Below are 121,896 nucleotides of genomic sequence, written 5' to 3' on the forward strand. Positions count from 1 at the left end.
ATGCCTGGAACTGATGTGGTTGGTATTTTCTATTGACGGTTGAATGTTTATCAGTTCCGAACCATTTCCACACAATACAATACAGTTGAAGTCAGAAGTTTACATACACCTTAGCCAAGTACATTTAAACTCAGTTTTTCACAATTCCTGACATTTAATCCTAGTAAAAATTCCCCGTCTTAGGTCAGTTAGGATCACCACTTTATTTTAAGAACGTGAAATATCAGAAAAATAATAGAGAGAATGATTTATGTCAGATTAGATTTATTTCATCACATTCCCAGTGGGTCAGAAGTTTACATACACTCAATTAGTATTTGGTTGCATTTCATTTAAATTGTTTAACTTGGGTAAAAAAAAAAAATGGGTGGCCTTCCACAAGCTTCCCTGCAATAACTTGGGTGAATTTTGGCCCATTCCTCCTGACAGAGCTGGTGTAACTGAGTCAGGTTCTGTAGGCCTCCTTGCTCACACATGCTTTTTCAGTTCTGCCCACACATTTTCTATGGGATTGAGGTCAGGGCTTTGTGATGGCCACTCCAATACCTTGACTTTGTTGTCCTTAAGCCATTTTGCCACAACTTTGGAAGTATTGTCCATTTGGAAGACCCATTTGTGACCAAGCTTAAACTTCCTGACTGATGTCTTGAGATGTGGCTTCAATATATCCACATAATTTTCCTCCTCAAGATGCCATCTATTTTGTGAAGTGCACCAGTCCCTCCTGATGCAAAGCACCCCCACAACACAATGCTGCCACCCCCGTGCTACACGGTTGGGATGGTGTTCTTCTGCTTGCAAACATCCCCCATTTTCCTACAAACATAACAATGGTCATTATGGCCAAACAGTTCTATTTTTGTTTCTTCAGACCAGAGGACATTTCTCCATAAAGTACAATCTTTGTCCCCATGTGTAGTTGCAAACCGTAGTCTGGCTTTTTTATAGCGGTTTTGGAGCATTGGCTTCTTCCTTTCTGAGTTCCTCAGTTATCTTCACAAGGTCCTTTGCTGTTGTTCTGGGATTGATTTGCACTTTTCGCACCAAAGTATGTTCATCTCTAGGAGACAGAACGCATCTCTTTCCTGAGCGGTATGACGGCTGCGTGGTCCCATGGTGTTTATACTTGCGTAATATTGTTTGTACAGATGAACGTGGTACCTTCAGGAATTTGGAAATTGCTCCCAAGGATGCACCAGACTTGTGGAGGTCTACAATTTTTTTTCTGAGGTCTTGGCTGATTTCTTTTGATTTTCCCATGATGTCAAGCAAAGAGGCACTGAGTTTGAAGGTAGGCCTTGAAATACATCCACAGGTACACTTCCAATTGACTCAAATGATGTCAATTAGCCTATCAGAAGCTTCTAAAGCCATGACATCATTTTCTGGAATTTTCCAAGCTGTTTAAAGGCACAGTCAACTTAGTGTTTGTAAACTTTTGTCCCACTGCAATTGCGATACAGTGAATTATAAATTAAATCATCTGTCTGTAAACAATTGTTGAAAAATGACTTGTGTCGTGCACAAAGTAGATATCCTAACCGACTTCCCAAAACTATAGTTTCTTAACAAGAAATTTGTGGAGTGGTTGAAAAACGAGTTTTTATGACTCCAACCTAAGTGTACGTAAACTTCCGACTTCAACTGTAGATTTTATACATGGCTTGGACTGTAATAACATCTCATTTAATGGAATAATTACCAGCTCACTTACATCACATCCCACTGTGCACAGACATCAGTTCAAAGTCCAATTTTGACTAACATTTGGTTGTCAACATACATCAATTCAACTTGATTTGGATTTAGGTAAACAAACATACTCAGTTCCTTTACATTTACATTTTAGTCATTTAGCAGACACTCTTATCCAGAGCGACTTACAGTAGTGAATGCATACATTTCATAAATGTTTTCCCGTACTGGTCCCCCGTGGGAATCAAACCCACAACCCTGGTGTTGCAAACACCATGCTCTACCAACTGAGCCACAAATCCAATCAGTTCCATGTTGATTCAACATCATCACATTTAATTTGTTGGTTGAAATGACGTAGGAACAGTGTTGATTCAACCAGTTTTTGCGCAATGGAATTTCTGCTCATGATACTTTGATCATAAATATGAGTAATCATGAAACACACTTGTTTGAAACATCCCTGGAAGAAATTGTGCTTTCTTGTTACAGTACAGTTGTGAGACAAAGTTCAGATTAGTATCAAAAGTGAGTTGAACACATTCTCCTCCTCATCCCAAAAAAGTCTGTAGAAAAGTATCTGGCTTGGGACTTGTGTGGGGTGAGAGAAGGAACATTTCTCATAGGTGACAAATTCTACTGACAGCCCTCATGTTAGCATATTCTAACTTTACTGAACAGACAAGGAGAGGAGAAAACCCTTGACCTCTGCCCAGAGTCTCAGACAGCATGGCATGATTGGCATCAATAACTATCTGTGAAAGTCAAAACAACGACTGGAATGCAGGTCTCAGTGGAACTGGGGCACCTCCAAGGGCAATGCAAGATAGCCAAGCATTAGCTGGATGTGAATTTCCACAGCGCGGCTCTGACTTGGGTCTGCACACAGTGCCATGGGATCAAACACTATCATAAATCTGTCAGTGCTAGCATCCCTGTTGTGCCATTAAGATAGACGGCCACTGACATCACACCATGTCTCTCTCCTCGCTTATCATAGCGTGATTCATCATACGACCATGAAAAATGTGCCGCAATAACTGTCATGACAAGGGAGCAGTTTGTTTCACAACTATTATGAAGGGATGTTGTTGCAGTGGAGAAAATTGACAACACATCAGGAATGGAGGCTGGTAAGGGGCCAGCCAGCTGACCAAGTCAACAGTCAGACTGATTCTCAGTGTCAACCACACCCTCTTCTTATCAGCTATATGCTACAGACAGTAGCTACTACACTGCTGAGATATACGTGGGGTCAAGAAAGACATAACAATCACATCATTTTGCTAACCGCTGTGATTATACAAAGCTGCTGTACAAATAGTGGAAAGAAGACTCCTTATCACATCCTTAATCAAATAAGATAATGTATCTCTTTTGGTGGCGAGATAATCAAAAAGCAAAGCCATCCAGGATATTTAGTCATCATTCTGTTTTTGCATTAATTAACCTCTCTGGGGTATGTGGGACAACAAAAATCTCATAATTCAAATTCCTCAAACATACAAGTATCATACACCATTTTAAAGCTTAACTTCTTGTTAATCCAGCCACAGTGTCTGATTTCAAAAAGGCTTTACGGCAAAAGCATACCATATGATTATGTTACGTCAGCGCCTAGTCACAAAAAAACATACAGCCATTTTCCAGCCAAAGAGAGGAGTCACAAAAAGCAGAAATAGAGATAAAATTAATCACTAACCTTTGATGATCTTCATCAGACGGCACTCATAGGACTTCATGTTACACAATACATGTATGTTTTGTTCGATAAAGTTCATATTTATATCCAAAAATCTCAGTTTACATTGGCGCGTTATGTTCAGTAATGTTTGCCTCTAAAACATCCAGTGATTTTGCAGGTAGCCACATCAATTTACAGAAATACTCATTATAAACATTGATATAAGATACAAGTGCTTTACATAGAATTAAAGATACACTTCTCCTTAACCTGTCTGGGCTAGGGGGCAGTATTTTCACGGCCGGATGAAAAACGTAACCAGTTTAAACAGGTTACTACTCTGGCCCAGAAACTAGAATATGCATATTATTAGTAGATTTGGATAGAAAACACTCTGAAGTTTCTAAAACTGTTTGAATGGTGTCTGTGAGTATAACAGAACCCATATGGCAGGCAAAAACCTGAGAAAAAATCAACCAGGAAGTGGAGGATCTGAGAATTGTAGTTCTTCTTTCTAGTCCCTTTCGAAACTACATTATCCGTGGGGTTACGTTACACTTCCTAAGGCTTCCATTGGCTGTCTAAAGCCTACAGAAAGTGGTTTGAGCATTCTCCTGTCACTGGGCAGATAATAGGAGCTCCGTTTCTGAGTGGACTGCCTGGCAACAATCGGATTGGATATGCGCGGTCACGCGAGCGCGCTGTTCCTTCTTTTTCTCCTTGAATGAATATGCTATTGTCCGGTTTGAATATTATCGTAATTTTATGTTAAAAATACCATAAAGATTGATTTTAAACAGCGTTTGACATGCTTCTAAGTACGGTAATGGAACATTTTGACTTTTCGTCTCTGGTATCGCACTCGCGCGTTATGCCTTTGGATAGTGCTCTGAACGCACGAACAAAACGAGGTATTTGGACATAAATATGGATTATTTGGAACAAAAACAACATTTCTTGTGGAAGTAGCAGTCCTGGGAGTGCATTCTGACGAAGATCAGCAAAGGTAAGAGAATATTTCTAATACTAATTCTGAGTTTAGGTTGCCCCGAGCTTGGCGGGTGTCTGTATAGCTCGCCGTGATGGCTGAGCTATGTACTCAGAATATAGAAAAATGTGCTTTCTCCGTAAAGCTATTTTAAAATCTGACACAGCGGTTGCATCCAGGAGTAGTCTATCTATAATTCTTTAAATAATTGTTATATATTTTGTCAACGTTTATGATGAGTATTTTTGTAAATTGATGTGCACATTCACCGGACGTTTTGGTGGGAATACATTTTCTGAACATCACGCGCCAATGTAAAATGCTGTTTTTGGATATAAATATGAACTTTATGGAACAAAACATACATGTATTGTGTAACATAATGTCCTAGGAGTGTCATCTGATGAAGATCGTCAAAGGTTAGTGCTTCATTTAGCTGTGTTTTGGGTTTTGTTGACACATGTCCTTGCTTGGAAAATGGCTGTGTGATTATTTTTGTCTATGTACTCTCCTAACATAATCTAATGTTTTGCTTTCGCTGTAAAGCCTTTTTGAAATCGGACAATGTGGTTACATCAAGGAGAAGTGTCTCTTTAAAATGGTGTAAAATAGTTGTATGTTTGAGAAAGTTGAATTATGACATTTTTTTATTTTTTTATTTGCCGCCCTGATATTTCACTGGCTGTGTCCCGCAGGTGGGACGCTAGCGTCCCACGTAGCCCATAGAAGTTAATGCAACCGCTGTGTCAGATTTCAAAAAAGCTTTACGGCAAAAGCACACCATGCGATAATCTGAGTACAGTGTTCAGACACCAAAACAAGCCATACAGATACCCGCCATGTTGTGGAGTCAACAAAAGTCAGAAATAGCATTATAAATATTCACTTTGATGATCTTCATCGGAATGCAATCCCAGGAATCCCAGTTCCACAATAAATGTTTGTTTTGGTTCGATAAAGTCCACACTTATGTACAAATACCTCCTTTTAGTTTGCGGTTTCAGTTCACTACTCCAAATGCAGAAGGCGCATGCACTAAGTCCAGACGAAAAGTCAAAAAAGTTGCATTACAGTTTGTAGAAACATGTCAAACGATGTATAGAATGAATCTTTAGGATGTTTTTATCATAAATCTTCAATAATATTCCAACCGACAATTCCTTAGTCTTCAAAAATGAAAAGGAACTCAGCTCGCTCTCACGGTGGCGCGCATGACTGAGCTCATGCCATTTTTCCAGACACCTGGTTCAAATAGCTCATATTCTCTCCCCATTCACAGTAGAAGCATTCTAAAGACTGTTGACATCTAGTGGAAGCCTTAGGAAGTGCAATATGACCCCACAGACACTGTATATTGGATAGGCAATCACTTGAAAAACTACAATCCTCAGATTTCCCACTTCCTGGTTGGATTTTTCTCAGGTTTTTGCCTGCCATATGAGTTCTGTTATACTCACAGACATCATTCAAACAATTTTAGAAACTTCAGAGTGTTTTCTATCCAAATCCACTAATAATATGCATATCCTAGCTTCTGGGCCTGAGTAACAGGCAGTTTACTCTGGCCACCTTATTCATCCAAGCTACTCAATACTGCCCCCAGATCCCAAAGAAGTTATTAACATGCAATGTTCCCTTGACCAAGGTACTTAACCCCCTAAACTGCTAATTGGGCACTGCACTGTGGATGCCCTCTGCTCCAGGATCCCCAACCTAATGTGTGTTTGTGTGTGTGTGTGTGTGTGTGTGTGTGTGTGTGTGTGTGCGTGCGTGCGTGCGTGCGTGCGTGCGTGCGTGCGTGCGTGCGTGCGTGCGTGCGTGCGTGTGTGTGTGTGTATCGGAGGGGATGGGGGAAAAAGCAGAAGACAAATGTCCATCTCATCTGGACTAATACAGTAAATCGTAAACAGGTGTGACATACAGATAAGCATGTAACAAAATGGAAAATGATAAGTATACAGATAGGTATATATGTCTGTTATAGTTAGTGGAATGTAATTTGCCTTCATATGCCCATAAACAGGCATTCCCCACAGGGAACCGCACAGTGTACACAATGCAACATACTTGTCACAATATAAAAATGTATATTTGTTTGGTTCAACCAAATGTGGTACAAATAATCGTAGGCCTATATAGCTAGTCACCTAACAGTGATGAAGCGACAGTATTGAATAGCACTGCTACAGTAACTGTCAGAAAGGAATGTGAGCTGTGAGGTACATTTTCCAACCAAGTTGGCACTGTAAGTGAAGGTATGATTCAATTTTTCCAAACTTTGAATGCTTTTGTAAAAGTCCAGTGCACTTACCTGACCAGTGGAACTTTGACAAACTAGCTACTTTTCTATAGTGTGCTTTCATTCTGGCATGTTTACAATACCATAAATCACTGGTGTTGGTCTTAGTGACTAACACATTCACTGATTCAGATAACGATTTTAGTGTACCACAGTTATACCACACTGACATCCAGTGTTTGATTCTCGCCATTACAGTGGGTGTGAGACATAGAGAGCGAAAGACAGCACACACTCTATCTTTGTGGAAAGTGCGCCCTCTATCCATCTCTATGCCTCACACCAATCGTATTGAGTTCAAGGTGGTTTACCAAAGTGGATGGTGCCCTCTAGTGGAAGAACACTAGAAGAAAGGCTCTCCTAGTTGAAACGACCAAATGCCAATATGTTTGCACCTCTGTGAAATTCGAACTCCAATCCAGGGATGGAAGGTATCGCTGTACTCCTAATTATCCCACAACAATTTACGGCAAATCCAGAGGCTATAAATACTACTACTTATTTATTAAAACTGCCGTTTTGGTTCTCATGCTTGGTAGCTGATAGATCATTCTTGAATTAGGTTGGCAATTGGGCATGGCATTTTAGGAAAGGTTCCCATTCCACCACGCTGAATTCTCTGAATCTGCAGAGAGAGAAAAAACATACTATAACTCACTATTTCTAAACACAACTTAGCTCAAATATGAATGAATACGATTGTAGACTGAATGAATGACTGAATCATGTAGATTGTGGCAGAAAGTCTGCTGTCTAACTTTACGGCATACTGGGAGGTCCATAGTAAAAGCACTGATGGGAGTCTGACCACTACCAGCAAATAGGGTGTCAAAATGGTGGGAGCTTTCCTTAGCTCAACAGCCTATCAAGCATGTAGAAGAATAGCAAGAACAACTTATAACCAATACTGACCGTCAGATGGAACTTCCATCGGTGCCATCAGAGCATACATGTCTGTAACGAACAGCTGTGGTCCGGGTTTGCCACTCAGGCTGAGGGCCTCAGTTATGTTCCCATCCGGGTTCAACTGGGGGTTAGGGTCACTCCACAGACCTGCTGTAAGTAGGAGGAAAACTTAGACACCAGACATCTACCACTGATTGGCTGAAGCAGTATGAGAAGTTAAGTCTCATGTAGGCACCTGCTGGAATATTTATACCCTTTGGAAGACTGCCAGAGTCCCCCAGATAGCCTGTGTTCCCTATTGGTGGAGTGGGGTGCATCCCAATTGGTGAGGGACGTGGTAGAGGCTTGCTCTGTAAAAAATATATATCAATACAATTGAAAAGCAATTAGTAAAAGCAATTTAATAACACACAGTTCATACAATTGCTTTGCTCTGATTTAAAATGTCAGTTGAAAGTTCATACCTCCTCCTGTGGTACGCTCATATCCACCCACCTGTTGAGCATAGGATCCCAGACAATCTGACAGAGAAAATTATAGGAATGAGAGTCAATCTTTAGCCATCTACCATTCTCTATCTTTAACTATCCCTCAATAAACATTTTTCATCTACAAACTCAGTGTGCAAAATGTACAAAGATTCTGTGTATTAGTCCACTAATGTTTCTGGACAGGATATGAAGAGAAGGTTTCTTACAGATTTTGAGGAATCCTCTGGCAGGAGTGCCCCCTTCTTACGGCAAAAGCCAAGCCAGCCCTCTCCGCTGGTCTTGGCCCTCACAATGAAAGGCTCAGCAGCAGGTCCGCTCTGGACCGCGGGTCGTTGAGCAGGGCAGTTGGGGACCGCAGCACATTTAGTCACGGGGCTGTTCTTCCATTCCTGGCCCAGGACATCCACGTATCTGCTCCGTGGGTCTGTGACAAGTAGGACAAATGGACACAACCTCAGCCCTCTGTAGGCAGTACAGGGCACCTGCATGATTAAAGGCAAGTTGACATTTATTGGGATGATTCATGTACTGAAGGCAGCTTTTCAGGGTGGTCACTAGCTGGCACAACCACAAAGTCATAAAATCATATTAAACATACCCCTAACCTTAACCACAATGCCAACCTTATGCCTAACCCTAACCTTAAATTAAGACCAAAATGCACATTTTGTTTCCATACAATTCTTACGATATAGCCAATTCTGACATTGCGGCTGGCCAATCTAGCAGAAACCACTCAGCGCTGCCTCCAGTACAAGATTCATCCCAATAAACATTGAAGCCTCAGTCTCCATAAATGACACTATTCCTGTTAGTTACTCGCACGCTTACTCAAAGTCATACATGCCAGGCCTCTAGGTTCACTGCTGTTAAAAAATACTATCTTTACTCACCTCTTCCATGTGCGCTGGTTGTTGGAACAGGTTGAGGATCCCCTGGCCATCCGGGCCTCATGGAGAGTGGTGGTGGAGGAGGATAGGTCTGTAATAAACATCAACCAAACAACCAAAATATGACACTGCTTATCAATGATATGACACCTCACTGTTTCAATAGAGTGAGGTGAGTGACTTGAATATACATCTTAAAGTATAAGCTACATACTGCCTGCTTCATGGGAAATAAATATCTGTCATTTTAAGGTGCATTTACCTTTGGGAGCCTCCTCACTGTGTACATTGGCACTGACGGTGCCGCTACTGGAGCCTCCGTAGAGAGCTTGGGTTCTGCCTGGGGCCTCGCTGCTGGGAGGCACACCAAGCCACCGCTCCCCTGATGACTCAGCTGCTCCCTCTGTTTCAGGGAGACCTCTACCTTGGGTGGCTTCCTGCCCAACTCCAGGCCCATCACCTCATTGCATTGAGGGAACTCAGCCACAACTGGGTGGACTACCTGATGCTGATTTCCCCTCAGTAAAGCTTCTTAGCACAGCTGTGTTGGAGGACCAACTGGATCCCCTGGATATCCTGGGCTCATGGTGGGAGGTGGGGGTGGAGGTAGAGGATAGGTCTGTAATAAACATCAACAAAGCATCCAAAATATGACTCTGAGTATCAATAATATGACTCTGTGAATCAATGATATGACACTGTGAATCAATAATATGACTCTGTGAATCAATGATATGACACTGACACGGCCGGGCCCGCTCATTAGGCAGGATTAGTCGGCCGCCTATGGTGGCAAATTGACGAGGGCAGCATTTTCTAAGCTAAACTGACCAAGATAACCTCTAACAACAACACATAGAACATCACATAATTCTGCCCAAAAACAATGACAATTTCTCTCAACCAGTGGCAAATGGGCTTTTTAGGTGAGCGCTGATTCCGCCCTTTGATAAGCAGTGCCCACTTTGTCAAAGACAAGGGCGCAAAATATTTTGCTTGTCCATTCCCAGGGTGCTGTTGGAGAGATGCATCTCTGAAGTGCTCCACCAACGTTTCATCAACAACAACAAAAAAGAGTATGTGGCCTTTTCTGTAGCCTACAGGCTGGAGATAAAATGTATGACAATGTAATGAGACGGACACTTTTTACATTTTCTCAGATTTCTCAGATTAAATAGCCTAACCTAAATGGCACTCATTAACAAACAACATATCCTAGAAATAGGACAGGTCAAAGTAAAATGGACAATATGGAATGGACAATCACAACTGTTGTCCAGGAGTTTCACCACATTGTCATGATCAGTGGTTTCAAGTTTGTATCCTGATCATAGAGAAAAATAAAATACTTCTGCATTTTCCGCATTGTAAACACATTGCAAATAGGCTCACAATAACTCTTGATAAAGTTGGGTAGCAAATATTCAGAGCTTAAATAGACAAACTGATTAGTCACAGGAATCAGGACTATTAAAGCCAATGCAATGGCCTGTTTTTCCAGATGCTGAAATCAGGCAAATTTTTGGTTCTGAATAAAAGTTGAAAAAAAGTCATTTATAGACTTATCAAGGCTGGTCTGGACCGCACCAAATCTGAACCAAACATAGACAGGCATTCATAAAATTCAAATTTTCGGGCAACACTGTAGGCTACACCTCAGTAAATACGGATCGAAGCTGATGCCGGTCCGGACCAAATCTGAACCAATCATAGACGTCTATGTTTGGTTCAGATTTGGTGCGGTCCAGACCAGCCTTGATAAGTCTATAAATGACTTTTTTTCAACTTTTATTCAGAACCAAAAATTTGACTGATTTCAACATCTGGAAAATACATATTTTCAACCTCAGGAAAATAGATATTTTCACCTTTCATTCAGAACCTAAATTGAATTTTAAATACGTATTTTAGATGTCTTTTCAACGTCATTTTGCTTACTGTGACTAATATAGTTTTATGGAGGTCAGCATTTTTTGGTCTCGCTTATGGCGGCAGAACCGCAAGTACCGGCCCTGGACACTGATATTGGGCTTTTGATCATTTTCCATAGTCCATTGGCCCCTAAGACCCTCACAAACTTTTACAGATGCACAATTGAGAGCATCCTGTCGGGCGGTATCACCGCCTGGTACGGCAACTGCACCGCCCACAACTGCAGGGCTCTCCAGAGGGTGGTGCAGTCTGCCCAATGCATAACCGGGGACACATTGCCTGCCCTCCAGGGCACCTACAGAACCCGATGTCACAGGAAGGCCAAAAAGATCATCAAGGACATCAACCACCCAAGCCACGGCCTGTTCACCCAGCTCCCATCCAGAAGGCGAGATCAGTACAGGTGCATCAACGCTGGGACCGAGAGACTAAAAAACAGCTTCTATCTCAAGGCCATCAGACTGTTAAACAGCCATCACTAGAAGGGCAACCACCAGGTTACTCAACCCTGCACCTTAGAGGCTGCTGCCCTATATACATAGACATGGAATCACTGGTCACTTTAATAATGGAACACTAGTCAACCACATTCTGTTGGAGAGATTGGAAACCCAAATTGGTCTACACGGACAAGTTCTGGCTTGGTGTAGATCTTATCTGTCAGAAAGATATCAGTTTGTCTCTGTGGATGGTTTGTCCTCTGACAAATCAACTGTAAATTTCGGTGTTCCTCAAGGTTCCGTTTTAGGACCACTATTGTTTTCACTATATATTTTACCTCTTGGTGATGTCGTTCGGAAACATTATGTTAACTTTCCCTGCTATGCGGATGACACAAAGCTGTACATTTCGATGAAACATGGTGAAGCCTCAAAATTGCCCTCGCTGGAAGCCTGTGTTTTAGACATATGGCTGCAAATGTTCTACTTTTAAACTCGGACAAAACAGAGATGCTTGTTCTAGGTCCCAAGAAACAAAGAGATCTTCTGTTGAATCTGACAATTAATCTTGATGGTTGTACAGTCGTCTCAAATAAAACTGTGAAGGACCTCGGCGTTACTCTGGACCCTGATCTCTCTTTTGACGAACATATCAAGACTGTTTCAAGGACAGCTTTTTTCCATCTACGTAACATTGCAAAAATCTGAATCTTTCTGTCCAAAAATGATGCAGAAAAATTAATCCATGCTTTTGTCACTTCTAGGTTAGACTTCTGCAATTTTCTACTTTCCGGCTACCCGGATAAAGCACTAAATAAACTTCAGTTAGTGCTAAACACGGCTGCTAGAATCTTGACTAGAACCAAAAAATTGGATCATATTACTCCATTGCTAGCCTCTCTACACTGGCTTCCTGTTAAGGCAAGGGCTGATTTCAAGGTTTTACTGCTAACCTACAAAGCATTACATGGGCTTGCTCCTACCTATCTTTCCGATTTGGTCCTGCCGTACATACCTACACATACGCTACAGTCCCAAGACGCAGGCCACCTAACTGTCCCTAGAATTTCTAAGCAACAGCTGGAGGCAATTTTTATGGAATGGTCTGCCTACCCATGTGAGAGACGCAGACTCGGTCTCAACCTTTAAGTCTTTACTGAAGACTTATCTCTTCAGTAGGTCCGATGATTGAGTGTAGTCTGGCCCAGGAGTGTGAAGGTGAACGGAAAGGCACTGGAGCAACGAACCGCCCTTGCTGTCTCTGCCTGGCTTGTTCCCCTCTCTCCACTGGGATTCTCTGCCTCTAACCCTATTACAGGGGCTGAGTTACTGGCTTACTGGTGCTCTTCCATACTGTCCCTAGGAGGGGTGCGTCACTTGAGTGGGTTAAGTCACTGACGTGATCTTCCTGTCTGGGTTGGCGCCCCCCTTGGGTTGTGCCGTGGCGGAGATCTTTGTGGGCTATACTCGGCCTTGTCTCAGGATGGTAAGTTGGTGGTTGAAAATATCCCTCTAGTGGTGTGGGGGATGTGCTTTGGCAAAGTGGGTGGGGTTATATCCTGCCTGTTTGGCCCTGTCCGGGGGTATCGTCGGATGGGGCCACAGTGTCTCCAGACCCCTCCTGTCTCAGCCTCCAGTATTTATATGCTGCAGTAGTTTATGTGTCGGGGAGCGAGGGTCAGTCTGTTATATCTGGAGTATTTCTCCTGTCTTATCCGGTGTCCTGTGTGAATTTATGTATGCTCTCTCTAATTCACTCTCTTTCTTTCTCTCTCTCGGAGGACCTGAGCCCTAGGACCATGCCTCAGGAGGACCTGGCCTGATGACTCCTTTCTGGCCCCAGTCCACCTGGCCATGCTGCTGCTCCAGTTTCAACTGTTCTGCCTGCGACTATGGAACCCTGACCTGTTCAGTGGACGTGCAACCTGTCCCAACCACTATGATTATTATTATTTGACCCTGCTGGTCATCTATGAAAATGTGAACATCGTGGCCATGTTCTGTTGTAATCTCTACCCAGCACAGCCAGAAGAGGATTGGTCACCCCTCATAGCCTGGTTCCTCTCTGGGTTTCTTCCTAGGTTCGTTTTTCCTTGCCACCGTGCTTCTACACCTGCATTGCTTGCTGTTTGCGGTTTTAGGCTGGGTTTCTGTACAGAACTTTGAGATATCAGCTGATGTAAGAAGGGCTTTATAAATACATTTGATTTGATTTAGTCACTTTAATAGTGTTAATGTTTACATACTGCTTTACTCATTTCATATGTTTTCACTGTATTCTATTCTACTCTATTTTAGTCAATGCCACTCCGACATTGCTCGTCCTAATATTTATATATTTCTTAATTCCATTATTTTACTTTTAGATTTGTGTGTATTGTCGTGATTTGTTAGATACTGTTGCAGTGTTGGAGCTAGGAGCACAAGCATTTCGCTACACCCGCAATAACATCTGCTAAATATGTGTGTGACCAATACAATTTGATTTGATGAAACAATATTGTCAACAGTTTGTTAGAGGTTTAGAAAATAATAAATGTTCTGAAAGCCTAGTATCAGGGGTGCCGTATGGGGGGGGGAGTTAGACGACTCTAAGGGCCTGTGACTGACAGGGGCCCTAAAATTTTTTTAAATATTAGGTACATTCTTTTCAATATTAAATTAAATTATTAACCATCATCATTAATATCATATTTTATTTAAAATATACTAATAAAACTAACGGTTTCGTTTTCTTTCCTTGTTTTTGGCAAAAAGTAAAGATCCAAAGAGCCTCTGTATTGCCCAACCACGGCGAGAACGGTACTTGCTAGTAGTGAATTGCGAGTTAGGAGTGTCATTGGAGCATCATGTCTCAGCTTCCTAAAGAAAAATCTGGCTTCCTGTCACAACTGTCATCATGGAGAGAAGAAGACCAAGGTGCAGCGGAGTTAGTGTTCATGATTTAATACAAAAAAGATCACTGGAACACTACAAAACAAGAAAATACTGACAGCTCAACAGTACTGACAGCATAACACACTGAACAGAAACAATTACCCACAACCCCAAAGAAAAACACACACTACTATATAGGACTCCCAATCAAAGGCAACTCAACACACCTGCCTTCAATTGGGAGTCCAATAACCAACTCACACGTAACACAAACCCCTCTGCCACGTCCTGACCAAAACTAATACAATTGCTCCCTCTGCTGGTCAGGACGCGACAGTACCCCCCCTAAAGGTGCAGACCCCAGAATGCACCTTAAAAAAGAAAACACAAAAAATCCCCAACAACCCCCAATACCCCAACAAAACCAACAAACAATACCCCCTAAACGATAAGGGAGGGAAGGGAGGGTGGCTGCCGTCAACGACGGCACTGTGCTACACCCTCCCTCCCCCAACCCACCTATTCTGGAGGTGGCTCAGGTGCGGGACGTGAACCTCGCTCCACCTTCGGCGTCGTCCACTTCGGTGGCACCGATAGCTGCGCCGGGCAGACGGACCGCTCGGGCTGGGCCGGAGGACAAGCGGGCCGCTCGGGCTGGGCCGGAGGACAGGCGGGCCGCTCGGGCTGGGCCGGAGGACAGGCGGGCCGCTCGGGCTGTGCCGGAGGACAGGCGGGCCGCTCGGGCTGGGCCGGAGGACAGTCGGGCCGCTCGGGCTGGTCAGGGCAGTCGGGCCGCTCGGGCGGCTTCGGGCAGTCGGGCCACTCTGGCGGCTCCGGGCAGTCGGGCCGCTCTGGCGGCTCCGGGCAGTCGGGCCGCTCTGGCGACTCCGGGCAGTCGGGCCGCTCTGGCGACTCCGGGCAGTCGGGCCGAGACACGCACCTCCATGCTAGTGCGTATAGCGGGAAACACCGGACCGTAGAGGCGTACTGGCGGTCTTGAGCGCAGGGTTGGCATCACCCCTTCAGGCTCGATGCTTACTTCGCCCTGGCACATGCGGGGCGCTGGTACTGTGCCACCAGCCTGAAAATCCCAGGCCTCACCACAGCCCCAACCCACGGGACCTGTCCAGTCTGTTTCAGCCTAAACAGGGTACGGGGAGCTGGCCTGGGGCTCCCTTCTCGCCCCGCCAAACAGCCCTTGTGCCCCCCCAAAAATGTTTTATTGGGGCTGCCTCTCGGGTTCCCTTAGCTCCCTTAACCTCTATGGGACCGGCGGGACGAATTCGTCCCACCTACGTAACAGCCAGTTGAATCCTGTGGCGCGATTTTCAAAACCTTTGAAATGCTATTACTTCAATTTCTCAAACATATGACTATTTTACAGCTATTTAAAGACCAGACTCTCGTTAATCTAACCACACTGTCCGATTTCAAGAAGGCTTTACAACGAAAGCAAAACATTAGATCATGTCAGCAGAGTACCAAGCCAGAAATAATCAGACACCCATTTTTCAAGCTAGCATATAATGTCACAAAAACCCAGAAGACAGCTAAATGCAGCACTAACCTTTGATGATCTTCATCAGATGACAACCCTAGGACATTATGTTATACAATACATGCATGTTTTGTTCAATCAAGTTCATATTTATATCAAAAACCAGCTTTTTACATTAGCATGTGACGTTCAGAACTAGCAAATTCCCCGCAAACTTCCGGGGAATTCGCTAACAATTTACTAAATTACTCACGATAAACGTTCACAAAAAGCATAACAATTATTTTAAGAATTATAGATACAGAACTCCTCTATGCACTCGATATGTCCGATTTTAAAATAGCTTTTTGGTGAAAGCACATTTTGCAATATTCTAAGTACATAGCCCAGGCATCACGGGCTAGCTATTTAGACACCCGGCAAGTTTAGCACTCACCAATATCAGATTGACTATTATAAAACTTTGATTACCTTTTGTTGTCTTCGTCAGAATGCACTCCCAGGACTGCTACTTCAATAACAAATGTTGGTTTGGTCCAAAATAATCCATCGTTATATCTGAATAGCGGCGTTTTGTTCGTGCGTCCCAGACAGTATCTGAAATGGTAAATCAGGGTCGTGCGCATGGCGCAATTCGTGACAAAAAAAATCTAAATATTCCATTACCGTACTTCGAAGCATGTCAACCGCTGTTTAAAATCCATTTTTATGCCATTTTTCTCGTAAAAAAGCGATAATATTCCGACCGGGAATGTCCATTTAGCTAAACAGAGGAAAGTAAACAAAGCTTTCGGTCGACGCGGGCACGAGCCTGAGTCTCACAGTACTGTAACCAGCCACTACCCAAACGCGCTACTTTTTTTCAGCCAGAGCCTGCAAAGCCACGATTCAGCTTTTTACCGCCTTCTGGGACCCTATGGCAGCCGTAGGAAGTGTCACGGGACAGCTAAGATCCTCACTCTTCAATAAACAGAGACAAGAAGAACGACACCTTGTCAGACAGGCCACTTCCTGCATGAAACCTTCTTAGTTTTTTGCCTGCCAAATGAGTTCTGTTATACTCACAGACACCATTCAAACAGTTTTAGCAACTTTAGGGTGTTTTCTATCCATATGTAATAAGTATATGCATATTCTAGTTACTGGGTAGGAGTGGTAACCAGATTAAATCGGGTACGTTTTTTATCCGGCGGTGTAAATACTGCCCCCTAGCCCTAACAGGTTAACTTGTCCTCCCAGAATCTTCGCTCCTTCTGCCAAGTCCATCCATCTACGCTTTTCTCCTGTGGCTCCCTCCTCCTCCGCTGCTTGGTCCCTTTGTGGTGGGTAATTCTGTCACAACTGTCATCATGGAGAGAAGAAGACCAAGGTGCAGTGGAGTTAGTGTTCATGATTTAATTCAAAAAAGATCACTGGAACACTACAAAACAAGAAAATACCGACAGCTCAACAGTACTGACAGCATAACACACTGAACAGAAACAATTACCCACAACCCCAAAGAAAAACACACACTACTATATAGGACTCCCAATCAAAGGCAACTCAACACACCTGCCTTCAATTGGGAGTCCAATAACCAACTCACACGTAACACAAACCCCTCTGCCACGTCCTGACCAAAACTAATACAATTGCTCCCTCTGCTGGTCAGGACGTGACACTTCCAAAAACAAAAAGAAAGAAAAGAAAGAAAGACAGGAATGAGAAAAGAAAGGGCGACAGTATGTCACCCAATTTTTCACAAATTAAGGTGGGTGTAGTCCGTGAGTGGTGGAAATTAACCTGTTAGCATAGTCTATAGTGAAATAGGCTACTTTTGCTCCCATAACATAAGTTAATATCTTCACAGAAAACTCTGTGTTTACATTTCGCTCCTCTTTTAGCCGACATTTAATACATGCAGGCAACCTTTTAGCAAGCTATTCATACTAAATCAGTTGTCCCAGCCCCTGCCTGGTGCCAGGCCCAACAGATGCAGCTTCAGGCTCAGCAGCCCTGTCTCCCCTTCCCCATACTCCTGAACCAGCCCTGTCTCCCCATCTCCATACTCCTGAACCAGCCCTGTCTCCCCATCCCCATCCCCCTGAACCAGCCCTGTCTCCCCATCCCCATACTCCTGAACCAGCCCTGTCTCCCCATCCCCATACTCCTGAACCAGCCCTACTCCCAACTGAAGAAGGAGGTGAGCAGCATTGTGTTGAATGACATGTCAGTTGGCATAATTGCAGGTACTGCAATGCATTGAGGACAGGAATGTTATTCTCCAGTCAGGAGAAATCTCACTTGACACAGAGGCAGCCAATATCAGAGCCTTAAAGGAAGAGATGCAGGCTCTTAGAGATGGATGGGAGTCTCTCCTGTCTGAGGCAACACTGATTGCTACTCAATTTAGCAAGGAACACAGCCGCCAGAGGAAAAGGAAAAGATTAATGAAGAGACCTCTCAGTAGGAGACTTGGACTTGGACACTAGGTTCCACACCACTACAAAAAGTGTAGAATCATTTTCTGCTGTTCTAAATTCTAAAAGTTGGGCAGATTAGTGAGGATAATGTCCCTTCTGTGTGCCAACCACTGATCATGAAGTATTCCAGAGATCTTACACCTGACTTTCAAAATGAAGTACGACACCCGAACACTGTATGTGCTGCCACTTTCCCCCCTAACTTGTCCCGTCTTGGTCTCCTGAATGCAATCTGTAAGATGCAGCTGCAAAGCATTTTTGGAGAACTGTGCATTGCTCTACGTATATTTTGCACACTGCCTGTGACTGTGGCTGGTGGTGAGAGAGCTTTCAGTAAGCTAAAACTGATTAAAAAAATACTTGAGGTCCACTATGTCCCAGAACATGCTTTGCAGTCTTGCCATGCTGTCCATTGAAAGTCGGTTAGCTAGAAAGCTGGACTTCAAAGACTTGATCAGTGACTTTGCTAGCAAGAAGGCTCAGCGCTGGGCTCTTGGTTAGTAAGGCTGAGCAAGGGCCAGTGATAACTGTTAAATGGATCACTACACACATGATGCCCACTGGCGGAGAACAAGACTGAGAACAAGACTGAGAACAAGATATATCTCAAAGTAATGGCTGGATTGCCGTAGAATTAGTTGTGCACAATCAAGACCCCAAGTGTAAGAACCTATTGATTTGGTAACCACTTGACCTTTCCTCTAGCGACACCACCAGGCCTTTCCATTTCCATTTTGTTTTCCATTTTCCATTTCCACTTTTACAGCTGCTTATTTTCTAGTTGGTATGTATACTTAGTTCAAAAATCTGCTGCTGGTTTTATTATTTTGTTTGTTATATCATTCTATAGATGATACTGTTCATTTCTTTTAATTAAAAAGGTTAATGTATATTTAAGTTACATTTATTTTAAGTTATTCATTAATGTTAAGAGAATTTTCCATTCAAGAATTTTACCATTAAAATTACATTTAGACTGTAAAAGATGGCCTTTAGCACATTTCTTATAGAGGATATCAGTCTTGCATCAAATAGTGAATTCCACTGTATGCAGAATGTTGCATGCATGTCTGCACAGTGTTATATTTTCACAGCTCACAGTCAGTAAATATCGTACTGTAAATATTGGACTACAAGAGAGTTGCAAAGCTTGCAAAGGTAGAGTTATTTAAAGCTTTGAATGGGTCGATTAGGTTCTGGAGGTGTGTGGTTACAGCAATTGAGCAGGGTTGGTGTGGTCTGTGGTGATGGGGCCCAACGTGATATCTTTTCATGAGGCCCAAAATCCCTGGCGGGACACCCCTGCCTAGTATACAATATCTATGCACACCAACGAAACTGATATAAACCATTAAACTTCCACATGAGGTAATGCTTTCATTTTCTATAGTACCCCCTCATGTTCAGGGTGTTAGACAATAGGTATGTATTTTAGTACTCACAAGAGGGGCATCCATGATGGGCAGTGTCCTTTGTAAGGCCTTAATCCCTTAGCATACAATATATTGGTCCACAATAGACATCCAAAGACAGTCCACAATAGATATTCAACTGTCTTTGGTCGTAGGCCTGGATAATGAGACAGTACTGGTTGCTATAGTTCAGGAAGGCCATGTCATTAACATAGTTTATGTCATAGTTCATGTCATAATGATGTATCATCAGGGCCGCCGGAAAACGTGTGGTGAGGCGACATTTGCCACACCACTTTTCAATCAGGTGTGGTGGCACATCACTTTTCATTTAGTTTAATAAAAATATATTGGCGCAAAGCGTTAAAAAGAGGGGAAAAGTGATGTTTTTTTTGGACCGATTTGCCTAATTATTTGTCAAATCGTGCATAATTTCTCTGTCCTTCACATTGGAGTGCTGCTGCAGGCTCTTCGCATGTCATGTGGGACGGGCACAACGTACAAAGCTCAAGGCGCGATCTCTAACTTTCCTCTGCTATTTATTTAGCAAGCTGACAACATATAATTCCCGATAGACACAAGCAAAAACTCTTACATAAATGTAGCAGCCTATACACCTAAACATTAGCGATCTGACATGTTGAATTGCATGGAAACCAGACAATTTTTCAGTCTAATCAACTGTAGGCTATTAGCTATACTACTATGCGCCCTGTCCCTCCAGCCAGGGTAAACGAAGCAGTAACTTTGTGTATTTAGCTTATAGCCCATTTGTTTGTCCGAAAATGTGAATGGGATCAATTAAATTAATCAATAAACACAACAGCTGACATTGACTGTGAGTTAATTTTTTATTAGGCCTACAGTTGCATAGGGCACAACTACACGATGCAAACCTGTCACGCCCTGATCTGATTCACCTGTTCCTGTGATTGTCTCCACCCCCTCCAGGTGTCGCTTATTTTCCCCAGTGTATGTATCCCTGTGTTTACCGTCTCTCTGTGCCAGTTCGTCTTGTACGTTTAGTCAAGTCAACCAGCGTGTTTTTCCTGTACTCCTTTTGCTATTCTCCTTTTTTCTAGTCCTCCCAGTTTTGACCCTTGCATGTTTCTGGACTCTGTACCCGCCTGCCTGACCATTCTGCCTGCCTTGACCACGAGCATGTCTGCCACTCTGTACCTCCTGGACTCTGATCTGGTTTTGACCTTTTTGCCTGTCCACCATCATTCTCTTCCTTTGGATCATTAAACATTGTAAGACTCTAACCTTCTGCCTGCTGTGTCTGCATCTGGGTCTCGCCTTGTGCCTTGATAAAACCTGAATAAAGCAAGCTCAGCTCTGAGTTTTATTGTCCAATTATATTGCTTTCTCTGTGTATATGAAACCTCCGTAGCCCTTCTTTAAAATATAATTAATATGAACAAGTACAAGGTTGCTGCAGTTTGAAAGAGTTTTCATCCTCCCGAAGGCCAGGAGTTTTTCCATTCGTTTATTTTTTTTTTAAACCAAGTGACCTTATAAGAACAACTCTGGTCCCATCATAGCCCATATTAAATATGTTTCCAACCCAAGGCGCAAAATAAATCAGGGAAACGGACCTGGAGGAGCGAAGGGTGCGTGTGGAGCAAGAGGGTAGAATGAGGTCAAACAGGTACTTGGGTCGAGAGTTGTGGATAGCTTGGTAGGTGTGAAGCAGAATATTGTAGTCGATGCGTGAGCATATGGAGAGCCAGTGGTTGAACAGCACTGGAATGATGTGCTCGCAGGGGAAGGTGTGGGTGAGGGCACGTGCAGCACAGTTCTGGACATTTTGTAGCCTGTTCAGGCACTTGGCAGATGCGGCTACAAAAAAGGTGTTACAATAGTCTAGACGGATTAAATAAAGGCGTGGATGAGTTGCTCAGCTGCAGGTTGTGGCAGCATAAGTTGTAACCTGGAAATGTTCCGTAGATGAAAACATTTTACTTTGGTCATACTCTTGATGTGGGCTTCAAACGAGAGCTGACTGTCAAATATCTCACGCAGGTTGCGAACCTCAAAGGAGGGGAGGACCTTGATACCATCAATATTGAGGCTGTAGCTGCTGATGTGGTTTATGATGGTCCGAGTGCCAATCAGGGCGACCTCTGTCTTTTTGCAGTTTACAGTGCATTCTGAAAGTATTTCGACTTTTTAACTTTTTCCACATTTTGTTATGTTACAGCCTTATTCTAAAATGGATGAAAATGTTTTTTTTCCCTCAATCTACACACAATATCCCATAATGACAAAGCAAAAACAGGTTTTTAGACATTTTTGCAAATGTATTAAATATAAAAAACTGAAATATCATATTTACATAAGTATTCAGACCCTTTACATAGTACTTTGTTGAAGCACCTTTGGCAGCGATTACAGCCTCGAGTCTTCTTGGGTATGACGGTACAATCTTGACACACCTGTATTTGGGGAGTTTCTCCCATTCTTCACTGCAGATCCTCTCAAGATCTGTCAGGTTGAATGGGGTGCGTCGCTGCTTAAGAGTTTTCTACAACTTGATTGGAGTCCACCTGTGGTAAATGTAATTGATTGGACATGATTTGGAAAGGCAGGTCCTACAGTTGACGGTGCATGTCAGAGCAAAAACCAAGCCATGGGGTTAAAGAAATTGTCCATAGAGCTCCGAGACAGAGTTGTGTCGAGCCACAGATCTGGGGAAGGGTACCAAAACATTTCTGCAGCATTGAAGGTCCCCAAGAACACAGTGGCCTCTATCATTATTAAATGGAAGAAGTTTGGAACCAACAAGACTCTTCCTAGAGCTGACCGCCCGGCCAAACTGAGCAATCGGGTGAGAAGGGCCTTGGTCAGGGAGGTGACCAAGAACCCGATGGTCACTCTGACAGAGGTCCAGAGTTCTTCTGTGGAGATGGGAGAACCTTCCAGAAGGACAACCATCTCCACACGACTCCACCAATCAGGCCTTTATGGTAGAGTGGCCAGACGAAAGCCACTCCTAAGTAAAAGGCACATGACAGCCCAATTGGAGTTTGCCAAAAGGCACCTAAAGGACTCTCAGACCATGAGAAACAAGATTCTCTGGTCTGATGAAGGCAAGATTGAACTCTTTGGCCTGAATGACAAGCGTCACGTCTGGAGGAAACCAGGCACCGCTCATCACCTGGCCAAAACCATCCCTACAGTGAAGCATGATAGTGACATTATTATGCTGTCGGGATGTTTTTCAGCGGCAGGGACTGGGAGACTAGTCAGGATCGAGTTAAAGATGAATGAAGCAAAGTACAGAGAGATCCTTGATGAAAACATGATCCAGAGCGCTCAGGACCTCAGACTGGGGCGAAGGTTCACCTTCCAACAGGACAATGACCCTAAGCACACAGCCAAGACAACACAGGAGTGGCTTCAGAACAAGTCTCTCAATGCCCTTGAGTGGCCCAGTCAGAACCCAGACTTGAACCAGATCGAACATCTCTGGAGAGACCTGAAAATAACTGTACAGCGACGTTCCCCATTCAACCTGACAGAGCTTGAGAGGATCTGCAGAGAAGAATGGGAGAAACTCCCCAAATACAAAGTACTGCGTAAAGGGTCTGAATACTTATGTAAATGTGATATTGCCATTTATTTTTCTAAAAACATGTTTTTGCTTTGTCATTACGAGGTATTGTGTTTAGATTGATGAGGGAAAAAAATATTTAAACTGTTATAAAATAAGGCTGTAATGTAACAAAATGTGGAAAAAGTGAAATGTCTGAATACTTTACGAATGCACTGTATAGCCTATTAGCTATACAATTGTAATGTTATACCCCTGAAAGGGGGGACATATGAGAAATGATTCATACTGACATGTAGCATCAGCGACAGTTCAATCAGTTGTAATGATGAATTGCATAAAATAATCAACTCTTGGCTCAGTTGGTAGAGCATGGTGTTTGCAACACCAGTGCAATGCCAGGGTTGTGGGTTCGATTCCCATGGGGGGCCAGTACAACAACAACAAAAACATTTAAAAAATGCATGAAATGAAATGAAATGTATGCACTCACTACTGTAAGTTGCTCTGGATAAGAGCGTCTGCTAAATGACGTAAATGTAGATATCTCTTTTTTCAAACTACGTTACGTTCACATTTGTATTCCTAGGCATCACTAATCAAACACTGCACAAACAGACATAAATGGAGCACACATGATTGGATTATCACATTCACATGAATTACTAGAATATTACTTACGATTCTGTATTAATATAATAAACTATAAAGTCCAGTGGGCAATCGAGATATGCTGAACAATCACGATATAAACAAAAACATATGGCGTTTTAGAACTGTATTGTTTGCATTCTGATTGCAATTTAATGGAGGCCGAAAATAAATATACGCCATGTGAAGATGTTCATATTGAAACATATCTTCTTTTATTTAGGTTCCTAACTTGTTTGATAAGATTAGCACAGATTTTCTTGGTGGACCCTGCATGGGGACCAGACCCCAAGTTTGTGAACCACTGTACTAACCTATCTTTGCTTGCTTCCTCTCTCTCTCTGTCTCCTCTGTTTCCTTCTGCATGCATTGCAGCCTGCTTCAGCCTCACCACTGAGCGCCAAATCACTGTCTGTCTCAGTAGCCTACTCTCTGTAAAGCAAAGTTATTATGAGAACTTAGAAGCCTATTTTTGCTCCTGCTAAGGTAGGCTCAGTTTAAATTTAGCTTATTAGTTCATCCTTCTAGCTGGCTAAGTAGTAAGAGCCCTTCAACATTACTGCAATAGATATAAAAATAACAAAAAAATTCAAAGCCATGCCTGTGCACGTGACTTTTCCCATAGTCCATTTAGGATGATTTCTCCTCTTCTCAGCTGTCTATCACAGCCTCCTGGTTTCCACCAATCTGAGCACCCGAATGCACATTTGGACTCTGACCCCTCCCACTCAAGGTCAAAGATACTATCATTGTCTGCAGACAACGATGCAAATTTGGCTGCCGACCAAGTTATCAGTGTGTTTATTTTAGGAAGAAGTGAGTTGTCGGGTGGGTTAACGCTACTTCATGGTGATCGACTGAAAGCAGGGCCTGATTATCTTGTTACATCTGTAGCTGAATAGTACTGCTGCAGATGATGTATACTGAACAAAAAATATATATATTTCTGTCTGTAATAAAGCCCTTTTGTGGGGAAAAAATCATTCTGATTAGCTGGGCCTGGCTCCCCAGTGGGTGGGCCTTGCTCCCAAGTGGGTGGGCCCATTGCTGCGCCCCTGACCAGTGATGTGAAATCCATAAATTAGGGCCTAATGAGTTTGTTTCAATTGACTGATTTCTTTCTTTGAACTGTAACTCAGTAAAATGTTTGAAATTGTTGCATGTTGCATTTATATTTTTGTTCAGTATATATTTCATGTGAATGTTGTTTATAATTACATGTATTGCATTGAATGCATGAGCGTTTTGCAGTATATTGTTATTGTTTAGAGATGGTTAATTCCCATGTAGCCTGTAGTAGACTGTCCTTGTGCTCCTGCATGGACAGAAAGATTTATGACTCTGTGGAACTAGACACAGATCAGATAAGATCTCCACCAGTCCTGAGAGAGAGGGCCATAAATCTCACCTGTCTAAGTAATTAGTTCTCTCTTTCTCTCCAGCAAGATGTTTATACATATACATGTTTATACATATATTCATACAGCTGTTAATGTGTATGCTGTTATGTGAATATCCCTGCGTAGATGCTATGCCATTATTTCCTGTGTAGATACTCCTTTTGCATAGCTTACAACATTGTATATTTAAGTAATAAGGCATGAGGGGTGTGGTATATGGCCAATATACCACCGCTAAGGGCTGATCTTAAGCAAGACGCATCGCGGAGTGCCTGGATACAGCCCTTAGCGGTTGTATATTGGCCATATACCACAAACCCCCGAGGTGTCTTATTGCTATTATAAACTAGTTACCAACGTAATTAGAGCAGCAAAAATAAATGTTTTGTCATACCCGTGGTATACGTCAGCCAATCAGCATTCAGGGCTCAAACCACCCAGTTTATAATTGTTCTTACCTATCAGAACATCAAGTCCATCCTATGTAAACTGATGATTTATGTCTGTGAGTGTGAATACTATAGGGTGTGGTGGTGATGAAGATAATAAAAGTCCTGGTCTAAGAAGCATCCGTACTGTTCTTGCCGGACAGTCTGTAGCGAGTCAGAACCAATTATATCAGCTTTAAGTACTAGCGGGAGAGGGGATTCACAGCCAACTGCTCAGACGAGCTCCAGCTAGTCGTTTTTACAATAGCAGTCTCCTAACTCACTGACATAAAATTTCTACAAGCGACTATTTACCAGTTGTGTACTCATTCTCCGAGAGTCTTTCTTTTTTTTTATTAGAGCTCAGTCAGATCATGAATAGCTTATAATTTTTCTGAGCTTTGATCAATGTTGGGAGCAATATTTAGATTTTGACCCATCATTTATTTTCTTTATTGTGTACAAAATATACAGTACCAGTCAAAAGTTTGGACACACCTACTCATTGCAGGGTTTTTCTTTATTTTTACTATTTTCTACATTGTAGAATAAAAGTGAAGACATCATGTAGTAACCCAAAAAGTGTTAAACAAATGAAAACAGATTTCAGATGAGAGATTCTTCAAAGTAGCCACCCTTTGCCTTGATGCCAGCTTTGCACACTTTTGGCATTGTCTCAACCAGCTTCATGAGGTAGTCACCTGGAATGCATTTCAATTAACAGGTGTGCCTATTTAAAAGTTAATTTGTGGAATTTATTTCCGTCTTAATGCGTTTGAGGCAATCAGTTGTGTTGTGACAAGGTAGGGGGGTATACAGAAGATAGCCCTATTTGGTAAAAGACCAAGTCCATATTATGTCAAGAACAACTCAAATAAGCAAAGAGAAATGAGAGTCCATGATTACTTTAAGAAATGAAGGTCAGTCAATACGGAGAATGTCAGGAACTTTGAAAGTTCTTCAAGTGCAGTCACAAAAAACATCAAGCACTATGATGAAACTGGCTCTCATGAGAACCGCCACAGGAATGGAAGACCCAGAGTTACCTCTGCTGAAGAGGATAAATAAGTTCATTACAGTTACCAGCCTCAGAAATTGCAGCCCAAATAAATGCTTCACAGAGTTCAAGTAACAGACACATCCCAACATCAACTGTTCAGAGGGGACTGTGTGAATCAGGCCTTCATGGTCGAATTTCTGCAGAGAAACCACTACTAAAGGACACCAATAACAAGAAGAGACTTGCTTGGGCCAAGAAACACAAGCAATGGACATTAGACCGGTGGAAATGTTTGCTTTGATCTGATGAGTCAAAATGTGAGATTTTTGTTTCCAACTGCCGTGTCTTTTTGAGACGCACAGTACGATGATCTCCGCATGTGTGGTTCCCACCATGAAGTATGGAGGAGGTGTGATGGTTTGTGAGTATTTTGCTGGTGACACTGTCTGTGATTTATTTAGAATTCAAGGCACACTTAACCAGCATGGCTACCACAGCATTCTGCAGCGACTATCATGTTGTCACGACTTCCACCGAAGGTGGCTCCTCTACCTGTTCGGGCGGTGCTCGGCGGTCGTCGTCGCCGGCCTACTAGCTGCCACCGATCCCATTTTCCTTTTCGTTTGTGTCTGTCTGTTTTTTCACACCTGTGTTCAGTTAGTTGATTTCGGAGGTTTTTATCTACACCCCGCTGAATGCTAGGCTTTGTGCGGGATTATTTGTGTGTATTGCATGTTAGGGTTGTGCGTGCCTGCACCACGGGGTTTCGATTTATTTTCTTTAAATGTTACCGTGTGTTTTCGAGACTTTGTTTTTGGAGTCGAGGTTTCCCCTCCGTGTGTGCGGTTAGTTTCCCTGTGGGTGGCGACTATGTTTGTGCGTGTTTTTCCCACTTGTTTCTATTGTGAGTTCTGGACCGCCTTATTAAATGTTTTGTGCCACTGGAACTTCTTTGCTCCCCCCCCCCCACTAGGAGGCATTGTTACACATGTGGGAGTATCACTTGTTTTACAACAGGACAATAAACTAAAACACACCTCCAGGCTGTGTAAGGGCTATTTGACCAAGGAGAGTGATGGAGTGCTGCATCAGATGACCTGGCCTCCACAATCACCCGACCTCAACCCAATTGTGATGGTTTGGGATGAGTTGGACCGCAGAGTGAAGGAATAGCAGCCAACAAGTGCTCAGAATATGTGGGAACTCCTTCAAGACTGTTGGAAAAGCATTCCTCATGAAGCTGGTTGAGAGAATGCCAAGAGTGTGCAAAGCTGTCATCAAGGCAAAGGGTGGATAAATCTAAAATCTAAAATATGTTCTGATTTGTTTAACACTTTTTTTGCTTAGTACATTATTCCATGTGTTATTTCATACTTTTGATGTCTTCACTACATTTCTACATTGAACAAAATAGTAAAAAATAAATAACTACCCTTGAACGATTAGGTATGTCCAAACTTTTGACTGGTACTGTATATATTTTATTGTTATTATTTTTTATTTTTAAATTAGAAAAAATGACCAAGGTCCGGACCTCGGTGTCCTCATATGTAGTTACGGCCCTAATGTTTGTCTAAGGTTGGTGAGGTTGTGATTGTGTGAATATCTATGCGGATGTAGATATGAAAACACGTTTTCCCTAAAAAGAAGGACAACCACATTTTGTTAAAAGGAAAACACTTATTTTAGTGCAGGTCCTATAAATATTTGCTGTGATGATGACAGAGTTCTCTAAAGCCCTCTCCGAATGCCACCATTTGATATTGTACTTGGCACCATTGAAAATCAAAACCAAAACCAAGTTTAACTATCATACAGTAGGAAGTGCTTGCTGCCATCTGGTGGAACATAGCTGAATGAGAGGAGAAATTACTTGAGAGATCATGTTCAAAACAAATACACAATTATCAAATAAGGTAGATTCTGTAACACATCTTTTTTTGTGTTATTTGGGATAATTCAACCAAACATTAGACATGATCATTTGATCAACACTGAAATATGGTAAAGCGTGTTTGTTTTGTCAACTTAAATATGGTACATTTATCAATCACTACTTTCACATCTCTATCTCACACTCACTTTGTTTTTTTATCCAATATATATATTTTAGGCATTTAGTAGACTCTCTTATCCAGAGCAACTTACAGGAGCAGTTAGGGTTAAGTGCCTCGCTCAAGGGCACATCGGCATATTTTTCACATAGTTGGCTCAGGGATTCGAAAGACCGACCTTTCAGTTACTGGCCCAACGCTCTTAACCACTCGACTACCTGCCGCCCCATTCTTCACCGTCTCCAATCTCACCCCTAACTCAATAACAGGCCAGCCCAAGCATGACCCTGTACATAGAGTACTGTTTATACTGTAGCTCTGAGTCTTACTTAACTGTCCTCGGTCACACTGTTTATATTGGTCTTGTCCCACCCTGTCCCAATAAGACTTCACCATTACAATGCTTTTATTACGTCAGTTCCTTCCCACCCTCGGGAACAACTTGAAACCGTTCAATTGAGTTATTCACCTCCCTGTTTATTGACTCCAGTATCTTTGTAATCATCTGTAATTAAAGTGATTTGTTTGGGGAATTCAGACTGTGACCTCAAATCATATATTTTATTGGAGATGTCTGACTGCTTCAGTGTCGTCAGCTGAGATCAAACTTTATAGATTATCTCAACTTTATAGATGCAAAAGGTGCTACATGTACAGGGCCTGTGATCCAGACCCATTAGACTAACCCTCTTTTGACAATGTCCCAGGATTATGCTTCTTTAAAGGAATCGCATAAAGAGTTCGCTGCCTATTTATTTGTCCGTGTTGATTTGTTGATGACATCATACTGAATCATACTATCATCTAATGTGCATTTGGTGAAAGAGCATGTTAAATGGTTGGATGAAATTGAATGATATCAAATATATACAACATGGTATGATAAAGATAACATTGTAACACTACAGAATGTGTCAAACTTATTCCATGGAGGGCCGAGTGTCTGCGGGATTTCGCTCCTCCCTTCTACTTGATTGATGAATTAAGGTCACTAATCAGTAAAGAACTCCCTTCACCTGGTTGTCTAGGTCTTAATTGAAAGGAAAAAACAAAAACCCGCAGACACTAGGCCCTCCATGGAATGATTTTGACACCCCTGACCTATAGTATAAAATAAACTGATATAAGATAAAATATCAAGGAAGATTTAAAGAGATTATCATCCCCTTTTGAACAATGTTATTTTCCAGTGATAAGACAGTGGACTGAGAGGAAAAATGATTTGAGAGATCATGCTCAAAACAAATAGACAATGATCAAATACGGTAGATACTGAAACATCTTTAATTATGTATTTTGGGACAATTCAACCAAACATCATACATTATCATTTGATCAACAATGATATTCAAAAGCATGTTTGTTTTGTCAATTTAAATATCAAATATGGTCAATTTATCAAAGATTGCACAGTGCTGTACATTCACCGAGCATACAGGCAACACCTGGTATTCCTTTTAGCTGTAGGCGGAACCAGGCTTTTAATGACAGGTGGGTTTGGGTGGGCAAGGGATCTATTTTTTCGGGACCTCCATCTCCACATCCTCTGTACGGGAGACCACCTTTCCATCGACCATCTCCTCAATCACCGTCCTCACTCTCTTTGTCACCACTGGCTCCGCTACAAAGTAGGGACAAATAACCATTAGTACATTTAGTGTTGGGCATAACTAAAGAGGAGAAGCACAGAGCCATGAGAACACATAGCACCTTAACACATTCAAATCAACCAAGTCATTTGTGTTCTAGAGTGTTTCACAACTACTACCACTGGGTTCAATCAATATGGAATTTGATATGATAGAAAATGGTCTCACTCTACTTACGTTTTTTGACCTCAACAATCTCAACCTTCTTGGTGATGACAGCTCTCCTGGAGGGCAGAAGATAGTTTAAGTGTTAAGTACCTTCCTATTGAACAACTCTACATTGATCTCTCTACTCTGTAACACAGTATCTATTGCCCAGTTCCAAATTGAGCCCTGGCCCCTTCCCCTGTGCACTCTAGTAATATTCACACCATAGTTCTTGCATGTATCCAATCATTTTAGATTCAAAGTGCCTACAGCAGGTGGTGTGTCAAAGGGGTAGGGGAGGGGTTGATTTGTAATTGGGTATGTAAATGCACATTTATAATTTACATTGGGGATGTGAAGCCCATGTAAATCCCATTGGTTATGTAACTTAGGGATCTGCAGCCTTCTCTCCGCTCCTTACCCGACATCCTCTCCGTCCAGCAGCCTCCTGTACTCTGCGATCTCCATCTCCAGCCGGGTCTTGATGTCCAGGAGCATGCGGTATTCGACGGCCTGCCTCTCGATGTCCGTCTTCATGCGACCCAGCTCCTGCTCCAAGCTGTTGACCATGCCCTGGAGCTGGTTCAGCTGCATGCTGTAGCGGGACTCGGTCTCATTCAGCTGGCCCTCCAAGGCTGATTTCTATAGGGAGAGAGGGAGGAAGAGTTAAAGACTTCAGACAATTCAACAAGTGGTGCTGATTTAGGCTATCCACACTGACATCAGTGAATGATTGAGGTGAAGTTCCAGGTGAGCACGTGTTTTTAGAATTCAGTTTTGAGGATCACAGCTGTGGTATAACAAAAACTGTTATCCTCAACTTCACTTCATATATCCATCAATCGAAGAGCTTGTCAAAAATGAAATATATTATTATTATAGTTTGTGATAATTACAAAGCTCTGAGTTGACTGATTGCTTCTCTCTTCTCTCTCTGTAACTAATCCATAATCTTCAGTTTCTAAAAGGTAAACCTGAGGACTCATATGTAACCCGTAGGGTATGAATGTATTTATGATATCTAAATGATAATGGTTTTACTGTGAGGTGTCAGTTGTACTCTACTGTTCAACTGAAATTGGAAGATTGTAAATGTCATGCATTTCTGAATTCAGAGTAATCTTCTACAGTAATTAATTACACCTAGTCTAGCTCTAACTCAAACTCATACGTCTAGCATCAACTAGAAGGCAGAGAGGGGTGTGACGTTAGGGGGGTTGAGGGGGCATTTGTTTCCTCACCAGGCTGAGCTGGGACTGCAGCTCGATCTGCAGGGCCTGAAAGGTCCTCTTGAGCTCGTTGATCTCACTGCGGGACGTCTGGAGGGTCTCTGTGCTGCTGGTCACCACCTTGTTCAGCTCATCAAACTGGGACGGACAGAAGGAACACAGTAAGGGTTGTGTAACTCCACTTGCACTGGTAATAGGCACAAAAGTAATTCTCCACGGTCTGATATCTCTATATTGACATGATCAAACAAGTATAAGATAGCTTCAAGTATGTGATCACAGTAATTGGTCGTTTATAAGCACTTTAAATACTGTTCTCATAGGACATAGTGTTCCTTTTAAGATGTAGTAAACCATTTTCATATGATCTAAAACAGAACAGATGGATCAAGAGGTTCTCCCTAGACAAGGTTGGGCTCTTCTTCTCCTCACCTTGCCCTTGTACCAGGTCTCCATGTCGCGGCGATTCTTCTCGGCGATGCCCTCGTACTGAGTTCGGATCTCCTCCATCATCTTGGCCATGTCCTGCTGGGGTGCTGCATCCACCTCCACGTTCACTGAGCTGACGTTCATGTGGGCGAGCATGGCAGCAATCTCCTATAAGGGGCACAGAGTGATGACAGAGGTCAACTAGGGTCAACACCAGATGAGAGGCCAATGGAGGTTGCCACTGGGTAGGCTGTCACCGGGTAAGATAAGATACAACTTGACTGTCCCAGACAGGGAAATTGTCTAGCACAATTACATAGGGGTGAGGGGTCAAATTGGGTCACAGACAGGTGGTGTCTCAGGTTCAACCACATGAGAAATCAATTAGGTACTTGGGTGTCACAAACTGTCCCCATCTTTCATAACCTAGTTACAGTGTTTATGGTGTATTTCCGTCAGCTTCTCTGACATCCTGTACAACCATCCTAAAGTAAGTATATGATAACTGTGAAAACACTCAAGGTAATCCAACATGAAATAATACTTGTGACCATGTGATCTGAAGTGTGGTTTTAACGTCTATGCCATACTGCTGCAGGGCTTGTGACAAGTTTGCTGACAGCTTTAAAGCTACCCAAACAGAGACAGCGCAGACACTCCAGACAAGGTCTGTTTGATCTGTTGTTTGCATTGTCATTGTCAACACTGCTTGGCATGCGATGAGAATGAATTATGTCTCTGACAACTCCATTCGACTCTCACAACCACATTGTTTTCATCTAGGTAAAATGTATAAGAATTTTGAACTGTGCGGAGGTCTTGCTATTGACAGGGCTGTGCCATGACTCTTGGGGATATGGTCTGATAAAAGAGGGGCTTTGTAGGGGCTTCCAAGGCCTCTACAGTGCCCTGAGGAAAACCCACCTCCTCATGGTTCTTCTTGAGGTAGACCAGCTCCTCCTTCAGCCCCTCTATCTGCATTTCCAGGTCTGACCGGGACATGGTCAAGTCATCCAGAACCTTCCTCAGTCCAGAAATGTCTGCCTCCACTGACTGACGCATAACCATTTCATTCTCAAACCTGTCCAGAGGGAATTGGAGTTAACCAGCATTATTAACAGTTGCCGCCAACAGTAAACATACCAAATGGCACAAAACCAGTCAGACCAGTTTTATGTGCAGTTGACCGCTGATGATGTATCTAAGGTGTACAGTAATGTGACATTTAACATCACGTCATTGACCTTGAGTAATGTTATAGTAGGTGTGGCTTCATACTGTAATAATGCTATAAAAGTTGCATGACTAAAGTTTACATATGACGTATAGTTCCCATTCCAATCCTGACTTAAAGTATTATTCTAAGATGAATTCAACAGTTGTTTGCTGCTTCCATCTTATAGACCCTTTGTACTCACTTGACTTTGAAGTCCTCTGCTGCCAGTTTGGCATTGTCTATCTGCAGGAGGAGACTGGCATTGCTCAAAGTGGCAGCACTGATCTGAGAACAGGACAAAAAACTTGTTGGTACATGGTACATAAAAAAGGAAGGCAATTACACATTGTCAGGCTTATCACAATGATTACATCATTTGCTTGCGTGATAAGGAGAAGCCTATCAGAGCTATAATATTGTGTTTGTAACTTATTGATTAGCCTCCTACCCACGCATATATACTGTAGCCTATCTATGACAAAGGTCACACAGTTATGTATGGGAAAAGAAAATAATAAGCATGACTTGGATCACATCAGATGAAATAATACAAAATGCTATTGAACAGTGGTATGATTCAATTCCCGTCATCATCATGCTCACGGCTCTCCCTTTTGAAAGAAGTAGTGTAGGCGGCATGAGTGTGAATGTAAATGTTGACAGGGAGATAAGTTGAACGGAAGTGAAGGTTTCACATGCCAAGCCCTTTTTTTGGTAATTGCTTTCTTTCAATAGAGACAAACAAACTAAACAACACTCATAAACTGTAAGTCCTATAATCCATCACTACTGTAAACTTGGTATGATTCCTCTATTAAAGTCAAGGGTTTACAAATTCACATCCTGAGGGCACACTTATATTGCAGCCTGACAGCTTCATAGATGCAGTCAGTCAATGAACTTCAGGGTATGACTTGTGTCTTGTAAGCCAGAACTGAATTGTATATGAGAATATATGTTGTTTCCTGCCTGAGTAGAAATGTTTAGACATTTTACTTTTGTAAATTATATATCCTATTTTTATTTTTTTCTCCTCATAGAAATCTTCATCTAAACTCAATAGTAAATAGGAGTGAGGTTGATGAAAGAAAATGTAATAATATCAATCTCGCTCAATATAGCAATCAATATACTGTATTTATGATGCCCCAAAAATACTCACCTTTCTGCGCAGGTCGACAAGAGTAGCTTCGTATTTACTGTAATCTCTAATGACCGGTGTCTTCTTCTCGTACCACTCGCGGATTTGACGCTCGAGCTGAGTATTCGCCGTCTCCAAGGAGCGCACCTTCTCCAGGTAGGTGGCCAAACGGTCGTTGAGGTTCTGCATGGTGGCCTTCTCGTTGACCGACACTGCATTACTACCATAGCTGCCATTGTCACCTCCAAGCGCACTGGACAGATCAAAACCGCTCCTGGTGCCCGAAGCATAAGATACGCGGACACTCTGTCCCCCTGCCCCTCCATAGACGCTTGGTGCCCGTGATGCGATGCGACTCTGGTAACCTCCTCCGAGAGACATGGAGGATGAGCCTCGGCTGCCTCCATAACTGCGAAGTGATAAAGCACTCATGGCGACGTTGTAATGATGGGTATGTAGAGCGGACAAACCCGGAGTGGTACTTCGAAGAGTTGGTGGTGAACCAGTTCAAGCCTGATAGCAGAATATATACCCCCTTGGAGGTGGGAGCGGCTGGATGTCGCCTTGAGATAATTATGTACGTGAATAGATATTCATTAGGCATCCAACAGGTGTGTCCTTAGTCAGCTCATTAAAAAAGGGAACTAAGGTGTGGTGCGCGTGAGAGTTAGCTGGCATTCTGCCTCCATAATTGTTTTCACTTTCCTGTACAGCCTGACAACTGTCACGGCATGATAAACCTCAGATAAGCAAGTTATGAATATGATAAGATAGTATCTTACGTTTTAAGAGATAACAGAAGACTGGAACCCGCAACAGAAAGTCTACTTTTCCCTCTGTAGTCACCGAAAAATGTAGGATACGTAAAATAGGCTCCTCTACCTAAACTTAGTAGAACAGTTGGCTCAGCTCACATGACATGCTCATGTTGGTAGGCTATATTTTGGAGAGATGGAAGCATCATAAATATTTTTTAAATACAAATGATACATTTCATCAATATTATGTTTCTTTTTCAAATGTTATTGGGCAAATAAATTAGGTTCAAGGGTAATGGTAACAGGTATAGAAGTCTCCCAAATGTGAAGGCTAATTCAAATCTGACGTCCTTAGGTCTAATAAAAATAGGTACCGTTATTTCCTCATAGTTAGTGAAAAGATGTACGTTTTCCATTTAGAAAATGTTGTAAATGCATTGATCATCATACCATAAAAGTAGTCGGTGACGTGACATGGGGCGTTGATAAAGAGGAATTTATGAAATGGTTACCCTGATATTTACTTGATGGTTTACTATGTTAAAGATTCAAATATGAAGTTACAAATTGTTATAGAGATGTCACTTGAATCAAGAGGGCATTCAGGACATGAGAAAGAGAGACTTCAGGAATACAATAACAATTACCTTCAAAAGGTTCTCTAAACTTCACATCAAAGTTATAGTTGGTTGCCCATTATTGCACAAATACAGGTATGTGTGGAATGGCCAAAACAATACACAGAAACACATTAATATACACTGAGTATACCAAACATTAGGAACACCTTCCTAATATTGAGTTAATTTAGCACAGGTAGCATGCGGAAAGATTGACATGCCATTTATTAAAAAGATTGATACGCCATTGATATTTACATTTTAGTCATTTAGCAGATGCTCTTATCCAGAGCGACTTACAGTAGTGAATGCATACATTTCATAAAAAAATTTTCATACTGGTCCCCTGTGGGAATTGAACCCACAACCCTGGCGTTGCAAACACCATGCACTACCAACTGAGCCACACGGGACTAGTCTTTGATATGAACTGAATTACACAGAAAACTGGTTTCATGTTTGGCTTCTGCCATAGGCCAGTGTTGGTATACGGGCCACTAGTCTTCTCCCATCAAACTCAAGTCTCCATTATTTTGTCAACAGGTGCAAAGAGTGAATCACGAGCTAGGTATTTCCCAGATGTTGAGTGTAAACTCAACCTTTCCAGCACAGGTGGTGTCTTCGCCGTCTCTCTCTGGAGTTGTTTTCACAGACATGTCCTCTAGTATAAGACATTTGCAATGATATGATTAGCATGTAAAATAGAAAGCAACCACAAACTGGTGTTGTTCTTATTACTGATACTGATGCACTTTTCATCTCTGAATTCAATCTATCAGTCTTTTGGGAAATCAAACTCTATTATATGTTCAATAGCATGTTGTATGATTATATCTGACGGAATGTTGCAAGTCATCCTCAGTTATCATTTTCATTATCCATTACTATATAGCCTTTGCCATACTGTGGTTATGGTATATCTGTGTGGGTAGGCTAATTAATCACTTACTAACACACCTTCATAGTTCTATGTACTGTATGTTCACATTACTGTGCTTTCATAGCTGTTTAAGGAAAATGAAACATTCAAACGCAATACACTCCATCCCTTATCTTTCAATCCCTATTCTGATATTTATTATATCGTCATAACCTCAGAATAACACAATTGTTTATACTTTGAGAAAGTGTTATTGTGTTTGTGACTGCGTGTGACACATAACAATAGTAAAGCCCCCTTTACTGGCTTAAATAGCTGACCAATCAGCCTGTTACCAACCCTTAGTAAACTAATGGAAAAAATTGTGTTTGACCAGATACAATGTTATTTCACAGTAAAGAAATTGACAACAGACTTTCAGCAGTCATATAGGGAAGGACACTCAACAAGCACGGCACTTACACAAATGACTGATGAGTGGCTGAGAGAAATTGATGATGAAATGATTGCAGGGGCTCTCTTGTTAGACTTCAGTGCAGCTTTTGACATTATCGATCATAGTCTGCTGCTCGAAAAACGTATGTTCTATGGCTGTACACCCCCTTCTATAATGTGGATGAAGCTGTTTAGGCCCCTTGCTTTTTTCAATCTTTACTAACGACAGCGACTGAAATGACTGCAACACTTAAAGAGCTGCAGTTAGTTTCTGGAATGGGTAGCAAAGAATAAGTTAGTCCTAAATATTTCAAAACTAAAAGCATTGTATTTGGGACAAAACATTCACTAAACCCTAAACCTCAACTACATCTCATAATGAATAATGTGGAAATTGAGCAAGTTGATGTGACTAAACTGCTTGGAGTAACCCTGGATTGTAAACTGTCACGGTCACAACATATTGATACAACATTAGCTAAGATGGGGAGAAGTCTGTCCATAATAAAGCACTGCTCTGCCTCTCCAATCAGGTCATGGACAAAGTTGTGGAGAAGTACAGATCAGGGATGGGTTATAAATAAATATCCGAACCTTTGAACATCCCACGGAGCACCATTAAATCCATTATAAAAAATGGAAAGAATATGACACAACAACAAACCTGCCAAGAGAGGGCCGCCCACCAAAACTCACAGACCAGGCAAGGAGGGGCATTAATCAGAGAGGCAACAAAGAGACCAAAGATAACCCTGAAGGAGCTGCAAAGTTCCACAGCTGAGATTGGAGTATTTGTCCATAGGACCACTTGAAGCCATACACTCCACAGAGCTGGGCTTTACAGAAGAGTGGCCAGAAAAAAAGCCATTGCTTAAAGAAAAAAATAAACAAACACGTTTGCCAAAAGGCATGTGGGAGACTCCCCAAACATATGGACGAAGGTACTCTGGTATGATGAGACTAAAATTGAGCTTTTTGGCCATCAATGAATATGCTATGTCTGGCGCAAACCAAACACCTCTCATCACCCCGAGAACATCATCCCCCAGTGAAGCATGGTGGTGGCACCAATATCCTGTGGGGATGTTTTTCATTGGCAGGGACTGGGAAACTGGTCAGAATTGAAGGAATGATGGATGGTGCTAAATACAGGGAAATTCTTGAGGGAAACCTGTTTCAGTCTTCCAGAGATTTAAGACTGGGACAGAGGTTCACCTTCCAGCAGGACAATGACCGTAAGCATACCGCTAAAGCAACACTCGAGTGGTTTAAGGGGAAACATTTAAATGTCTTGGAGTGGCCTAGTCAAAGCCCAGACCTCAATCCAATTGAGAATCTGTGGTATGACTTAAAGATTGCTGTACACCAGCAGAACCCATCCAACTTGAAGAAGCTGGAGCAGTTTTGCATTGAAGAATGGGCAAAAATCCCAGTGGCTAGATGTGCCAAGCTTATAGAGATATACCCCATGAGACTTGCAGCTGAAATTGCGGCAAAAGGTGGCTCTACAAAGTATTGACTTTGGGGGGGTGAATAGTTATGCACGCTCAAGTTTTCATTTTTTTTGTCTTATTTCTTGTTTGTCTCACAATAAAAAATATTTTGCATCTTCAAAGTGGTAGGCATGTTGTGTAAATCAAATGATACAAACTCCCCAAAACATCATTTTTAATTCCAGGTTGTAAGGCATCAAAATAGGAAAAATGCCAAGGGGGGTGAATACTTTCGCAAGCCACTGTGTAGGAGGCGCACAGTAGTACATAGAGCCATGACTACATGGAACTCTACTCCACATCAGGTAACTGATGCAACCAGTAGAATCAGATTTAAAAAGCAAGTAAAAATACACCTTATGGAACAGTAGGGACTGTGAAGTAACACAAACATAGGCACAGACACATGCATACACACGATAACGTATGCACTATACACACACGTGCACATGGATTTTGCATTGTAGATATGTGGTAGTGGAGTATGGGCCTGAGGGCACACACTTAGTGTGTTGTGAATTCTGTAATGAATCTATTGTAATGTTTTTTTTTTAAATTTCCGGACCCTAGGAAGAGTAGCTGCTGCCAAGGCAGCATAAGGCACCATAATGAATACAAATACAAATAACCGCTTTCTCTGTAGTAGTTCAATGTTGGCAATCCTCAATGCAGAAATCTTTTACTTAGGAGAATCAAATCGCTAATAGCCTCAAATTAGTACTTGTGGACCTCAATGAGAAATAACAAAAAAACGTAATGAAAGAACTTGAGCTTTTCCAAAGGAGCCACCTGGTCCATTCAGAACAATATGTACTTTCTAATGAACACTGCTGTATGATGTTCCATTCAAAAAGCATGAATAGCTTTTCAGATGTACAAGACTAGAGAGGAGCACATTCCCCATCCCCACCCTCATAATCATAGCTTTGCCCCATTAAAAAAAACTTTTTTATTTTAGACCTGTAATTCCCCCTTTGGTTTTGATGCTTACAGGTTTTGCCGCATTGCTGAAAGTTACCCATGCATAGCTTAGAGCAGGGTAATTCAACTCTTACCCTAGAAGATCTGGAGCCTGCTGGTTTTCTGTTCTACCTGATAATTAATTGCACACAACTGGTGTCCAAGGTCTAAATCAGTCCCTGATTAGAGGGGAACAATGAAAAGATGCAATGGAACTGGCTTTGAAAGCCAGTTGAATTTGAAGGGCTTAGAGTATCTTTACTGTAATTGCTATCCCACCCTCCCTGTCTCTCTCTCTCTATCATGTGATCATTTTTAAGGTCAGAGTGGGTTGATGTTAGCTGTTTGTCAACATGCTTTAATTTAATTTCGGTGGCCTTCACACAGGTGTGATGGAGGTCCCTGTCACGTCCCTACACTTTCCGCCTGTTCATGAGTGACACAGCGTACTGGCAGATGGCTACTGAACTACTACCTAATGGGCACACACTGGTTGAATCAACGTTGTTTCCACGTCATTTCAATTAAATTATGTTGAACCAACGTGGAATATATGTTGAATTGATATCTGTGCCCAGTGGCTAAGTACTTAGCAGTTATTTTCAAACTCACACAGCTGATGGGGAAATGGAATAAGATGTTGTGTCCTCTCGACGAAAACAGTAACAGACAGACAATTCATGCACACCTTGTGGCAGACTGTTTACTCATTGCAACACTCATTACAACACGCATTTAAAGTGTTCCCATGATCTTATGTGATTTCTCAACATACAGTCATTTATCGTTAAGACGGTCTTAATTAAGACTGTCTTAATTAACCATACATGGACCACATGAAATGGAATCTAAAATGATTGACAGATTACTTTTGGCCAATTGGGTTGGAGCAAGAGATCCCTGCTATAGGGTGTCTGCTCACATTAGCTCTGTGAATTGAACTGAACTGAAATGTGGATTTGAGCCCTTGAAAACGCACTAGGCTTCAAAGGATGCAGACAGACAGTATAATTGCTCCATTTTACTCCCTGACCTCCATAAACCACCTTCAAACCTTCAGGGTGTCTTGTCAGATCTAAGCAGACAGCCCCAGGGACAAACAACAGACATTTTAGGCTGTGTTTAGACAGGCAGCCCACTTTTATTTTCTCACTAATTGGTCTGTTGATAAATCAGATCAGCTCTAAAAAAGATCTGATGTGAAAACATCTAATGTGATTGGTCAAAATACCAATTAGTGGAAAAGATATCAGAATTGGGCTGCCTGTCTAAACACAGCCTTAGTCTTCTTTCCCCCTGGCTATCAAGTTGTTCACTTGCTCTGTGTGTGGTATTTCAAATTCAATTACACGCATCTACCCCCATTAATAGGCCTATTGGTCAATTTCTACCATTTCTACCAGTACGTACACTACAGTATCAAGGTTATCAATCAATCAATCAAATGTATTTATAAAGCCCTTTTTACATCAGCCTATGTCACAAAGTGCTGGTTATTGAGGGACCAATCATACAGCTCTAATATAACTGTCTGACACTCCTTGTTGTAGCAAATAAGTTGCTCTCTCCAGTGTTGTGGTTATGCTTGTCTGGTTAAGCCATGCTTGTCTGACCACAATCCTTGTAATGCTTTTGGGCCAGCCTGAAAATATTGTTCTTTTAAGTCCTTAAAGCTAGAATCCATGGTTGAAACAATAACAAAGCCCTCACCCCTCCTCTGTTTTTGTAAAAGATGAGGAATGGGCCTAGACAAATGTATCCACTCTCAAATTCATAGGCAGATCTATGGATGCAACAACTGACCATCCATGATATCAACATTATAGTTTTAACCATGTTTTGAAGCTATACAGTGTTGGTGTACATTTACTTTGTTTACAAACATTGGGGTCAAAAATGCTTCTATTCTGGGTTCTGATGGGGTACAACAGTTGAACTGACTCATGCGGCATTTATAAGTAATATTCTTCAAGAATCAATGGGTACAAAAATTTATTGTTAAGTACAAAAATGAAGGTAGCAACTAAGGATTCTAGCTTTAACCAACTGACCAAGTTCAATTGATCAATTATAACTTAGGAAGGAACGGTTAATCCTAAATCAGCTGTGATGGCCAGAGGGTAGGCTAAACCAGATAATGCCAGTGCACACAGACGCCGCTCCCTACCTCTTGCTCTTCTGGCGACCCCTCCTGCTGTCTATGGATTGCCTTTGCCTTGACTTGTTTGGACATGTGTAAAGTATGTCCCCATCCTTGTTCAACAGAAAGGTGATTTCAGGAAAGTGTGCCACTCCTAGGTGTAATTGTTTTTCAGATCAACAAGGACTCCTAAGCCCGGAGGCGCTTTCACAAAACCATGTCAAAGAAGATTATGATATAGCCTAATCATTTTTTGTTGTTCCTCTCTCCTCAGCTTTAACACTAGAAGTGCACAGAGCGTCATGTGGATGCAAAACTCATTTACATGGCCCCCCCATCCTTGGGTTTTCCTAAATAAGTCTATATAACGCCCCGTCGTTGTTAGAATCTGAATATCACAAACAGAACCGATGTTATGACCAGTTTTAGGAGGATATGTCATTTTTTGCATGGTTTTCCCCCGCTGCCCCTCCTACTCCCGACAGTTGAAGGTGCCCTGCCCAGTTGATAATCACTCCGGAACTGAACCTAAACCATATCAAAACTAATTTCACACATATAACAGAAATAAGGTATGATGGGGGAGAATGGGTGAGTTGATGAGCGAGGGGAAGCGAACGATGCATTATTATGTAATCATCAATTGTAAATGACGAACAGGGCGGGCCATTCTATTGTGGTGGGCAGATGCACTCGGAACACTCCTGTGTCACCTGCAAGCGACATGTTTGTGGGAAGTGTTGCAAGAAAGTGAATGTGACGAAGATTTGTCTCGAACAAGGGATAACAGCTAAATGAGATCCAACTGATGCCATTGCGTGAAGATGCACACTGTACTGTAAGGCAAGCACAAGCGAGGCCATGAATAATGTGTCCAATAACTGACAATAAGGGACTATTTTTGATTGCTGTCATATCAACACTTTGTGCTGGGAAATAAATTCTCTCCTTTTGCATATTTTTGATACTGAATGTTATCAGATCTTCGACCAAAACCTAATATTAGATAAATGGAACCCGAGTGAACAAATAACACAACAATTACATACTTATTTCATTTATTTCATAAACAAAGTTATGCAACACCCAATGCCCCTGTGTGAAAAAGTACTTGCCCACTTACACTCAATAACTGGTTGTGCCACCTTTAGCTGCAATGACTCCAACCAAACGCTTCCTGTAGTTGTTGATCAATCTCTCACGTCACTGTGGAGCATTTTGGCCCACTCTTCCATGCAGAACTGCTTTAACTTAATGACATTGGTGGGATTTCAAGCATGAACTTCTCATTTCAAGTCCTGCCATAACATCTCAACTGGGATTAGGTCTGAACTTTGACTAGACCATCCCAAAACTTCAAATGTATTGCTTTTTAGCGATTTTCATGTAGACTTGATTGTGTGTTTTGGATCATTGTCTTGCTGCATGACTCAGCTGCACTTTAGCTTCCGCTTACTGACGGATGGCCTGACATTCTCCTGTAGAATTATCTGATACAGAGCAGAATTCATGGTTCCTGTAGAATGCAGTGTTTGGTTTTTGCCAGGCATAATGAGACCAATGTCATCCAAAAAGTTATACTTTTGACTCATCTGTCCATATAACATTCTTCCAAGAGTCTTGATGACATCCAGGTGCTTCCAGGTGCTTTTTGGCAAACTTGAGTCAACTTTTTGGATGAGATGGGTCCCATCATGTCTGGCGAAAACCAAACACTATATTCCACAGTAAGAACCTCATACCAACAGTCAAGCATGGTGGTGGTAGTGTGATGGTTTGGGGATGCTTTGCTGCCTCAGGACCTGGCTGGGTTTTCCGTGCATCGGCAAGACAGAACAGCTACCTCCGGTAAGAAGAGAGGTGGTCTGTGTCTGTTTGTCAATAACAGCTGGTGCGCGATCTCTAATATTAAGGAAGTCTCAAGGTTTTGCTCGCCTGAGGTAGAGTACCTCATAATAAGCTGTAGATCACTCTATCTACCTAGAGAGTTTTCATCTATATTTTTTGTAGCTGTCTATTTACCACCACAAACCAACGCTGGCACTAAGACCGCACTCAACGAGCTGTATAAGGCCATAAGCAAACAAGAAAGCAGAAGCGACACTCCTAGTGGCCAGGGACTTTAATGCAGGAAAACTTAAATCCATTTTACCTAATTTCTACCAGCATGTCACATGTGCAACCAGAGGGAAAAAAACTCTAGACCACCTTTACTCCACACACAGAGATGCGTACAAAGCTCTCCCTCGCCCTCCATTTGTGAAATCTGACCATAATTCTATCCTCCTTATTCCTGCTTACTAGCAGAAACTAAAGCAGGATGTACCAGTGACTCGCTCAATACGGAAGTGGTCAGATGACGCAGATGCTAAGCTACAGGACTGTTTTGTTAGCACAGACTGGAATATGTTCCGGGATTCATCCAATGGCATTGAGGAGTATACCACCTCAGTCAACCGCATCATCAATAAGTGCATCAATGACATCATCCCCACAGTGACCATGGGTACATATCCCTAACAGAAGCTATGGATTACAGGCAACATCTGCACCGAGCTAAAGACTAGAGCTGCCGCTTTCAAGGAGTGGGACACTATTCCGGACGCTTATATGAAATCCCGCTATGTCCTCAGACGAACCATCAAAAAGGCAAAGCGTCAATACAGTACTAAGATTGAATCCTACTACACCGGCTCTGACGGTCGTCGGATGTGGCAGGGATTGCAAACTATTACGAACTACAAAGGGAAACCCAGCCGCGAGCTGCCAAGTGACACGACCCTATCAGAAGAGCTAAATGCCTTTTATGCTCACTTCAAGGCAAACAACACTGAAGCATGCATGAGAGCACCAGCTGTTCTGGACAACTGTGTGATCATGTTGTCATGACGTTGGCCTGTGGGTAAGGTTTATGACCCCCCCATAAATACCTTTCTCCCTTCCCCTCTCTCTCTCTGACCCTACTGAAGGACTTTTGAATAGCCTTTGTTAAATATAGAGAATCTGGGAACATCAAACAAGTGGGGGGAAAGGAACAATATTTCGGTAATAGAACCAGTTGGAAATATACCAGGTACTTAATGAGTATGGATGTCAGTTCGGTTGTCATCTGAGACATTATGACTGATGACAGGACGACATAAACTGTACCTGGGAAAGTCTACACATTCTAGTTATCAGATTCACATGGAATTGTTGTGCAATTTAAATGTTTGATATTGAAACTGTTTGTTAGGAGATTCAATTTAATTTTAGCTTCCAAATGAGAGAATTGGGATTTCATAAGGAAAGAGCCCTGACCAGTGGCCCGCCCCTGTGAAGAGACAGGGGTTATAAACGATGAAACACAACCTTCTCCCCTCGCCACTATATAAGCCAGTGACAAAATGTAACCAGCCTGTTCCGGGTATGTGAGGTCTGCAGCCTCTGCGTTAAAAGGACTCACCTGTCAAGTACAGAACTAAGCCAATCTCAGCGTGAGCTTTGGTTGTGAATGGTATGAACTTTGAACTCTTATTCACTACAGAAGTGATACTTCCTAGGCGTTGAGTTAGCAGTGGCCGCTGTAGACGTGGGCTAGGAAAGGACGGACGACGTATCCAGTCTAACACACAACGAAGATACTACAATGTATCCATTTTACCACCAGTGACATTCTTCCGAGGACAACAAGATCTCTGTTGGCCAACACGGCCAGCATCTACGACCAACCTACCGAAGCGCAGCTCAGAGTAAATATTTATTGCATTTTCCTTTTCCAAATGGGCGGTAATTTAGAATGCATACGATACTGTATTTATGATGGCATAGCTGCTTTCTTTGTTACTCAGTCTTCCCGCACTTTCATTCAAGCCCAACCCCCTTTCTTTGTGTAACAAGCCGCCATGCCAGTTTAGCCCACTAGGGCACATTCTTCTATCATTTCCTTGTAACCATATCTGTTTGTTATGCATTTCTGTGAATTATTTAGTTAGTAAATAAATGATTTTAAGACAATTGATGTATGGATGACTCATAGTGAAGACTGTGTTCGTGCAGATAACCAACAATTTACAACGTTTGAAATGAGATTGACGTGAGGTAAACTAATACATCATTAAAGGAGACTAATCGATCAGATATTATAATGTCTGAAAGTTATATTAGGAAAATTATAACTTTGTAATCTGAATATTTTCCTTGGTGCCCCAACCTTCTAGTTAATTACAGTTACACGATTAATCAGTTTAATCGCGTAATAATAATTACAGAGAGTTATTTGATAAACATGTCTTCAGTTTTAATGATGCCAAAGACACGACAATGTTCTCCATAGCCTATGTGAGTAAGTATTCACAAGGCCGTGGGGCCAGATGAATTACCAGGACGTGTACTCAGAGCATGCACGGACCAACTGGCAAGTGTCTTCACTGACATTTTCAACCTCTCCCTGACTGAGTCTGTAATACCTACATGTTTCAAGCAGACCACCATAGTCACTTGTTCCCAAGAACGCCAAGGTAACCTGCCTAAATGACTACCGCCCCGTAGCACTCACGTCTGCAGCCATGAAGTGCTTTGAAAGGTTGTTCATGGCTCACATCAACACCATCATGCCAGAAACCCTAGACCCACTCCAATTCGCATACCGCCCCAACAGATCCACAGATGACGCAATCTCAATTGCACTCCACACTGCCCTTTCCCACCTGGACAAAAGGAACACTTATGTGAGAATGCTATTCATTGACTACAGCTCAGCGTTCCACACCATAGTGCCCACAAAGCTCATCACTAAGCTAAGGACCCTGAGACTAAACACCTCCCTCTGCAACTGGGTCCTGGACTTCCTGACGGGCCTCCCCCAGGAGGTAAGGGTAAGCAACAACACATATGCCACGTTGATCCTCAACACGGGGGCCCCTCAGTGGTGCGTGCTTAGTCCCCTCCTGTACTCCCTGTTCACCCACGACTGTGTGGCCAAGCATGACTCCAACGCAATCATTAAGTTTGCTGACGACACAACGGTGGTAGGCCTGATCACCGACAACGATGAGACAGCCTATAGGGAGGAGGTCAGAGACCTGGCAGTGTGGTGCCAGAATAACAACCTTTCCCTCAACGTGAGCAAGACCATTCTTGAGGATACCCTAGGATAGGGGGCGCCACAGCGCATTTTGAAAAAAAATCGTTCCCATTTTCAACGGCCTACTAATCAAACTCAGAAGCTAGGGCATGCATATACTTATTATATATGGATAGAAAACACCCTAAAGTTTCTAAAACTGTTTGAATGGTGTCTGTGAGTATAACAGAACTCAAATGGCAGTCAAAACCCCGAGACCGATTGAAACAGGAAGTGGAATTCAGAATTGTGGACTCGACTTCTCATCTTTCCCTATAAATCACACCGTTAACCATGGTTCAGTGAGCACTTCCTATTGCTTCCACTAGATGTCGCCAGTCTTTTCACAGTGGTTTGAGCCTTATACAGTCGAAACTCAGTGAATGAGACTCATTGGAAATTGGTCACAGGGGATGGGCCATCACCATTATGACGCCGGCGGCCATGTCTACCCCCACCTTTGGAAACGGTTTTAAAGGCAATGAAATCATCCCCCTCGAATCTTATTGGCTCTCTTGGTGTTACAGGCCCTGAAGATTAATGTTTTACAACGTTTGACATGTTTGAACGAACCTACAGGCGGGAGAATCTCATTTTATCTGGAACTTCAGCCCTGCGCTTGGAGAGAGCCCTAGGACGCGCTACCAACAGCAGGCTAATGGAACGTGAAGTATGGACTTTTTCGACCGAAAATACATCTGTTGTGGACCTGGGATGCTTTCTGATGAAGACAACTAAAGGTAGGCGATTATTGACAATATTATACAAGATGAGATGTGACATGCGATTGTTCCAAGATGGCGCCGAGCTCTGTATATTAGCTCATTTTCTGAGTATCGCATCTCCTTTTATCGCAAAGTGTGATTACCCAGTAAAGTTAATTTAAAATCTGGTATGACAGGTGTTCTCAAGAGATATTCATCTATAAATGTTAGATTGACAATATAAATTTAAAAATCGTTATCGGATAGTAATTTAGGGAATTGTAGCATTGTTTACCGGGACGCATTTGAGGGGAAATTATTTAGTCAACGTCAGACGCCGATGTAAAATGCTGTTTTTATATATAAATATGAGCTTTATTGAACAAAAGAATGCATGCATTGTGTAACATGATGTCTTAGGTGTGTCATCTGATGAAGTTTGTAAAAGGTTAGTGCTGCATTTAGCTGTTTTTTGGTTATATGTGATGCAAGTGGTTGGTCGGAAAATGGCTATGAAGCTGCTTTTTACGATGGACTCATCTAACATAATCTAATGATTTGCTTTTCCTGTAAAACCTTTTTGAAATCGGACGACGTGGGTCGATTCAGGAGAGGTGTATCTATAAAAAAAAAATAATAATAATATATATTTTTTTTTTAAATAATGATTTTTTTTTTATGCTAATTGGCGACATGATTTTTCGCTGGATTTTGATCCCGCTGACGGGATGAGACGCTGGAGAGGAGATGCTGACCAAACCGGACGGGCATCTGCGTCTATGTGCTCATGCACCATCGCGCGCACGTCGATATTCTTCACCCACACCAGAAGATATCAGGACACGCAGGTTGAAATATCAAACAAACTCTGAACCAATTATATTAATTTTGGGACAGGTCAAAAACATTAAACATTTATGGCAATTTAGCTAGCTAACATGCTGTTGCTAGCTAATTTGTCCTGGTATATAAACATTGGCTTGTTATTTTACTTGAAATGCACAAAGACCTCTACTCCAACAATTAATCCACAGATGAAACCAAATTCATTTCTCGCCAACTTTCCTCCTTCGTTCAGTCTTCTTTTTCTTCTTTGGACTTCATGTGGCAGTTGGCAACCAACTTTACAGCATTACTACAACCGACCGGAGTGTGGACCTTAGTTCATTTTTCAATCACCCATGTGGGTATATGCTCCTAAAAACCAATGAGGAGATGGCACGTGGATATATGCTCCTAAAAACAAATGAGATTTTTATTTAAATGTATTTTGCAATGCTCGCACACATGACGCAAGTGGTGTGGTCAGCATGTAAGGTGCTACAGAGGGTACTGTGTACGGCCAAGTAAATCGCTGGGGCCAAGCTTCCTGCCATCCAGGACCTCTATACCAGAGCGCCAAGTCTAGTTTCAAAAGGCTCCTTAAATTATTCGGAAGATAACAGCTCTATAAACATTCTTTTGTGGTGCCCCGACTTTCTAGTTAATTACATTTACCTGATTAGTTTAATCAGGTAATATTAATTATAGAGAAATTATTTTATAGAATAGCATGTCATATCACTTAATCCGGCATAGCCAAAGAAATGACAGGAGCAATCAATTCACCTATGGTGTCCAGGGCACAGCTGGGGGCAGAGGGTGGTCTATAGCAAGCGGCAACAGTAAGAGACTTGTTTCTGGAAAGATGGATTTTTAAAAGTAGAAGTTCGAATTGTTTGGGTACAGACCTGGATAGTAAGACAGAACTCTGCAGGCCATCTCTGCAGTAGATTGCAACACCGCCCCCTTTGGCAGTTCTATCTTGTCGGAAAATGTTATCGTTACTGTATTGGACAGTGCAGTTAGATTAACAATAATTTAAGCTTTCTGCCAATATCAGATGTGTCTATGTCCTGGGAAATGTTATTTTTGCTTACAACCTCATGCGAATTGCATTAGCCTATGTTAGCTCAACCGTCCCGTGGACGGGACACCGATCCCGAAGAAGTTTAAACTCTTAAAGACCTAGTAATCTTTTACATCAGTAGCAGTCAATATTTAATTGTCGCTTTATTCAGTCTCATCTTGGTTATCTTCATGAACCCTGGCTAACAAGTTGAATCAGCAATACAAAATTTGGTTTAATTATTTATTTACTAAATACCTAAATAATCACACAGAATTACATCTACACAGAATGAATCATACATTGATTACAAATTATGTCATAAAGGAAAACATCCCTAGCGGACGGAACAGATATGACAGCTGGTTACACAAAGAAAGGGGGTTGGGTTTTGAATGAAAGAGTGGGAAGACTGAGGAACAAAAAGATTTTGTGTCTGTATCGGGCTGTAGGCAGCTATGCTATCGTAAATACAGTATCTTATACATTCTAAATAACCGCCCATTTGAAAAAGGAAAATGCAATAAATATTTACTCTGAGCTGCGCTTCGGGAGATTGGTCGTAGATAGAAGGCCGGGTGGTCCAGCATGGATCTCTGGTCCTCTGAAGAATGTCTAGTGGTGAACTGGAGCGTGGTAGAATGGATACTCTGTCCGTCCTCTCCTAGCCCACGTCTACAGTTGCTGCGCTAACGCAACGGCTAGGAGGTATCACTTCTTTAGTGAATAAGAGTTCAAAGTTCATACCAAGTTGCCATACTTTAAGCTCATGTTATATTCTGGCTGGTATAGTCGAAATTCATCCTTTCGGCGTGTGGATATTCATCTTCACATTGAAATTCAATGCTAATTTCGTTAGGTTCTTGTCGTTCAACCAGAGCTCACGCTGAGGTTGGCTTAGTTCTGTAGGTGACCTTGTTCTTTTTAACGCGGGTACCACAAGTCCTCACGTCCTTGGAACTGGAAGTTGAATTTTCGTCAACGGGTTTATATAGTGGTGAAAGAAGGGCGTGTTTCATAGTTTACAACCAAAGTCTGTTCACTTGGGCGGGGCCTCTGAGTGAGCAGAGTTTCTCTGTGACAAACCGTTCTCTCATTTAAGAAGCTAAAATTACATTTCATCTTTTCACAAATAGTTTCATATTTAAACATTTAAATTGCACAACAATTCCATGTGAATCTGATAACTAGAATGTGTCGACTTTCCAAGATACAGTTTATGTCATCCTGTCATTAGTAGTAATGTCTCAGACAACAACTGATCTGAGATCATATTCATTAAGTACCAACGCATATTTTCAACTGGTTGGTTTACCGAAATATGGTTCGATGTTACCACACCTTTCGATGTTACCAGAATCTCTATGTTACAAAGGCTTTACAAGAGTCAACTCTATAGAGTAGAGAGAGAGAAAAGGGGAAAGGTATTTATGGGGGTCATAAACTTCCCCCAACAGGCCACTGTCATGACACCCCCATCTATCTTCAGAGCTCGTGCTGCTAGATGACCTACACTGTGACATGCTTAACACCCCAGCCATCCTACAATCTAAGCTTGATGCCCTCAATCTCACAAATTATCAATGAACCCACCTGGTACAACCCCAAATCCGTCAACACGGGCACCTTCAAAGATATCATCCTAACCAACTTGCCCTCCAAATACACCTCTGCTGTTTTCAACCTAGATCTCAGTGATCACTGCCTCATTGCCTGCATCCGTAATGGGTCTGCGGGCAAACGACCACCCCTCATCACTGTCAAACACTCCCTAAAACACTTCAGCGAGCAGGCCTTTCTAATCGACCTGGCCCGGGTAGCCTAGAAGGATATTGACCTCATCCCATCAGTAGATGATGCCTGGTTATTCTTTAAAAGTGCCTTCCTCACCATCTTAAATAAACATGCCCCATTCAAAAAATGTAGAACCAGGAACAGATATAGCCCTTGGTTCTCTCCAGACCTGACTGCCTTTGACCAGCACAAAAACATCCTGTGGCGTTCTGCATTAGCATCGAACAACCCCCATGATATGTAACTTTTCAGGGAAGTTAAGAACAAATATACACAGGCAGTTAGGAAAGCTAAGGCTAGCTTTTTCAAGCAGAAATTTGCATCCTGTTGCACAAACTCAAAAAGGTTCTGGGACACTGAAGTCCATGGAGAATAAGAGCACCTCCACCCAGCTGCCCACTGCACTAAGGCAAGGAAAGACTGTCACCACCGATAAATCCAGTATAACCGAGAATTTCAATAAGCATCTTTTCTATGGCTCTACCTACCAACCGTTTCTAAAGTCTTCGAAAGCCAAGTTAACAAACAGATTACCGCCCATTTCGAATCCCACCGTACCTTCTCCGCTATGCAATCTGGTTTCAGAGCTGGTCATGGGTGCACCTCAGCCACGCTCAAGGTCCTAAACAATATCATAACCGCCATCGATATGAGACATTACTGTGCAGCCATATTCATCGACCTGGCTAAGGCTTTCGACTCTGTCAATCACAACATTCTTATTGGCAGACTCAACAGCCTTGGTTTCTCAAATGATTGCCTCGCCTGGTTCACCAACTAGTTCTCTGATAGAGTTCAGTGTGTCAAATCGGAGGGCCTGTTGTCTGGACCTCTGTCAGTCTCTATGGGGGTGCCACAGGGTTCAATTCTCGGGCCGACTCTCTTCTCTGTAAACAGCCTCTAACTGCTCTTAAATGCAAGTTAAACTAAGTGCATGCTCTTCAACCGATCGCTGCCCGCACCTGCCCGCCCGTCTAGCATCACTACTCTGGACGGTTCTGACTTAGACTACAATACCTAGGTGTCTGGTTAGACTGTAAACTCTCCTTCCAGACTCACATTAAACGTCTCCAATCCAAAATTAAATCTAGAATCGGCTTCCTATTTTGCAACAAAGCATCCTTCGCTCATGCTGCCAAACATACCCTCATAAAACTGACCATCCTACCAACCCTCGACTTCGGCGTTGTCATTTACAAAATAGCCTCCAACACTCTACTCAACAAATTGGATGCAGTCTATCACAGTGCCATCCATTTTGTCACCAAAGCCTCATATACTACCCACCACTGCGACCTGTACGCTCTCGTTGGCTGGCCCTTGCTTCATACTCGTCGCCAAACCCACTGGCTCCAGGTCATCTACAAGTCTCTGCTTGGTAAAGCCCCGCCATATCTCAGCTCACTGGTCACCATAGCAGCACCCACCCGTAGCATGCGCTCCAGCAGGTATATCTCACTGGTCACCCCCAAAGCCAATTCTTCATTTGGCCGCCTCTCCTTCCAGTTCTCTGCTGCCAATGACTGGAACAAACTGAAAAAAATCTCTGAAGCTGGAGACTCTTACCTCCCTCACTAGCTTTAAGCACCTGCTGTCAGAGCAGCTCACAGATCACTGCACCTGTACATAGCTCATCTGTAAATAGCCCATCCAATCTACCTCATCCCCATACTGTATTTATTTATTTTTCTTGCTCCTTTGCACCCCGGTATCTCTACTTGCACATTCATCTTCTGCACATTCTACCATTCCAGTGTTTAATTGCTATATTGTAATTACTTCGCCACCATGGCCTGTTTATTGTCTTAGCTCTCCTATCCTACCTCATTTGCACATGCTGTATATACCTTTTTTCTACTGTATTATTGATTGTATGTTTGTTTATTCCATGTGTAACTCTGTGTTGTTGTATGTGTCGAACTGCTTTGCTTTATCTTGACCAGGTCACAGTTGCAAATGAGAACTTGTTCTCAACTAGCCTACCTGGTTAAATAAAGGTTAATTATATATTTTTATTTATTTTAATCCATCTAAAACTTTGAACATACACTGCTGCCATCTAGTGGCCAAAATCTAAATTGCATCTGGGCTGGAATAATACATTATGGCCTTTCTCTTGCATTTCAAATATGATGGTACAAATAAAATGCAAAAGAATAGTTGTTTTTTTCTTTGTATTATCTTTTATCAGAACGATTGTGTTATATTCTCCTACATTCCTTTCACATTTCCACAAACGTCAAAGTGTTTCCTTTCAAATGGTACCAAGAATATGCACAGCCTTACTTCAGGGCCTGAGCTACAGGCAGTTAGATTTGGGTATGTCATTTTAGGCGAAAATTGAAAAAAAAGGTGCGGATCCTTAAGAGGTTTTAACAGCTTCTACTCCCAAGCCATAAGACTGCTGAACAATTAATCAAATGGCTACCCGGACCATTTGCATTGACCCCTCCCCACCCCTTTTTTTTTTTACCCTGCTGCTACTCGCTGTTCTATTATCTATGCATAGTCACTTTACCCCTTCCGATATGTACATATTACCTGGACTAACCTGTAACCCCCCACATTGACTCGGTACCAGTACCCCCTGTATATAGCCTCGTTATTGTGTTACTTTTTTAAACTTTAATTTGTTTAGTAAATATTTCTTAACTCTTATTTTCTTAAAATTGCATTGTTGGTTAAGGGCTTGTAAGAAAGCATTTCATGGTAAGGTTGTTGTATTTGGCACATGTGGCAATAACATTTAATTTGATTTGATTTGATCCCAATTGAGATGTTGTGGCTGGACGTGAAACGAGCAGTTCATGCTTGAAAACCCACAAATGTCACTGAGTTAAAGTAGTTATGCATGCAAGAGTGGGCCAGAATTACTCCACAGCGATGTGAGAGACTGATCAACAACTACAGGAAGCATTTTGTTGCAGTCACTGCAGATAAAGGAGGCACAACCAATTATTGAGTGTAAGGGACAATTACTTTACAAACAGGGGTATTGGGCTTTTTAATTAAATAAATAAAATAAGTATCAATTTATCTGATATTAGGTTCTGGTTGAAGATCTGATAACATTCAGTATAGAAAATGGGCAAAAATAAAAGGGGCAAATACTTTTTTCACTGCACAGTATGTTCATTATAATGTCATTATTGCATGAAGAAGGCAACTGAAAAAGTTGTTATGATTTAGCATTTTTTTACTGATGTTTTATCACTTATAAATGTATCATATTCTATCTTTAATTCAATAGCGATAGAGTGAGTAAATTCATACATTTTATCAACCTTTATCGGACCACTTATCATTTATCATTTTATTCTTGATATTAAAAGGTATTAGGAAATTTGGAACACTAAGTGAATAACTTTATCATGCCTCAGTTGTGTTATATTATGTATTAAAACCTGTTTGGGACAGGGGGCAGTATTTTCACGTTCGGATGAAAAGCGTGCCCAGAGTAAACCGCCTGCTACTCGGGCCCAGAGTCAAATATTTGCATATTATTAGTAGATTTGGATAGAAAACACTCTGAAGTTTCTAAAACTGTGAGTATAACAGAACTCATATGGCAGGCAAAAACCTGAGAAAAAATCCAACCAGGAAGTGGGAAATCTGAGGTTTGTAGTTTTTCAAGTGATTGCCAATCCAAACTACAGTGTCTGTGGGGTCATGTTGCACTTCCTAAGGCTTCCACTAGATGTCAACAGTCTTTAGAACCTTGTTTCATGCTTCTACTGTGAATGGGGAGAGAATAAGAGCTGACTCAACAAGTGGACTAGGCTGATGCCAATGAGTTGTTTCCTTCTTTTTCCTCTGTAATGAATACACTATTGTCCGGTTTGAATATTATCAAAGATTTATGATAAAAAGACTCTAAGGATTGATTGTAAACATCGTTTGACATGTTTCTACATACGGTAATGGAACTTTTTGACTTTTCGTCTAGGGTTTTTCACTCGCGCATTGTGCCTTTGGAATAGTGATAAATGTATAAATGTATATACGCGAACAAAACAGAGGTAATTGGACATAAATAATGGACTTTATCGAACAAAACGAACATTTCTTGTGGAAGTGGGAGTCCTGGGAGTGCATTCCGACGAAGATCAGGTAAGTGAAGATTTATAATACTATTTCTGAGTTTTGTTGACTCCAGAACTTGGCGGGTAACTGTATAGCTTGCTTTGATGGCTGAGCTCTGTACTCAGAATATTGAACAATGTGCTTTCGCCGTAAAGCTGTTTTGAAATCTGACACAGCGGTTGCATTAAGGAGAAGTGTATCTATAATTCTTTCAATAACTGTTGTAAATTTTATCAACGTTTATGATGAGTATTTTTGTAAATTGATGTGCTCATTCACCGGATGTTTTGGAGGCAAAACATTTTCTGAACATCACTTTTGGATATAAATATGAACTTTATCGAACAAAACATACATGAATTGTGTAACATTGACTCCTGGGAGTGTCATCTGATGAAGATCGTCAAAGGTTAGTGATTCATTTTAGCTGTATTTCTGTTTTTTGTGACGCCTCTCCTTGCTTGGAAAATGTCTGTGTGGTTTTTCTTGTCAAGGTGCTGTCCTAACATAATCTAATGCTATGCATTTCTTTGGGGGGCCGCACAGCCCTCCATGTGCTCGCCAGAGGTAGCCTGACTGCCATTAGGTACCGAGATGAGATCCTCAGACCCCTTGTGAGACCATATGCTGGTGCGGTTGGCCCTGGGTTCCTCCTAATGCAAGACAATGCTAGACCTCATGTGGCTGGAGTGTGTCAGCAGTTCCTGCAAGAGGAAGGCATTGATGCTATGGACTGGCCCGCCCGTTCCCCAGACCTGAATCCAATTGAGCACATCTGGGACATCATGTCTCGCTCCATCCACCAACGCCACATTGTACCACAGACTGTCCAGGAGTTGGCGGATGCTTTAGTCCAGGTCTGGGAGGAGATCCCTCAGTAGACCATCTGCCACCTCATCAGGAGCATGCCCAGGTGTTGTAAGGAGGTCATACAGGCACGTGGAGGCCACACACACTACTGAGCCTCATTTTGACTTGTTTTAAAGACATTACATCAAAGTTGGATCAGCCTGTAGTGTGGTTTTCCACTTTAATTTTGAGTGTGACTCCAAACCCAGACCTCCATGGGTTGATAAATTGGATTCCCATTGATTATTTTTGTGTGATTTTGTTGTCAGCACATTCAACTATGTAAAGATAAAAGTATTTAATAAGATAATTTCATTCATTCAGATCTAGGATGTGATATTTTAGTGTTCCCTTTATTTTTTTGAGCAGTGTATATATATATATATATGTCTAAAACAGCATGTACAGCAGAAGGCACATTTATGCTCTAATGGTTTTCCGTCCTTCAACTAAACAACCTTTTAACACTTTTCCCATGTCAATTCAACATCACCTGTGGCTTTGGGCGTTTCTGTCTGTATAGTGGACTGGAATATGGTCTCTTTCCCTTGCCTTCGTCTCTAATATAAGTCTCTCTCATGCAACAAGAAATACCTCACACACACAACTTAGTTTTTCTGGCTCGGGCTGCAAATGTACGGAATGACTAGTATGTCTGCCACCTACAACCACAGAAATGGTTGGATCTCACCTGTCTGAATACCTGTCGTGGTTATCATTTATGTCTAAGGTGTGGCAGGGAGAGTAGATAAAAGCATGTACTATCTGTGATTCAGTAGAGTCATCTGATGAGTGTGTTCACCTGTAGTAGGATTATAAGGGGTTTAAGGTTAACAGCTGTCACTCTACAGTATATGCAAACAATCTGAGGTTCAGGATAATAATCTGATAAAAGGGCGTTCACACTGAATTAGAATGGGTGTTGGATTTAAGGGGCGTCGCTCCATGCAGGTGGTTTAAAACGCAACACCCCTGCACACTCCCTTAGTGACGGGAGAGATGGACCCAATGCATACAGTAGACCTTACTCTAGACTTTTGAACTCTCTACTGATTTATTGACTAAGTGACTGAAGCTCAACGGTTCATGATGAATTAAGATTGAAGGTTCACGCAAGTTAGTTTGCAAAGGTTTGTGGCCCACCAAGTGAACAAAACAGATGTTTTCTAACCAGGACCCAGTCAGCAGCTGTGAAACACTGCTCCATATGGTTGTCCTGAAAATTCATTACCAGTTCGAAAGACATCCATTTTCACAATGTGGTGTAGCTTAGAGAGTAAGCTATAACAGCAACATATGTTACTGCAGAGACCTGTGGAGCATTGCAGGAGGACATAGATAGGTTTAAAATGAGCCATTTGGAAGCTGGTGATAATTAGGTGGCCATGTTAATATGGTAGGCCAGGTTAAGAATTTGGCCTAGACAGACATTATTACCCCTACTCTTAAAAAAGTGTGTTTATGAAGTATTGTAAATGTATGTACAATGGGGGGAAAAAGTATTTGATCCCCTGCTGATTTTGTACGTTTGCACACTTACAAAGAAATGATCAGTCTATAATTTTAATGGTAGGTTTATTTGAACAGTGAGAGACAGAATAACGACAAAAAAATCCAGAAAGACGCATGTCAAAAATGTTATAAAATTATTTGCATTTTAATGAGGGAAATAAGTATTTGACCCCTCTGCAAAACATGACTTAGTACTTGGTGGCAAAACCCTTGTTGGCAATCACAGAGGTCAGATCTTTCTTGTAGTTGGCCACCAGGTTTGCACACATCTCAGGAGGGATTTTGTCCCACTCCTCTTTGCAGATCTTCTCCAAGTCATTAAGGTTTCGAGGCTGACGTTTGGTAACTCAAACCTTCAGCTCCCTCCACAGATTTTCTATGGGATTAAGGTCTGGAGACTGGCTAGGCCACTCCAGGACCTTAATGTGCTTTTTCTTGAGCCACTCCTTTGTTGCCTTGGCCGTGTGTTTGAGTCATTGTCATGCTGGAATACCCATCCACAACCCATTTTCAATGCCCTGGCTGAGGGAAGGATGTTCTCACCCAAGATTTGACGGTACATGACCCGTCCATCGTGCCTTTGATGCGGTGAAGTTGTCCTGTCCCCTTAGCAGAAAACCACCCCCAAAGCATAATGTTTCCACCTCCATGTTTGACGGTGGAGATGGTGTTCTTGGGGTCATAGGCAGCATTCCTCCTCCTCCAAACACGGCGAGTTGAGTTGATGCCAAAGAGCTCTATTTTGGTCTCATCTGACCACAACACTTTCACCAGTTGTCCTCTGAATCATTCAGATGTTCATTGGCAAATTTCAGACGGGCATGTATATGTATTCTTGAGCAGGGGGACCTTGCGGGTGCTGCAGGATTTCAGTCCTTCACGGCGTAGTGTGTTACCAATTGTTTTCTTGGTGACTATGGTCCCAGCTGCCTTGAGATCATCGACAAGATCTTCCCGTGTAGTTCTGGGCTGATTCCTCACCGTTCTCATGATCATTGCAACCCCACGAGGTGAGATCTTGCATGGAGCCCCAGGCCGAGGGATATTGACAGTTATTTTGTGTTTCTTCCATTTGCGAATAATCGCACCAAATGTTGTCACCTTCTCACCAAGCTGCTTGGCGATGGTCTTGTAGCCCATTCCAGCCTTGTGTAGGTCTACAATCTTGTCCCTGACATCCTTGGAGAGCTCTTTGGTCTTGGCCATGGTGGAGAGTTTGGAATCTGATTGATTGATTGCTTCTGTGGACAGGTGTCTTTTATACAGGTAACAAGCTGAGATTAGGAGCACTCCCTTTAAGAGTGTGCTCCTAATCTCAGCTCGTTACCTGTATAAAAGACACCTGGGAGCCAGAAATCTTTCTGATTGAGAGGGGGTCAAATACTTATTTCCCTCATTAAAATGCAAATCAATTTATAACATTTTTGACATGCGTTTTTCTGGATATTTTTGTTGTTGTTCTGTCTCTCACTGTTCAAATAAACCTACCATTAAAATTATAGACTGATCCTTTCTTTATCAGTGGGCAAACATACAAAATCAGCAGGGGATCAAATACTTTTTTCCCCCACTGTATGTCCCAAACCGTCTTCAAAAGTATAATAATGGTTTACTGGTTTACAATGGCATGTCAGGTATGTGGAAGCCAAAACGTGACAAGTTACTGAGATAATGCTAAAGAGTTTAACTGCAGTTAATCCTTTGAACTGGTTTGGATTAATACCATAATAACCTACAAATCAGGGCTCTAGTCTCAGAGGTTGCATAATGATATCATGCTCAGACAAAACCCTCTTGGTGTTAACACAGTACTGTGTGCTACAGTGTGTTTCAAATGATACCTGCAGGTCTCACTGTTGGTTTAATAAAGCTTAAATGCCTAAAGGAATACGGAAGAAAACATATGTCAGTTGTCAGAATTGCTTGTGCTCTTTTGCTGCAGAAAACATGTAGAGCAATGAATTTACTGTAAGAGGGGCAACGGGTTAAGGAGTAGGAACTAAAGGTCTTCAGTAGCACTGTCACGATCAAGATCAACACTCCATCAGGTTTTTACTTGTTTACTTATCCTTGCTCACTGCCTGCTTGCCTGATCCCCTCAGTTAATTGCGTGCCTGCAAATGTCGTGCGACGACGGCTTGTGGGAGCAACGCAACGCAGTGTCCTGACTGGAACAGGCTAGGCCGCATTCCCCGTGCGCATTCACTCACATTTTGTGATCTGTTGTCCCAGGCACACACAAAGAAGAGCTTGCTGCACTGTATTGTTTTCATCCTGTTAACGACGGCACTATCAATTGCCCTCATCATACACAGCAAACCACCAGGGGGATAGGCTGCGGTCCAGCGCTGCGTGGGCGAGTGTGTGTGATGGTAAGAGCGCTAACAGCCCCGTGTGGCCTCTAACTTCCACCTGCTCTAGTTTTCCCTTTGACATGCTTGTTAGGTCTCACCTGGTTTCACATTTTGGTCTGGTGGATGTGTGGGTGCAACCTTTCTCACCTCTCTCTCGTCCCTGTCCGAATAGACTGTCCTAGGACTCTCTCTACTAGTATGCACTTGTTATGGACCAAAGCCAAAACCACAGCCCTGGCAAGCTCTGGGGGAATCACTTCAATGAGAGAACATTATTTTCGCCCATGAAGTGTTTCCATGGTGATATTGTACTATAGACTCTAGACAGACACAGTGTTTGTAGCAGGTTTAAGTGTGACCTCATATTAATGATCCCTAGATCCGGTCTGTGAATGGTACAATGCAGGCGTGGCTGTTTACACAGAAAGGAAGAGAAATCCTTTATTGATCCAACAAGTAAATCCCAAAGTCATCTGCTGCCTTTATCACATAATGAGGTAGATTGGGAGTGCAAAGGACTGGAAAGGACTTGAAAGTGCCTTCTCTGAGGGAGAGAGAGAGAGAGAGAGACGAATAGAGATGACTATGAGTTGTGTTACCTTAACTCACATTCCAAACACCCTGTCAGAGCGGCTTAAACTGTATGTTTTATTGTGCTTTTTCCGTCAGACGTTCACCGGCTTCTTTAGATGCCGCACCCATACCTTAACTACCTTAAGCATACGTCTTATCTGATTACCTCACCTGACTTAAAGCTTGTATTGTTATGACTTATGTGCTGGTGCCAAAATGTCTAAGATCTTGGTTAGATGAATTGATAATGGAAATAACACCCTCACATTACTTGAGGTAAGTCATAAAAAAAGTCAGTGAAAGACTGAAAGAAAGCTTGATGGTTGCCATGACGAATCAACACACATTTGGTATCTCCGATACAAGTAGAACATCGTTGTCAACTTCAAGAGGATGAAAAAGTTGTGACCTGCGAGAATGTCTGGTAAATGATCTCACTTGCCCCCCCCAGACAGACAAACACACACACACACACACACACACACACACACACACACACACACACACACACACACACACACACACACACACACACACACACACACACACAAAACAGGCCAATGAGAGGGTAGTGGTAGTCAAGGGAGGAATTGAGCAACCCATGTGACACAGCACAAAGTTCAGTGCTTATTACAGGCTGTTGATCTGATGAGTCAGTGGATAGACATTCGTCTCTCGTTATTAATTATTAGTAGATACTAGATATGTTGTTTACACACACACACACACACACACATACGCAAACACACACAAACACAGACATACTCACACAAACAGAGAGTGTTGTCGCAGTGTGTGCCTGAACTTTCCCTCCACACAGGGCTCAGTAATCCTAGATCAGAGAACACAAAGGGCCTCAGAGCGCTGGTGATGTAAGCAACAGTGTGTCCAGCGAGTGAGCGCTTTGCTTTACCCCAGCACTCACCCCTACAGCACTGCTGCAGGCTGTGTTCAGGGCGGAAAGAACAGGGACAGTACCACTGGCCCTGTCATGGCTGACCCCATGACAGCTGGCACATAGTTGGTGCGATAGTGAGACTAGCCCTAACCCTACCATTCCTATCTGATCTGTCACAGACAGGGGACCGTCTCTGACCTGGGACCCAGTGGGAAAGTGAAAGTTGTTGAAGCAGTGGAGAAGAATGTGGTCCAGCTCCGTCTGGGAGAGGAGGATCAGGAGCAGCTCGCTGCAGTGACCAGGGGCTACTGAGACTGGTGCTTATCTTACCGCTGCCAACACACGGTGCTGCCTAACCTAGAGAGATAGGGAGAGAGAGAGAGAGAGAGAGAGGGGGAAAGAGAGAGGGAGAAAGAGAAAGGGACGCCACATTACCTCACAGGTGAGTATTACTGGGTAAATATTTACCCAGTAACCACCTCATGGGTCCGTAATCTCACCAGTATCGGTGGCAGGCAGGGTACCGCCTGCCAAAGTTGCAAGTGGGTAGAAGAGACTGTGGTGTGGACGTATGCTGCAATAGTAGTGAAAGAGTTTTTGGATACCATAAGTAGTTATCGTATGTTTGGATTGACACTTTGTATCAGACACTCTCCTGAGTTGGCGAGGCTATAAGTGTTTGATAGCACCCCTGAGAGGACTCTGTGTGTGTTTTTTGGGTGTACACTGCATAGGAGCACCATGGATTTGCTGCAGGACTCTCGGTGGACAATGCAGGGCCTCAACAGCCGTCTGAAGGGCTTCCTGGAGCAGGTAAACAAGCTGCAAAAGGCAAACTTGCATCTGGAGGGCCAGATTGCATACTGGGGCCTAAAGAACGCTCCACACCCCCAGGAATGGACCCAGCAGGAAAGGACTGTGGATGATCTCCGTGCCCAGGTGAGACTGGCATCTATTACCTTTTTAATTGGTCCAAACATTGAGCCCTGAGGGACCCCAACTCATTAAACAGTGTTTTTTGTTATGTCCACCGACAGTACCTTTGTTTGCCAGTGATTATGCTGAGGTATTGTAATGCCTAGATCTGTTTGAGCTGGTGTGTTCTGGCCATACAGTAGCTAGTAGGACTGAGTTTTAGAGTCTAGCTTGTACTGTATATTATCCATATAATTTTTTACCAGAGTAGAGCAAAGCAGACGATATGTCTCTGGAAATAGCTGGCAAAGCATCTTTACTTCAAAGGTGTTTTCTTGCGTGCAGGGTTTTGGCTTTGACACAGATACAGCACTGACTGAGCAAACCAGTTATTAATGATTTTCAGTCCTAGCGATGATTACACTTAATAGCAGTCAAATTAAAACCGACATTAGACAAAGTGGGTCCTACCAAGACAATGTCAACTGTTCCAGAGGGTGAGAAGTAGTGTCATACTGTATGTCAGGACATTTGGAAACAAGCCATCCCTTCATTGTCACACTCAAGAATGTGGATCCTTTTATTTGTTTAAAGGCCATTGCCCTAGTAGACCATTAACACGGGCTGCTGTAATTGTCAGCTCGCTCGCATGAGCTGATTGGAGGTTTTGCAACCGCTCCTTGATATATGGTCTCTGAATGTGAATGGAGACAAAGGCAAAGAAAGCACCAAGATCTGACCTATTAGCATTGAAGCCAACGGGAGGGTTGACTTTTATGCCCAATTTCACTTTCAGTGAGAGTGTTGCGTAAAATATGAGTGATTGCCAATCCATTGATCAATATAAAGATCCATCATGCATAGCAGCACTGATACGATATCTGCAGGCTTTACCATGTGAGAACATGTCATGTACAAATGTACATATGTAGGACATTTCCTCACACTTTCGCCTGGACTAATACCTGGAATGTTGACTTCTATGGAACCCAGGACTCCCTGGAAAACAGTGGCATTTGTTACTGAGTGGACTATCCTGGCTAAATAAATCAAATCAAATGAAAAATGTATGACTTGACATACGCATAACTGATAACGTTCTTCAAATCTTCCTTTGACATGAATTCATGATTTATAGTAACAGTCTTTGTTATGTGCATCTTCCTCAAGTCCGGTTTCAGTTCTAGACTACTGTTATTGTTGTGGGTTTAGGTTTTAAGACCTGGCGCCACCCTCATTCTTTTTAGAAGCATTGAATAACAAGTCATAATAAGGAATACTGGTACCCGTGTATAGAGCTAAGATATCATTACTCATTGTGTATTTATTCCCTGTGTAATTATTTTTATATTTCTCTGTTCATTGTTGGGAAGGGCCTGTAAGTAAATATTTCACTGTTGGTGTACACCTGTTATTTACAAAACGTGACAAATGCAATTTTATGTGATTTCATTTGAAATCAATCAATTAATGTTCAGTTGGAGAAGTGCCCTGTTGGAAGAAAAAGTGCTGATATCTGGTTTGTACTTTCTCATGGCTATGAATCAACACAGTCAGAGATGAATAACTGGCAGAGCTAAGATAATTGAACGGGTAATTACAATGAAAATATGATTATAATCTTTGAGGCACTTCTGTGAGCAAAAACACAATTGTCCAAGTTATTCCTGGTTTTCCTCCTTCAAAATGGGTGTGTTTGTCTTGAGTAAGCATTGTGATATTGTGATTGGCAAAGGAAGAGTCAGCATTGAAACTCAAAATGGCCCTAGGTTATACTGTAAACATTTCCATATCAAAGATGCAAGGGATTTTGGATAACATTAGTTTAAGTTTCATGTACTTACATTGCAGTTAACGCCAAACATTTAGGGTTTTTGAGGTCAAGTACTAGAATTACTGTGAGAGGCTCCTTGGCTTTAATATCTGTGCCACAGCTGCTTCAGGCCTTGTCTTAATGAACCCAAATCGTGGGACGTCATCGTGTAATAAAACGGACTCACTGAGCTGGTGGCAATCTGACAAGCATGAACAGGCAGAATATTATTATGCAGTCTTTTAAATGAATGTGAAGTGGATCAACCTCAAGTGATCTTTTTCTCTCAGAATAAAGAGTAATTCCAACTGGCTTGTCTAAATTGATAAAAGGGATACTTTGGGATTATGGCAATGAGGCCCTTTATCTACTTCCCCAGAGTCAGATGAAATCGTGGATACCATTGTTATGTCTCTGGGTCCAGTATGAAGGAAGTTAGAGGTAGTTTCCTGAGTCAATGCTAACTAGCGTTAGTGCAATGACTGGAAGTCTATGGGTATCTGCTAGCATGCTGGTAAATACCCATAGACTTCCAGCCATTGCTCTAACGCTAGTTAGCGTTGGCTCGCAAAACTACCTCTAACTTCCTTCATACTGGACACAGAGACATAACAATGGTATCCACGATTTCATCTGACTCTGGGGAAGTAGATACAGGGCCTCATTGCCATAATCCCAAAGTATCCCTTTATCTTATTCTTATCTCTGTTCCAACTTCCTTTCTTTGATGAACTTTCAAAGGCTTCTATCTTGTGCTAGTGTATTAGCCTTGTCCCATACTCTATGTGCTATAGCCAACTCTTCCATTGGTCAATGTCATGCCACACAGTATGAGATGAGGCTAGTGTAATTCAAGGAAGAGAAACCTTTATTACAAGTTGTTCTATTGTGATAAGCCTCACCCACATGTTTTCACATTTTGAGAAAGACCCCGTTTGATGCAGCACCTGGTAATGTGAATTTCCAGTGTACTGAGGTGTATTCGTATGTGATTTCATGTTTCATTGTGTTTTTTTCTACCTGTTGGGCCAATGACATTACATGGATCAACAAGATTGAACACATTCTGAAATCGATCATGTTTTTCACGCATCTTATTCACTTCCTTGCTATTTTGTCTTGTGTGTTGACTGTGTTTTGGTTCTGTAGGTTGGTAAACTGCTGATGGAGAATGCAGAGCTGGTGCTGCAGTCTGACCACATGATGTCCAGGGCTTCTACCATCCAGGCCAGGTCAGTAGTGTTTGGGACAATCTAGGTGAAGCCTAGAATACTATACTAATACAGTAACACATACCCTCATAGTATTTATTTTCATCATATCTAAAGAAAATACAGATATACCATAGCAGTTGTGAATGCCTTCTGGAAACATCTATTTTAAGAGCAAAAATCCATCAAATCCTACACCTACTATTAGTATAATACTAACAACCAATTTCAGTCTATAACACTTTAAATGCACCTCTTGAATAACAATCATATATTTAATTTTCCCTTGCAGCGATACTTTATCTCTTCTCTACTGTAGCAGCAGTACAGTCCACACTTTGTTATAACTAGGATAGTTCCCACTCCTGTTCAACAACCTGCATACAAATCACAGCCTGGCTGTGTTGTGCCTGGTCGGCACTTTCCCATCTGTATTGATGCAGAGTGACACACCAGCCCCTCTGCTACTGCCAGAGATCTGCGTCCCAAATGGCACCCTAATTCTTATTTAGAGCAATACTTTTGACCAGGGGCCATCAGGGTACCCATAGGGTGTGGTCAAAATTTGTGCACTAAATAGGGAATAGGGTCCCATTTGGGACGCGGCTGGAGATCCATTAACCCCTGAAAGGCAAGGGAGGGCAACAACATGCAGGCAGCTATGAACTATGAATACACACCTCCTCTATTTATATACTGTGTCCTGCTGGCCTTACCTGGGCCACTGTCACGATGTTGTCTGCAACTCTGTGTCACAAGGTTTATACTGTATTTAAAAAATATTTATATATTATTTGTGAACTTTTTGACATTTTACTGCATTGTTAGGAGCTAGTAACATAAGCATTTTGCTGCCCCCGCTATAACAATTGCTAAACTGTGTACGCAACCAATAAACTTTGATTTGATGTCTGTAACTTTAGCATCTGTTGGAAAGTGAGGACTATTGCAACTACTGAATGACTGTTGCAAGATGTTTTTCCTACTGTATGATAAGGTCTTTTATATGATTGGGTTAGATCTGATGAAGGGTCACTAAAACACATGGGAGCATAGATTGCAGTGTGCAGTCTATTTACCTTTACCTGAAAACACTTTTATATCTTAAAACCTTTTACTGCAATGGGCTAAATCAGGGTCACACAGAGTGTTTCTTGGTAGTCTTAAACAAATCTACTTTGAAACAAAAGTATACACCTCACACACATGGTTATGGGCTTAAGAAAAAAGAAAACACCTGTACCATGTCAGATATATGAAATGTATTCCATTTTGAGTTTGCATCCCAATATTACAATTTATATGCATCACAGAAGACTGAAATATAACAAAACCATTTGACATACTGTAGAAACACTGGATTTACGTCAGTTTTTTTTTAATTACTTGATTAAGTAAGACATTTTGAAAAATATGAATAACATTTCAGCCATGAGACCAAAGAGGGTGCTTTGAGTCATTGACTGAAGGAAAGGGCTAGGCACCTGCTTAGATACAATGGATGTGCGGCTGTAACATTTCCATATACTGTGTCACGGTGTTTACCTACTGTACAGTCGTGGCCAAAAGTTTTGAGAATGACACAAATATTAATTTCCACAAAGTTTGCTGCTTCAGTGTCTTTAGATATTTTTGTCAGATGTTACTATGGAATACTGAAGTATAATTACAAGCATTTCATAAGTGTCAAAGGCTTTTACTGACAATTACATGAAGTTGATGCAAAGAGTCAATATTTGCAGTGTTGACCCTTCTTTTTCAAGACCTCTGCAATCCGCCCTGGCATGCTGTCAATTAACTTCTGGGCCACATCCTGACTGATGGCAGCCTATTCATGCATAATCAATGCTTGGAGTTTGTCAGAATTTGTGGGGTTTTGTTTGTCCACCCGCCTCTTGAGGATTGAACACAAGTTCTCAATGGGATTAAGGTTTGGGGAGTTTCCTGGCCATGGACCCAACATATCAATGTTTTGTTCCCTGAGCCACTTAGTTATCACTTTTGCCTTATGGCAAGGTGCTCCATCATGCTGGAAAAGGCATTGTTCGTCACCAAACTGTTCCTAGATGGTTGGGAGACGTTGCTCTCGGAGGATGTGTTGGTACCATTCTTTATTCATGGCTGTGTGGTTAGGCAAAATTGTGAGTGAGCCCACTGCCTTGGCTGAGAAGCAACCCCACACATGAATGATCTCAGGATGCTTTATTGTTGGCATGACACAGGACTGACGATAGAGCTCACCTTGTCTTCTCTGGACAAGCTTTTTTCCGGATGCACCAAACAATCGAAAGGGGATTCATCAGAGAAAATGATTTACCCCAGTCCTCAGCAGTCCAATCCCTGTACCTTTTGCAAAATATCAGTCTGTCAATTATGTTTTTCCTGGAGAGAAGTGGCTTCTTTGCTGCCCTTCTTGACACCAGGCCATCCTCCAAAAGTCTTCGCCTCACTGTGTGTGCAGATGCACTCACACCTACCTGCTGCCATTCCTGAGCAAGCTCTGTACTGGTGGTGCCCCGATCCCACAGCTGAATCAACTTTAGGAGACGGTCCTGGCACTTGCTGGACTTTCTTGGGTGCCCTGAAGCCTTCTTCACAACAATTGAACCGCTCTCCTTGAAGTTCTTGATGATCCGATAAATGGTTGATTTAGGTGCAATCTTACTGGCAGCAATATCCTTGCCTGTGAAGCGCTTTTTGTGCAAAGTAATGATGATGGCACGTGTTTCCTTGCAGGTAACCATGATTGACAGAGGAAGAACAATGATTCCAACCATCACCCTCCTTTTGAAGCTTCCAGTCTGTTATTCGAACTCAATTAGCATGACAGAGTGATCTCCAGCCTTGTCCTCGTTAACACTCACACCTGTGTTAACGAGAGAATCAATGACATGATGTCAGCTGGTCCTTTTGTGGCAGGGCTGAAATGCAGTGGAAATGTTTTGGGGGGATTCAGTTCATTTGCATGGCAAAGAGGGACTTTGCAATTAATTGCAATTCATCTGATCACTCTTCATAACATTCTGAAGTATATGCAAATCGCCATCATACAAACTGAGGCAGCAGACTTTGTGAAAATTAATATTTGTGTCATTCTCAAAACTTTTGGCCACGACTGTACATGCACAGTATGTGTAGCTGTTTCACCAGCCATGTAAAGTACCCTGACTAGTTGACCCAGAGTAGGGAACATTCAGTAGACCTACATTGAAAAACACTTCCCTATGTAACCATCACCACCTCTTGGTAAAGTGTAGGCCTATAGCCACTTTGCATAGACCACTGTGGTCAAGGCTAATTACTAGTCAATATCGCCGACTGAAACATGGTAACAGGAACTACCTGTCCAGTAACAAACACACATTTTTCTTCAGTTTTCCCATTTCAAAAAGTTTTAAAAATTTTTCTATTGAGTGCTCTAATGAACACAACCCAGTTAATAAGATGAGATGTGTTCTGTGTCCTGTCATAGATGTGAGTTGGAAGAGAGGCAGACCAAGTGTCTGGAGCAACAGGTGGCTCTGCTGAGGGAGAACAAGACGAGGGTGGAGCATACCAATGTGCAGCTGGAGGCGGAACTACACAACTCCATGACAGAGCTGCAGGACATGCACCAGGACTATGTGGTACGGTCTTGTGCCAGTGTCCGTGCGGTTCCGTACACCTGCATTCGTTCAGTAAAAACATCCGTAAAAGGTTGAATAAATACTTTTACATTAGTTTGTAAGATAGCCTTGACTTTTGCCTATTTACGGTATTACAAAAGTAACATTGAATTGTGTTTGGTTGACAACGCAACCAAATACCAACATTTAAATGAGATGTGTCTAATGCTTGGATCATTTCATCTGAGCCACTGCCCACTGGGCACACCATGTCATTTAAACATGGATATTTGGGTAATATTTGGTTGAGACGTTGATCAGTGAGATTACAACCTATACTCACCCACTCAAAAAGACAGACAAAAGTTAGTTGAATTTCCAATGTGTTATCATTATGCTTTCAACCATATAAAAGCACAACCAAATTCCAATGAAAAAAACATATCTGTTTTTTGGTTTAGTTGTCACGAAATATCTCTCACTTCACTTTCAACCCTTTGAGGTTACATCAAAGTTAAAATGCACACTTTATATAATTACATAAGAAGAAATGTATAGTTGCAGTAACCTCAAAATGTGGCCATGGATGTGTTACTCATTTTAAGGTTGAACGTTACATTAGTTTGTAAGATAGCCTATCTGAGTCACTGGCTTAATCATTCTTCAACTTGAGTTGGAGACATGAGTCCAACATAATTTGTTAACATGTCGCCTATTGTATTTAAAAATAATATTGAATTGTGTTTGGTTTTTAACGCAACCAAATATCAACATTTGAAGGAGATTTATCTGTTGCTTGGATAGTTCCATCTGTGCCAATGACTTAGTCTGGCTTTAATTCCAGTTTGTCTCCAAATGAATAATTGGTATGTTGGATTCATGTCTGCATCTCAACCAAAAATCTAAGTTAAAAAATAGGACTGAATCAAAACAAACTTTGATTAATGGGCATTTAAAGGTTGGTTTGTTTTGATTCAGTCATTTTCTTTAACTTTGATTTTTGGTTGAGATGCAGACGTGAATCCAACTTATCAATGATTCATTTGTAGACAAAATGGAATAAAAGTCAAACTAAATCAGTGGCACAGATGGAACTATCCAAGCAGAAGATACATCTCCTTCAAATGTTGATATTTGGTTGTGTTGACAACCAAAAACATTCCAATATCACTAAATATCATTACATTTGAAATCAACCAGAGCTTGAAGCCATTGGACTATTTTATTTTCTATTTTAATTTCTGGGTTGAATTGAAACAATAACTATTGATGAATATCATAGCTAAGCAGGGCTGGGCTTGCGAGACCAAACGGTAGCTGTAGATATATACATTCTCCAGTAGGAGGTGCTGCCCAGCCTAAGTTACAAATGCAACACATTTTATACAAGGTTTGTCTATGTTGAAATTTGGTTACCATGGTTACATAATCCTGTGGTTGAAGTTTCACCCTCAAAACAACATATTACGTTGATTTCTTTTTTCAAATCCAATGTATTTCCCACGTAGATTCCGCATCACAACATGTTGAAAAATGACATTGAAACAACGTTGATTCAACCAATTTGTGCCCTGTGGGAAGTGACTCTGGCAGGGGTTATCCAACTCTATGTCTTGTTCCAGTTAGGAGGAAATCCGTTAACTTTTTACTGATCAGCATCCAGTGTGTTTGCACAGTATACTCCACCTTTGAAAATTCCCATTGTCTCATTCTTTTTTTAATGTTTATGTGCGGAGGGGAGAGAAAGGTGAGACAAAAAAGAGAGAGAAAGAGAGAAGGAAGAGAGAGAGACATTAGAGAGGTGAGAGAAGAGAGAGATAGAAAGAGAGAGAGAAGAGAAAGAGAGAAGAGAGAGAAAGCAAGAGAAAGAAAAGAGAGCGAGACAGAAGAAATGTGAAACAAGAGAGAAAGAGAGAGAGAAAGACACAAGAAAGCTACTGTAAAGAAAGAACAACGTCTCAGAACACCTTCTCCTTATTAGCCCATTAACCAGAAGAATGCCTACTCCTGTTTTCTCGCACCTCCCCTATTGATCTCAGTGGAAAGGCGTGTTAGGTTTCACACCATCCTTTCCCTTTCAATGCTTTCCTGTCATCCTCCCACCCTTCTCTCTCTCTTTCTCTTTTACTAACCCCTTTTTATTCCTGCTGACTAATACTCCCCTTCCCTTCCTCCACTCAGGTCTTTACGGGATCCAGCTTCTCTCTCCCATGCACGCACGCACACACGCACACACGCACACACACACACACACACACACACACACACACACACACACACACACACACACACACACACACACACACACACACACACACACACACACACACACACACACACACACACACACACTGTCCCAGACTCACAGGCTCAGGCTCAATAACAGAGTCTACCCCTCCCCTGCATTGCGTGTGTCTGCTCTCACACTGTTCTCTCTCTCTCTTGCTCTCTTCCTCTGCCCTCGTTCTCTCTCTGTTCCTTTTTCTCCTTCTCTCTCAGATCCATCACCTCTCGCTGTCACACACACACTCTTGTATACTCTCTTACATTCATATATCTCCCTGTCTCTCTCTCCCTCTTCTCTCTCCCTCTCTCTGGTTGGTTCATTGTGCAGGCAGCCCGTGCTCTGCAGCAGCAGCAGGCCGACTCCTGTAATGCGCTGCTAGTGACGGCCACAGCGTGGGAGGAGGATGGCACAGGGATGGAGCTCTCCCAGCTCCTCGACCGAATCAGGACGCAGTGCGACCGCCTCAGCCTCACCGGCCTAAATCAAGTCCCAGATGACCGACACCCCGGCCTGGCCGCCGCCCCAAATCAAACTCCATGCTCCGCTGCCGGGCCGAGCCGTTTCGGAGCCACACTCAGACCCCGAGCCCATGGAGGATCTCTCCCACAGGTACGCAGTGTCTCACTGCCTTTGTCCCTCCCCCTGTCTTAATTTCCTTCCTTCCATCCATCCCTCTCTCTGTCTTTCCTTTCATCCTCCCTTGGCTCCCTGCCACCTAGTCACACCCTGATCATAGCTCTATCTCTGCTGTTTCCAGGCAACGCAGTGATATGTGGGAAGATAAGAAGAGTTGGTTTGTTTTGATTTGTTGTACTGAATTGGTGTCGGAGCTCTGAGGTGGTCTGAGGTCTGAAATGGGTTGTTTACCTCTCTCCCTCTTTCTCTCTCCTTCCCTCTTTATCCTCATCACAGCCCTACCCACACAGAAAGGTGCCCCATAGACAATCCATTACCTCCAAAGAAGAGATCAACTTTTACTACGATATTGAAACGCCGCTCCTCTTTAGATATTGATACGTCGTAAACCACAACCGCAGCATTGTAATACATCACTTGTAACGGGCCTCTCTGATCTGCTTCCTGCTATGTCCTTATAAGGCATCAGCTGAGGACAGGATTCTTTTCAGTCTTTGAAATAGGAGCATTTGGATTTCAGTTGAAAAGGATAACTTGCAATTGGCTTGTAGCATATAGCCATCTTCCATAGCTGTTGGTTTCGATCACATCGGATGGGGACAGTATTTCAGGCTTTGAAATAGTAGCATTTTGATTTCAGGGAATATGATATATTTAGCAAATGACCTATAGCTTTCTCTCATAGCTATGTTGTTTTCAACAATAACGCAGCCCGTCTAGTCAGTTTCGCTTATTACCCATGAGATTATTTTTCCGCTCATATTTCAGGTTTTGAAATAGGAGCATTTCGGTTTCAGTGGAAATAGGGGGAAAAGAATGAGTCACTCATCATGGCTGTGTTGTTTCCGTCTGGTCAGTTTTACCGTCTGTGGCACACTGGCTGCATCCAAATTGGCACCTTATTCCTTAGTTAGTGCACTACTTTTGACCAGGGCCCATAGGGCTCCGATAGGGCTCTGGTCTAAAGTAGTGCAATGTTTAGAGAATAGGGTTCCATTTGGGATGCAGCCAGGGACTTTGATGTGACAGGCGTGATTAAGCATCTTGGCCCATGGCTGCAGGCAGGCAGCGACTGGTACTTAAGCAGCGTCTGCTCTACAGAATGACTTTGTTTGTTGCCCTCCTAGTTAGAGGGCCCTTTATGTCAGAGTGGACTGGAGTCTGGAGTGGAATACAGCCCTGTTACAGCCTGGTTCCAGATCTGTCGGGGAAGCAGAGTTGGCTAAAGCACATACAGTGCATTCGGAAAGTATTCAGACCCCTTGACTTTTTCGCCATTTTGTTACGTTACAGCCTAATTCTAAATTAGAATACATTTTTTTTAAATCCTCATCAATCTACACACAATAACCCATAATGACAAAGCAAAAACAGGTTTTTTGAAAATGTTGCAAATGTATTTGAATTGAGCTCAGGTGCATCCTGTTTCAATTGATCATCCTTGAGATATTTCTACAACTTGATTGGAGTCCAACTGTGGTATATTCAATTGATTGGACATGATTAGGAAAGGCACATATCTGTCTATATAAGGTCCCACAGTTGACAGTGCATGACAAAGCAAAACCAAGCCATGAGGTCGAAAGAATTGTCTGTAGAGCTCCGAGACAGGATTGTGTCGAGGCACAGATCTGGGGAAGATACTCCTCAGTAAAAAGCACATGAAAGCCCACTTGGAGTTTTCCAAAAGGCACCTAAAGACTCTCAGACCATGAGAAACAAGATTCTCTGGTCTGATGAAACCAAGATTGAAACTCTTTGGCCTGAATGCCAAGCGTCACGTCTGGAGGAAACCTGGCACCATCCCTACGGTGAAACATGGTGGTGGCAGCATCATGCTGTGGGGATGTCTTTCAGAGGCAGGGACTGGGAGACTAGTCAGGACCAAGGGAAAGATGAACGGAGCAAAGTACAGAGATATCCTTGATGAAAACCTGCTCCACAGCGCTCAGGACCTCAGACTGGGGCGAAGGTTCACCTTCCAACAGGACAACGACCCTAAGCACACAGCCAAGACAACGGAGGAGTGGCTTCGGGACAAGTCTCTGAATGTCCTTGATTGGCCCAGCCAGAGCCCAAACTTGAACCCGATTGAACATTTCTGGAGAGACCTGAAAATAGCTGTGCAGTGACGCTCCCCATCCAACCTGACAGAGCTTGAGAGGATCTGTCAGGTTGGATCAAATACAGGTGTGCCAAGCTTGTAGCATCATACCCAAGAAAGCTCAAGGCAGTAACCGAAGGTGCATCAACAAAGTACTGAGTAAATGTCTGAATACATAGGTAAATGTCATATTTAAGTTTCAAAATCGAAAAACCAGTTTTTGCTTTGTCATTATGGGGTATTGTGTGTAGATTGATGAGGACATTTTCTTTAATCCATTTTAGAATAGGGCCTGAATGGGGGTCTGAATACTTTCCGAATGCACTGTACATACTGTATGGGACAAATTAACTAGCTATTATGTTATGCTTCTTACTGTAAAATGACTGGTTAAGGTTAAACACTTACAATAATTGCCCCTAATACGTTCTTGTTTACATGGTAATTACAGAGTAATAGTACGATGTCTACAGGTTCGAGGAATCCACTGAGCACAATCGTCAGTTTCATGTTTAACTAACAAACTTGATTCAACATGTTTGTGCCCTGTGGGAATCTGTGGGGAAAATGATTACAGGTAGATTTATAAAGGTGTGAAGCCTATTTGTGTACCAGATAGTTCATCAGTTCGTGTTAACGCCTCGGGTGTCAGATTACCCTCATTGACCTGTCCCATATGTGCCCGGAATCCTCTGGCTCTGTGCCAATGTGTGTGGGTACCAGTTTTTATGAGTGTGTGTGTGTCCCTGAGTTCCATGTGAACTGTTCCTGTTTGTGTGTGTGTCAGCATCTATCTCCATCAGAACTTTATTTTTGTGATCTTCCATGTGAATGATGTGTGTAGGTGCGTGCATGCGTACTTGCGTGCGCACGTGGAGGTGTGTGTGTGTGTGTTATATGACTTCCTTCTCTCTCCCCCAGCTCAATGCAGAAGACGCAGCATGGGCCCAGGTGAACCTCGGAGGGACTGCCCTGAGGGAGGCGCGGGCAGAGCTAGCCGAGGCCAGGAAACAGTGGCACTGCCTGCAGGTGGAGATCGAGTCCCTACATGCTCTGGTGAGCACACACACACATGCACAGACACACCACTGTAGCCTCAGCATTGCGGCAGACACATACAGTACTTTCCTGTCTCATAATGGATCAGTAGAGTTTGGAGAGCATTCATCTTTATTGATTCTGAAACACTATTGGTGATTCTCTCACTCTTGTTCTCTTGCCTCTTCCCCCTCTACCCCGTCCCCTCTCACTCTCTCTTCTGTTCCACCTTCTGTGTCATCCTCTCATCACCTTTTGTCCCTATCCACCCTCTCCTCTATCATATTCCCTCTTTCCCCTCTACGCTGCCCTCCCTCTCCATCGCTGTGCTCCACCTTCTTCATCCACTCTCTGCTCTCTCTCCCCCTCTCCATTTTTACAATTATTTAATCTCTCTGATCCTGCTATTTCTCTCTCTCCTCCATCCCCTCTCCCCTCTCCCCACCTCTCCCCTCTCCTCTCCCCTCTCTCATCCATCTCCTCTCCTCTCTCCTCCATCTTCTTTCCTCTCTCTCCTTTCCCCTCTCTCCTCTCCTCCATCTCCTCTCCCCTCTTTCCTCTCCCCTCTCCTCTCCCCTCCATCTCCTCTCCTCTCCCCTCCATCTCCTCTCCCATCCATCTCCTCTCCACTCTCTCCTCCATCTCCTCTCTCATCTCCCCTCTCTCCTCTCTCCTCTCCATCTCCTCTCTCCTCCATCTCCTCTCCCCTCTCTCCTGCAACTACTCTCCCCTCTCTCCTCCATCTCCTCTCTACTCCATCTCCTCTCCCCTCTTCTTTCCCATCTCCCCTCTCTCCTCTCTAATCTCCCCTCCATCTCCTCTCCACTCTCTCCACTCTCTCCTCCATCCCCTCTCCCCTCTCTCGTCCATCTACTCTCCCCTCTCCCCTCTCTCCTCCAACTCCTCTCCACTCTCTCCTTCATCTGCTCTCCCCTCTCTCCTCTATCTCCTCTGCCCTCTCCCCTCTATCGCCTCTCCCCTCTCTCCTCCATCTCCTCTCCCCTCTCTCCCCTCTCCTCTGCCCTCTCTTCTCCATCTCCTCTCCCCTCTCTTCTCCATCTCCTCTGCCCTTTCTCTCCCTTTTCACCTGCTCCCTATCTCCTCTCTCTGTCCCACATAATTTTCTCCTGTCTACCCTCTCTCCCCCGTCCTTCCCTTCCCCAGGAGAAAGGTCTAGAGAGTTCCCTCCACCACACCAAGCGTCAGTACTCCAGCCAGCTGCAGGGCCTGTCAGAGGTCATCCAAGGCCTGGAGGGCGAGCTGGAGCAGGTGAGGGGCGGCCTGGCCACGCAGCAAGAGCGCCACGGTCAGCTGCTCAATACCAAGATGAGGCTGGAGAAAGAGATCGCCACCTACAGGCGCCTGCTGGAGCGCGAGGAGGGCAGGTGAGGGGGCTAACGGTCACAGACAGGGGCTGTATGGGCCCTCAACAAAAATGTTGCACTAAAAAAGAAATTGGATGCCATTTGGGACAGATCCTGGGGCAGATGTAACAGAGGAGGTTTGGTGAACTACATGGGGATGAGTAACCTTTCCTGAGATTTGACATGTGTAACCCCCAGAGCAAAAGGCTTTACTCTAGAATGGAGCAGCTGAGCTAGATTCGATTTCTGGTCAATTACACAGACATAGATGCTCACAGATGAATACACACTTACTAAGGGTGAGGTAGCTGATATAAAGTATAACGTTATATTGTGATATTAAACAGTTTCAAGCTACAGGGCATATTCACAGCAATGAGCTGGCAGGTCTTCATCCTAAACCGTAAACCTGAACTATAAATAAGAACCATAAAGCGCTGAGAGGTATAGAATTGCATGACCCGAAATGAACTTCTGCATTAAGAATGAAGATGGCTGAAATTAACAGGCAGGATAAGCTTTCGTACAACATTAAAATGTCCAAACAGAAATTGTATCACAGTGAAGTTCTTAACGAGACAGTGAAGGAACTTTAAGGTATTTTGCTAGAGAAACTTTTTGAGGGTACTATACATTTTAAAGAAAAGGGATCGAAAGTGAAGGTTGTGAATCATTAGTCAGTATGAGAAAGATGATCTCAGGATATGTGAGGACATGAGGAAGGGTGGAAACCCTTTTAAGTTGCATGAACTCTCCTTCAGTTTTTAAACGAAATGAAGATGCCCCAGTTGCTTTTAACAGAACATGAAAACATGCTATAAAAACTCTCCCATGAGCGTTCCACGCCTATAATGATCCATCTTTTGTTTCCCATGCACATTCAGACAGTCAAAACCTCATCAAAAAAGCACCACCTTGTTCCCAAACATTTCCAATGAAATTAAACATCCAAAACCATCCAAAAGGAGCTTAAAGGATGAAGTTAACTTAAAAAAGGATTCTTCTTATTTTATCCCTTTTGTTTCTCTGTCAAAACAGCTACATTTACTTGTCGAGTCTGTCTCTTTTGTTGAGGAGTGTGACAGATGACTTTCTTTACTGTTGCAGCTTAAAGCCTTATCTGCATAGAGAATCAAAAATAATTGCAGGTTGAGACAAATATGTTCTGGCGATGACTCAATATAATAGTGAATCTGTTGGTTACTGGAAATTCACCAGACTTGTGTTAATGTACACTGAGTATACATAACATTAAGAACACCTGCTCTTTCCATGACATAGTCTGACCAGGTGAATCCAGGTGAAAGCTATGATCTCTTGTTGATGTCACATGTTAAATCCACTTCAATCAGTGTAGATGAAGGAGAGGAGACAGGTTAAATAAGGATTTTTAAACCTTGAGTGGGGTATGGTAGTAGGTGCCAGATTTGTGTCAAGAACTGCAACGCTGCTGGATTTTTCACGCTCAACAGTTTCACGAATCAAGAATGGTCCACCACCCAAAGGACATCCAGCCAACTTGACACAACTGTGAGGGAGTGCCCTTAATGTTTTGTACACTCAGTGTATTTACCTACCTACAGTACAGGCAGACAGACAGACAGCCATGCAGGAAGGCAGACAGGCAGGATGACAGGCAGGCAGACAGACAGGCAGGAAAACAGGCAGACATGCAGGAAGACAGGCAGACACATTTCTCTGCATTGTGTGTACAGATATAAGACAGTTTTAAACTGCCAGCTGTTCTGTACCAGACATTCCCACATTCACCTCATGGCTTTCATTCACTCAGATCTTTAATGTCGTTTCCTCTTAACATTTATTAGGGAAGATTCCATTCAATTTACAGGCCTAAAGATAATACTCAATTATCATCACTGAGGCATTCACAGGCTGGTCACACGAATGCATTCAAGCACAGACAGTTCCCGGCCATTATGTTTGTACATCGCAGATCTGTCCGCACACTCACCCCAGCAGGCCTCATAATTATGTTTTTATTACCTCCTTTTATTTATCTGGGAGGTGCCCAGCATTATCTAGTTTTATGACCATCCAGGTTGAGAAAGATGACGCTCGATGATGCATCCTAGATCTTCTCCCAGTCTATTGGATTTATATCTATATTCTCAGAAGATCACAATGCACTTGCTCAACTCAAGATGACAGGCTCTGTATTGTATCAATCTGCTCTGTCATATCATGATTCGGATGTGCTGACCACACTATAAGATATCCTTCCGCCACGCAATTTCTTTGAGTGCACAGAAATGGCTATAGTTATCCATCAAATATGTAGACAGCATCTGAGACAGCTGCCGAAGGAGTGTCCCACCACACAGATTCCATTGAGTCCTACTCACCATGTTTTCTCATCTATTCACAGGTACCCAGGTGGGCGTAACGGACCGGCCATGGGGCTGCAGCGCTGGAGGGGCCCCAAAAGAGAGCCAGGCCCCATAGGGGAGGAGCCCAAAGAGAATGGAGTGGAGGAGAACGGCCTCAGTGACCCCGCGGTGACCCCTGAGGAGCCACTGTCCGAGCCCCTGCCTGAGAGACCTCAGCGGTGGTCTGTGACAGAGAACGGCCTGAGGAAGAGCCCTGCACTAACGCTGCATAGGCAACAGAGCCTGGTCATCCTTACAGGTGGGAGACGTGGTCAGATACATACACACACAGAATGGTATACACATATTCATGTTAAGGGTCATATACACACTCGTATACACACAATCAGGCAGGAGTACCATACACACACACATTCAGCATGCTAAATACACTATATATAAAAATATTTGTGGATTTGGATATTTCAGCCACATCCATTGCTGACAGGTACACAGCCATGCAATCTACATAGACAAACATTGGCAGTAGAATGGCCTTACTGAAGAGCTCAGTGACTTTCAAAGTGGCACCGTCATAGGATGCCACCTTTCCAACAAGTCAGTTCGTCAAATTGCTGCCCTGCTAGGGCTGCCCCGGTCAATTGTAAGTGCTGTTATTGTGAAGTGGAAACGTCTAGGAGCAACAACGGCTCAGCCGCGAAGTGGTAGAGAACACAAGCTCACAGAACGGGACCGCCGAGTGCTAAAGCGCATAGCGCATAAAAATTGTCTGACCTCGGTTGCAACACTCACTACCAAGTTCCAAACTGCCTCTGGATGCAACGTCAGCACAATAACTGTTAGTCGGGAGCTTCATGAAAATGGTTTCCATGGCCGAGCAGCCGCACACAAGCCTAAGATCGCCATGCACAATGCCAAGCGTTGGCTAGAGTGGTGTAAAGCTCGCCGCCATTGGACTCTGTAGCAGCAGAAACGCGTTCTCTGGAGTGAGGAATCCTGCTTCACCATCTAGCAGTCCTACGGACGAATCTGGGTTTGGCGGATGCCAGGAGAACGCTACCAGCCCCAATGCGTAGTGCAAACTGTAAAGTTTGGTGAATGAGGAATAATGGTCTGGGGCTGTATTCATGGCCCGGGCTAGGCCCCTTAGTTACAGTGAAGGGAAATCTTAACGCTACATTATTCAATGACATTCTAGACGATTCTGTGCTTCTAACTTTGGGGCAACAGTTTGGGGAAGGCCTTTTCCTGTTCCACTATGACAAAGCCCCCGTGCACAAAGTGAGGGTCGTAAAGAAATGGTTTGTCGAGATCGGTGTGGAAGAACTTGACTGGACTGCACAGAGCCCTGACCTCAACCCCATCGAACACCTTTGGGATGAATTGGAACACTGACTGTGAGCCAGGCCTAATCGCCCCAACATCCATGCCGACCTCAATAATGCTCTTGTGGCTGAATGGAAGCAAGTCCCCGCAGCAATGTTACAACTTCTAATGGAAAACCTTCCCAGAAGTGTGTTGGCTGTTTTGGCAGCAAAGGGGGAACCAACTCCATATTAATGCCCATGATTTTGGAATGAGATGTTCGACGAGCAGGCGTCCACATACTTTTGGTCATGTAGTGTATGTCTGTGCGACCAATCAAATTTGATTTGATTTGAGTATGTGTTTTATGTGCAGAGCCAGAGAGAGACAATGATTTGAGGATTTCCACAGTGAAGACCCAGGAGATCCTCCAAGGCAACGTGGTGAGGGAGAGTGCAGAGGGCACTGGTACCGTGGAGTAAGTATTTATCAGACCTAGGGCTGTTGCGGTGACCGTATTACCGCCACACTGGCGGTCACAAGTCATGAGGGCAGTCAAGTTCCACATGACCGTTTAGTCACGGTAATTAGGCTTCTCTAAGCTCTGATGCTGCTGATGGTCATTAGTAGCCTAACAAACTTGCTAACTGCCTGGTACTCCGCACTCTATAGTCCCTCTAATCACTCTGTCATCAATAAAAATGAGAGCCCATGAGCTCATGTTGCACAACATTTCTATAGGCTATGCAATTGTGTGAGAAAATAGAGTGATGGCCTCTATTAAAAAGATGATCCCATAAGCTTTCTACAGGCTTGACCTACTATATTTATTTCTCAACTTTCCTAATATTAAGCACATTGCTTCTCTTCACAACAGTATAGCCTACCTGGCTGGCATTAAAAAAATGACCACAGGAAAAGCGTCCTCCATTCGCTATTTAAGTGCACAGATAACATGTATTCTTTCCCCTGCCCGTTTCGACACAAGTGCATAATAATGGTCCATTCTGAATCAAAACAAATTTCACACATACACTACCGCTCAAAAGTTTGGGGTCACTTAGAAATGTCCATGTTTTTGAAAGAAAAGTTTAAAAAAAAATGTCCATTAAAATAACATCAAATTGATCAGAAATACAGTGTAGACATTGTTAATGTTGTAAATGACTATTGTAGCTGGAAACGGCTGATTTTTTATGGAATATCTACATAGGCGTACAGAGGCCCATTATCAGCAGCCATCACTCCTGTGTTCCAATGGCACATTGTGTTACCTAATCCAAGTTTAGCATTTTAAAAGGCTAATTGATCATTAGAAAACCCTTTTGCAATTATGTTAGCACAGCTGAAAACTGTTGTTCTGATTAAAGAAGCAATAAAACTGGCCTTTAGACTAGTTGAGTAGCTAGAACTTCAGCATTTGTGGGTTCGATTACAGGCTCAAAATGCCCAGAAACAAATAACTTTCTTCTGAAACTTGTCAGTCTATTCTTGTTCTAAGAAATGAAGGCTATTCCATGCAAAAAATTGCCAAGAAACTGAAGATCTCATACAGCGCTGTGTACTACTCCCTTCACAGAACAGAGCAAACAGTCTCTAACCAGAATAGAAAGAGGAATGGGAGGCCCCGGTGCACAAATGAGCAAGGCAGTTAACCCACTGTTCCTAGGCTGTCATTGAAAATAAGAATTTGTTCTTAACTGACTTGCCTAGTTAAATAAAGATAAAATAAAAATGTATTTTTATTTATTTTTTTATTTCACCTTTATTTAACCAGGTAGGCTAGTTGAGAAGTTCTCATTTGCAAATGCGACCTGGCCAAGATAAAGCATAGCAATTCGACACATACAACAACACAGAGTTACACATGGAATAAACAAAACATGCAGTCAATAATACAGTAGAACAAAAGAAAACAAAAAGTCTATATACAGTGAGTGCAGATGAGGTAAGATAAGGGAGTTAAGGCAATAAATAGGCCATGGTGGCGAAGTAATTACAATATTGCAATTAAACACTGGAATGGTAGATGTGCAGAAGATGAATGTACAAGTAGAGATACTGGGGTGCAAAGGAGCAAGATAAATAAATAAAAACAGTATGGGGATGAGGTAGGTAGATAGATGGGCTGTTTACCAATGGGCTATGTACAGGTGCAGTGATCTGTGAACTGCTATGACAGCTGGTGCTTAAAGCTAGTGAGGGAGATATGAGTCTCCAGCTTCAGAGATTTTTGCAGTTCGTTCCAGTCATTGGCAGCAGAGAACTGGAAGGAAAGACGACCAAAGGAAGAATTGGCTTTGGGGGTGACCAGTGAGATATACCTGCTGGAGCGCGTGCTACGAGTGGGTGCTGCTATGGTGACCAGTGAGCTGAGATAAGGCGGGGCTTTACCTAGCAGAGACTTGTAGATAACCTGTAGCCAGTGGGTTTGACGACAAGTATGAAGCGAGGGCCAGCCAACGAGAGCGTACAGGTCGCAATGGTGGGTAGAGGTATGGGGCTTTGGTGACAAAACGGATGGCACTGTGATAGACTGCATCCAGTTTGTTGAGTAGAGTGTTGGATGCTATTTTATAGATGACATCATCGAAGTCGAGGATCGGTAGGATGGTCAGTTTTACGAGGGTATGTTTGGCAGCATGAGTGAAGGATGCTTTGTTGCGATATAGGAAGCCGATTCTAGATTTAATTTTGGATTGGAGATGCTTAATGTGAGTCTGGAAGGAGAGTTTACAGTCTAACCAGACACCTAGGTATTTGTAGTTGTCCACGTATTCTAAGTCAGAGCCGTCCAGAGTAGTGATGCTGGACGGGCGAGCAGGTGTGGGCAGAGATCGATTGAATAGCATGTCTTTAGTTTTACTTGCGTTTAAGAGCAGTTGGAGGCCACGGACGGAGAGTTGTATGGCATTGAAGCTCGTCTGGAGGTTAGTTAACACAGTGTCCAAAGAGGGGCCAGAAGTATACAGAATGGTGTTGTCTGCGTAGAGGTGGATCAGAGAATCACCAGCAGCAAGAGCAACATCATTGGTGTATACAGAGAAGAGAGTCGGCCCGAGAATTGAACCCTGTGGCACCCCCATAGAGACTGCCAGAGGTCCGGACAACAGCCCTCCGATTTGACACACTGAACTCTATTAGACAAGTAGTTGGTAAACCAGGCGAGGCAATCATTTGAGAAACCAAGGCTGTCGAGTCTGCCAATAAGAATGTGGTGATTGACAGAGTCGAAAGCCTTGCCCATAGGCCTATATTTTGATAAGATTTGTATCAAAACTAAAGTGGCCAAATAACTTCTTAAAATTAAGCACATTAATCCACTTTACAAGGGGTGTAGAGCCTAACTGGCATACATAAGCAGCGAGTGAGTTTCAAGTTTGGGGAAGATAATTTACGCCATAAGAATGCACCTTAATAATGAAAGCATTACATGCATAATCGCATTTGCGGTCACTTTTGATATTGGTGTTTTCCCGCTAATGGAACATTCGCCCTTATAGCATTGCTGTGTTTATAATGTGAATAAACAGCCTAATAGTTTATCAACATTTTAAGCTAAACGTTCTGATCTGTTGCTTCAGCCACATTGCATAAAACAGTTTTTGTTGATGCTAGTGGTTGTATTAATTTGGAATCTATCACATTCCACAACTGTCCCAGACTATGTTTGCAATATTTCTTTATTGCACAGAATCGATAAGACTTTCGTACTATGGGGGATAGTAGATTGACATAGACCAGTGCTTTTGCTGTTCTTTAGGCCTACTAATCTTGTTGGCTGACAAAAAGTAAATGTGGACAGCTCTTCCAAGATCTTCAATATGCACCTTGGAATTTGACTTTTTTCAAATCATCATTAGAGTGGCGTCATGCAGCCTTACAACGTATTCAAAATCAACACATAGAGCCCAACGTTTGTAGAACAACTAAAGTTACGTTAATAACTCTAAATGAAGCATATACCTATTTCTTTGTTAACCGCTCAACACAGAATAGCTGCATGTGAGCACTTCCTCAAATCGTTTGGAGGAAATATCATTTATATTTTATTCAGCCTTGTTCTATTGTATTCTTCATACTATAAAATAATATAAAATAATGCCATGGAATTCTAAGCAAGTCTTGTCTGCTAAATGAACTAGTGTAGCCCACAGCTATATGGCATAGCCAGATCTGGGTCTAACATAAGGTCAACTCAGAGTTTGCTATTCTGTTCTTGTGAAATAGACAAAAAAAATCTTCATATCATGTTTATTTATACTTGTATAAAATAAAGAATGGGTTTATTTTTAAGGTGTAGGCTATATTACATGGATTTATTAGACTTTTTAAAAATGTAGATGTTCTAAAGGTCTGCATCAGTGGCTTGTAGGCTATGTGTGGAAGCCTGCAGATGCTAAATGTGTTTATGTTAATTAATGGTCAATTATCGTGAGAGCGGCAGTTATTTGGTTGACAAAATTTCGTCATCACCACATCCCTAATCAGACCTATTAATCGTGATCTTTGACCCAATGTCACCACCACACCTGCTTCAGACAGTGTGAAAAGTAATTGTGCCTTAGTGCCCAGAAAGTGTCAACTACAATGAAGGGAGCAGGGATGCTTTACTTATGATGTTTTCAAGAGACTATTATGGGATATGTTTTCAAACTGTCAAATGAGGTATTCTAAATATAATTCAGGACAAAGTGTTACCACTTTTGGTAGCAGCTGAACGCGTCTTTCACATGAACCACCTTTCCCTGTGTGTTGTCTTTGTTAGACTAATGATGACACCAATACACACACCCGCCCACAGGGAAGTACCTCTGCATGCCTAAGCCAGGAGTGATGAACAGCAGTTTATTCAGTTGCGAAATGTGGCATAAATTTGGCATGAGCTCTCGGTCTGGGGGTTGTTGGGAATCTTTCTCATTGAGAGACATTCCTTAATGAGCTCCATTAGATGTGGAGAGACACCGGCGTCTGTCATTCCTAAATTCTTTTTTTCACACATCTGGTGTTAAAACCACACGCCGTACCAACCGGGATGGGAATGGCCGCATAAATAGTTTTGCTTTCAGAGTCATCGTCGCCCAATTGTTTTACTAACTGTGTCATCTCGTAAACTTTCCTTGACTCTGAATTAGATAATTATCACAATTAACTGTTAACAAGGCATGTACAATCCTTGTGTGTGTTTGGGAAGGGTTCTCTGACTTATACCTGTAAAAGTCCCACCCATACAATCATATAGGACTAATCATCAGTTAGAGATATCATATTACAATTTACCCCGGGTTTACTGTGGCCAGGGTACAATTCACAACACCAGCGTTGTAAATGATTGTTTGTTTGATTGTTTCTATACATGTAGTCAACATTTCTAGTTGTAGTCTAGCATCTATTGCATTTTAAAACCTAACTCATTGTTTTCCCAAACCCCGCCCCACAGGACGGACAGGATCGACAAGGTGATTAAGCAGTGGGAGGGCTCCTTCTTCAAGGGGAACCCCAAGCTGCGGAAGAAGTCGGTGTCGCTACGATTCGACCTGCACATGGCGGCGGCGGATGAGGGCTGCGCCCAGACCAAGCAGGACAGCCTGCCCGACGTGGAGGTCCGCCTGGTGATGAAGAGGTCCCGCAGTATCCCCACCATCGCGGCAAATGTCGAAGCAACAGTATAGTCGAGGCAACAGTATACCTATCATTGATAGGTGATATCATCATAGAATTGCCTCCCTCATAAATGTTGTGATCTGGCAACAGCATCCCTACCCTTGACTGTGATATCACCATGAGATCAGCATTGCTTCCCATTGACGTAGGTTGAAGATGGGAAGGTTAAGACAATGAAGTAATTCCATGCGGAAGCTTTCGAATATATGGGACCGACTCCATTAACAACTATTAGCGCCATTGCTAACTAGCAACGCTGGTCCCATGAATTGCAGAGAGTTATGAAATATTATAAACTGGGTGGTTCAAGTCCTGAATGCTGATTGGCTGACAGCTGTGGCATATCAGACCATACACCGCGGCTACGTCAAAACATTTGTTTTTACTGCTCTAATTATGTTGGCAACCAGTTTATAATAGCAATAAGGCACCTCAGGATTTGTGGTATATGGCCAATATACCAGGGCTAAGGGCTGTGTGCAGGCACTCCGCGTTGCGCATAAGAACAGCCCTTAGCAACGGTATATTGACCATACACTACACCTCCTCGGGACTTATTGCTTAATTAGAATCCTCTTGTATTAACCTGTATATTTTTAACCTAGCCATTGACCAGTGTGGTATTGTCATGTCATCAAAGTTCCTGCAACTCCACTATCACCCAGAATCATCATTGTGACATCAGCATTACCAGCAGCCATTTTGCAACCCCCATGACCAAACCATCCTGGTGACATCCATACCAAACCACATTCATGAGGGGTTAATGTGCGATTCAGAAAAGTGAATGTCATTAATTTGATATATCAGCATTTCTCAATCATGTATAAAAGTAGAAAGTCATATTGCCTACTTACGATTTTGCCATCAAGGCAAATGTGACAACATGCCATGTTCAAGAGATTTGCCCTGTGGTCAATAATACATCATACCAGTATATAATACTCAGTTGTCACCACATTTAACAAATGTATAATCCAACCATCCCTCAGTAACAACTAACACTTTATACAGGTGGTGAAAAATATAAACATGGAAAAAGGCTGAGCCATCAGAGTTGTATGTGGCTTTCTACTGTGGACTATTTAAGAGTGGTTATTTTCTTCTCAATTCGCTGTGTGTAAAATGCTAATGGTTTTGCTATGCTGTCATGGATCAACCCAGCACTGACAGTTTGCCTAAGGCTGAAACCTGCTTTTTCCTTATAATGCTGTAAGTTAACTGTAGTCTATATATTATCTATATATGGACAATATGGCCACAGTCAAAACAAAGCAACGAAGGTAGAGATGTACAGTAAAAATAAATGCTATTTATTTCCCCCACACTGCTCACTGTGACCTGAAATTGCAGTGAGGCTTCTTCCTGGAGAGCAACCCTCCTGTAGGTTTTCGTTTCAACCCCAGTTGTAACTAACCTAATTCAGTTTATCAACCAGATAATTATTAGAATCAGGTGCGCTAGATTAGGATAAACGCGAAAACCTACAGGACGGTAGCACTCCAAAAATTGGAGAGCCCTGTTCTAATCTAACCTGCCACTTGTATCGCAGAGATATCCCCTGGTTTAGCCAGCAGGGGCCGGTATTTGTAAATAGTTGCTCTACAGTATATCCTGAATGCTTTATTTTGGTATTGTTGTGTCGTATACATAATATCTATATGACTGATTACACTCTATAAGACAATATCTTTATTTTTATTATTTTTTTGCTATGTTTTTGAGTTGGCACCAAATATATGACGCGAAAATAATACCATTGTCCGTTGCAGTTGGGTCCCTCCTGTGTACAAATGTTCAAAACAATTATCTTCTATGCAGTTCTTCGTGCGCTTGACTTGCTCTGCTTCGTGGAGTACTTGGGACTAAATCTTCTTTTCGTTTTTTGGAGCTCTTTAACATTAGAATGAAGAATTATGCTTTTATCTAACAATGTATTCATTTAAATAAAACACCAAAAACGCTGACTTTAGTGTTTTTTTTTTAATCAATATAGAATATTATATTTCTCTAGTCATGGGTTTTGCACAAATGCTGCGAATTTTTCAGATAATGTATTTCCACAGAGTCAGATTATTTAATGTATTTCCAGAATATTTCATGTATTTGGCAGGTATGTGTTTGGGGTATGGGCAGGGGCGAAAATCTGATATCAACTTTGGAGGGGACAATACATGAAATTTTCTCAAGAGCAATTCCTGAGGGGGACACCAAAAGTAGTGCTGTAACACATAGCCTACATTGTAATATGGTAAATGTATATTGAGGAACCAAAGAAATAAGGTGTTACCGTACTCCTAACTACCGGTACCCAAAACTACACAACTAATCACAACAGCAATACCATTGCCTTTAACAAATCTTAGTTCAGTCACCAGTTTAAGTTGAGAGTGGGGGTATCCATGGCATTTTCCAATTATGTTCCTATTTTACAAGTAAAAAAAATGGAGAACCTTTCATAATGTTGCCAAACGAAGACTCAACAAACTTACCTGAGACTCCCTGTCTCTGCCAGTCTGTCCCTGCATATCTGTCCCCAACTCTGCTGTCTGTGTGCCATCTGTTGCCTGCTCTGCCTAATGACATCATTGTGAAACATTTCCATTAGAATTTCATTTCTTTCTTATGAACATTGTATCAACTAGTCTTTGAGATATTAGGCTACTAGGTTCTTACTTTGCGTTTTGGTGTACTGAAAAATACTCTGATGTCCGTCTTTTATTTTTCTGCCATTTTTCTACCTGGCTGGCTGGCAACACACACACACACAGTGTGTAGGTTATTTACAGTAGGAGATGGGCTTCTATCATCTTATCTTTTGTCATTCTATTTGGGCTTCGATCTAAAAGGTAGCTAGCAAATGTGAAACGGATTAAAATGACAAGAGTTGACAGCTGTATGAGTTCACCATTTACACAACATATGCTGCAACCTTTTGTAATTTTAATAGTTTGTTTCATATTGGCTGGCTGCCAACAATAGCTGAATTTGCAAAGCTAGCGAGCACCAATTCCGTTTCAGTGGTGTTTGCTATAATCTTTGCTACCCGGATTAAATAAAGGTGAAATAAAATAAATAAATAAATAAAAGTTCCCTTGCGACAATTTAGCTTTTGTACCGAGACTATTAAATATATTTAAGACAATGGTAGAAGAGAGTGTAGTTCTGTTCAGTTTGGACTTCAGTTTATCGCTAACCTTATCACAGGGACTTTGAAGCACTAATTTACATCATCTGCTTGCTGATCTTGGAATAAATTGACGATAGCAAAGATTCCATCTTTGACGAGGCCACATAAATGGAATAGGTACTAGCTAGCTTAATAGTTAATATTTGCGCGCTAGCTCTGCATATTCAGCTAGTGTGTGTGCGCGATTGACTGGATTAACCTCACGTCAGTTACGTTCATTGAGTGCCTTTCAGACAGTAGACACGACCCCTCTGTTACCTTGCCAACTAAGGAACTGGCAGTGGATCTTTTGAAACTTAAAAACACGCTATTAAGTGTCTATAATCAGCACAATTGCTTTCATTGCGTATTATTAATATTATTTAAATTACATAGTTATGTTTCAGTGATATATTGGGGGGGGACAAATCATATTTTTCCCAGGATGGGGGGGTCGTGTCCCCCCCCGTCCCCCCCGGGATTTCCGCCCCTGGGTATGGGTGCACTCTGCAGGGACAAGACACAAACACTCTTGTCACTTGAAGTTTATTACTATCCTAAATATCAAATAAATATGACAAAATATGAAATAGATACGTTTTGTATTTAATACACAAGAATATACAACATCTGAGAAAATAGATATGATAAAGTTAGTGCAGGAAAAAATATAATTCTTGTCATGAAGCATAGCAATAGGCTATACATAATAAAATTACCCATATTAGGGCCAAATCTAACTTGCATGCCCATAACTCGCATTTTCTCATGCATTAGTGTAAATGGGAGAGTTTTGCCAAAATGCAAGTGACACATGGATCTCAAGCTAGAATTTGGCCCTGAGAGGATATCTCTACTTATCTAATGAACCTCTAGTGCTTTCAACCTCGTTATGATAACTACTACAGATTTATATCACAGTTTCCTGTAGAAATGAAGATAGCTCCAGTTACTGTGCCATCCACATAACCAGGGGGTGACTATTAAATAAGGTACTGATCTACAGCTCATCAGCAGTGTACTTTGTGGAACCCTTTCCATCCAAACTATACAATGTTATAGCTTGCAACATCTATGACCTATCGATTTTGAACTCTACAGTATCTTCCTACCTTGTATGAAATTAATTGGGGTACCACTTTTTTATGAACAGACACCACAGTCTTAGCTTTGGTGGAAATAAAGCTTTTTGGCCTCAGTGGGTCATCAGATCTGCAACATGCTACAGGAATCCCTGTTACGTGTCTTTATGACACATCAGAGTATCTGTATCAGGTCTGGCTCTGGGCGCCCTCGTTGACGGAAGTGACTTAAAGGGTTTCCGGCATTCAGTCTGGTGATATTGTCTTATCTCACCTTCCCAAACTGGACAGAGTGAGGTTATGGTTTGAAAATGATGCCCTGTGTCAACTCAATGGTCGGATTACAGGGCTGAAGAGGGTCGTATTCTGCGAAGACGTGGCACACATTCTCCATACCCGCTTCAGTGCCCTTTGCCACTATACCAAATATCCTGGAGGGGGAAAAAATTATCAAAGTTGGATATTTGCCTACATTGTTGTTAGCTTTCCTTCACAAAAGCATACCTATTATAATATGGGCATATGCATGCTGAAGCTATCTAATAATGAAGAACATTACCTTGCTGGTTTGGAACTCTTGTGCCACCTGTGAAGATAAAAGGGGTATAATTAGAGATTAAAACTATGTTTAAAAATGGATAGGGATACATACAGTCCATTCAAGTGGACTTTATTTCTGATTTGTAGGACCAGAGTTTTTCCTGACCACATGACCTTACCAGGAAAACGCAGGGCCCTTAAAAACAAGCTTTTGAAAGAATCAACTCACAGTCTCTTGTCTGGATCTTCACCACTGTAGCTGAGCAGGTGTGCAGGGTAATGACGTCTGAAGAAGAGTCTAATGGGAACACACACATTCATCAGATTTCATTTAATCAAGAAAGGTCTTACAAGTCATTACAATAATTTGAGCATCGTTGAATGCTCAAAAGAAAATGTAATTCAGAAAAATTCCATATTTTTCTTACTTTCTCTGGATGTCTGTCAAAGTGACACCTTTGGGTGACACCTTCAGGTTGACTATGGTGGGTGTGATGGTGCCCTGGGCCATCGTGAAGGTGGAGGACACAGCCTTTTGTACAGCGCACGGCCCTGTCAACATCTCAGTGGGGATTGCACTCAGGTAGAGGAAATTGCAAGCTAGGGAGAAGACAAGAAAGATCATTAATTAACTTGAGAGAAGAGAAACCAGTGCGATGCTTTTCATCACAGCTGTCTACTGCGGCATGTAGGACAAGAGGACAACCACTACATTGCACTGCAGATTTCTACACTTACCAGTCATTTCCTAAATATTATAGGAGTCCAAATGCTGTGTGCAATGTAGCCTACTGTGACTGTTTATACTGTAGCATAAATTATTTCATGCAAGAAGTTGCGACATTGTTGAAGCTTGTGTTGCACTCATACCGCACTGTATAAACTCTGTCCAGGTTAGGCAGATTCTTAATTAATAAGCAGGTGAGGAGTTTTTGTATGAGAGGCAATGAGAGAGCTGAAATTAGGCAAGATAAACATGAACTGCTATTTTGATACGTGCTGCTTATTTGATCAAATATAAGTTTCATAACGTTTAGGTTGTTACTAGTGTGATTCACGTGACATCCTGGCAACTTCGAGAAAACTTTATAGAGTTGTCCCTGTTGAAATTCGAGACGGTCTATGCATATTGAGGCTAGCATAGAATCTCACTCTCCATTGAACACAGGCAGTTGACGTCAATACCCCTCATCGAATATTCAAAATAGTTTTTGAATAACTAAATGTATCCACCAATCCAAAAAGCTCTGTGGGCAACGAATCCATTTTTGAGCAGTAGATATATCTTTTGTCAATACCGTGCTTCTACACCTGCATTGCTTGCTGTTTGGGGTTTTAGGCTGGGTTTCTGTACAGCACCTTGAGATATCAGCTGATGTAAAAATGGCTTTATAAATACATTTGATTTGATGATATCCACATTTCTGGCTGTATCAAGAATACTGCGATGATCCAGATAATTAGCGGGAGTCGCGAGAGGTCAGGTGGTCACCTCACCTGTGAGCTTTCTTGGCATGCACGGCTTGGGAATCCCTAAAAACATGCCACTTCAATTCAAGTGACTTTTTGTAGTAGGTTAGAAAGCATTTTCGCTAACCCTTAAACCGCTGCTTAAATTATCCTAGCCTACTACACCAAAGTCGGAGTTGTATCAAAGTGGCGTGTTTTTAGGGAATCTCTGCACGGCTTATCTGAAGATGACGTTCGCTCACTTTGTAAACATTTAAATATGTTCCTAAAGTATATTACGGGGAAAATAACTTAGTTGAACTGTAACAAGTTCAAGATAACCAATGCAGAAATGTTTACCCTTTATGGGAAAAGATTGCAGTATAACTGCAGTATGCTGCAATTCTTTCTTCCAAAATACCACAGTCAACTGCATTTACTGTTCTTTACTGCAGTTTCAAAACTGCAATATTTTTTTGAAAGGGCAAGTTTACTCAGGTAAGCCATTAACAGATCATTAGCTAATATTACAATGAAACGCTGGCTACTATAGCTAGCTAGCTTGGACTATTTCTTTAGCTAGTCACCATTAAGGCCTACCAAACGTGTCCATGAAATGATGTTGTTGCATGTTATTCTTTAGAGACAGAATAATATAAAACTAGCTAGCTGATAGGCAAATTGATACCACAACTAGATAACCTAATGATGAATGCTGGGGGCACAATTCTCACCAGTCTTGGTCTTGTCTTCTGGTGCTGACCTTTCAGTTGTTCCCTCCTGTCCTTTGTTCAGATCTGTAGACCAAACAGATACTATTCAATTGCCTGGTTTAGAGATAAAAAGGTTGTCTTATATGTGGAATATGCGATTATTCACATCATCATACAATTTATGTAAACATCATCATCTGTGGCTTGTTGCCTAATAGATTTAGGCTATTTGCTAAATTATTATAGCATACCATGTGACTGGAGCAGAAGTTTGCAGGGTAGGGCATATGCAGTGATGGTGTGTTGGAAGACCAGGGCAGACAGACTACCTGCAAGGGGATAAAAAAAAACAGTCCAGTTGTTTTAACTAAAAGTGGTTGAATGTACATATCAAATGATAAAGTATTAATGTTGTTTCAAGGAATGTCCACAAGAGGGGATGGGTGATCCTTCTGAGTCATGGCCTTACATCCATGCATCAGAGTAGCCTTGATGAGGCAACAACAAAGCAACCTCGACATCACAAATGTGTTTGAGATCTACATAGATTATCACAATCAGACTCAACTTTGTTTTTTGTTTTTCTATAGTGCGATTGTTTGAGTTGCGGTACAGCCAATATAAATCTAATCTACTTTCTTTCTTACAGGACATAGGATAGAAGCCCACATCTCTCAAAGCCCTGAAAAGCAAACAGCTCCATCCCTCTGCCTCCAAGTTTTCAGGACACCGACCAGACATGGCTGACTCAAGTCTTGTGATTCATGCTTCTCCTAAACCAGGATGTGGGCCTTTTGTCAATATTGACAGATTGTTCATTCATGGTAAACAAAGAAGTATGGGATTGATAGATTGTCACACTATGAATGAACAAAGTTGATGTAGCCTACTTCTTACCAAAGTATGGTTCCTGTGAAGAGCCCTTGATACGGACGCCCTTGGCCGACGATTCAATGAGAAAGTGCCTCACGAGCTCTGAGCTGCCCTCCGCTACAATAAAGAAGCCAAGAGTCAGGAAAATAGACAAGGCAGATAGGCAGTGTAGTATTTACTGTAAACGACTCTGATATGACAGTTAGATAACGTACGGACAGATGCCTTTGATTCTACTGTGACTGTGGTATTGTTGATGATGTGGTGTTGTGATAATAGTGTAATATTGATAATAGTTACTGTTGATATGAGAAGCCAGGATTTAAACACTATAATCAAATTCTGGTAATTAAATGCTATGGAGTGTTTGCACTGCCACAGAGGTAGACATTATGAGTAATGAGCGGCCTCCGGTTGCACCACAGATTTCAGGATAAACACAGACATACCAAACTCACTCTGCTACTGACTTGAGTGGGCAAGTCCTATCAGGTCTTTTCAAGACACACTGGTATTGATTGTGTGCTTTAGTTGTGTACACTCTGTTTATAGGACTGTGTGATGTGGTGTGTGTGTGGTTATTCTGAGCAGCAGTGTTGAATGGGGAGAAGGACTTCAGGATTGTTTACCTGGTTGGCCAGTAGGGGATATATTGATGGGCACCTGGTCCACCTTCATAGCCAGCCCGAAGGAGCCTCTGAAGGACGTGCTGTCTCTCACCACGAAGGTCCCCGGCTCCTTATCGATCACTATGGCCTCAGCTACAATCACACAGGTACAACAGATACAGCTCAGACAGTGCAGGGTTATCCCCATAGAGTCACCATTGTTTGTCATTCTGTTGTAGACCGAGTATTAATACAATTATTCATTTTAGTCTAAGATAACTTTGGGTTTTCTGTTTAAACATAAATTTGCTTTGCGTCTTTAACTTAATATAGGACATAAAATGCAACAACGTACATACAGTTGTGGCCAAATAATATAATATATACTCCCCATTTCTTCTCAAAATGCTTACCCTGAACTCTGTTGATGTGTGGGCGGAACCAGAACTGAGAAGTGTCCATGACAAACTTCATGGAGTGCTGGTTGCCTTGGAAATGGCCTTGGAAAGCTGAGGGACCATGAAAATAAAATGCACATTATTTTATTATTGAATACGCACAAACCTTTTCCCAGCAGAGGGCACTGGACAGAGATTTTAGATTTTAAACAGATTGACGAGGATCATCATCAGGACTCACAGTGAGAGGGAGATGGCGAGGATGGCCTGGAGCTGGGCCTCTGCTTGATCTGTACGTCTGGGACCATTGCCTCTGGAGGTGACTGGGGGCTGAGCTCCCGCTCTGGAGCTCCGTTGACCAACACCACAGGGATGTCTGTCAGTGAACCGGCCAGGGAGGCAGGGCTGCTGTGAGGGCTGCTGTGGATCCCCTGGAAGTGGCCGAGTGGTGATGGGCCGGTCGGCAAAGGCTTGTTGGTGAACGGCCTGGTCGAGGACCTGGACACGTCGCTGAAGGAGCTGGATGTGCGGTAGAGGAGGAGAGACTCGGGGCTGTCGCCTTCACTGTCACTGAGCAATGACTGATAGCTGTGGAAGGGAGATGAGTTGAAGAGAAGATGTTTACGGCACTGTGGAGTCCAGACAAAGGATTGGTAGAGCTGTCAAGTGTCAAACTGTGACAACACCAGTTAGTGTTGCTCTATGGAGTCAAGACTGGTCTAACTTGCCATTATCTTTGCATAAAACTAAGATATTAAAGTAATTTCCAAAAGCATGTATTAACAGAGTGTGAAGGGGTCTGACCTGCCCATTATGTAACTGGTTTCTGAGCCGGGCGACGTGGAGAGCATCGAGACGGCACTGTTCCTGTGAGAGTGTGACATGCGCAGGGTGACTGGGGATGAACACATGCCCACATCGCCTCCCTGCATTGAGGGCAGCCGCCGGCGGACGACACTTCCACACGGCAGTGGGGGACGAGAGGAGGCATCAGAGAACACCAGGGAGCTTTGTGGGCTGCACCTGGAGCCAGAAGCAGAGGAGAGTGGGATGGGAATGCTGCAGGAGGGGGAGACGGAGGAGAAGGAGGAGGTGGAGATGTTCCTTGGAGAACCGCCTCTGGGGACCAGCACACAGTTGGAGACGTCTTCATCTGGAGAGGAGAAGTCATCTGGAGAGGAGGGAGAACACCAGAGGAAGTTGGAGCAAATGGTGCTAAATATCGAATTGATAAAGGGAATGGAAAACCTAATAAGTCTATGCAATTTCTTATATTGTTAATGTTATGTTATCTCAGAGGAGAGAGGAAGAACATCCAAGAGAAGTGAGAAAGGAATGTTCAGTGGCCTTTTCGGCGAGCGATAAGTCACACAATTCATGGGATTTTTTTCTTGTGTTTCTAACATACCGTCACTTACAAGAAGTGATCACACACATTTCAAATTGGAGGTCTTAAACGTTTCCTTCCCAATAATATGAATGAGAAGGGTTGAAATAGTCTTCTTGTGATCAAAAATCATATCCATTGCGTACCGTTACAGATAAAATGTATTGCCTTTTCAAGACCCACATACTCTACAGTCAGAGCAGATTGTGGAGACTCGTTTAATCTCATACATGTACTCACTCATACATCCCATTCCTTTCCCTTCTATGGCTGTGTGTCTGTATTAGATGGGCGTGGCTTTATTATGTCAATACTACACTGAGTACACCAACATTCAGAACACCTTCCTAATATTGAGTTGCACCCCCTTTTGCCTACAGAACAGCCTTAATTCGTCTAGACATGGACTACAAGGCATCGAAAGCGTTCCACAGGGATGCTGGCCCATGTTGACTCCAATGCTTCCCACAGTTGTGTCAAGTTGGCTGGATGTCCTTTGGGTGGTGGACCACTCTTAACCAGTGACATCAATAAGGGATCATAGCTTTCATCTGGATTCACCTGGTCAGTCTATGTCATGGAAAGAGCAGGTGTTTGTAATGTTTTGTATACTCAGTGTATACCACACAAGTGTTTTCCTGGGAGGCTAATGACAGAAGGTTGAAATTCCTCCACGTCATGCAGGCTTTAACTTGTTCAAGTGAGTTCCGACCCTCCCTATTCAAATACACCAAGCAAACACTGTGTTCCTGCTGTGAGGGTGAAAATGCAGTACTTTGCCATGGAGAATTTCCTAGATAAGTTTCAACTTGTCCCCCAAAAATGTTGTCTGACTGTATGATCTACCCGCCTGTCAGTAACGGCGGGAACCTATTGAAATAGATGAGTCTGTTGCTCCATGCCACTGAGGTGAGGTGTCCTGTGGTGAGGGTGAGTGAGAAGGGCGGGCCACTGTTATGTAGTGACGAGACTTAACGTGGAACGGTGACAAGTACTAAGGGGGAGATCCATTGATGAGTAACAGTAACTACACTGCTCAAAAAAATAAAGGGAACACTTAAACAACACAATGTAACTCCAAGTCAATCACACTTCTGTGAAATCAAACAGTCCACTTAGGAAGCAACACTGATTGACAATAAATTTCACATGCTGTTGTGCAAATGGAATAGACAACAAGTGGAAATTATAGGCAATTAGCAAGACACCCCCAATAAAGGAGTGGTTCTGCAGGTGGGGACCATAGACCACTTCTCAGTTCCTATGCTTCCTGGCTGATGTTTTGGTCACTTTTGAATGCTGGCGGTGCTTTCACTCTAGTGGTAGCATGAGGTGGAGTCTACAACCCACACGTGGCTCAGGTAGTGCAGCTCATCCAGGATGGCACATCAATGCGAGCTGTGGCAAGAAGGTTTGCTGTGTCTGTCAGCGTAGTGTCCAGAGCATGGAGGCGCTACCAGGAGACAGGCCAGTACATCAGGAGACGTGGAGGAGGCCGTAGGAGGGCAACAACCCAGCAGCAGGACCGCTACCTCTGCCTTTGTGCAAGGAGGAGCAGGAGAAGCACTGCCAGAGCCCTGCAAAATGACCTCCAGCAGGCCACAAATGTGCATGTGTCTGCTCATACGGTCAGAAACAGACTCCATGAGGGTGGTATGAGGGCCCGACGTCCACAGGTGGGGGTTGTGCTTACAGCCCAACACCGTGCAGGACGTTTGGCATTTGCCAGAGAACACCAAGATTGGCAAATTCGCCACTGGCGCCCTGTGCTCTTCACAGATGAAAGCAGGTTCACACTGAGCACGTGACAGACGTGACAGAGTCTGGAGACGCCGTGGAGAACATTCTGCTGCCTACAACATCGTCCAGCATGACCGGTTTGGCGGTGGGTCAGTCATGGTGTGGGGTGGCATTTCTTTGGGGGGCCGCACAGCCCTCCATGTGCTCGCCAGAGGTAGCCTGACTGCCATTAGGTACCGAGATGAGATCCTCAGACACCTTGTGAGACCATATGCTGGTGCGGTTGGCCCTGGGTTCCTCCTAATGCAAGACAATGCTAGACCTCATGTGGCTGGAGTGTGTCAGCAGTTCCTGCAAGAGGAAGGCATTGATGCAATGGACTGGCCCGCCCGTTCCCCAGACCTGAATCCAATTGAGCACATCTGGGACATCATGTCTCGCTCCATCCACCAACGCCACGTTGCACCACCATTGGTTATTTTTGTGTGATTTTGTTGTCAGCACATTCAACTATGTAAAGAAAAAAGTATTTAATAAGATTATTTCTTTCATTCAGATCTAGGATGTGTTGTTTCAGTGTTCCCTTTATTTTTTTGAGCAGTATATATCCATCACAATTACTGTAACCTCATTCAGTACATCCCACGCCATTTTCTTTGGTTGTCTAAGAATGGATACTTCTATATATGGGATTGTGCTCACTTCTGTTTTTCAGTTGTTCAGACCATGTCAGACAGTGACTGTTAAAGGTTGACTGTATTTAAAGCACCGCTGTGTGTCTGCCTCAGATGTTCTGGGTGTGGTATGTTTTTTTGTCAGGGCAGTAACCCCAGACAAATGTACTCTATTTTGTAACATTAAACTGATGTGAAATTATGGGTGGATTTTTTACATAGCCCCGGGCCATGGGTACATGAATGGGGCACAATGGAAGTTGTTAGGTTCTCAGGCTTGGTCTCCAGCCAACGTAACTGCAGATGTTTCTAGCCATGTTTAACGACGGAAAAGTACCCTAGGTCTAAACTCCTTCATTGACATTTTTATATGTTCAAAACTGTTGAATTGAATGATCGAAAGTAATTCCGTAGGCGTAGGCTTCCTGACAGGTCTACGTAGAAATATCAATTTAAGAAAAAATATATGTAGATAAACTATAGTTTAAATAAAGCATGTGAGCTTGTACTGAAAGAAAGTAAATAGGCCTAGCCTATATTACAGCATATGAATAACTATTGGGCTTTACATGCCCTCTCTCACTCATTGTCCTACCTGTGTGGAGGCTGCTGGACTGGGACCTCTTGTTGAAGTGGATGGGCTCAAACGTGGGGTCCAGTTCCAGAATGAGCTGGTTCAGGTTATTTAGGGAGATGTCCAGGTCATCCTGTTCACTGCAACTCCCATTGGGGTCCATCATGGCACTCGGACTGCACCCCAGAGCCGCCTCATGAGCGGAGTCCAGACAGGTACTCTGACCCACCCTCAGAATGTGATTGGGTATTATGTGGGACATGGCTCCAGCTATAGGCATCACGTAAATCTCTGAAACAGACACACCAGTAGGATTAACTCACTCTAATATATCTACTGCTGTAAATATCGTTCTTAGTATAGCTTGTGTAAATTCATCCGATGCATATACAGAACCAGTCAAAAGTTTGGACGCACCGACTCATTCAAGGGTTTTTCTTTATTTTTTAGTATTTTCTACATTGTAGAGTAATAGTGAAGACATCAAAACTATGAAATAACACATATAGAATCATGTAGTAACCAATAAAGTGTAAAATATATTTTACATTTTAGTTTCTTCAAAGTAGCCACCCTTTTCCTTGATGACAGCTTTGCACACTTGGCATTCTCTCAACCAGCTGCAGCTGGAATGCTTTTCCTACAGTCTTGAAGGAGTTCCCACATATGCTGAGCACTTCTTGGCTGCTTTTCCTTCACTCTGTGGTCCAACTCATCCAAAACCATCTCAATTGGCCCAAGCAAGTCTCTTTTTCTTATTGATGTTCTTTAGCAGTGGTTTCATTGCACCAATTCAACCATGAAGGGCTGATTCACGCAGTCTCCTCTGAACAGTTGATGTTGAGATGGCTGTTACTTTAACCCTTTGAAGCATTTATTTGGGCAGCAATCTGAGGTGCAGTTAACTCTAATGAACTTATCTTCTGCAGCAGAGCAAAAAATGGGTCTTCCTTTTTGTGGCGGTCCTCATGAGAGCCAGTTTCATCATAGTGCTTGATGGTTTTTGCAACTGCAATTGAAGAAACTTTCAAAGTTCTTGAAATGTTCCGCATTGACTGACCTTCATGTCTTAAAGTAATGATGGACTGTCATTTCTCTTTGCTTTTTTGAGCTGTTCTTGCCATAATATGGGTTTGGTCTTTTACCAAATAGGGCTATCTTCTGTGAACACCCCTACCTTGTCACAACACAACTGATTGGCTCAAACGCATTAACAAGGAAAGAAATTCCACTAATTAACTTTTAACAAGGCACACCTGTTAATTGAAATGTATTCCAGGTGACTACCTCATGAAGCTGGTTGATAGAATGCCAAGAGTGTGCAAGGCTGTCATCAAGGCAAATGGTGGCTACTTTGAAGAATCTCAAATAAAAATATATTTTGATTTGTTTAACACTTTTTTTGGTTTCATATGTGTTATTTCATAGTTTGGATGTCTTCACTATTGTTCTACAATTTAGAAAATAGTAAAATAACGCAAACCCCTGGAATGAAAAGGTGTGTCCAAACTTTTGACTGGTACTGTACATATAGATTGAATTTGGATTACTGTTACAGCGCTTTTTGAGTTGTTATTTGGATTCGCTCCCACGTCCCATATTAAACTTTGATTTGATTATAGGCGAGATCACTAACATTGGTGTGTCAATGGGATTAATGGCGGTTATTACACTGTGTAAAACTGACCTAAATAGGACAGCTGTGCCTACCCTACACTTGACCGTTGCTACTGTACAAGTTATATTACACTTTGCTAAAATGTACATGTATGTATACACATCTCCATTACAGAGAAAATGTTTAGTTACCCACCAGGGAAAAGTTATTAAAACTGTCTTGTTGTAAGGAACGTAATTTCAACCAGAGTTGCCTACTAGCAAAAAGCTGTCAGTTAAAGGACATTGCAATTCAACAGAACCCAGGTAGAATGCTCAGTACTAAAAGTTCAGATATTGTAGATGATTTACACGTTTGTTTTATGATTCACATCATATTGCTTTTTCATTGGATGCACACACATTGTTATCGTGACACAATGTTATCTTGAGTGAATTAAGTTAAAATATCACTCTTCCACATTGTGTGAACTCCACCCAGCCTTTCCCAGTCTCAATAGACCTGCAGCTGTCCCGTGAACTATACGAACCTTCCACAAACTTTCATTGTATTGTTGATAGTATAGTCAACAAAGGTCAACTCTTTGTGAGCCCAGTGAAAGGAGCTGCATCTAAATATGAGTAATACTTAATTATATGAGATCTGTTTACTGTTGGCTTAACAGCTACTGGCTATTAACAAATACTCATATCCTTCTCTTCAGGTTTTCTGCCTACCAGTTCCTTACCAATACTGTGGTTAGCTTTACAGCATCACACATGCAAGAGTATAGGTAAGGGCCATAGTAATTTTGAAAGTTACATATTTGACCTAGAAGTATGACGCAGTCTCTTGACAAAGTTAAAGGTTTGCTAACAGTGATAGTTGAGGGGATAAAGGAAGCAGTCAGAGGAAGGGTGTGGATTGTGTAAGAGGGAGATAGTCTCTACCCCCTCCTCTCCCACATCTCAGACAGGGCAAGGCACCTAGTGAGTCACAGGGCCTGAGGGAGTCGCCATGACAACACAACCCTTGTTGTCCCCCCAACACTTCCATTGCTGATACAGCAATCAGAGACCATACGTTTTCTATCCTGATTTACCACTGGTATTTACAGCAATTAAAAGATGTACAGATGTTACATCTAAGAACTGCTTCCTATTTTATTTTTATTTATCTTTATTAAACTAGGCAAATCAGTTAAGAACAAATTCTTATTTACAATGACGGGCTGCCCCAGCCAAACCCTTCCCTAACCCGGACGATGCTGGGCCAATTGTGCGCTCGGGAGGCCCTATAAAGACCCCCTTTAGTGTTGCTGTAGTGTACAGTAGCCTACTATTTCCACATTCCAGACAGAGTGAGGAAAGTTGATGCCTGAGGCTCACTGTTATGTGACACACTTCAACATCGTTCTATCAGCCTTGGGGGCAACACGTACTGTAGTTGCAGTAGCATGAGGTTGTAGCATTAGATTGCGACCCTGCGAAGGACGTCCAATCTCTATGTGCAGGTAGCATGTGCATGAGGTCCTGACCCACCTTCACCGCAATATACTTAATAGAATAATAGATATAAGTCTATTACTGAAAAATCCCTACCCTAACATTTGGAAAAACACAATTATCTATCATTGATGAATACAGTACTAATGTTTTATGATACTTGTTTGCATAAATCTTTTTTTTCTCCAAAGTGTAACAGCAGAAGTATAAGTAAACACAGTATACATATTCTAATTAAATGCATTCTTAATCTCCCTCTGTCACGTATGAGATTCTGTATTCTGAAATATCGTTGAGGTATCTTACCTTTTTTTGTTGTTCTCTTGTCCTCAATGTGTAAGGAAAGGGATTGTCTATATCCCTGAGGTTTCAAAGTAAATTAATCCAAGAGTAGAATGCTTTTATTGATAGCTCCCAACTCCTCCTACTCTCATCCAGTCAGCCGACTGTTTCACACGCCCTTGCTTGCAGCTCTAATATTCTGGGTTAGGTCTGATGATGTCATCAATTGTAGGATATTAATTTGAGGCAGAAACAGGAATTATAAATTATTATGAGGAATATAATTCATGGAGATTTTGAATTTTCTAAGTGGATTTTACAGATCTGTAACTAGAATGAGTGAAATTTAAAGGATGGGTAGTGTTCTAGAGAACACATTCGTGAAGAGGGCACGAGTGTAACCCTTGTCTTTTACTGTATTTATTTGTGCAAATTTTGCACTCAGAGATAAAGTAAATTGGCCAACTTCCATAAGCTATACATTTTATGTTGAAAGACAATAAATGTTCTATAAAACTTTCTTTTGAATTATCCATGTCTTACAATTGATCTCCATGTCTTTTAGCATCTGTAAAACAAAATGCTGTGGAATCAATAAAAGCTTATCTTATCACTATTATAGTTGTTAGAAAGGAGTGTTAGGTAACTTTCAGAAAGGATGTAAAGGGATAACCCCTTTCTTACAAACAATAGCCTATTGTCATTTGCATTTCTGGGGAACTGAACTCCCAAGGTTTGTTTTGAAACGAGTAAGTGAATGAGACGATGTCTGACTTATGCTAACCTCCTCTGTAACCCCCTAGTTTGAATGCAAACAATTTATTAGCCATGCCGTGTGATGTTCTTTTTGTCCTGTGGAAGCCTTCAAGGTCACACTTTATTTGGATAGTCCATCTGTAGATGCTCCACAGACTATGCAAATAAAGTGTTATGGGCTTCAAAGACCCATATTGAAGCAAGGTACTGTAAATTGGTTGAAATCTAACGTTAAATAGCCTAGAAGTAGGGTTCCCACATGAAAAAATACTACAGTTTACTACATATATATATATAATTCTATAGTAAACTGTAGTATACTGTTAATCAGTTCAGTAAAATTCAAAAAATTCAACACACCTGGTCTTCCAGGTCAGTTAAACCAAAAACATGAAGTGCCTGTGGCACTCCAGGACCAGGGTTGTCTACCCCTGCTGTAGAATACCATACCACACTGTAGAATCCCTCGATCATGTGTAGTACTTAATATAGAATGTTGTAGTATATAGTAAATACTACAGTATTAACCTCAAAAGAAGCACTGTAGTAAATACTACAGCAATGTCAGTAAAAACACTACTTGTTTTACTCTATTAAACACTGCAGTGTTCAATTTGCATATACCCTGCCCATTCCCCTCCCCTGTATCGCAATTTGTGCCACCCATAAGTGAGAAACATACATGCCAAGTATAGACCATATATTAATTTCCCTTCAGGTTATTGAAAAGAGCAGAAGCACTGAACTAGCTGTTCAGACCCCAGTCCTACCTACTTACAGGTTATGAAAAATGTGCTGTTTTAGTATTTCTCCAGTAGGTTTCTTGAAGGAGAAAGCCTCCACTTCTATTTCAAAGATAGTAAAACAAAAACACCATGTCTGCAAAAACAGTAATACTACTACAGTATACTAGTCTTCAAAAACACTACAGTAAATACTACAGTATACTACAGTCTGCAAAAACACTACAGTAAATACTACAGTATACTACAGTCTGCAAAAACACGACAGTAAATACTACAGTATACTACAGTCTGCAAAAGCACTACAGTAAATACTACAGTATAGTACAATATGCAAAAACACTGAATTAATTACTATAGTATATACTTTTTTTTACTTCAGTATTTATACTATAGTTAACCGTAAATACTACAGTATACAGTATACTACAGTAAATACTACAGTAAAGTATGCAAAAACTCTGCAGTGAATACCACAAAAACTACAAACTACAGTATTTATACCATAGTATACTTTAGTATTTTTTCATGTGAGTTGTTGAACAAGTGGTCAAATGAGACCAGAGTACACCTTTTTTGAATTCCTATTTATTTACAATACTTTGGAAATAAGACTCAAAACAACACAGAAATAATACGAAGACATTGACCATTTTGAGTATTACATTGAGTATTACATTGAGTATTACATTGAGTATGGTACAGACTTGATCTAAATCAATACCTGGTGGCGACAAGTAAGCTACCTGATACATTAAACATATATGTCCTTTAGACCTTTTCAGTGACCTATAGAACACTTACAAGAAAACAATTGAAATATAATCAGAAATAAACATAAGCTGTGTACAAGGTCTTGTCCATGTTGAAAAGGCTGACAGATTAGGCAGCATTGGCAGCTTTAGGGGGAGAAAGTGGTTGTGGTCTCGGTTTCCATGGCGGCCGCTGAGCTCTTCTTGCCGCAGGTGTACTGGAAAAATCTCTCCTGGCTCATACAGCCCAGATCCTTCAGCAGCTTCAGGAGGTCGCGGCGGAACTTCACCCCGATGAACGCATACACAAAGGGGTTGAGGCAGCACCTCAGGAAAGCCAGGCACTGGGTGATGTCAGAGGCGTAGAGGAGGCTGTTGTCGTAGATGCAGTCCTTGCTGCCCCCCTTAGCCGCGTCGAGAGTGGTCAGCAGCAGTACCAGATTATAGGGCACCTGGCAGAGCAGGAAAACCGCCACCAAAGTGAAGATCACCTTGATGGCCTTGTTCTTCTCAAAGCTCCGGGCCTGGCACAGGGTCTTCACAATGGCGCCGTAACAAAAGGCCATGATTAGGAGCGGCAGAACGAACCCCAGGACCATCTGGCTCACCTGGATGGCCACGCGCACCTGGTCTGAGCCGGCGGTGTAGGGGGTGCAGGTCTTGTTGCTGATGTTGGTGTAGGACATCTCGGGCACAGAGAAGACCAGCGCCATCACCCAGATGACCACAGAGGTCACCTTGCTAATGAACACTGCCATGGAGCGGTGGCGGTGGGCAGAGACGGCCTTGGAGATGGCGAAGTACCTGTCGGAAAAATGACAAAAAGTAGGCTTTATATAGCAGGCTCATATAATATTTTAGTGAACCATATACAAATATTTACAGAGATAGAAGCAGATCAGCCTATTCGGTCACAGCAGAGATAAGAACAGATCAGCCTATTCGGTCACAGCAGAGATAAGAGCAGATCAGCCTATTAGGTCACAGCAGAGATAAGAGCAGATCAGCCTATTAGGTCCCAGCAGAGATAGGAGCAGATCAGCCTATTAGGTCACAGCAGACATAGGAGCAGATCAGCCTATTAGGTCACAGCAGGATGCACACTGCAACACGTTTCAATCAGGCTTTTATTTAACCAGGTTAGTCTTTGAGAACGCTTTCTCATTTGCAGTAACGTACCTGTCCACGCTGATTGAGGTGAGGAGGAACATGCCGCTGTAGAAGCTGACCTTATAGATGGTGTGCATGGCCTTGCAGATGAACAGCCCCAGCACCCATTCCGTCATGGAGTTGGTCGCCCAGAGGGGCAGCGACACGGCGAACAGCAGGTCGGCGATGGACAGGCTGAGCAGGAACACATCGGTCCCGGTCTTCAGCCGGTTGAAGTAGACGTAGGTACCAATCACCAGGATGTTACCGACCAGACCGAGGAAGCAGATGAAGGAGTAGAAGGTGGGCATGAACCAGGAGCGGAAGTAGCGGTTGGATTCCTTCTGGCATTGCTGGGTCCAATACTCATAATCCAAGTCAGTCTTGTCCATAGTGTAATCAGTGATGAACTCTGTAGTCATTTTTTCATTCTGAGAAAAGCAAGTCTGAAAAAAAGGCAATGGGACATACTGTAAATCAGGATAATTGATGATTGACTGGTGTAATCGTATGCCTTGAATTCTAATAAAATGTAATTCAAATAGATTAATGTTCAGGTTCAGGGAACTGGTTCCAAAATAAAGCAGACACAATGTACCCTGCATCTGGCCCCTTGATAAACTGGCATGCTTTCAGATACTTCATACAAATGATATTGTATGATATGGTATACTGAAGACTATGTTCATCCATTGTTCTTACCTCAAAGTAGGTCCAGATCAGCAGAGCTGGTACTAAGATTCGTATATCTGAAAATCAGATAAGGTGTGGTTAAAGCTCTAGAGTATCAGTTGATTGATAAATAGACTGATATGTTAGTTGACTACAGTGCCTTGCAAAAGTATTCATCCCCCTTGGCGTTTTTCCTATTTTGTTGCATTACAACCTGTACTTTAAATTGATTTTTATTTGTATTTCATGTAATGGACATACACAGAATAGGCCAAATTGGTGAAGTGAAATGTAAAAAATTACTTGTTTAAAAAAATTCTTCAAAATGGAAAAGTGGTGTATGCAAATATATTCACCCCTTTGCTATGAAACTCCTAAATAAGATCTGGTACAACCAATTACCTTCAGAAGTCACATAGTTAGTTAAATAAAGTCCACCTGTGTGTAATCTGTGTCACATGATCTGTCACATGATCTCAGTATATATACACCTGTTCTGAAAGGCCCTAGAGTCTGCAACACCACAAAGCAAGGAGCACGACCAAGCGGCACCATGAAGACCAAGCAGCTCTCCAAACAGGTCAGGGACAAAGTTATGGAGAAGTACAGATCAAGGTTGGTTTATAAAAAATATCTGAAACTTTGAACATCCCACGGAGCACCATTAAATCTGTTATTAAAAAATTGAAAGAATATGGCACCACAACAAACCTGCCAAGAGAGGGCCTCCCACCAAAACTCACGGTCCAGGCAAGGAGGGCATTAATCAGAGAGGCAACAAAGAGACCAAAGATAACCCTGAAGGAGCTGCAAAGCTCCACAGCGGAGATTGGAGTATCTGTCCATAGGACCACTAAGCCGTACACTCCACAGAGCTGGGCTTTACGGAAGAGTGGCCAGAAAAAAGCCGTTGCTTAAAGAAAATAATAAGCAAGCACGTTTGGTGTTCGCCAAAAGGCATGTGGGAGACTCCCCAAACATATGGAAGAAGCTACTCTTGTCAGGTGAGACAAAAATGTAGCTTTTTGGCAAAACGCTGTCGGGCGCAAACCCGACACCTCACATCACCCCGAGAACACCATCCCCACAGTGAAGCATGGTGGTGTCAGCATCATGCTGTGGGGATGTTTTTTATCGGCAGTGACTGGGAAACTGGTCAGAAATTAAGGAATGATGGATGGGCGCTAAATACAGAGAAATTCTTGAGGGAAACCTGTTTCAGTCTTCCAGAGATTTGAGACTGGGACAGAGGTACACATTTCAGCAAGACAATGACCCTAAGCATACTGCTAAAGCAACACTCGAGTGGTTTAAGGGGAAACATTTAAATGTCTTGGAATGGCCTCGTCAAAGCCCAGACCTCAATCCAATTGTGAATCTGTGGTATGACTTAAAGATTGCTGTACGCCAGCAGAACCCATCCAACTTGAAGGAGATGGAGGGGTTTTGCCTTGAAGAATGGGCAAAAATCCAGGTGGCTAGATGTGCCAAGCTTATAGAGACATACCCCAAGAGACTTGCAGCTGTAATTGTTGCAAAGGTGGCTCTACAAAGTATTGGCTTTGGGGGGATGACAAGTATTGCACGCTGAAGTTTTCAGTTACTTTGTCTTATTTCTTGTTCGTTTCACAATAAAATATATTTTGCATCTTCAAAGTGGTAGGCATGTTGTTTAAATGAAATGATACAACCCCCCAAAAAAATCTCTTTTAATTCCAGGTTGTAAGGTTACAAAATAGGAAAAATGTAAAGGTGGTAAATAGTTTCGCAAGCCACTGTATAAGAACAACCTTTGGAAAGAGTTCAAGACACGTCACTTATGATGATGCATAGGAGTTGATGTCCCTTGTTATTAGCATAAATTGTTTTTCTAAGTGTCAATAATGAATTTCAGTTGTCTCAACTGTTAGGTATTTAGCTTGTACCGCAGGATTCCCCAATAAGTGGCAAATAGTCCAAATTCATCCCACAGGTGATTTTATTTTGCCCCCAAGTTTTCTGAGCTTAATAAAGTGTTTGTTGTTGGAAATCAGCTCAAAGTGCCTGCTAGTTGTCTGAAACGCCGTGCCTCCAGCTCGCCTAGATACTCACTGGACCCTATGATCACTCGGCTACACATGCCTCTCCCTAATGTCAATATGCCTTGTCTATTGCTCTTTTTGTTCGTGATTTTAGTATTTTTTTCACTGTAGAGCCTCCAGCCCTGCTCAATATGCCTTAGTTAGCCCTTTTGTTCCACCCCCCACATATGCGGTGACCTCACCTGGCTTAAATGGTGCCTCTAGAGACAAAACCTCTCTCATTGTCACTCAATGCCTTATCTCCACTGTACTTACATCCTACCATACCCTTGTCTGTATATTATGCCTTGAATCTATTCTTCCGCGCCCAGAAACCTCCTCCTTTTACTCTCTGTTCCGAATGCACGAGACGATCAGTTCTTTTAGCCTTTAGCCGTACTCTTATCCTACTCCTCCTCTGTTCCTCTGGTGATGTAGAGATAACCCAGGCCCTGCAGCCCCCAGCATCACTCCCATTCCCCAGGGGCTCTCATTTCTTGACTTCTGTAACTGTAAAAGCATTGGTTTCATGCATGTTAACATTAGAAGCCTCCTCCCTAAATTTGTTTTATTCACTGCTTCAGCACACTCCACCAACCCAGATGTCCTAGCCGTGCTGAATCCTGGCTTAGAAAGGCCACCAAAAATCCTGAAATTTCCATCCCTAACTATTATTTATTTCTGACAAGATAGAACTGCCAAAGGGGTGGAGTTGCAATCTACTGCAGAGAAAGCCTGCAGAGTTCTGTCATACTATCCAGGTCTGTGCCAAAACAATTTAAGCTTCTACTTTTAAAAATCGACCTTTCCAGAAACAAGTCTCTCACCATTGCTGCGTGTTATAGGCCCCCATCTGTGCCCAGGACATTGATCACCCCCCATCTATCTTCTGAGTTCGTACTGTTAGGTGACCTAAACTGGGACAAGCTTAACACCCCGGCCGTCCTACAATCTAAGCTAGATGCCCTCAATCTCACACAAATGATCAAGGACAAAACCAGGTACAACCCTAAATCTGTAACCATGGCACCCTCTTAGATATCATCCTGACAAACTTGCCCTCTAAATACACCTCTGCTGTCTACAACCAGGATCTCAGCAATCACTGCCTCATTGCCTGCGTGTGTAATGGGTCCGCGGTCAAATGACCACCCCTCATCACTGTCAAACGCTCCCTAAAACACTTCAGCGAGCAGGCCTTTCTCATCGACCTGGCCCGAGTATCCTGGAAGGATATTGACCTCATCCCATCAGTAGAGGATGCCTGGTTGCTCTTCAAAAGTGCTTTCCTCTCCATCTTAAATAAGCATGCCCCATTCAAAAAATGTAGAACTAAGAACAGATATAGCCCTTGGTTCACCCCAGACTTGACTGCCCTTGACGAGTAAAAAAACATCCTGTGGTGTTCTGCATTAGCATCGAATAGCCCCTGCGATATGCAACTTTTCAGGGAAGTCAGGAACCAATATACTCAGTCAGTAAGGAAAGCTAAAGCTAGCTTTTTCAAACAGAAATTTGCTTCCTGTAGCACTAATTCCAAAAAGTTTTGGGACACTGTAAAGTCCATGGAGAATAAGAGCACCTCCTCCCAGCTGCCCACTGCACTGAGGATAGGAAACACTGTCACCACCGATAAATCTACGATAATCGATCATTTCAATAAGCATTTTTCCACGGCTGGCCCTGCCTCTACCCCGGCCAACATCTTAGCACCCCCTGCAGCAACTTGCCCCCCCCGCTTCTCTTTCGCCCAAATCCAGACAGCTGATGTTCTGAAAGAGCTGCAAAATCTGGATCCCTACAAATCAGCTGGACTAGACAATCTGGACCCTTTCTTTCTAAAATTATCCGCCGAAATTGTTGCAACCCCTATTACTAGCCTATTCAAGCCTACTCTCTTTCGTATCATCTGAGATCCCCAAAGATTGGAAAGCTGCCGCGGTCATCCCCCTCTTCAAAGGGGGAGACACTCTAGACCCAAACTGTTATAGACCTATCGCCATCCTGCCCTGCCTTTCTAAAATCTTCAAAAGCCAAGATAATAAACAGATCACCGACCATTTAGAATTCCATCGTACCTTCTCCACTATGCAATCTGGTTTCCGAGCTGGTCATGGGTGCACCTCAGCCACACTCAAGGTCCTAAACGATATCATAACCACCATCGATAAAAGACAGTACTGTGCAGCCGTCTTCATCGACCTGGCCAAGGCGTTCGACTCTGTCAATTACTGCATTCTTATCGGCAGACTCAATAGCCTTCTCAAGTGACTGCCTCGTCTGGTTCACCAACCACTTCTCAGATAGCGTTCAGTGTGTCAAATCGGAGGGCCTGTTGTCCGGACCTCTGGCAGTCTCTATGGGGGTGCCACAGGGTTCAATTCTCGGGCCGACTCTTTTCTCTGTATACATCAATGATGTCGCACTCGCTGCTGGTGATTCTCTGATCAACCTCTACGCAGACGACACCATTCTGTATACATCTGGCCCTTCTTTGGACACTGTGCTAACAAACCTCCAAACGAGTTTCAATGCCATACAACACTCCTTCAGTGGCCTCCAACTGCTTTAAAATGCTAGTAAAACTAAGTGCATGCTCTTCAACTCTGGGCGGTCACTACTCTGGGCGGTTCTGACCTAGAATATGTGGACAACTACAAATACTTAGGTGTCTGATTAGATTGTAAACTCTCCTTCCAGACTCACTTTAAGTATCTCCAATCCAAAATTAAATCTAGAATCGGATTCCTATTTCGCAACAAAGCCTACTTCACTCATACTGCCAAACATACCCTCGTAAAATTGACTATTCCACCAAACTTTGGCTTCAGCGATGTCATTTACAAAATAGCCCCCAACACTCTACTCAGCAAACTGGATGTAGTCTATCACAGTGCCATCCGTTTTGTCACCAAAGCCCCATATACTACCCAACACTGCGACCTGTATGCTCTTGTTAGCTGCCCCTCACTACATATCTGTCGCCAAACCCACTGGCACCAGGTCATCTATAAGTCTTTGCTAGGTAAAGCCCCGCCTTATCTCAGCTCACTGGTCACCATAGCAACACCCACCCATAGCACGCGCTCCAGCAGGTATATTGCACTGGTCATCCCCAAAGCCAACACTTCCTTTGGCCGCCTTTCCTTCCAGTTCTCTGCTGCTAATGACTGGAACGAATTGCTAAAATCTCTGAAGCTGGAGTCTTATATCGCCCTCTCTAACTTTATGCATCAGCTGTCAGAGCAGCTTACCAATCACTGTACCTGTACACAGCCAATCTGTAAATAGCACATCCAACTACCTCATCCCCATATTATTACTTACACTTGCTCTTTTGCACCCCAGTATTTCTACTTGCACAACATCATCTGCACATCTATCACTCCAGTGTTAATGCTAAATTGTAATTATTTCGCCTCTATGGCCAATTTTTTGCCTACCTCCATTTGCACACACTGTACACAGATGTTTCTATTTTTCTTTTCTATTGTGTTATTGACTGTACGTTTGTTTATGTGTAACTCTGTGTTGTTGTTTTTGTCACACTGTTTTGCTTTATCTTGGCCAGGTCGCAGGTGTAAATGAGAACTTGTTCTCAACTGGCCTACCTGGTTAAATAAAGGTGAAATAAAAAATATATATAAAAAAATCTCATGATCAGAAAACTGGAAATTCTCAAACCTTCAAAACAGAAGTGACTCGGTTACAATACGTATCATGAGTGAACAGGGGCTGTACCTGCAACCATCTCAGTCTTACAAACCTGGTTCCAGTTTCAGTATTTCTATACTCAATTGATTTGAAAGACTTAAAAAGTGAATTAACAGTTCAAAAACATTAATTAAACAAGGGCAGCAGATGTCAGCGATTCACAGATATTGTGTTAAGAAGTAGAAGCTCAATTTAATGATTACAGCCTACTGTAGCTATACAGCTGTATGGCTTGTTATCAGCCTTTCCATCTTAGCACCCTACATCACATACACTATGTTCACCTAACGGAAGCACATTTACTATTTTCGTATTTTATTGTCTACCTGCATGCAGCAATTGACTGGACACAATGTTTTGCTAAACTTGCCCCATTGTAGTGCCTTTTTAGTAATTTAATTCAATATAACCCCTACTTGTACAAAACATATTTATCTATTTATTTATTGGACAAATAAATCTTAGAACAAAACATATTTATAATCCTTTTGATAAAAGTGTTTGTTCTTATTAGTTGAAAAATTGCAGGAAGCTAATATCCTATGAATAATTAACTATTTACGATGTTTAAATCACTTTTCCACAGTTATGAAATTGTATGAAACATTGAATGATGTGCTCACCTTTGACAGCGGTCATGTTGATTGAGAGTTACTACTGCACTTTCTCTCAGTACACAGGTTGTGGAAGTAGATAGACAGCCCGCTAGTCTAGATGAGGCTGTGTGAGGCGCTAGTTTCCCCTTTGAACTATACTAAACAAAGTGCCCCTGGTTCATAGTTCCTCTCCCGGTATCTTGTAAAAAACAATGATTAGGAATGAGAGTGAATGCAAATGTTGTTGGTTTTACGCATTGTGCAAGAGTGTGCAGGAAATTGACGAATGAACAATTTGAGGTATTATAATCTATATGACTGTACAGAGAGATAGAACTTCATCCCGCTTGTAGTTGATGATTTACTCCCTATTGAACGTTGCTGTTGAACTGTTGCATACAGCTATTGCACACTATGAGAGGAAATTAGTGTTCATGTTGTTCAGCACAGACACTCAGACACACAAAGATCTCAGTAACCACAATGGTTGAGGGAAAATATATTGTCGGTTCTATTTTCAACACACAGTCAATAGAAAGGTAACACGGTTACGCTTGTGCTATTGAGACTTATTTATCTTTGTAGTCTACCGTGAAGAATAGGCTACATCAGTTCATTGAGAACACAATATATAGTTCCTAAATTGGTATAGATTTGTTTTCTCATCTCGCCATTACAACCCCATTACTTTAAAAAAAAAAAAATATATATATATATATATATATATATTTCACCTTTATTTAACCAGGTAGGCAAGTTGAGAACAAGTTCTCATTTACAACTGCGACCTGGCCAAGATAAAGCAAAGCAGTTCGACACATATAACAACACAGAGTTACACATGGAGTAAGACAAACATACAGTAAATCATACAGTAGAAAAATAAGTCTATATACAATGCGAGCAAATGAGGTGAGATAAGGGAGGTAAAGGCAATAAATAGGCCATGGTGGCGAAGTTAATACAATATAGCAATTAAAACACTGGAATGGTAGATTGGACAGTAGATGAGTGTGCAAAGTAGAAATACTGGGGCGCAAAGGAGCTAAATAAATAAATACAGTAGGGGAAGAAGTAGTTGTTTGGGCTATTTATAGATTGGCTATGTACAGGTGCAGTGAGGGAGATAAATGTTTCCAGTTTCAGAGATTTTTGTAGTTCGTTCCAGTCATTGGCAGCAGAGAACTGGAAGGAGAGGCGGTGACAAGTGAGACATAGTAGCGTAGTGTGTTACCAATTGTTTTCTTGGTGACTATGGTCCCAGCTGCCTTGAGATCATTGACAAGATCCTCCCGTGTAATTCTGGGCTGATTCCTCACCGTTCTCATGATCATTGCAACTCCACGAGGTGAGATCTTGCATGGAGCCCCAGGCTGAGGGAGATTGACAGTTCTTTTGTGTTTCTTCCATTTGCGAATAATCGCACCAACTGTTGTCACCTTCTCACCAAACTGCTTGGCGATGGTCTTGTAGCCCATTCCAGCCTTGTGTAGGTCTACAATTTTGTCCCTGACATCCTTGGAGAGCTCTTTGGTCTTGGCCATGGTGGAGAGTTTGGAATCTGATTGATTGATTGCTTCTGTGGACAGGTGTCTTTTATACAGGTAACAAACTGAGATTAGGAGCACTCCCTTTAAGAGTGTGCTCCTAATCTCAGCTCGTTACCTGTATAAAAGACACCTGGGAGCCAGAACTCTTTCTGATTGAAAGGGGGTCAAATACTTATTTCCCTCATTAAAATGCAAATCAATTTATATCATTTTTGACATGCGTTTTTCGGGATATTTTTGTTGTTATTCTGTCTCTCACTGTTCAAATAAACCTACCATTAAAATTATAGACTGATAATTTCTTTGTCAGTGGGCAAACGTACAAAATCAGCAGGGGATCAAATACTTTTTTCCCTCACTGTATGGTGACCAGCGAGCAGAGATAAGGTGGGACTTTACCTAGTAGGGTCTTGTAGATGACCTGGAGCCAGTGGGATTGGCGACGAGTATGAAGCGAGGACCAGCCAACGAGAGCGTACAGGTCGCAGTGGTGGGTAGTATATGGGGCTTTGGTGACAAAACGGATGGCACTGTGATAGACTGCATCCAATTTGTTGAGTAGGGTGTTGGAGGCTATTTTTTAAATGACATCGCCAAAGTCGAGGATTGGTAAAAAAAAAGCTTAAAATAAAATAAAATAGGCTTAGATGTTGATGAAATTGGACATGCCGTCTCCGACTGAGTTTACATCTGATGTTAGATTAAAAGCCATTAGACATTGATTTTAATTGTATTTTTTACTTTTGTCTACTATTTTCTATTGTCTGCAGTTTATCCCCACACCTGCCTGTACTTTCAGGTGGAGCAGGGATGAAGGTAAGGGAAAGCTCAGTGTCTGGGTCAAACAGAGACCAAAGGGGTTCAACATGGAACCAAAAAAGGTTACTCAAAGGGTTCTCATATGGGAACAGACGAAGAACCCTTTTAGGTTTACCTTTTTTTCTAAGAGTGTACTAATATGTTGGATGAAAAGGCTGTATTACAAAGTCTGTATTAAAATGAAATCTTTAGCATAGAAAATAACCCACTTTGAGTAACATTTAGCTAGAATAAAAGTTCAAATATAACTAAAAAACAAATACTGAAAAGTATTTACTGCACAAGTAAGTAACAAACAAGACGGATGCTCATTCTGTGAACAGCATGCATTGAAGGGACTATTTTTAAATGTCTTACCAATTCTGGGTGTTTGCCAAACCAACAGCTACAAAACAGGCCTTCCAGAGCAAGTGGCTGATATGTAGAGTACTTCTAAGGTGAGATAGACTCATTACAGTCAACGCTTCATGTGTGTTTAATCCAAAATATTATACATATACTAATGTTTCTTCATGTCCCCTTTGACAACTTCGACAAATAAGTGATTTACACTAAAGTCTCAGTAATGTCTCCAAAAGTCCCTTTCACCAATACTCATACAGTATACGTTTGTCATTGTGTTTACCACCAGAACACTTTTGTTTAGGCAGTGGTGGGAGTTCCACTGCTGTCTTGGTTTATCTTGGTCAATAATGGGCACGTTCAGTCTTATTCTCCCCCACTCTCCACCAACTCTGCACAAGCTGCACACCTGTCTGCCTGTGCGGTTGCGGCTTTGAGTTTTTAAGGCGCTCAGGAAAAGAACCCAGCATAGAAACAGTAACCACAATTCTGTGCAACAGGTGACTGCTGCAGAGGGACGACTGTGCATCTCTGCACCTACAGTAAAGCTGTGACAAATCTCATCACTATTGCAAAAGGCTGATCATAGAAATATAATTATTATAACGGACAATTATGAGCTACAACAATTTGACTGGTACACTCATGGGTAAACTCAATAGGTCACCGGCCCACCCATCACGGATGTTGATTTGAATGAGAATGTCTTTTCTACCAATTAAAATGATATGGGGCTGCTGGTATGGTTCCTGCACATGGAATCTAGCTGCAAAAGTGACAGACATTTTTATTAAAGTGTGCTAGCAGGAAGACGACTGTAGCTGTACCTTTATCAGTTTATATTCTACCGGTCTCTTTTATCTGTTTCTTTTACCTGTCTCTTTTATCCGTTTATCTTCTACCTGTCTCTTTTATCCGTTTATCTTCTACCTGTCTCTTATCTGTTTATCTTCTACCTGTCTCTTTTGCTCACATCAGGTCAATTCAATATAAATACTGTTGGTTAAAAATGTTCACTACAAATGATAACACTACTTCAGACAGCTGGAAAGTGTGGTACAATATTAAAAACAGGAAACCCACTTCCTTGTACCTTGCAGATCAGAGGACACAGACCAGTGGACCACATCTTTAACAAATAGCATCAAATCTGTCATCAGTATTGGGTACCATAGATTGTGTATGATAAGCTGTTGGATAACACAGTGCCACCGACGCGACCCGCTACCAAGGACTGTGGGTTCTCCTCTGTGGCCGACGTAAGTAAGACATTTAAGCGTGTTAACCCTTGTAAGGCTGCCGGCCCAGACGGCATCCCTAGCCGAGTCCTCAGAGCATGCACAGACCAGCTGGCTGGAGTATTTACGGACATATTCAATCTCTCCCTATCCCAGTCTACATGTCAACATGCTTCAAGATGTCCACCATTGTTCCTGTACCCAAGAAAGCAAAGGTAACTGAACTAAATGACTATTGCCCTGTAGCACTCACTTCTGTCATCATTAAGTGCCCTGAGAGACCAGTCAAGGATCATATATATCACCTCTACCTTACCTGACACCCTAGAACCACTTCAATTTGTTTACTGCCCCAATAGATCCAGAGCCCTATCCCATCTGGACAAGAGGAATACCTATGTACCCTCCAAGCTCATCATTAAGCTTGAGGCTCTGGGTCTGAACCCCGCCCTGTGCAACTGGGTCCTGGACTTCTGCCTGTTCACATCTCCACCTTGCTGATACTCAACACTGGGGCCCCACAAGGATGCCTGCTCAGCCCCCTCCTGTTCACCCTGTTCACCCATGACTGCATGGCCAGGAGTGGAGGCTGTTGTAGCGGCAGGGGGGGGACCAACTCCATATTAATACCCCTGATTTTGGAATGAGATTAACTCTAACTCAATCATCAAGTTTTTTGTTTACCCCCTTTTTCTCCCCAATTGGTAGTTACAGTCTTGTCTCATCGCTGCAACTCCCATACAGACTCGGGAGAGGGGAGGGTCAAGAGCCGTGCATCCTCCGAAACACAACCCAACCAAGCCGCACTGCTTCTTGACACAATGCCCACTTAACCCAGAAGCCAGCCACACCAATGTGTCGGAGGAAACACCGTACACCTGGTGACCACGTCAGCACGCACTGCACCCGGCCCGCCACAGGAGTCACTAGTGCGCGATGGGACAAGAACATCCCTGCCGGCCAAACCCTCCCCTAACCCGGACGACGCTGGGCCAATTGTGCACCACCCCGCAGGTCTCCTGGTCGCGGCCGGCTGCAACAGAGCCTGGACTCGAACCCAGAATCTCTAGTGGCACAGCTAGCACTGTGATGCAGTGTCTTAGATCACTGCGCCACTCTGGAGGCCACAATCATCACGTTTGCAGACGACACAACAGTAGTAGGCCTAATTACCAACAATGACGACATAGCCTACAGGGAGGAGGTCAGGGAGTCTGGTGCCAGGAAAATAATCTCTCACCCAACGTCAACAAAACAAAGGAGCAGATTGTGGACTTCAGGAAACAGCAGAGGGAGCACCCCCCAATCCACATCGACAGGACCGCAGTGGAGAAGGTGGAAAGCATCAAGTTCCTCTGCGTACACATCACTGACAAACTGAAATGGTCCACCCACACAGAAAGTGTGGTGAAGAAGGCGCAACAGCACCTCTTCAACCGCAGGAAGCTGAAGAAATTTGGCTTGGCATCTAAAACCCTCACAAACTTTTACAGATGCACAATTGAGAGCATCCTGTTGGACTGTATCACCGCCTGGTACGGCAACTGCACAGCCCGCAACCGCAGGGCTCTCCAGAGGGTGGTGTGGTCTGCCCAACGCATCAACGGAGGCAAACTACCTGCCCTCCAAGGAGACGTACAGCACACGATATCACAGGAAGGCCAAAAAGATCATCAAGGACAACAACCACCCAAGCTACTGCCTGTTCACCACGCTATCATCCAGAAGGTGAGGTCAGTACAGGTGAATCAAAGCTGGGACCGAGAGACTGAAAAACAGCTTCTATCTCAAGGCCATCAGACGGTTAAATACTGTTAAATAGCCATCACTAGCACATTAGAGGCTGCTGCCCTATATACATAGATATGGAATCACTGGCCACTTTAATAATGTAACACTTGTCACTTTAATAATGTTTACATATTTTGCATTACTCATCTCATATGTACAGTTGAAGTCGGAAGTTTACATACACTTAGGTTGGAGTCATTAAAACTAGTTTTTCCACCACTCCACCCATTTCTTGTTAACAAACTATATTTTTGGCAAGTCGGTTAGGACATCTACTTTGTGCATGACACAAATAATTTTTCCAGAAAAAAAAGAAACGCACACCTATTAAGGCGAGGTGCTGGCTAGCGGAGTAGAAAACGTGAAAATAAGGGAGAGCCGCACACCCTAGGAGCTCAGATGCAAAAATGTAATGTCCAACGTTTCGACAGCCAAGCTGTCTTCATCAGGATATGATCACAAACACCGTGAGATGACTCGTTTATATAGTGTCAAAAGACACACAGGTGTCTGTAATCATGGCCAAGTGTGGCCTAATATCATTGGTTAACTCTGAAATATAAAAATGGCATACAAAGAACATACAAAAAAACAAATGGATTGCATACGATCATAGATTCATTTTAGACTACACAAGCTTACAAACAATTACAATGGCAAAGTCACAATAATCACAAGAATGGCTTCAGATCAAAGTCTACGTTGAGACCGAAGGGAGCAAGGGTCTTTAAATTAAAGATCCAGGCAGCCTCTCGTTTTAACAATAAATTATCAAGGTCACCCCCTCTCCTAGGGAGGGTGACATGTTCGATGCCAATATAACGCAGAGACGAAATCGAGTGGTTTGCTTCCAAAAAGTGGGCCGCAACTGGGTAAGTCAAGTTTTTGCACCTAATGGTGCTACGATGCTCTGAGATACGTACTTTTAATTCACACTTTGTTTTACCCACATAATTTTTACCACAAGGACAAGTTATAAGATAAATAACTGCCTTAGTGGTGCACGTGATAACACCTTTGATTGGGATCAATTTCCCTGTTTGAGGATGTTTGAAGGATCTACATTTATAAGTGCCATTGCATTGAGCACAGCCATTACACTTGTAATTTCCATCCAGTAGTGGCGCAAATAGACGTTCAGGAATATCTTGGGGTGGTAAATCAGAGTGTACCAATTGGTCTCAGATTTCTGCCCCGCGAGAATACGACCAAGGGAAGGTCCGAAAACACATTACCGAGACTATCATCGGATTTTAGAATGTGCCAATGTTTGTGAACGATTCCTTTAATTTGTTCAGAGCACTTTGAATAGCGGGTAGTTAGAACGCAAGAATGCGTCTTTTTGCGAGACTGACCTTGAAAAAGGTCATGTCTCGTTTTATTTTGAATTTTCTCAATGGCAATATTAATCTGATCATTTTTGTACCCCCTCTCCTTGAACTTTCTGTGCGTCTCAGCCATATTTCTGTCGAAATCAGATTGTTTTTTGCAAATTCTTTTGATTCGACAGAATTGGCTGTAAGGGCAAACTATTTTTCAAGGGAAGTGGGTGACAACTGTCAGCCCTCAACAAACTGTTACGATCAGTAGGTTTCTCCTGTAAAGATCAGTGTATAGAACATTATTTTCACACAAGATCAGAAGATCAAGAAAACTGATTTGACGTGTATCAGATTGCATAGTAAATCTCAAATGTTCAGAACAGGAGTTAAGAAAAGCATGGAATGACTGGAGCTGTTCTGCATCACCCCTCCATAGAACAAAAATATCATCAATATACCGTTTCCAGATAATGATGTTAGGCAAGAAAACATTTTTGAGAGGATTGAAAATAGACTGTTTCTCCATGTAACCCACATACAAATTAGCATAGTTAGGAGCCATGGGGGATCCCATAGCAGTACCCTTCGTCTGAATAAAGAAATAATTTAGGAACATGAAATAGTTATGTGTGAGTACTATTTCAGCCAATGTTATAATGCAGGCACTGGAAGGTAGTTCATTAGGGTCACGTTGCAGGAGAAAATGTTCCATGGCTTCAATACCGCCTTCGTGTGGAATATTTGTGTATAACGACTCAACATCAAAAGTAACTAACAAGGTATTCTCAGGAAGAGGATCAAGAGATTCAATGATAGAGATCATACTGCTGGTGTCCTTTACAAAGGAGGGGAGCTGTTCTGCGAGTGGTCTAATAAAAAAGTCTACAAAAGTAGATAGAGGGGCCGTTACTGCATCAATGCCCGCTACAATAGGGCGCCCTGGAGGTTTTGTAACATTCTTATGTAATTTCAGCAAAGTATAGAAAGTGGCAATTTTAGGGTGTTGAATAGCCTGAAAGTCATGTTCTTTTTTGGTTATCTGACCAGAACTTAAATACTTTTTGGAAGCAAACCACTCGATTTCGTCTCTGCGTTATATTGGCATCGAACATGTCACCCTCCCTAGGAGAGGGGGTGACCTTGATAATTTATTGTTAAAACAAGAGGCTGCCTGGATCTTTAATTTAAAGACCCTTGCTCCCTTCGGTCTCAACGTAGACTTTGATCTGAAGCCATTCTTGTGATTATTGTGACTTTGCCATTGTAATTGTTTGTAAGCTTGTGTAGTCTAAAATGAATCTATGATCGTATGCTATCCATTTGTTTTTTTGTATGTTCTTTGTATGCCATTTTTATATTTCAGAGTTAACCAATGATATTAGGCCACACTTGGCCATGATTACAGACACCTGTGTGTCTTTTGACACTATATAAACGAGTCATCTCACGGTGTTTGTGATCATACCCTGATGAAGACAGCTTGGCTGTCGAAACGTTGGACATTACATTTTTGCATCTGAGCTCCTAGGGTGTGCGGCTCTCCCTTATTTACAAATAATTTTTCCAAAATTTGTTTACAGATTATTTCACTTGTAATTCCCTGTATCACAATTCCAGTGGGTCAGAAGTTTACATACACTAAGTTGACTGCGCCTTTTAACAGCTTGGAAAATTCCAGAAAAGGATGTCATGGCTTTAGAAGCTTCTGATAGGCTAATGTACATAATTTGAGTCAATTGGAGGTGTTCCTGTGGATGTATTTCAAGGCCTATCTTCAAATTCAGTGCCTCTTTGCTTGACATCATGGGAAAATCAAAAGAAATAAGCCAAGACCTCAGAAAAAAAATCTGCTTCATCCTTGGGAGCAATTTCCATACGCCTGAAAGTACCACGTTCATCTATTACAAACATTAGCACGCAAGTATAAACACCATGGGACTACGCAGCTTCATACCGCTCAGGAAGGAGACACGTTCTGTCTCCTAGAGA

General features: G+C 42.4%; 5 protein-coding genes across 8 annotated transcripts; 1 reads left to right on the top strand and 4 right to left on the bottom strand.

Moving 5' to 3' along the window:
- Positions 1 to 7,155: 7,155 nt before the first annotated feature.
- Positions 7,156 to 9,410, bottom strand: LOC106564976 (protein transport protein Sec16A). The gene is made up of 7 exons (XM_014131530.2): positions 9,216 to 9,410; positions 8,957 to 9,044; positions 8,270 to 8,487; positions 8,037 to 8,093; positions 7,808 to 7,922; positions 7,579 to 7,722; positions 7,156 to 7,291 (listed from the first exon to the last, which is right to left on the bottom strand). Exons 1-7 carry the CDS (start codon positions 9,408 to 9,410, stop codon positions 7,251 to 7,253), a joined length of 858 nt encoding a protein of 285 aa, XP_013987005.2. The 3' UTR covers positions 7,156 to 7,250.
- Positions 9,411 to 29,927: 20,517 nt separating this feature from the next.
- LOC106564957 (keratin, type I cytoskeletal 13) lies at positions 29,928 to 35,004 on the bottom strand. Its single transcript, XM_014131513.2, has 8 exons — positions 34,499 to 35,004; positions 33,539 to 33,621; positions 33,045 to 33,201; positions 32,124 to 32,288; positions 31,704 to 31,829; positions 30,884 to 31,104; positions 30,493 to 30,539; positions 29,928 to 30,287 (listed from the first exon to the last, which is right to left on the bottom strand). Exons 1-8 carry the CDS (start codon positions 34,907 to 34,909, stop codon positions 30,181 to 30,183), a joined length of 1,317 nt encoding a protein of 438 aa, XP_013986988.1. The 5' UTR covers positions 34,910 to 35,004; the 3' UTR covers positions 29,928 to 30,180.
- Positions 35,005 to 59,900: 24,896 nt separating this feature from the next.
- Positions 59,901 to 87,779, top strand: LOC106564956 (keratin, type I cytoskeletal 18-A). 4 transcript variants are annotated; one of them, XM_014131510.2, is made up of 11 exons: positions 59,901 to 60,069; positions 61,702 to 61,964; positions 62,257 to 62,461; positions 65,400 to 65,482; positions 68,934 to 69,087; positions 71,681 to 71,962; positions 75,015 to 75,149; positions 76,296 to 76,516; positions 78,882 to 79,141; positions 80,524 to 80,626; positions 85,589 to 87,779. In XM_014131510.2, exons 3-11 carry the CDS (start codon positions 62,264 to 62,266, stop codon positions 85,818 to 85,820), a joined length of 1,668 nt encoding a protein of 555 aa, XP_013986985.1. In that variant the 5' UTR covers positions 59,901 to 60,069; positions 61,702 to 61,964; positions 62,257 to 62,263; the 3' UTR covers positions 85,821 to 87,779. The 4 variants fall into 4 exon arrangements, with proteins under 4 accessions (XP_013986985.1, XP_013986986.1, XP_045547205.1 ...); XM_014131511.2 differs by having other exon boundaries at positions 61,702 to 61,839; XM_045691249.1 differs by lacking the exon at positions 59,901 to 60,069 and having other exon boundaries at positions 61,431 to 61,964.
- A 1,787-nt stretch (positions 87,780 to 89,566) lies between these two features.
- LOC106564955 (tensin-4) lies at positions 89,567 to 102,563 on the bottom strand. The gene is made up of 13 exons (XM_014131509.2): positions 102,428 to 102,563; positions 99,041 to 99,310; positions 95,449 to 95,815; positions 94,886 to 95,232; positions 94,660 to 94,755; positions 94,268 to 94,399; positions 93,663 to 93,755; positions 93,017 to 93,094; positions 92,787 to 92,849; positions 91,032 to 91,203; positions 90,833 to 90,901; positions 90,623 to 90,649; positions 89,567 to 90,494 (listed from the first exon to the last, which is right to left on the bottom strand). Exons 2-13 carry the CDS (start codon positions 99,297 to 99,299, stop codon positions 90,362 to 90,364), a joined length of 1,836 nt encoding a protein of 611 aa, XP_013986984.1. The 5' UTR covers positions 99,300 to 99,310; positions 102,428 to 102,563; the 3' UTR covers positions 89,567 to 90,361.
- A 1,898-nt stretch (positions 102,564 to 104,461) lies between these two features.
- LOC106564996 (C-C chemokine receptor type 7) lies at positions 104,462 to 113,243 on the bottom strand. The gene is made up of 4 exons (XM_014131549.2): positions 112,873 to 113,243; positions 106,506 to 106,552; positions 105,834 to 106,249; positions 104,462 to 105,458 (listed from the first exon to the last, which is right to left on the bottom strand). The coding sequence occupies exons 1-4, from the start codon at positions 112,886 to 112,888 to the stop codon at positions 104,804 to 104,806; spliced, it is 1,134 nt and encodes a 377-aa protein (XP_013987024.1). The 5' UTR covers positions 112,889 to 113,243; the 3' UTR covers positions 104,462 to 104,803.
- Between the last annotated feature and the right edge of the window lie 8,653 nt (positions 113,244 to 121,896).

The sequence above is a fragment of the Salmo salar genome, chromosome ssa12 (genome assembly GCF_905237065.1).
Source record: "Salmo salar chromosome ssa12, Ssal_v3.1, whole genome shotgun sequence".
Taxonomy (NCBI): domain Eukaryota; kingdom Metazoa; phylum Chordata; class Actinopteri; order Salmoniformes; family Salmonidae; genus Salmo; species Salmo salar.

What these genes read in the sequence shown, in the direction of transcription:
- LOC106564996 (XM_014131549.2), bottom strand. An exon ending in TGATCTGGACCTACTTTGAG is followed by an intron (nt 106,250 to 106,505) that starts GTAAGAACAATG and finishes CCTTTTTTTCAG; the next exon opens with ACTTGCTTTTCTCAGAATGA. An exon ending in ACCTCAATCAGCGTGGACAG is followed by an intron (nt 105,459 to 105,833) that starts GTACGTTACTGC and finishes TTTTTCCGACAG; the next exon opens with GTACTTCGCCATCTCCAAGG.
- LOC106564955 (XM_014131509.2), bottom strand. Translation starts at nt 99,299, where the DNA reads ATGCCTATAGCTGGAGCCATGTCCCACATAATACCCAATCACATTCTG. An exon ending in GTCCAGCAGCCTCCACACAG is followed by an intron (nt 95,816 to 99,040) that starts GTAGGACAATGA and finishes CCTCCTCTCCAG; the next exon opens with ATGACTTCTCCTCTCCAGAT. An exon ending in ATCCCCTACTGGCCAACCAG is followed by an intron (nt 93,756 to 94,267) that starts GTAAACAATCCT and finishes TCTTTATTGTAG; the next exon opens with CGGAGGGCAGCTCAGAGCTC.
- LOC106564976 (XM_014131530.2), bottom strand. Translation starts at nt 9,410, where the DNA reads ATGGGCCTGGAGTTGGGCAGGAAGCCACCCAAGGTAGAGGTCTCCCTG. An exon ending in CAGTGAGGAGGCTCCCAAAG is followed by an intron (nt 9,045 to 9,215) that starts GTAAATGCACCT and finishes TGTTTATTACAG; the next exon opens with ACCTATCCTCCTCCACCACC. An exon ending in TGAGCGTACCACAGGAGGAG is followed by an intron (nt 7,923 to 8,036) that starts GTATGAACTTTC and finishes TATTTTTTACAG; the next exon opens with AGCAAGCCTCTACCACGTCC.
- LOC106564957 (XM_014131513.2), bottom strand. Translation starts at nt 34,909, where the DNA reads ATGAGTGCTTTATCACTTCGCAGTTATGGAGGCAGCCGAGGCTCATCC. An exon ending in GCAGAGGACTTCAAAGTCAA is followed by an intron (nt 33,202 to 33,538) that starts GTGAGTACAAAG and finishes CCCTCTGGACAG; the next exon opens with GTTTGAGAATGAAATGGTTA. An exon ending in CTGGACGGAGAGGATGTCGG is followed by an intron (nt 30,540 to 30,883) that starts GTAAGGAGCGGA and finishes TCTGCCCTCCAG; the next exon opens with GAGAGCTGTCATCACCAAGA.
- LOC106564956 (XM_014131510.2), top strand. Translation starts at nt 62,264, where the DNA reads ATGGATTTGCTGCAGGACTCTCGGTGGACAATGCAGGGCCTCAACAGC. An exon ending in GCTTCTACCATCCAGGCCAG is followed by an intron (nt 65,483 to 68,933) that starts GTCAGTAGTGTT and finishes GTCCTGTCATAG; the next exon opens with ATGTGAGTTGGAAGAGAGGC. An exon ending in GAGCCTGGTCATCCTTACAG is followed by an intron (nt 79,142 to 80,523) that starts GTGGGAGACGTG and finishes TTTTATGTGCAG; the next exon opens with AGCCAGAGAGAGACAATGAT.